This window comes from Schistocerca nitens, chromosome 4 (assembly GCF_023898315.1).
Source record: "Schistocerca nitens isolate TAMUIC-IGC-003100 chromosome 4, iqSchNite1.1, whole genome shotgun sequence".
NCBI classification, from domain to species: domain Eukaryota; kingdom Metazoa; phylum Arthropoda; class Insecta; order Orthoptera; family Acrididae; genus Schistocerca; species Schistocerca nitens.
Genome location: NC_064617.1, coordinates 925,537,084 through 925,681,262, shown reverse-complemented (window position 1 = coordinate 925,681,262; position 144,179 = coordinate 925,537,084). Strand labels below are relative to the sequence as shown.

General features: G+C 40.2%; 2 protein-coding genes across 2 annotated transcripts; one reads left to right on the top strand and one right to left on the bottom strand.

Moving 5' to 3' along the window:
* Nucleotides 1-22,001: 22,001 nt before the first annotated feature.
* Nucleotides 22,002-51,594, bottom strand: LOC126252481 (39S ribosomal protein L22, mitochondrial). The gene is made up of 5 exons (XM_049953376.1): nucleotides 51,398-51,594; nucleotides 44,574-44,745; nucleotides 41,909-42,122; nucleotides 28,982-29,212; nucleotides 22,002-22,132 (listed from the first exon to the last, which is right to left on the bottom strand). Exons 2-4 carry the CDS (start codon nucleotides 44,742-44,744, stop codon nucleotides 28,989-28,991), a joined length of 609 nt encoding a protein of 202 aa, XP_049809333.1. The 5' UTR covers nucleotide 44,745; nucleotides 51,398-51,594; the 3' UTR covers nucleotides 22,002-22,132; nucleotides 28,982-28,988.
* Nucleotides 51,595-79,411: 27,817 nt separating this feature from the next.
* LOC126253550 (2-oxoglutarate and iron-dependent oxygenase domain-containing protein 3-like) lies at nucleotides 79,412-120,858 on the top strand. Its single transcript, XM_049954956.1, has 7 exons — nucleotides 79,412-79,440; nucleotides 79,599-79,789; nucleotides 97,141-97,343; nucleotides 97,490-97,724; nucleotides 99,914-100,067; nucleotides 117,492-117,615; nucleotides 119,660-120,858. The coding sequence occupies exons 2-7, from the start codon at nucleotides 79,665-79,667 to the stop codon at nucleotides 119,812-119,814; spliced, it is 996 nt and encodes a 331-aa protein (XP_049810913.1). The 5' UTR covers nucleotides 79,412-79,440; nucleotides 79,599-79,664; the 3' UTR covers nucleotides 119,815-120,858.
* Nucleotides 120,859-144,179: the final 23,321 nt, after the last annotated feature.

Here is a 144,179-nt window from a genome sequence, read left to right as displayed (position 1 = left end):
GTTCGCAGCCCAGGAAAATCGACTCGCAGAGCTAGCAGAGAGCTGAAAATTCCACAATCAACTGAATGGAGAGTCCTACGAAAAAGGTTAGTTATGAAACCTTATCGTCTGAAATTGGTTCAAGCACTGTCTGCAGCTGATAAGATTAAAAGAATCGATTTCTGTGATTTTATCCTTGCTCAAATGGAAACAGATGAATCTTTCGTTTCAAAGATTGTGTTTAGTGATGAAGCAACTTTCCACACTAACAGGAAAGTCAACCGTCACAATGTCTGTATATGGGGCACTGAGAATCTGCGGGAAACAACTCAGTATGAACGTGACTCACCTAAGGTGAACGTTTTCTGTGCCATTTCAGCCAATAAAGTTTTTGGTCCCTTTTTCTTCGAAGGTGCTACTGTAACTGGACTACAGTATCTGGAGATGTTAGAGAATTGGCTGTTCCCTCAGCTCGAACAAGAAGCACAACAATTCATATTTCAGCAGGATGGAGCGTCACCACATTGGCACTTATCTGTCCGTAACTACCTGAACGTCAACTACCCGAGGCGATGGATTGGCCGCCAGGCAGCCCATGACAGAGCACTTCATCACTGGCCTCCAAAAAGCCCTGATCTTATCCCCTGCGATTTTTTCTTATGGGGGTATGTTAAGGACATGGTGTTTCGGCCACCTCTCCCAGCCACCATTGATGATTTGAAACGAGAAATAACAGCAGCTATCCAAACTGTTACGCCTGATATGCTACAGAGAGTGTGGAACGAGTTGGAGTATCGGGTTGATATTGCTCGAGTGTCTGGAGGGGGCCATATTGAACATCCTTGAACTTGTTTTTGAGTGAAAAAAAACCTTTTTAAATACTCTTTGTAATGATGTATAACAGAAGGTTATATTATGTTTCTTTCATTAAATACGCATTTTTAAAGTTGTGGTATTCTTTTTGAAACACCCTGTATATCAATGGTGACTGTGAAAGCCTCAATAATTTTGTACTTAAAAAAGCCTTTCATAGAGTATGTCATTTCCGTCTCCTCTTCAAACAAGAAACATTTGCACTTCTAATAAATTATATCGATCTTAACGGTTTTCCTTCTGAGATACACTCCCTCTTAATTTCACAATCGATCCACCCAATCCCCTATCTTTCATCTATCTGCAGAAGTGCCCCAAGGCTCAGTCCTGATCTCATCTGTCTATTCTATACAGCTAATACACCCCTGTCATGTACCACATATATCTGCTACAGTATGCCAACACTACCACCTTCTTTGCCCTATACCCAACTCCCAAAGTTTCTCAAACGTCCCTCAAGATCCATCTCCATGGCTTTGTCTCCTTTTACAACCTCTGAAACATCAAAATTAATCATTTGAAAACTCAGGTAAAAATCTTACGGTGTACATCCTGTCACTTGCATCTCCCTGACTTCCACCTCACAATCTAGAAAAATAGCAACCATGTTAATAATATAGTAAAATATCTTGGACTAGCCCTGGACTGCAAACTTTCATGGTGGCCCCATTTAATAACTATCCAACAAAAGGTCCACAATATATTACAATTACTATCACTGTTAATAGGTCATGCAAGGAGACTATATAATCTCATAATCCTCTATAACCACAGAAGCCTCATCTGGCCCACTTCACCTTCCTCAATGTAACCTGGATCTCCACACCTACAAAATTATACCACTTCTTGCTCCTCTTAAAATGCCCTACACTCCTCTTCACCTTACACATCCATCTATTTTCTCCTTCATGAATGTTCTACCACTTCATAAAATACCCTCCCCCTCTTGAAATTCCTTGAACATCTTTGTAAATCCTACACATCCTACAAATCTGAAGATTATAATACAATAGTCTCCCCATGCCTAACCAATCATAGACTGATGCCACACCAATACTAACACATCCCCACCTCCCTCTGTCTCCATATACTATTCCATGGCAACTTTAATGACTCCCTCATCCTGACATATCAGTAAAGTGAGCACTGATAATCTCACCGCTGAGTGCCCACACTTGCTAAAGCCATAGTCCCCAAATTCTCTCCTTACACCAAGGATCCAATAGTTGTCCCAGACTCCTAACACACCCCTGCTTCTACTGTTTCAACCTTCAGTCATACATCCCCATTCCCTGCCCAACATTATCCCCACACCCCCCTTTATCCCCTCCCTTTCCAGTCTGAGACATAGTGACCCATTCATCTGTGTATTGTCATACTGCCTCTCATACTCTATCCCATCTACCTTCCTACCCATACAGCATTTACTAGGAGCTGTCATCTGTCATCATCATCATCATCATCATCATCATCATCATCACCATCATCATCGTTGTTGTTGTCTTCACAATATCAGCACCAACCGTGTCACCAACATCAACATCCATGTTTTACAGTAAATCATCAAAATTATTTTACTTATAAAAAGGTACAGGTACACATTTCAGCATTATTTCACAGAAGAGCAGCAATTTGGCTACTGCCATGACACCACTCCTTGCAGAGAGACTGAAATGATCAATAAGGGGGGAAAAAACAGTCATCCTGTAGTAGGAACCTCACAGGTGTGTTGACCCATGCTCTGTGGGAGCTATTGGTCAGGGAGTACTTATTGTATCACTTTTAAGTTTCATGATGTGGTGTTGTTTTACCATTTTTAAGTTTTACATAGTGTAGTTAGGTATTTATTTATTAGTGTAATGTCATTGTATATTAATTGTACTTCTAAACTCATTCCTGTTTTTATAGGACTATTGATAATGACTAGCTTGATTTGTGATGATATACAGCTGTGGCGAAAAAAAAAATCAGAACTGCAGATTTTGAGATGTGGTATCATATAACTCGTTCTTTTCCAGAACAAATGTTGTAGTCACACTTTTAAATGCACACAAAAGCATTAAAATAAACGTTATAAGAAGTCAAAATTTCAATCCCCCTCTCCGTGTAGACAGCAGTACACACACACACACACATTCTCTCCCTCTCTCTCTCTCTCTCTCTCTCTCTCTCTCTGAAGTTACAAACGTGAAAAAATGCAGATGATGCCTCCTAATATCATGTCTGACCCCTTTTCACACTGCGTAGTGCAGCAATTCAAGATGATATGGACTCAACAAGTTATGCAGAAACATTGAGCCACAATTCCTCTACCATTTTCCATAATTGCAAAAATGTTGCTGGCACGGCATTTTGTGTATGAACTAACCTCTCAATTATGTCTCATAAATGTTTGATGGGATTCATGTTTGGCAATCTGGGTGGCCAAATCATTTTCTCGAATTGTTCAGAATTTTCTTTAAACCAGTCACAAAAATTTTGCCCTGGTGACATGATGCATTGTCATACATAAAAACTCCATCACTGTTTGGGAGCATGGAGTCTATGAATGGCTGCCAATGGTCTCCTAGTAGCCAAATGTAACCACTTCCTGCAAATTATTGGTTCAGTTGGTACAGAGGACCCAGTCCATTCAATAAAAACACAGCCAATGCCATTATAGAGCCACCACCGGCTTGCACAGGGCCTTGTTGACAACCTGGGTCCATGGTTTCACGGGATCTGAACCACTCTCAAACCCTACCATCACCTCTTACCAACTGAAACTGGGACTCATCTGATCAGGCCACAGTTTTCCAGATGTCTAGGCTCCAACCAATATGGTCCCGAGACCAGGAGAGGTGCTGTAGCCAATGTCGTACTGTTAGGAAACGCATTTGCATCGGTCGTCTGCTGCCATAGCCCATTAACACCGAATTTTGCCACACTGCTAACAGATATGTTTGTCTTATATTCTGTGGTTATTTCGTGCAGTGTTGCTTCTCTGTTAGCACTGACAACTCTACGCAAACACCGCTGTTCTCGGCCGTCAAGTGGAGGCCCTCGTCCACTGTGTTGTCCATGGTGAGAAGAAATGCCTGAAATTTCGTGTTCTCAGCACATTCTCGACACTATGGATCTCGGAATATTGAATTTCCTATGATTTCAGAAATGGAACGTCCCATGCGCCTAGCTCCAACTACCATTCCTCGTTCAAAGTCTGTTAATTTCCATTGTGGGGCCATAATCATGCCAGAAACCTTTACGCATGAATTGGTTGGGTTCTGGGAGTAAGGGGACCAAACTGCTTGGTTATTAGCCCCTTTTTCTGTGGTCACACAGGTCGCAGATGAAAACAATACCCCAAAAGAATCTTATCATCTAAAATCTGGGAAAGGAACAAATGAAAGAAGTAAGCCAAAAATGGACACATTATACAAAAGTAAAGAAGTTACATAGAAGGCGTTAAAACAATATAGCAGCTGGCTTAGGCTGACTGATTGCAAGAATAAAAAAGGATGAGTCAGCCACTCTGCAAAAAACACTAAAATCTCCAGCCCAGAAACACAAGGCAAGAGAAATGCAGATAGTGAAAGGACGAGGTCAAACTGAGCGCCAGGGGGAGCGAGGAAGAATTAAAATTGAGGAAGGGTGAAGGCTTGGGAGAGAATGCCAGACTTCCACCCTTAGATTAAGTGATAAAAATCCCCCACTCGAATAAAACTTAAAACTAGATTAGCTGTTGAGGCATTGTCTCCTAACACCGTAGGTACTGCTGCAGAATATATTGGGGCATCTAGGATTGCCCAGTCTGAAAATAGAAGTTCAATCCATGTACCTACACCTTCAATAATAAAAATTGACATTAAAACAATATCTTTTTGGTTGTCTTGTTTTTTTTCTGCTTTTAAATGATTTAAAAAGACATTGGCTGGATGATAATAATTTTTTTATATTTTTTCATTTTTTTCATTTTTTTCCTCCCATTCGCTCACACATTCACACACCGTAGGTAGTGTGTCAGGAAGGTTAAAAGACTGCCTTAGGGTTGGTAAATTGGGACAGCCCAACAAGATGTGGACTGCTACCAATCAAGAGCTGGAGCGACACTGAGGAGGTGACTGTGAATCAGCCTAGCATGGCCAATGCAGAGCCACCATAGGACAACAGAGTCCCTGCAAGTTGCTCTCCTGAAAAACCCCCACACATTTGTTGTCTCCTTTCTAGAACGTAATTTATTTGGCACACTTAGGGTGTACCACTCAGTGTTCCAGATACCAAAAACGTATGGTGTAAGACTGATCGTAGATCAGTCTCCGGTGTGCCAATCTCCAGAGTCGGTTTACTAGTAGCCTGTTTGGCCAGCCTGTCAGCAAGTTCATTCCTGAGGTCCTGATTAAGGCCACTGAATCTCCATGGATTTCGAGGGCATAAACAGACTCCTGGATAGCCATTACCAAAGGATGGCAAGGGAAGCACTGGTCAAGAGCTTATAGGCTGCTTAAGGAGTCCCTACATATGAGGAAGGACACACCTGTATAGGAGCAGATATGCTCAAGAGTATGAGAGATAACCAACTCTGCGGTGAAAACACTGCAGCCATTCAGCAAGGATCGCTGTTCGGTATGGCCAGGATAAGCATAAGCAAAGCCAATGTGATCTTCCACCATCAAGTCATCAGCATAGACTATTTCTGAGATCTGGAACTCGCCGAGAATAGAGAAAACTTGGTGGCAGAGGGCCCTCAGAAGGAACTGAGTGTTATGGGCCTTGCGGTAAGTCCAAATGAAGGTGTGGCCAGTGTACAGACCATTCAGGTGTACTTGAGTGGACCCGGAGGACAGGTGATAGAGAGAAAGACTCGAGTTCAGTGAGAAGGTACCAGACATGGACTAAAATTGTAATCCACGATCATGGCCACTGTTGTGGGAGATGGATCACCATCTTAGGGAAAAGGAGACAGTAATGTGGATGCTGAGGAGAGCAACAAATGTGTGCAGTATAATTTGCAAGCAGTTGTTGTCCCTGATCCACAATGGAGGAACTCCATCTTCCATGAGGAGGCTGTTCACTGGACTTGTTCAGAAAGCTCCTGTCGCAAGTCGAACTCCACAGTGGTGTATTGGGTCCAGCATCCACAACACTGAGAGCGATACTGAACCATACGCCAGGCTCCTATAGTCAAGAGCTATGTACAGCTGCAACAGTGTTGAGCGATCTGTACCCCAGTCAGTGCAACTCAGGCACTGAAGAATGTTATGATGCTGCCACTTTTACAAAGACAGGGAGGCCAAGTTAAGTGGGTGTCAAAAACAAGTCCTAAAAAGGTAAAGTTCTGGATGTGGTTGGACAGTACAATGACGACAAAAGTGCATGACACAAGCCTATGACTGTGCCTTTTGTATGGCTCCCTGCAATCAGTATTCAGCCACACTAACAGCAGATGAACTAAAGGAAATACAAAAGTCCTCAGCACATAAGAAGGGTGATACTGAGGACACAATGCTGCTGCAAGACCATTAATGGCCACTCAAAAGAGTGGAACGCTCGGTACAGAGCCCTGCAGGACCCTATTCTCTTAGATATGGAGGAACTGAATAAAGCACTGACATGAACTCTGAAGGTGCAGAGTGACGAAAAGGTGTGTATAAAAATTGGTAGTGAGCCCCAGAGACCCCACTCATGAAAAGTATTGAGGACATGGTGTCACCAAGTGGTGTCATAGGCTTTCGTGAGATAAAAAAAATGGCAGTAAGGTACTAACGATAGCAAAGGCGATACAGATGGCAGACTCCAGATATACCAAGTTGTCAGTGGGCGACCTTGGCGAAAACTACCCTGGGACGAAGCCAGATGGCTCTGACACTCAAAGAGCCAACATAACTGCCAGCTCACCATACATTCGAGCAGCTTGCACAGAACGTTAATGAGGCTAACAGCTATCCACATCTATTGGGTCCTTCCCAGGTTTTGGCACTGGAACAATGATTCTTTCTCACCATTGCAAAGGGAGTTCACCATCACTCCAGGTGCAGTTGAAGATGGCAGGAGGGTAGAGTTGCTAATTGGCTGACATATGTTCAATCATTTGGTGATGGATGCGGTCTCGCCCATGGGATGTGTCAGGGTAATCAGCAAGGGCACTCAGAAATTCCCACTCACTGACTCACTGAATGGAGCATTATACGGCTCAGGGTGGTGTGTAGCAAAACCTAGGTGTTGTCGTTCCACCCACTGAATTCATAGTCTCCTTAAGGGCATGCAGTTTGTTTGTGCATACTGAGATTATGCCATTCCGTCTCCCAAAGCTGAAAAACCTTGCAGTGCAATAATGATCACAGGTCAGTTACAGGGATGCCGATCTTCAGAAGCAGTTTCCATGTAGCCTGTTTGGCCAGCCCGTCGCCAAGTTCATTTCCTGTGATTCCGACGTGGCCTGGGGTCCACACAAACACCACGGAATGACTGGACCATTCCAGGGCATTGATGGACTCCTGGATGGTCACTACCAAAGGATGTCGGGGGTAGCATTGGTCGATAGCTTGTAGGCTGCTCAAGTAGTCAGTACAGAAAAGAAACAACTCGCCAGGGCATAAGCGAATGCACTCAAGAGCACAAGAAATTGTCGCCAGCTCTGCAGTGAAAACACTGGCAAGGAGTTCTGTTCAGTATGTCCTCCCTGAACATGAGCGAAGCCAACGTGACCATCAACCATCGAGCCATCAGTTTAAACCACTTCACTTCATGGTCCCGATACATCCCAAGAATCGAGAGGAAGTGACAGCAGAGAGCTGTGGGGTTAACTGAGTCCTTAGGACCATGTGAAAGGTCCAGCCGAATCTTCGGCCTAGGTGTGCACCATGGAGGTGTACGTGAATGGACCTAGAGTATAGGTGGTAAAGGCAAGGACTCCACTACAGGCAGATCAGACACGAAAAGCAATTTTAAGCCCTAACCTGGGCTGACGATGCGGGAGATGAACCGCCATGGATGGGAAAAAAAGATGGTAATTCGGATGCTCAGGAGAACTATGAATGTGTGCAACGTAAGTGGCGAGCAGTTGTGCACACCTAACCTTCAATGGAGGCACTCCAGGCTCCACTAGGACGCTGGTCACTGGACTCGTCCTAAAAACTCCTGTTGCCAGTCAAACGCCACAGTGGTGCACTGGGTCGAATTAACGCAACGCTGAGGATGTCGCCAAACCATAAATCAGACTCCCATAGTCAAGGCAGGATTCAACAAGGGCACTGTAGAGCTGCAGCAGTGTAGAGCGATCTGCACCCCAGTTGGTGTTGCTCAGGCAGCAGAGGGCATTGAGGTGCTGCCATTACTTCCGCTTCAGCTGACGAAGATGAGGAAGCCACATCAATCAGGCGTCGAAAACCAGTCCTGAGAATCGATATGCCTCCACTACAGTGAGTGGATTGTCATTAAGGGAAAGTTCTGGTTCCAGATGAACAGTACGACGCCGACAGAAGTGCATGACACACAACTTCACGGCTGAAAACTGGAAGCCATGGGCTAGAGCCCATGACTGTGCCCTGTGGATGGCTCCCTCTAGGTGCCGCTCGGCAACACCAGCACTGGAGGTGTAGTACGAAATGCAGAAGTCGTCTGCACACAGAGAAGGTGAGACCGACGGCCTGACAGCTGCTGCTAGACCGTTAATGGCCACTAAAAATAGAGCTACACTCAATACAGAGCCCTGCAGGATCCCATTCTCTTGGATATGGGAGGAACTATGGGAGGCACCAACTTGGAAAGTACGGAGTGATAGGAAATTTTGGATAAAAATTGGGAGCGGCCCCGGGGACCCCACTCATTTAATATGGCACCAGGTCGTGTTGTAAGCTTTTCGTAAATCAAGAAAGATGGCAACCATGTGTTGGCGTCTGGAAAAGGCTGTTCGGATGGCAGACTCGAGGGAAACTAGATTATCAATGATAGAGCGACCTGGCGGAAACCGCCCTGGCATGGAGCCAGTAGGCCATGTGACTCCAGGACCCAACACAACCGCTCACTTACCATACATTCTAACAGCTTACAAAGAACGTTGGTGTGGCTGATGGGCCGATAGCTATCCACATCAAGCGGGTTTTTACCGGGTTTGGGCACTGGAACGATGGTGCTCTTGCAATGGAAAGACGCCATCGCACCAGATCCGGTTGAAGATGACGAGGAGATGTCGCTTGTAGCTGGACGAGAGATGTTTGATCATCTGACTGTGGATCCGAACTGGCCCAAGAGCCATGTGCAAGGACGCTGAGAAGCTCCCACTCTGTAAATGGAGCATTATAGGGTTCGCTATGACGTTCAGTGAATGAGAGGGCTTTCTTTTACACCTACTGTTTGAGGGTGTGAAATGCTGGAGGACAATTCCTTGACGTGGAGGCTCGAGTATAGTGCTCAGAAAAGTGCTCAGCAATTGCGTTTGCATCAATAGATAACACGCCATTGATGTTAATGCCAGTAACACCTGTCGTGATCTGGTACCCACAAACACGTCTGATCTTCGTCCATACCTGGGAAGGTAACATTTGGCACCCAATAGTCGAGATGTACCACTCCCAACACGCCTGTTTCCGTCTTTTTATAAGCTGGCGAATGCAGGCACAGAGCGGTTTAAAAGCTATTAGGTGCTCTAGGGAAGGGTGCCGCTTATGTCGTTGTAGAGTTCGCCGACGCTCGTTAATGGCCTCCGTGATTTCCAGCGACCACCAAGGTACTGACTTCTGTCAGGAGCATCCTAAGAACAAGGGATCTTGTTTTCCGCCATAGAAACGATCGTTCTAGCGACCTGCTCAACTACCACATCGATGGTACCACGTGGGGGAGATTCAACGGTGACTGCAGAGGTGAAAGCTTCCCAGTCTGCCTTGTTTAAAGCCCATCTTGATAGGCGTCCACGGGAATGGCGCTGGGGGAGTGACAGGAAGTTTGGAAAGTGGTGACTATCATGCAATTCATCATGGGCTCTCCAGTGGACAGATGGGAGAAGTCCTACGCTGCAGAGGGATAAATCAAAGCCACACTGAAATGTGTGGGGCCCCCAGTTTTTAAGAGGCAGAGGTCGAGTGCAGACAGGAAAGTTTCGACATCTCTACCTTGGCCAGTAAGCACAGTGCCATCCAACAACGGGCTATGGGCGTCAGAATCTCCCAAAAGTAGGAAAGGTTTTGGAAGTTGATGAATCAGTGCAGCCAATGCCATCAGGTGTACTGCACCATCTGGAGGAAGACATACGTTGCAGTCAGTTATTTCCTGCATTGACGTTATCCTGACAGCCACAGCTTCAAAAGGGGTTTGAAGGGGCACAGGTTCACTGCATACTGAGTTCAGGACATAGACACAAACTCCACCTGACACACTATTATACTCGTTACTGTTCTTGTAATATCCCCTATAGCCACAGGGCCAGGGCTCTGCATTGCTGGGAACCAGATTTCCTGGAGGGCAATGCAGAAAGCAGGTTCAAAGCTTAACATCTGCCATAGCTCAGCCAGGTGGTGGAAAAAATTGCAGCAATTCCACTGGAGGATGACGTTATTGTGAGGCTGGGAAGGCAAAAAGCATGCAAGGAGGCATGTTATGCCTCAGAGTCACCTGTGTATTTGTATCCATTCCTATTGTGGATGAGGCATCAGTGAGATCCAGGTCCTCAGGGCGTTCTGAGATCTCTACCGCATCCACAGGTGCAGAATTGATAGGGAGTGGTGGTGGTGGTGGTCTTGGGGCACCAGAGAGTCCTTTTCCTTAGCAGATTTCTTTGTTTGCTTGCACTCTCGCTTCTCTTTAGGGGCTTGCTGGGAGGACTTCTCTGAAGTAGCTGCAGGCATGGAGGAATCAGTGAAGCTCTTCATCCAGCAGCTTTTGCTTCCTTTAGGCACTGGTGTGTGTCCACTGTGGCATTAGTGGGGGCCTTGGGAGAGAGGGACCCCTTCTGCACGAGAGGGGCCAGAGGAGGCTGCTGCTTCTCTGGCTGGGGGGAGGGGGGGGGGGAGGGGACCGAAGTCCCCTGCATTTGGGAGGGCCTTGCTCCTGAAGTAGGTACTTTGAGAGCAACGGAAGGAGATATTCCCCCTACCACCAAGTGGGCAGATGTGTTCTGGAGGCCTGGAGGGCCCACTGTTAGTGGCACAGAGTGTGGTACGACTAGTACTTGTGATGGTGATGGTAATGCAGCTGCAGTGTATTTCGACTTCAACCAAACGGAGTGTAATCGTTCAAATTTACGTTTAGCCTCTTGGTAAGTCAACCGGTCCAGGGTCTTGTACTCCATGATTTTCTGCTCCTTTTGGAGTACTGTACAGTCTGGCGAGCAGGGGGACTGCTGCTCTCCGCAGTTGATACAAGTGGTAGGAGGTGCACACGGAGTATCTGGATGCAGTGGACGTCCGCAGTCTCGACATGTGGCATTGGAAGTGCAGCAGGAAGACATGTGCCTCAATTTTCAGCACTTAAAGCACTGCATAGGGGGAGGGATGTATGGTTTAATGTCACAGCAGTAAACCATCACCTTGACCTTTTCAGGCAATGAATCACCCTCAAAGGCCAAGATGAAGGCACCAGTAGCAACCATGTTGTCTTTAGGACCCCTGTAAACACGGCGGATGAAATGAACACCCCGCAGTTCTAGATTGGCGCAGAGCTCATTGTCAGACTGCAAGAGGAGGTCGTGATGGACAATAATCCCCTGGACCATGTTAAGGCTTTTATGGGGAGTGACGGAAACAGGAATATCACCCAGCCAGTCACAAGCGAGAAAAGCCCAGGATTGGGCTGGGGATGCTGGCTGAATCAAGACTGCACTGCTTCTCATCTTGGACAGCGCTGTCACTTCCCTAAACTTATCCTCAAGATGTTCAAAAAAAATTGAGGCTTCATAGGTAGAAAAGAGTCCCTGTCCATTCTGCTACAGACTAAATACCGAGGCAAATTTGGCTGTCTTCTTTCTGTAGTCCTACATTCCTCCCATGGTATAACAAGGGAGGGAAACGATTTATGGTCATGTCTGTCAGCACTGTACTATATCTTGCCGTTCTTAGAGACTGCTGGCGCCGTACAGTCACCAGCAAGACATGACTTAGTCTGCTTCTTTCTGGATCATCCACCCTGATGCTACCCACTCCGATCAGGGGCTCTCCTCACAGGTGCCACCCAGCCACAGCAAAGGCCACCTGACATGATGGCCGCTGCTGGGAGTCCTGATGCCCCAGGAAGACAGCCACCCACTCCTAGGCATACGTGGGGACTTTACAGCGCAGGTGTCAGCAGTGCAATCCCTGTGTTGTCAGGGGGCTACCACCAAATGGTTACACGACAGGCCCTCCACAAAAGACTGGTTACCGTGTTGGATATTGGAAGCAGAGAAATCCAATACTGTCATGGGGGCGAAATAGGACAGGAGACAATGGAAGAAGATGACATACCCCAAAAGTACCCTCGTCCAAATAGTTGAATTGCAGGTGGAGATGCAAAGCCATGACAAGAGGTTCAGGAGATCAAATCTAAGGGCACTATGGATAACTCATGCAGGCTTCTTTCCCCATATGGCTCGCACTTCTGTAGAATTTGGAAAGTGGCAGGTCAAACCATAAAATGAGACCTGAACATATAGGGCTGAAAAGTGTGAGATCCCTTGTAGTCGCCTCTTTTGATGGGCAGGGATGCCTCAGGTCTATTCTATCCCCCAGACCCACAGGGGAAGGGGGAGATGATCACTACCACACGAGTTGTCATGAGATCCCCAGTGGATAGATCACCGCTAACACACTCTTGAAAGCCATGTAGAGGCAGATTCCTCCTAACGAGAATTACAGCCCAGTTTTCCTACAAAGATAACAGTGGATGAGCAATTCCTCAGAATCATAAGTCTCCCACTGGAATGTCAATTGCATTTGCAAGCAAGCCACGGAATTGTGACGGTCCTTATGTGAAGAGTTCACGATCTAGTGACTGTGTGTTAAATCAAGCCAAGGCTGAACACGGCTGCGAGCAATGATACCAAAGACATTCTAGTTACATGAATACACTGCAGCATTATCAGGGTGTATACACGGACAAGGAAAAAAAAATTCCCAGATTTTTCCCGGTTAAAAATACACTTTCTCCCCGGTGGGTGAAAACACACACTTTTCGTGTTAAGTGACAGTATATTTTCCCTCGGGACTGTAAAACTTATCAATGGTTTGAATGGTTAAGGTATTACACGCGGGCGTAGGATTTCCTGGCACTTTAGAAAACGAAACTCAGGGGAAAAAAACACGTTTTGGAAAGATCTTTAATGTGCAGATAAATGTACGCTGCATCTACATCCACGCGATTACTATGCTATTCACAATAAAGTGTCTGGCAGAGGGTTCAATGAAACACCTTCAAGCTGTCTCTCTACTGTTCCCCTCACGAACAGCGCCTGGGTAAAATGGGCTCTTAAATTTTTCTGTGCGAGGCCTGATTTCTCTTATTTTATCGTGATGATCATTTCTCCCTATGTAGGTGGGTGCCAACAGAATGTTTTCGCAAGCGGAGGAGAAAACTGGTGATTGAAATTTCATGAGAAGAATGTTTTAATGATTGCCACTACAATTCACATTTTATGTCTGTCGCACTATCTCCCTTACTTCGCGATAATACAAGATGAGCTGCCCTTCTTTGTATTTTTACGATGCCATCCTTCAGTCCTATCTGACGCGGATCCCACACTGCACAGCAATACTCCAGAATAGGGTGGACAAGCATGGTGTAAGCAGTCTCTTTGGTAGAGCTGTTGCACCTTCTAAGTGTTCGCAGTCTTTGGTTGGCTCTATCCACAACATTATCTATGTGATCGTTCCAATTTACGGTATTTGTAATTGTAATCCCTAAGTATTTAGTTGAATTTACAGCCTTCAGATTTGTGTGACTTATCGCGTAATCGAAATTTAGCGGATTTCTTTTAGTACTCATTTGAATAACTTCACACTTTTCGCATCGTACAGATATATTATCTAAATCATTTTCCAGTTTTGGTCATCTGATGCCTTTACAAGACCGTAAATGACAGCAATATCTGCAAACAATCTAAGACGGCTACTGAGATTGTCTCCCAAGTCGTTAATATAGATCAGGAATAATAGAGGGCCTATAACACTTCCTTGTGGAACGCCAGACATTATTTCTATTTTACTCGATGACTTTCCATCTATTACTACCAACTGAGACTTTTTCGACAGAATCCAGTCGCACAACTGAGGTGATATTCCACAGGCCCGGAGTTTGGTTACAAGACACCTGTGAGGAACAGTGTCGAAAGCCTACTGGAAATCTAAAAATATTTAATCAATTTGACATCCCCTGTCGATAGCACTCATTACTTCATGAGTATAAAGAGTTAGTTGTATTTTGCAAGAAAGATTTTTCTGAATCCGTGCTGATTACGTGTCAATAAATCGTTTTCTTCGAGGTTCAAATGGCTCTGAGCACTATGGGACTTAACTTCTGAGGTCATCAGTCCCCTAGAACTTAGAACTACTTAAACCTAACTAACCTAAGGACATCACACACATCCATGCCCGAGGCAGGATTCGAACCTGCGACCGTAGCGGTCGCGAGGTTCCAGGCTGTAGCGCCTAGAACCTCTCGGCCACCCCGGCCGGCTTTCTTCGAGGTACTTCATAATGTTCGAACACAGTACACGTTCCAAAACCCTACTGCAAATCGACGTTACTGATACAGGCCTGTAATTCAACGGATACTCCTACTTCTCTTTTTGGGTATCGGTGTGACTTGAGCAATTTTCCAGTCTTTAGGTACGGATCTTTCTGTGAGCGAGCGGTTGTATATAATTGCTAAATATGGAGCTACTTTATCAGCTCTGAGAGGAACCTGACTGGTATACAATCTGGACCGGAAGCCTTGCTTTTATTAAGCGAGTTAAGCTACTTTGCGACACCGAGGATATCTATTTCTATGTTTCTCATGTTGGCAGTTGTTCTTGATTGGAATTCAGGAATATTTACTTCCTATTCTTTGGTGAAGGAGTTTCAGAAAATCGTTTTTAATAACTCTGCTTTAGTGGCACTGTCACCAATGACTTCACCGTTGTTATCGCGCAGTGAAGGTATTGATTGCGTCTTGCCACTGGTGTGATTTATGTATGACCAGCATCCCCTTGGGTTTTCTGCCAGATTTCGAGACAGAGTTTCGTTGTTGAAATTATTGAAAGATCTCGCATTGAAGTATGCACTGGATTTCGAACTTCTGCACAACTTTGCCAATTTTGGGGATTTTGCGTTCTTTTAAATTCGGCATTCTTTTTTCGCTGCTTCTGCAACAGCGATCTGCATATTTTCGTACTACGAAAGTATAAATGGGAATTCCACAAAGCACCGCATGTTACTTTCCGAAGCAATGAAATCGAGATGTCACGTGATCTCTCCAGCCGATGACAGCGGATATTCAGACACAGAACACGTGTTGTAGTCAGCCAACAGCATCCTCTGGGCTCGAAATTATTCTAAATGGTTCTTCATCAGAGAGTTGATTTTTAAATGAGAGTCAAACGCTCTATGATTCAAGAAATTAAATTTATCGTACATTCTCGCACACAGTTCAACTTGCGTAAAAGGAAATTTACATTGAAAGTAACGCTTTTCAAACCACCATTCGCAATATTTTCCCGCGTCCTGTTAGAAATAGGTTCATTTCACGCCGGACAACAGGCGCCAACGCGCTTGCGCAGCTACGATGACGCAGGAAGCCCGTATGTTGGTACGTGTAAAACATTCAAGGGCGCCGACTTACAAAAGTATTGGGGGGGGGGGGGCATACTGGGGGTCTTGCCCCTGGAAATTATCTAAATTTTAGATGAAAAATAGTGAGTTTTAAAGTTTTTTAAGCATTTTAGAGTTATATGATCAACATTAGAACCCCGAAAAGTGGACTCTTGATAACTTGACACTCCAGGAAACTCGACAAGCCCGACACATTTTTGGCTTTGAAAAAAGAAACAAAACATAAACACGCTCGGTATTTTCGAAAAAAAATAATTTAATTTACAGTAATAATCATGCTTATAGACTATTACAGAGCAGGGAATATATAGATTTGAAAAGAGTGAAATTATATTTAAATAAATCCTAAACTATCATTAAAACAATAAAACATAAAATATCGCTGTCGCACAGTGATATCACTTTGATTAATAAGTGAAATAACTAATTTAAGCTTACTTTGAATAAGGCTCAGGGTTCATTAAATAAAAACAATATCTCAAAGTTAATGTTCTAATACAGTTAATAAAGTTAATACAGTTAATAAAGTTAATACAGTATGCCTAATACTTTCAGTCAAAAAGTATGTAAATAGCAGGTTTTAATTGGGTCTTACACCCTAAAAATGTTTACGTATTTGAAAATAACTAATACAGAACTATAGTAATACAGTACTAGACTAGTACTAATATTTCGAAACTTAAATTTTAACATTATGTATGTATTTAATTCTCTGTTTCATAAAGATTTTTAATATTGCTCTAAATGTCATTATTAGAGCTGGAGTGTCTTTAGAAAGGTGCAAATGTTGACCATCTGACTGGATTACTGAATATGAAGCCTGCCAGTGTGGCCGAGCGGTTCTAGGTGCTTCAGTCTGGAACCGCGCGACCGCTACGGTCGCAGGTTCGAATCCTGCCTCGGGCATGGATGTGTGTGTTGTCCTTAGGTTAGTTAGGTTTAAGTAGTTCTAAGTTCTAGGGGACTGATGACCTCAGATGTATATCCCATAGTGCTCAGAGCCATTTGAACTGTCGTAGATGACTGGTCGGATATCCAATTCATCCAAAATATCCCGGTGGGCATAAAGAACAGCCAAGTTGTTCAATTGCTTCTGTCCCTTTGTTGATCGGAGATATGACTTCAGAGGTCTAAGGATGCTGAATGACCATTCTGCTGTTGCTGCCGTGATTGGAACTACTTGGAGAAGCTTAATGCACTTCACCACTTCACATAACATTTCTCCAACTGCAGGCTCTTGTGTAATATACTTTCTTACATCACACATGGTTTTTAAGACCAGTTGTTTTTTATTACCGATATCGGCTAATATATTCAAGTGTAACTGCAGTCTCTCAGTGTCTAGGTCATTTTTGAAAAACTCAGTTGATTTTTTCCAAATTTGTTTCACCTCTGTTTACTGAATGTAGCATTCTTGTTCAGCTGCAATTACCTATGTGAGTCCAGTTGAAGCAAACCACTCAGTAATGCATGATTGCTCCGGTTCACAAACTTAATTGTAAATGGCTTGTAGTATTGCTTTGGGGTTTTGAAAGTGTGCGGTGAGCCGGCTTCGTTGTTTTCATACTTCTTTGGTATACTTCGATTCCGAGGAAGCAAAGGATCATCAACTTGTGAAGGTTTTTCTTTTAACACAATTTTCAAAAGTGTTCAAAACTATCACGCATTCCATTCAATACACAAGTCAAGCCCTCATATTTTTGCCGGATCAGCAACACTTAGATGAGGGTACTGAAATTTTTCATTGACATCCTTTACTGGGTTCATTGCATGCCAATAAAGAAAAAAGAAATAAGCCTTGAATTGTAACATAGACTCAAGCTAGCCTGCACATTTGCAACCTGCCCCTGTTTTGTCCTCTGCAGAAAATGTTTAAAAAAACTATAGAAGTTCTTGACAGTTTTTAAATATTCTCAAGATACTAGAACCTCACATAGTCCATTGAGTCAGGCAAAGTGGTCGTAGACCAGCTTGATCGTTGGCGCTCTCACAGCATATGCATCTGAAAAGTCCCATCCTTTTGTTCAATTCCATTACAGTGTTTATTAACTCCTTGGCTAAAAGCCATAATATCCCTCATAGGCGTAAGATGGCAGAGACTGTCTACAAATGTCGATTCTAAACTGTGAGCAGTTCAGTGCACATAACGTGGTTTGGCTGTCTGTCCAAAACTAACTTTTTTAGTCCTTTGAACTTACCTCTCATATTCGGGGCACCATCATAGTACTGTCCTCCTATGTTATCCATTGACAACTCAAGACAAGCAAAATCGTCTTTTAAAATACTAAACAGTGTTTGTGATTTAGTGTTGGGGGTCTCGTATAAGCCAATAAAGTTTTCGTTGACGATTAAGGAATCATCAACAGTACGAATACAAAATGACACCTGTTCGTGAATCAAAGAATCACTTTTTTCGTCAAACATAATAGAAAAATTTTTGTCTTCTTGACTGAGACCAATACCTTTCTCAACACAGACTTTTGTAGTAGATCAATGATCTCGCTTTGAATATCGTGGGACGTCCACTTACAACCCGAACGCCCTAACCGAACTTTAAACTCAGGTATGTCATTCTTTTGGAGTTCCAACAACTTAAAAAAAAATTGAGTTTACATCTTTGTGCCCTCTAATCGCTAGTCCTTGTCGGCATACAAATTACACCATAGTAAAAATTGTCACAATAGCTAAATGGCCTTTCTTCATATCACTATCTAACTGTTCATTCAACTGGAGGCCACACTTCGGTTAGTGATAGAATTTCGTTTCAGAACACCTTTATGTGTAAACGTATTTTCATGAAGACGGAATTTCTCCAAAGCCTTTTTGCAATTAGGAAACCCTACGGAAGTAAATGCATTATTTTTTTTTTAAGAAAATTGTAATAGATTTTTAGCATCTGCCTCTTTGCAGGTTTTGCAAAAAACGTTTTCGGTAGATGCTTCATATTCTAGCCGTGTATAGTTGATCAGCCAAGACTTCTGAAATGATCTTCCCTTCTGGATTGTCCAGATTTCTGCTTTGAACGGTTCTCGCCTGAAGACGACGAAGTAATTGACGACACAATAATTGTTGGAGGTTGACTTACAGTATCATCACAGTCCAAGTGTGCCTTTTTGGTAACAAGTTTATCCATTGCAAACTTAATTCACAATACACTAAGAGACTAAAGTAAAAAAAAAAAAATATAGTCATAAAAAATAGTCCAGTAGACACTAAACAGTACGACACAACTGGTGGTTCATGCACGATGGAGCTCCTGCACATATCAGTCGAAGTGTTCTTACGCTTCTCAACAACAGATTCGGTGACCGACGGAATGGTAGCGGCGGACCAATTCCATGGCCTCCACGCTCTCCTGACCTCAACCCTCTTGACTTTCATTTATGGGGGCATTTGAAAGCTCTTGTCCACTCAACCCCAGTACCAAATGTAGAGACTCTTCGTGCTCGTATTGTGGACGGCTGTGATACAATACGCCATTCTCCAGGGCTGCATCAGCGATTCCATGCGACGGAGGGTGGATCCATGTATCCTCGCTAACGGAGGACATTTTGAACATTTCCTGTAACAAAGTGTTTGAAGTCACACTGGTACGTTCTGTTGCTGTGTGTTTCCATTCCATGATTAATGTGATTTGAAGAGAAGTAATAAAATGAGCTCTAACATGGAAATTAAGCGTTTCCGGACACATGTCCACATAACATATTTTCTTTCTTTGTGTGTGAGGAATGTTTCCTGAAAGTTTGGCCGTACCTTTTTGTAACACCCTGTATAAAAGGGCATAGCATCATCGGAGCTGTCGTTTGTACTTGGGTGTTTCATGTGAAGGAACCAAGATTACTGGCTGTGGTAAATATCTCGAGAATCTACTAACTCAACTTTACCTTTGCCTCCTAAAAATACAGGTGCCACACACATTTCAGTATGGCAAATGGCACACATGCGGCCATTCATCTCTCCATTTGTTCTCACTTGAGAAAAAGTCAGCTAATTGGCCATGAAGCAGGAAGAGTGTGTGATGTCATAATATGGAATTTCACATAGTGATGTATCCATGAGCATGAACAATGCATTAAGTTCTGTGCTACGAAATGTGAAGCAATATATTGCAAAACCACTTTACATGGCACACTGAAAAGAGCTGATGTCACATTGGAATAAATCTCACAAAGCTAAAATACTGTATTTGCTGGCTTCTGTATTACAACTTGTGAACTATGAAAATATGCAGTTTCATGGCATATGTGCATTAAAAATAAATTCCTTATTTGAAGCTTCAGGTACAGTTATTAAAATAAAAGTTATCAAATAATACCGGTACATAATGGTTAAAAGTGCTATCTTACCTCTTAAATGCAAACGTGCAGGATAGGAATATAGATTTCTCCAGATGTTTCACTCAACCAATGTTTGTGTAAACCTCCACTGATAATCAAAAAATGAATCTGAGATCAACTTGGAAGCTACGGAGACACACAGTTTGAAAACAAATTTTGATGATATTTCATCATAACATACTGATTTCTCGTTGTTCAGTTCTATGTTCAATATCTGCATGAATATCAAATTTAAAACCTTTCACAAATATTCAAAAAAACTTCAATCACCTGTTCAACACCCCACCACTCCACAAAGTTTTGAGACTGGATTAACAAAAAAAAAAAAAGAAAAAAAAAGAAACATTAAGATGGTTTTAATACTTCAGGAGTTCTACACAGCCCCCCCCCCCCAACATGATTACAATGCACAGAATGTTTAAACAAACATGCGAAGTTTTCAAAAAAGTCCTTTGGGATGTTATTCATTTTAAGTGTCACATTGGCTTGAAAGTTGGTTTGTAATCAAAGTGTTGACCCTAAATGTGGATTTCAGAACTTTGTTGTTTTGTGGCAGGTTCTTACTGAGAACACTAAGTCTCACCACCTGTGACAATTTTTTCTAGGCACGAACTGTTTGCATTTTGCATTTCAGTCAAGTCACAGGAGGAGTCAAGGTGTGCAGGACATAGTTTCCACACGCCTTTCTCATCTTCAAAACATTCTGGTAGTATCTTGAACAATTGACTTAGAGATGATGCTCTGCTGTGATTTGTGACACAACAATGTTGGCACACTACAGTAGCATGCCCACTACCTACCCCTGCCCGATCACAACTGACTGAATGCACATCTGTAGTTTAGAGTTTTTAATTCAAGCTGCCATTGTAGCTACTGTGCTGATGTCATTTGTATTCTGAGAATAAAATGAGTCTTGGGTGGGCAGAGTAATTGCCATTTGGATCTAGTATGATGATGGTTTAATGTGGTGTTACCATGTCAGCACACAGGGAGCTCCCCTGCAAGGTGGGGTGATTTCACTGAGTACAGTGTTTCATTTCCCACCAACACCCCACGGCAACCCGTGCAGCGGACTGCCTGGAAGAGTGTTGTTGACAGCCACCTAAATCGCAAGCTTTTTGTGAGATGAGACTAGCGCCGATATAGTGACTTGTATGTTTAATTCTGTGGCTAGTTGCTTGGTACTAGAAAATATTGCACACCGTGCTTTACATGTAGCTTTTGAGCAGTCACACAGATCACCATTATGCACATTACCTGAAAAAGCTTCCCATTCATGACACTGCTTTTAGCAATGGTCTATCCTGTTGCATCAATTGTGAATACAGATGTGAAACTCCAGACTCTCTGACACCCATGCCCTTGAGAGTCTCTTGGAGTGTATGTGTTTCAGTATTGAAAGGCTGTCCTCAGAAAGTGAGGATAAAGAGAAATATTTGATACGAGTCGTTGGCTTTAACTAGTGACCTAGGAAACCTGTGACAAATGCCATAAACAACATGGTGACTGTAACAGGACATCAGTAGCGATTTTCTCAAATGGTCTAAACTACAGACCAGTGTGTCACCACAATCAGAGTTTTCTTGCTTCACATTCATTAGCTTTGGCAACTCATAATCAAACTGTCACCTTCCAACCTAACCTAAGCCTCGAACAAAGCTACAGATCAGTTTCTCCACACAACTAGGTTCTTTTACTCTCACATTCATTGGCTTCACCAACTAACAACAAAACTGAATATATGTGCACTAAAACGTGACATCACATCAGCCATAAACATTACATAAGTGGTCAATGGCAATGAATTTATCACCTAGAGTGTTCATCTACAGGTCTGGTAAACAGCATTGAGAAGCTGTGGATCACTAAGTTTCTGTTGTGAAAATACTCCCATCCCTCTCTACTGTACACAAAAACCAAGAGATGGACATTTCTTTGTTGGTGGAGATTCCTGGGCCATTATCTGTGAAGCTGTAAAATCCAGTTACAACTTTATGAATACAATTTGTAAAAGCCAAAGGGTGACAGAGCCAAGGTCAAAGATTAAGAATAACTACTATTTAATGTATTAAGCTCGTAAGTTTTTCAATATACTTTTATTATAAATATTATATTTACAAGAATATTTTTCAGGACTGTGGTGTAAGAAAAGCAGAATGCAACTTCTGATACTGCAAGTATGGTGAAGATCTGAAACAAAAATTTGAAATATAATATATATGGATCTAATGATACTGTTTGGAGTTATAGCTGTAAAAAATATCTTTATCATCTATCTGAATAGCAAGTAATCATTTAATTACAGGGGCAGAAACTCTCACAAAAGTATTGTGTAAGGACTGAATATAACATCAAGGCAGAGGTAACAACATAAGCTCACCAAACAAAAAAAAAAAAAAAAACAAAAAAAAAATCACCTCTCCCCTCCCCTTCCCTTCCCCAAAAGAAAGAGCACACTGATCACTTTGAAGCACTGTAGATGGTGTAGCAACAATATTAAGATAAGGATAGACTGCTACTCACTGTAAAGGTGACACACTGAGTTGCAGACAGGCACAACGAAAAGACTGTTACACATTATAGCTTTTGGCCAAAGCCTTCTTCAGCAAAGAAACCACACACACATTCACACAAGCAACCAGCTGTCCACCAGGGAAAAAAGCCACAGACAAACTATGGTTAAGAGCAAAGTGGACCACCCTCCAGCACAGCATGCAGCTGAAGACAACCTGCTTCATTTCAATGGCTGCTTCAGAACCCAAGCCATCTGGATCCTCCCCTCCACAACCAGCATTTCTGAACTGCACAGGTGGGAGTTCACCTTACAACACAACTCCTGAAATTTTCCTGGCCTCAAACTAAGGTAATCTTCTGTGCCCACACCCTCCACCCAACAGTTTCTATCCCCTTGTCCTATCATCTTTTACCTTCTCACATTCCCTTCCCCTCTCTGTGTGTCACACATAGCCAATTTACCCGCTCGTCCTTTTCCCTTCCGTACTCCTCCCCTTTTCTGCTCCCCATATTTTTCCCACATACCTCACCTCCCGACACTGCGTCTGACAATCTCTGGTCTATGAACTCCCACAAGACAGCACTCCCCCCTCCCCCAATACCCTGCTATCCCTCCCCCTTCCCACCCCACTCCACATTGCTATTCACATGACAATTGCAATCCTCTTTGAGTTGTCATGTATGCATGAGGTATGCTTGCTTGAGTCAATGTGTGCGTGTTTTCTTTACCGAAGAAGGCTTCTGCCGAAAGTTGTAATGTTAACAGTCTTTTCATTGCACCTGTCTGCAACTCTATGAGTTATCTTTTGATGATCAGCATTCTATTCTTTTCCTAATATTGCTGATATTCCAACGCAGTGTGTCCATTGTTTGTATATGGTGTAGGCCAGTTATCAGGCAGTCATGTGATTCTCACCACTGACGTAAGTCATGCCAGTGAAGTGTTGTGTAAGTGCCAGTCAGATGTATGGAATCAGCACAATAAGATCTGTCGACATGGAGACACAACAGAGTGGCAGAAGGAAGTTATCATGTTTGGTCTCATCCACAATGACACTGTGTATGTAGATGCCTGATTTGTTAGCATAGCAACGCAGACTGTCCAATATGCCTACAATGAATTATATAACATTCACAGCCATGTAACACAGTGCAAAGTTGGTGGTCGTAAACAGATCACAGCCAACACAGACTGGAGGGAAACATCAGAACTTGTCAGTATATACTACTAGATAGAGATAAATCATCATTTAACATTATTACCAAAAATCTCAAAAAGTTCTTAGCTGAGTAACTTCAAATTATTACACAATACTTTAATGACCATTCGGGCATGCATAGGCTACATATTTTGATACATATAATATGTGATATAAGAAGGGAAAATGTTTTTACTAAAAATCTCAAAGTTATTCAGTGATTTATGTCAAATTGTTACATCATAATCTAATAAACATTCAGATAGACATAGGATATAATAGAGGGAAACATTCCACGTGGGAAAAATATATCTAAAAACAAAGATGATGTGACTTACCAAATGAAAGCACTGGCAGGTCGATAGACACACAAACAAACACAAACATACACACAAAATTCCATCTTTCGCAACCAACGGTTGCTTCATCAAGAAAGAGGGAAGGAGAGGGAAAGACGAAAGGATGTGGGTTTTAAGGGAGAGGGTAAGGAGTCATTCCAATCCCGGGAGCGGAAAGACTTACCTTAGGGGGAAAAAAGGACAGGTATACACTCACATACACACACATATCCATCTGCACATACACAGACACAAGCAGATATATATATATATATATAGAACTACAATGTACAGGTTTTCTGTTAAAAACAACTGCAAGGAAGAAAATGCTGTGCTGTGGTGCACTGCGCTCTGCTGTGCAAAAGTGCGATTTTGTTTTCTTCCTCACAGTCAGTTTTAACCACAATAGCAAGGTGTTTAAAATGTTAGACAAATTGTTTCTCTTACATGTAGTCTTTCTCGTTAAACATATTTTTAAACAAAAATTGTATGCACAACAATGTGTTGTTCTGTTTTCTGCCTCGCAGTCCATTTTCACAGAAAACGGAAGATTGTATTATGTCTTATCAGCTTATGATTAGAATACTACTACAGAGAGCAAGGGGAAACTACGGCCGTAATTTTTCCCGAGGGCATGCAGCTTTACTGTATGGTTAAATAAAGATGGCGTCCTCTTGGCTAAAATATTCCAGAGGTAAAATAGTCCCCCATTCGAATCTCCGGGTGGGGACTACTCAGGAGGATGTCATTATCAGGAGAAAGAAAACTGGCATTCTACAGATCGGAGCATGGAATGACAGATCTCTTAATCGGGCAGGTAAGTTAGAAAATTTAAAAAGGGAAATGGATAGGTTAAAGTTAGATATAGTGGAATTAGTGAAGTTCGGTAGCAGGAGGAACAAGACTTTTGGTCAGGTGAATACAGGGTTATAAATACAAAATCAAATAGGGGTAATGCAGGAGTAGGTTTAATAATGAATAAAAAAATAAGAGTGCGGGTAAGCTACTACAAACAGCATAGTGAACGCATTATTGTGGCCAAGATAGACACAAAGCCCATGCCTACTACAGTAGTACAAGTTTGTGTGCCAACTAGCTCTGCAGATGATGAAGAAATGTATGATGAGATAAAAGAAATTATTCAGGTAGTGAAGGGAGACGAAAATTTAATAGTCATGGGTGACTGGAATTCGAGAGTAGGAAAAGGGAGAGAAGGAAACATAGTAGGTGAATATGGATTGGGGGGTAAGAAATGAAAGAGGAAGCCGTCTGGTAGAAGTTTGCACAGAGCATAACTTAATCACAGCTAACACTTGGTTCAAGAATCATAAAAGAAGGTTTACACATGGAAGAATCCTGGAGATACTAGAAGGTATCAGATAGCTTATATAATGGTAAGACAGAGATGTAAGAACAAGGTTTTGAATTGTAAGACATTTCCAGGGGCAGATGTGGACTCTGACCACAATCTATTGGTTATGAACTGTAGATTAAAACTGAAGAAACTGCAAAAAGGTAGGAATTTAAGGAGATGGGACCTGGATAAACTAACAGAACCAGAGGTTGTACAGAGTTTCAGGGAGAGCATAAGGGAACAATTGACAGGAATGGGGGAAAGAAATACAGTAGAAAAAGAATGGGTAGCTCTGAGGGATGAAGTAGTGAAGGCAGCAGAGGATCAAGTAGGTAAAAAGACGAGGGCTAGAAGAAATCCTTGGGTAACAGAAGAAATATTGAATTTAATTGATGAAAGGAGAAAATATAAAAATGCAGTAAATGAAGCAGGCAAAAAGGAATACAAACGTCACAAAAATGAGATCGACAGGAAGTGCAAAATGGCTAAGCGGGGATGGCTAGAGGACAAATGTAAGGATGTAGAGGCTTATCTCACTTGGGGTAAGATAGATATTGCCTACAATAAAGTTAAAGAGACCTTTGGGGAAAATAGAACCACTTGTATGAATATCAAGAGATCAGATGGAAACCCAGTTCTAAGCAAAGAAGGGAAAGCAGAAAGGTGGAAGGAGTATACAGAGGGCCTATACAAGGGCGATGTACTTGAGGATAATATTATGGAAATGGAAGACGATGTAGATGAAGATGAAATGGGAGATACGATACTGCGTGAAGAGTTTGACAGAGCACTGAAAGACCTAAGTCGAAACAAGGCCCCGAGAGTAGACAACATTCCATTAGAACTACTGATGGCCTTGGGAAAGCCAGTTCTGACAAAACTCTACCATCTGGTGAGCAAGATGTATGAGACAGGTGAAATACCCTCAGACTTCAAGAAGAATATAATAATTCCAATCCCAAAGGAAGCAGGTTTTGACATATGTGAAAATTACCGAACTGCAGTTTAATAAGCCACGGCTGCAAAATACTGACGTGAATTCTTTACAGGCGAATGGAAATACTGGTAGAAGCCGACCTCAGGGAAGATCAATTTGGAACACGTGAGGCAATACTGACCCTACGACTTATCTTAGAAGCTAGATTAAGGAAAGGCAAACCTATGTTTCTAGCATTTGTAGACTTAGAGAAAGCTTTTGACAATGTTGACTGGAATGCTCTCTTTCAAATTCTAAAGGTGGCAGGGGTAAAATACAGGGAGCGAAAGGCTATTTACAATTTGTACAGAAACCAGATGGCAGTTATAAGATTCGAGGGGCACGAAAGGTAAGCAGTGGTTGGGAAGGGAGTGAGACAGGATTGTAACCTCTCCCTGATGTTATTCAATCTGTATACTGAGCAAGCAGTAAAGAAAACAAAAGAAAAATTCGGAGTTGGAATTAAAATCCATGGAGAAGAAATAAAAACTTTGAGGTTTGCCGATGCCATTGTAATTCTGTCAGAGACAGCAAAGGACTTGGAAGAGCAGTTGAACGGAATGGACAGTGTCTTGAAAGGAGGATATAAGATGAACAACAACAAAAGCAAAACGAGGATAATGGAATGTAGTCGAATTAAGTTGGGTGATGCTGAGGGAATTAGATTAGGAAATGAGACACTTAAAGTAGTAAAGGAGTTTTGCTATTTGCGGGGCAAAATAACTGATGATGGTCGAAGTAGAGAGCATATAAAATGTAGACTGGCAATGGCAAGGAAAGCGTTTCTGAAGAAGAGAAATTTGTTGACATCGAGTACAGCTTTAAGTGTCAGGAAGTCCTTTCTGAAAGTATTTGTATGGAGTGCAGCCATGTATGGAAGTGAAACATGGACGATAAATAGTTTGGACAAGAAGAGAATAGAAGCTTTCGAAATGTGGTGCCACAGAAGAATGCTGAAGATTAGATGGGTAGATCACATAACTAATGAGGAGGTATTGAATAGAATTGGGGAGAAGAGGAGTTTGTGGCACAACTTGACAAGAAGAAGGGACCGGTTGGTAGGACATGTTCTGAGGCATCAAGGGATCACAAATTTAGCATTGGAGGGCAGCGTGAAGGGTAAAAATTGTAGAGGGAGACCTAGAGTTGAATACACTAAGCAGATTCAGAAGGATGTAGGTTGCAGTAAGTACTGGGAGATGAAGAAGCTTGCACAGAACAGAGTAGCATGGAGAGCTGCATCAAACCAGTCTCTGGACTGAAGACCATAACAACACAACTACTACAGAATCTGAATCGTATTAACATTAGACTAAGTTAAAGGCCAGATAGAGGGGGAAAGAGGAGATGGTTAGCATGGAGGAGGGGGGAGGTAACAGGAAATGAACAGAGAGATGTGGAAGAAGTAGATTGACAGAGGGATGGAGGAGGAGGAGGAGGAGGAGGAGGAGGAGGAGATGGACAGAGAGAGAGATAGAGGAGGGGGGGGGGGGGGAGAGGAGATTAGGACATGTATCCAATTCCCATACAAAACTAGCAATTCTGAAGCACTGCCACATTCACTAGTGACAGTTAATTTCAAACCCGACATGGTTCCCTTACTGGTGACAGCAAGGCCATCTAAACTAGTTTCCCTTAGTGAAGGGAACTGCATGCTACAGGCTTCTGGCATCAAGTACAATACAAAGACCATGGCTCACAGCAGCACATAAAGCTAAACTTCAATGGGACAAACAACACGGAAACTGTACAGCAATTGACAGGAGGCATGTAATGTGCTGTGACAAGCCTCTTTTCAAATGATGATGCAAGGTACTGAGTGCACCAACGGTCCAATGAAGCATTTAACCTTCAGCGTGTGGAGGATGTGGTTCAGGCCAGAGATGGTTCTGTGATGATTCCCCCCCCGGAACATGACTTGGGTCTAGTCATTCAGTTTCCCATGAAAATGAACCAGAATGTATATTTCAACATTCTCAGTGACCAAGTGTTGCTCATTTTCCTGCATTTTTATGGTGAGTATGCAGTGGATACACTCATCTTCCTAGATGACAACAGCCTTGTCTTGACTATGCTAAATAATCCCATAGCAGGTGAAATGCAGCAGTCAACAGCCTCACAATATGACAGCTCCACAGGGCCTAATCATTGACGAGTGCCTTCAGCTCAATACAGTGCACATGAAGCAACTTGTAGGCTACCTCATTGAATTGAGGCCATTAATGAGACTAGAGGCTTATACACAACAAATATGTCCAATGTTCATTCCCAGTACCCTTTTTTTTTTTTTTTGGCATTTATAATTTTTTGTACAACATTAAGTATTTTCAAAATGGGTACCGATATGGAATTAATTCTCATTATTGACTTAGAGAGCTCAAAATTGTCTTTCAGCTTTAGCAGTATTGTTATATCATTTCTGGAAGTTGTTTTCTTCATAGTAGCTCCAGAACATACAATAAATTTCATTCCGTTCCTACAATTCAAAATGCAACCTGTGTTTTTAGACCATGTAGTATGTAACTGCAAATAATATGATTTCAATAGTTCTCTTTTTCTTTATTCCTGCTTTCTGATGGTACAATGCAGTACGGTAAATGAACTGTAGGTGACAACACACTATATTCCCTCCTCATACATTTATTTGGTGATACATACCTGCCTACTACAATGAGCTGGTGATCTTCCTGCTACGCATCTTAGTCAGCCACTTGTCCAGTAATTCCTGACCTGAGAGTTCTCGTTGATATGGATAATAGTGTTCTGGAGGCTTCCCTTCCTCCAGCCGTACAAAGTAATGACAGTGAAAGTACTCCACTAAGCCGTGTCTTGCTCTTGCATGTCTCCGTATGCCTTTTACAACCAACCCCTTGCCAACAAATGATTCAGCTGCATAAAGAGAGAAATAGAATCAGAAATATAGCAAGTCGAAGTCTTGTCCAGTAAACTAGTTGGTGTTCTTAAAAAATAAAAACACACACTTAATATGACTGCCATCTGCAATAAGCAAGTAGGTGGGTTACATTATTCTGAAAGGACAGGCTACTAGTGGTCACGTTGTTTAAACAGTTATCTACTGAAGAAATGTATCCCCTAGCAGCCAGCCTCACTTGCAAATTTACATTTTTCAATCAGTTTAGAAGCCAGCCAAATTTATTAAAACCACATCAGGTGCAAGGTGAATAATTTGACATTTGCTACTATATCTTTCTCTTCCCCTTCCCCACCCCCTTCAAACTGTTGCTTGCATCCCACTTGATGTTACATTCCAGCCTGAGATGCTGGAGCTGGCAGTCATGTGTGCATGAGGTGTGCTTGCTTGTGTGTGTGTGTGTGTGTGTGTGTGTTTTACTAACGGAGGCTGTGGGCAAAAGCTTTATGTAAGTGTGTTTTAACTGTGCCAGTCTGCAAGTCTTCTTTATGGTAAATAGCAATCTCTCTTTCCCTACGTTGTTGATATTCCCACCTGGAGTTTCCAGTGTTTGATTTTTGCTTAAAGATATTTGTACAAACTCAGGGACTTGAAATTTTGATGTTTCTAGCCACACTACACACACTCCTGTGCAATTACTTAAGGAATAAACTAAAGCAAGGGAAGCTTTTTAGGTGCTATGCAGTAGTGTTGTGTTAGTAGAAGGAAATGGGGTATGGTCTAGCACACAGGAACTTCCAGTGAAACAAGGTGTTTGTCACCAAAGATGTGTAGAGATTCAGTATCACCCATAATAATTGAAAAAGTTGCCAGAGATACAAATGCCCCATGTTTTTGCTATAATTTAATTTATTGTTTAGGTTTTTATCATATGACCAACATGTAAAGTTTTAGGCATCAGTCCTTTACAGTCTGGGTGCAGTCATAACACCACATCACTTCCTGATAAAGCTCCACTGCAAACCTGAAATCAACTTTTTCAGGGTGCATGGTGCAAAAGTACATAATTTCAGAATCCTTACTGATATTGTTTCCACAAAACCTCACTTCCACATTTGATAAATCATAGTAAGCTATTCCAATTTCACGCAAATTTGCAAATATTCTTGATAATCAATTACAATTTTGGTGAGAGTTTGAGAGTTGAACAGGTTATTATTATTTTTGTGAGGTACATCTGGAGGATGTACTGAAAAATTTAAGTGTAACAAACTAACAAAGAACACCCAGAAAATGCAGCTTAGCACAACCCTTACACTCAAATTTAGTTGAAAGAATGTTACAATGTGTTAAAATGTAATTTCCACCAAGATTGTAAAATAAATTTATTGCTATTTGTTACATATTTTGGCTCATTCTGTCTTCTGATCCATACCTTTCAATTCTCAACTTTACAGGCTGGGAGTCAAATGAGTGATCATTTATGCCAATAACTGGAGTACATGTCTCTTTGATATTCTTTGGACAGAGTGGTATCACAGGATATAATATAAAATCTTTGATATATGCAGATTAAGTGATCCAAACCTACAACTTCGCTTCCTCACAGAGACTACAGGATGACAGTGAGAGAATTATAAGTGAAAGAGGGAACAGCATTTAGGATGGACCTTGTAACCAAGGGATGATTTGTTTGCCTCAATGATATATAGATAGCTGTACCTTAGGTGCAACCACATTGGAGGACTATCTATGGGGAAGCCAAAGTAACATATAGTTCCTAAAGAGGGGCAAAGGTACTTTCAGTAATTGCATGGGTAACAGTCTGGATGATTGTGTTGGCTAATGTTATAAGCCGGATGAGTCAATCTCCCTATATTGTTACTATGAACAGCTCAAAGCAAGAGGAAAGTACAGCTGACATATTTCCTGAGGACATGGCAGATCTAATGATAATGGCATCCCCTCAAGCAGAATATTCCAGAGGTAAAATAGTGCTTCACTTGAATCTTGAGACAACAAACTACACAGGAGGAAGTTGTAATCAGGAAAAACAAATCTAGGGTACTATGGGTTGGAACTTGGAACGTTAGATCTGTTAATCAGATAAGTAGGGTAGAGAACTGAAAAAGAAAAATGAATAGGTTGAAGGTAGATACAGTGGGAATTAGTAAAGAATGGTGGCTGGGAGAACCACAATTTATGGTAAGCTGAATACAGGCTAATTAACACAAAATGAAATAGGGGTAAATCAGGAGTAAGTCTAATAATGTATAACAGAAATGCAGGTGAACAGCACAGTGAATACATTATCAAACCAATTTCCACCCCAGTAGTATTGCTTTAAACAACTATTAGTTGCACAGATGCTGAAAATATGCCTCCGACTTCCATAGATGCTGAAGAGAGTGAAAGAATATACGATGAGATACAAGAAATTCTTCAATTTGTTACGGGACATTTAACTGTGACAGGGACTGAAATCTGACAGTACGAAAACGAGGAGGAGAAAAAAATGTGGGAGAACACAGACTGGGTAGAATTTTACACAGACCAAACTTTAATCATTTCTAACATATGGTATAAGAATCATGAAAGGATATGTGGAAGAGACCTGGAGACACTTGAAGTGTTTCAGACAGATTATAAATAGTATACAGGGATTTCAAAGCCATATTTTACACTGCAACACATTTCCAGGAGCAAAAGGGCATTCTGACGATAATTTACTGGTGATGTTGTAGAAGCATTCATGGCTATGGGAAAGATAAAATCCATATTACTAAAAGCACTTGACAGAGCACTGATAGATCTAAGTTCAAACAAGGCACCTGGAATTGATAACATTCCCTCAGAATTACTGAGATCTTTGGGAGGAGCAACCACACCAAAACTGCTCCACCTGATATGCAAGAGATATGAGGCAAGTGAAATATCCTCAGGCTTCAACAAGAACTTCAATGGGCCCCGATAGCAAATTACTAGCACAAATTATTTACAGAAAAGTGGAAAGACTGGCAGAAACTAATAATTCAGAAAAACAATTTGGATTCTGGAGGAATGTAGAAATATGCAAAGAAATATTGACTCTTTGACTTACCTTAAAAGAAAGGCTGAAAAAAGATGTTAACTCATACTTCTAGCGGTAGTAGATTTAGAGACAGCTTTTGACTGTGCTAACTGGAATACACTCTTAAATTCTGAAGACAGCTGGAATAAAATAGATGGGGTGGGAGGTTATCTACAACTTGAACAGGACAAGACCATAGTTACAAGGGTCAAAGGACACATAGTACCTGAGAAGAGTGTGAGGCAGTGTTGTTGCCTGTCCCCCATGTTATTCAGTCTGTACAATGAGCAAGCAGTAAAGAAGCCAAGGAGAAGCTTGGTAAGGGAACTTAATTTCAGGGAGCTGAAATAAAATCTTAAGGTTTACAGATAACATTGTAATTCTGTCTGTAGCAGCAAAGAACTTGGAAAATCAGTAAAACGGAATGGACAGTGTCTTGAAAAGAATGTGAAAATATTTGTTGACACCAACCTACATAGGGAGAAACGACTACCACAATAACATAAGGAATATCACAGTTTGTATGGAAAGATATAGGTGTTCATTCTTTCTGCACAGTATAGGAGATTGGAAAAAATAGAGAATTGTGAAGATGGTTCAATGAACCCTCTGCCAGGCACTTAAATGCAATTTGCAGAGTATCCATGTAGATGTAGGAGTTACAAGATAAACACCAGAAAAGTGGCACAGGGTTAATGTGTATAATTAAATGAAATCAGGTGATGCCAAGGGAGTAAGATTAGGAAAAAAAGAGACATTAAAAGTAGTGGACAAATATTTCTATTAGAGCAGCAAAGTGACTGACAATATCCAAAGTAAAGAGCATATAAAATGCAGATTGGCAATAACAAGAAACGTGTTTCTGAATAAAAGAAATCTGTTAACAATGAACACAAATTTAATTGTTAGGAAATCTTTTCTGGGGGGGGGGGGGGGAGATTTTGTGTGTAGCTTTGTAAAGAAATTAAACATATATAATGAAAAATTGACACAAAGGGAGGGTAGAAGTTTTTGCAATATTGTGCTACAGAAGAATGCTGAAAATTAAATGGGTACAACAGATAACTAATGAACAAGTTCTCAACTGAATTGGGTAGAAAATATATTTATGGCACAACTTCACAGAAAGAAGAGATCACTTTGATAGTATACATCCTGCGGTGTTAAGTAATAGTTGATTTGATACTAAAGAAAATGCACAGGGAGGGGGGAGAAAGAGTAAAAATTATAGAGGGAGGGCACAGCTTGCCTACAGGGCAGTTTCAAGGGGATAAGGAAACAGACTCAAAGTTTGTAACAATTAACATAGGTCAGGTATTTAATTGTGAAGTTTATTGGAAAAAAACCTATCATGATGAAAATTAGAGGAGAGAATAATAAAGAGTCTTGCATCTAACTAAATCAAAAAATAAGAACTTGATCTCAATGACACTGCAGCACACATTATGGGATCGATGGGAGTGCAGTCCAGCCAAATGACAGATAGAGAAAAAAGTATTCATCAGGAAGGCATCAAATAAGATACAACAGGTAAGTGGTGTGGGCAGAATTTAATGAAACAGAAAATAAATATTCATTAAGGCAGCTGGAGATCTTCCAGGCCACAGTTGAGATGTTCCTCCAATGTAAGGAAGGGGGGAACTGGACAACAGTCAGCCATCAGCAAAAAGGTGACAGATGTGAGGCAAGACCACTGAATGAATGTTACTAACAGCAGCCACTGTTGACAAGGTGGTACAGCTGGAAGCACCCTTTTATAAGAGATTTCTTATTGTAGTGTCTTATTTCCTCTGCCTGTACAAAAAGTTCCAAGTCAATTTATTCCTGATGTGTAATTGACGTCATCGTAGTTCACTATTGTGGTAGCCTGAACTAACGACTGTAAATAACAAATGTGCAATCGACCAGCTGGTTGCAAGCAGGCAGTGTTAAGTAGTGAACACTTAGCTCTAGTATGTTACCATTGTTGTTGTCATAAATCCCAATATAGTAACGTCTCTAATCAGGTGTTCAAGACATTGAGAAAATCATCATATGCAACAAGATACTTTGTTATCTATATGAAGGTATTACAAAATGACGAAGGGCAGAAATTCACATAAAAGGTCAACATTTTTATGACATAACTGACATTCATGACAATGTGACACACGAGTTGAACAACATCCTCAAGGGTTATTGAACATTCTGTGTGTTGTACTCAAGTGGGGGAGACACTACAGAACACTTGAAGCATTAAAACCATCATGTTAACTTTTCTCTATTTTTTATTAATCCAGTCTCAAAAATATTTGGAGTGACAGGGTGCATACGCCCTGAGATGACAGGGAAATCTGGGAAAAATAGGGAATTTTTTCATCTGGGAAAAACCCGGGAACTCTTCGTTGTTTTAGTTCTCAGGTAAATTCTTGTAATTTTGACTGGCACTGCAACAACAATAAAACATAAACGAGAGAATAAAATCACAATAAAAGTACAGTAAATGTGCCATTTACAACAACAAAACAGAGTGCAAGCATAAGTGTTTGCCAACAGTAAAATGAGTCAAAGGCTTTAGGATGAAGATTATGCAATACTTTGTAACAACAAACTGCTTTCAATGAGTGTCACATCACAACTATTTACATTTCTAACAGGTTGAGGAAAAATATTGTGAATGGTGGCTTGAGAAGCATTACTTTCAAAGTGAATTTCCTTTTATACAACATAAATATGTTACATGTGAAAATGTGCAATGACTTTCTTAAATCATGGAGTGTTTGACTCTCATTCAAAACTTAACACTTTGAGGACCAGTTACTTAGAAAAATTTTGGGCCCAGATGACAGGCCATTTAAACCATTACTTAAAATTTTGCTGACCAATTTGTGTTTAATATAGCTTGGAGGTTAAACATACTAATAAAGACCAATATTATATATGGAAGCTTACCTATATAGTCGCATATTTAAAAAGGCAACACCTGAAAGGCAACAGACCAGAAGCCTGAATGAATAAGTGTTCCAGAAAGTACCCACAGCACAAAAGAGACGCCACAGGAAGGGCATTGTCTTGGGCATTGCCTGGAAATGTTACACAGACTCACGAAGTATCACAGGACCTCACATGGAGGGCTGTGAAATGCAGCAAGTGCAATGGTGGTGACCATATATGGTCACACACGAGACCCTGCTAGGCTGTGGCCACAAGCAACAACACGGAAGGGGCAATGTGGCCTACAGTAAAGTATAAAGGCAGAGGCGTCTGAAAGAGAGTTCAGTTCAGACAACCGTCCGGGAGGGATCCCTGTGCAGGCCAGGCCCAGGGCCTGGACTTGTCATATTTGCTCTGGCTCTGCTTGTGTTCATAGTTAGCTGTGTACCTTCCTCCATGGTATTTTGTACAATCAGGAATAGGGAACTTTCATGCAGATCACTAATATAATTTAGTTCAGACAAGCATTAAAGATTGTAGTTATTCAAGTCTTGCCTATTTGTTTGTATGTTTCCTGACCAAATTCCATAACTCCTTCTCCATGTTAGCTGATAGGATGGACCATCCTCAGTTTCTTATGTCATTAAGAGTCTAGGCCCCTCGCTGCACTTGACAATGCTGTGTGTATACTGTTCTTGGAGTCTTTCGCAGTGGCATGTCTGGATAAAATCTTCTCGGTTTTTAAGCCAAGTCAATTCAAATAAAATTCTCGAGCTTTTGACAGCTACCTCCACCATTGTAGTCAGGAGTAAAACTACTGATTGCCAGGACTGGCATGATGTGAGATAAGGTGTTAGGTGGACGTGGATGGGAGAGAAGGTGTTGAGCTTGCGAAGGAATGAGTTGGCCTTGAGCCCAGACCACAACGATATCATCAGTGAATGAGACTCGGGATTTGGGGTTTTGGGAGGGTAGGAAGGTTCCCCCTAGATGGCACATAAAAAGGATGACATAGGAGGGTGCTATGTGGGTGTCCACATCTGTGCTATGAGTTTATTTATGTACATTACTCTCAACAGACAAATAACTTCGTGTGTCAGGATTTAGTTGATAAGGTATATGAAGAACGATGTTGTGGGTTTGGAGTGTAAAGGACATTGGGAGAGGTAACGGCAAGGCCATGGTCAGGAGGGGTGTTGCTGTATATGGAGGTGAGATCAACAGTGATAAGCAGAGACCCAGGAGGTAAAGGAATGGGGGTGGTGAAGAGTTGGTGAAGGAAGTGATTAGTATCTTTGATATGAAGGCGTAGGTTTTGGGCAACTGGGTGGAAGTGTTGTTCAAAATGAGTGGAAATTCTTTCAGTAGGAGCATAATAACCTGCTACAATGAAGTGTCCACAACTGTTGGATTTAGGGATTGTGGGGAGCATATATAAGGTGGTTGTGTGCGGTATCACTGAGGGAGGAGGGAGAGGCACTCAGAAGAAAGGTTCTGGAATGGGCCTAAGGATTTCAGTACGGATCTGTAGTTATGTTGCACTTCTCAGATGGGACCACTATGGCAGAGCTTGTAGGTGGTGGAGTTACGGCAGATGGCACAAGTCTTCTGTCATGTCGTCACTGCAATTCATCACGAGATTGGTGGAGCCTTTGTCTGCTGGGAGGATATTAGGTCATGATCTGTTTTGAGGTTGTGTATGGCTGTCCTTTCTTCTGCTGAAAGTTTAGTGTTCTTAGAGAGAGATTTGGGGAGGATGGTGAGGCCAAGTTGTAGGAAGGTGACCATGTGGTGATAAGGTGGGAGGTGGGACTATCACAGTTGGTGGTGATATGAACTGGGTGAGACAAGACTCAAGTGTTGGGATAAGGGTGGCTTTGTTTGGAGGAATGGTGACAATGAAGTCAGAAGAAGGAGAGTAGGTCTTCGGCAAGTCCACCCCTATTACCTCCTGGATCCCCATTCATCACTGTTGCTGCCACCTCACTATACACCAACATCCCTTCTGCCAACAGATTTGCTGCTTTCTCAACATCCTTCAGACTCAAAACCCACTAGGCCTACCTCTTTCCTCATGCACCTTACCAACTATATCCTGACACACAAATAATTCTCCTTTTAAGGGAAGGTATAAAAACAAATCTGTGGCACTGCCATGGGCATCCACATGACACCCAGCAATGCCAAACTTTTTATGTGCTGTCTATAGGAAACCTTCCCAACCTCCCGAAACCCCAGACCCCTTGGCTGGTTCACTAATGATTTCGTCATGATGTGGACTCAGGTCCAAGACATTCTGTCGTCATTCTCTCACAATCTCAGCAACTTCTCTCTCATCTACTTCACCTGCTCCTCCTCAAATCGATGTGCCACCTTTGTGGATGTTGAACTCCACCTCTCTGATAGCTCAATCCACACATCTACCCATATTAAAACCATTAACCACCAACAGTACCTGCATTTCAACAGATGTCATAAATACCACAACAATAAACCCTTCTCTTACAGCCTGGTTCCCCATGAATGGTGTACCTGCAGTTACAAGAACTCCCTTGACCACTATGCTGAAGATCTCTCAAGGGCCTTCACAGACAGGTGCTACTACTGCTTACACCTACTCTGCAAAACGGATTTCCATTGCCACATCCTCACACATCCCTGATCCTACCACCATCACCAGGAGAGTCGCCCTCACTAGCTAGTATCACGCTGGACTGGAACACCTGAACTATATTCTTTGCCAGGACTTTGATAATCTATCATCATGCCCTGAAATGAGGACACCCTAAAGTAGTGTCCATGATCCACTCAACCCATACAACATCCTATTCATCTCTATCAACTTCCACTACCAATTTCTTGACACAGTGATTGTTCCCTGAGGAAAACTCAGGTGCAATATATGCCCAATCCAACCACTTAGTACTTCCCATGCCAGTCCCATCACAGGCTCATCCTTTCCCATCAGAGGCAGGGGCACCGGTGAAACCCACTATGTCATATCCTTACTCTGCTGCAGTCATTGAACAGCTTTTTACGTCTGTGTGACAACCAACCAGCTGTCCAGCACTGCCACACTATGACCAAGAACAAAGATGAGCACTGGGTGGCACAACATGAGGCTGAGCACAACATCCTCGATTTCAAGGGCTGCTTCACAAGCCACACCACTTGGATCCTTACAAAACATACTTCACCTCCATAATCCTCCTTGACTCAATCTCAGTTAATCCTCTGTTCCCACACCCTCCACCCTACACTTCCCCTTCCTCTGTCCTATCAACCACTCCCAATTCTATCTCTATTGATCCATCATGAATATGGAACTGTGGGCAGCCAAATATTTACCAAGGAATAATTTCCAAACAGCAGCAAACCAGCTACCTACCCTGAACTCCTCTTCCTGCATCCCATCTGTCTCTCCCTCTGCCCACCCCACCCCATACATCCCCCAGCCGAGTCTACCTGCCAGAGTGCAATCCTGGCATTATGTGTTACGCAAGCACCATGTAGGAGTGCACTAGTGTGTGTGTGTGTGTGTGTGTGTGTGTGTGTGTGTGTGTGTGTGTGTGTGTGTGTGTGTGTGTGTCCGTCCTAATTCAAGGAAATATGCAATTTGTACTTCCATTTTTCTTTTTATTTAATCTTATTTTGACCTATCTAAAATTTGTAGAAGCAGCAATGCTGTTGGTTTGGTTTTAATTACACACAAGCTATGGAAAAAATCACCAACTAACTCAAACAGGTAATTGGAAATAGAGATATAGACTTAACATGCCTTTTTTTTTTATTTTTAACGATCAGCAGCACTATTCATTTATGTAGCAAAATTTGGGTGTCGATCTTAGCTATTTCTCTTTATCATTAATTTAAATTTTACAACTGTAACTTACTCCATAAATAGAAAACAAAAGTTTCACTGAGTATTTAATGCAAACCATCCAAGAACTGTAGGTTGCTATCACATTAAAAATTAAAAGAATACACACAGATAAAAAGAAGAAAAGGAATACAGATCACAGAAAACGAACAGGTCAGTACAGTTATATCGTTTCAAACATCTGTAGCAACAACAGAAAAATGGCACATAAATATGTAGAAAATAGTACAGGTAAGTCAGACTAGTTTAGCCCAGGAGCAAATGCAAGCTGAATGGCCATGTGCAAAAAACAGCAGAGTAGATGCCTGGCCAACTGCCTAACATGGGTGCCTGATACATTTCAAAAAGGCAAAAGTTGTTAATTATTAAAATAAGCCACAACTTACATTTCTCACACGGATCATGGTAAGCTGCCAGCAGACTTAATCGTAATTAATCTCGACAACCATAAAAACTGTGTCTCACTTTGTCATACATAAAATAATACACATATTAGATGTGGCATGAGTGACCAGTAATAGATAAACATGCAACTGACAGAGCAGCATTCATGTGTGACCAGAAATTGAGAAATATGCATCTAGATGGTGCTGATGCACCCTGTGGTCTATAGCCATAGCTAACAGCTGATATAACTGTACTGCATGCTAAAATCAAAATATTTGTGTAAAACAAATTCTGAGAAGACGGTGAGTGACAGAAAGCATCAAAAATTGTTACAATAGGACAACTAGGTTTATGAAAATTACATGAGAAGTGATATGATGTCTGAAATGCAGTAGTGAGGGGAGAAATCAGGGCAGGAATAAAAGTGTTGAGTTTTCTAGATCTCACCAAAATTGCATAAGTACTGGGGCTTCTGTCTTTTGAGATTTGCTTTGTGTCTTGTTGTTCCTGTCTGCAGTCTGTTGTGGTATTTCCAGACTTCCCAGTTTTCAGGGTGACCAGGGGGTAGTTTTCCTGACAGTTATATTCACTAATGTGAGTTGTTTTATTTTTTCATTGGCGGAGTTGTTAATTTACCACACCCCCAGTTTACGCCGAATTTGGTGTTTATACTTCTCAGCTGCACTGAGCAAGTTATTCTTGATTTTAATCTTTGGGTAGACTATCAAATGCCATATTGTGGGTTTTGTTCGTATGTAGAGAACTTCATTCTCTCTTTGTAAAGCAATTGCAGGCAGGTGTTCACATGTAGGAGTAGTTTTCATACAGCTGGTAATGGGTCCGGGTGTAGGGTCAAGTATGAGGTAATTTGCTCAATGTGCTTGTATTTGTATCAGATGGGAGAGCCACATTTTTCAATGGAATTGCAAACTGCCATTGTTGCTGTTTTCATAACACCACTTGTGTTTTAGCAGCCCTATTTTAGCCTACAATTTTGCAGAGGATATGCTTCTGCCACTATTTTTTTATTTTGATGTTGGCATAGTGCTGCTTGTATGTTAGGGCCTTGATTCGGATAATACACCAGTATTTGGGCTAGGTGCAGTGCCGCAACAAAATTCCTCTCAGTGTAACCTCGAGATGTCTGGCTTCATGACTGACATGGAGGTAAAAAGCACAAACCTGGGTTTTTGTGATACAAGACGTAGTAGTGCTTGAGTCTCTCTACAGCTGTAGTGATCCCAACTTTAATTTTCTCATGCACACTAATCTGAATGGCTACAGCTCAGTCATCAATGAAGACCTATTTTAAGCTTGTGGTGTAGTGGTTCATTGGTATAAATATTACAGTGTTGGAGCCAGTACACTACCCTCAAGTAGACCATTTTGTATCTCCACTGCTTCCTTCTTCTGTCCTGGAATTATGCAGAGAAAAATTGGTTTTCGAGGCCTCTGATAGCCAATCTTTTGTTACAGGGTAGATCTTTTGCATGAGGAATCTGAGATTAACCATACTGTAGGCAGCAGAGAGGTCTGTGGATGTCACGCCCATGATTTTGTTAGAGAGTAAGGTATAATTATGAATGTAATGAAAGTGAAAATTTAGGTGAGTAGGTCATGTAGCCATGTGAGTGCATCACATATGACCAAGGAGTTCTTTGCTGGGTTACAAGAAATAAGAAAAGACCAAGACAATTTATAAACAGAACAAAACAAAACAAAACATGCAGGATCAAGATACACAAAACTGAAGACTGTAGGTGCATGGAAAAGTCACTGCATCAACACCTTCCACTAATTCTTCGGAAATTTTGGGTGTTGTTGAGTTCATTCTGCAGCTTTAACATTCTCATGTTCTGAACTTAACAACAACCTCCCACTTCTAATTTAGTCATTAATTCATGTCTATTAATCTTCTAGGTTTCATGATGAATGGCAATCAATTCTGTTTCCCCCACATTCTAAAATCAATCACCACCCAAATCTCACACTTACCTGACGTTTTCATTCTCATCTTTATAAAAACACCACTCACCACCTAAATGCAAATGGCCAATGGCTGTAGTGTTAACTCAGTTCTACTTATTATTTCCTGGATGATCCGTTATAACAATAACTGAACTGTCAAAGATTTAGTAAATTATTATTTATCAAATTTCTTGTTATAGAGTGGGGGAGGGGAGTGGCAGTATGAAGAGGAAGGATCATGGAATAATGTAGGAGACAAGTGGGAGAAGAGGAAGAAAGAACAACTATATTCTGATGATATATCAACATAAAGAATCCTGCCCTTATTACTCAGGTTGTCATCAATGAATGTAGAAAAGAGAAGTAACATGAAAAATTACTGAGACATCTAAGTAAAAGGCTGATTTTGTTGAAGGAGCACAAATCAATAACTCTGTGATTCTTAAGTGAAAACATAATACTTCATGCCTATTTAAAATTAGAAAAAACACTTACCAACCCATAAATTTGTCTTGTATTCTACATTGTGCTTCTCTACTGCCAAATTTTGTGCTTCCAAAATGGTATCTCTCACGTATGTTGCACCTTTCTTATTAACAAAACTGAGTTGTTTAACTGCTTCTTCCACCGACAATCCACGTACCAAACATGCTATATACCACATCTTCCATGGACTGTATTTGATGTTGGCTTTCATATGACAAACATACTGAAAGAAAGACATTTGAAAAATTTAAAGTTTGCAGATAATACTGAGATAAATTTTGTCAAACCACAGTCTAAGTAGGGTGAGTGGTTGTGTTGGCTGCAATTAATGCAATGAATCTGAAATGGCTGCAAAACTGTGGGTTCGGAGGGGAAGAAAAAGAGTGAAGAAAGGAAAATTAGGGTTTATCATCTCATCAATGACCACAGTTTTAAAGATCACGTAAATGTTTGGTCAGAACTGTGCTGTAAATGAAATCAGACTAGGTCTATCCAAAGGACTGTAACAGCTCTGTATGTTCAGCATCTAAGCCACTATGCCAACTTGCCCGATTTGTAGGAAATGTCAGCTGGAGGTGGCACCAGCATTGTAAGATACTACACACGTATATTTAACACCAACACAAGAGCACATATATAAAAAAATCAGCAACTAAAATCCATCAACTACCATTGTGCAACAAGGAATGGTGACAACTTACAAACAATTGCATTCTTTGGATAAGTCATGTGTAAAAATAAAGCACATGTCAGCTAAACCTTAGAACTAGCCCTGCCCTGATTGATGGAATGTTGTCAATTCTCTATTGGGGCAGCATGCTGTTTCGGGATAATCTGTAAACTAGAAGTGCTAGGTGAAAACTGTCATGAAATTTGAGACCAGAGCACAAATTACTGCAAAGTGAAAGATTTGTTCTAGAGCTGCTCATTAATTTATGATATACCTTTGTCTCGCTGTAAATGAATGGAAATGAAACCCAACAGAAAACTCTTTTATGTCCATCTTATAAAAGAATGTAATCAAATTTAGACAGGTAATGTTGAAAAAATTAGATTGGAAGATGACGCGCTGACTGCAGTAGATGAGTTTTGTTATTTGGGTACCAAAATACCTGACAACAGCTGAAGTTAAAGAAGGTAAGAAATATTGACTGGCTTTGTTGAAGAAGAGAAATATGTTAACATCAGATAAAAATATATAAGTTAGAAGGTCTTTTCCATCATTATTATTATTATTATTATTATTATTATTATTATTACACATTATATGAAAGCAAAATGTGGTATACAAACAGCACAGACAAAAAGTTGGTAGATGTTTCTTAAATGTGATGCTACTGAAGATCAAATGGGTAGCTTGAGGAGTAAATATTTTGGGTTAGACTTGACATGACCATTACAAATATCAATTTGGAAATAAATTATTACAGCTAGCCTCATTTACTGCTCTTGCCACCACATATATCAGAGGATTATATCTCAGTCAGCAGGTTGTGACCTAAAACAGCTCAGATGCTTTGTGTGTGACTTCTGTGGCTGATCTCAGACACTGTCTTTCAGTAGTCATATTTTCTTTTCCAGTCATATTAACATACACGTTCTATACACTGAACAAAGCAAAAATAGCTTCTCTAACATTGCTTAGTTTAATTTATAGAAAGTGTATGTGATGTACATATGAATGGAAGACTGAAAGACAGTGCCTAAGGTTACCTACAAAAGTCTTGCACACACAGTGTCCGTGCCTTTTTAAGTGTAATAAATCCACCTGCTCATGGAGATAGACATAGTGAGAAGAATAATAAATGTGAATGGTTACAAGAATTTGTGGTTTTGAACTGTGATATAAGTAGACTGGGAAACTAATGATATACTGAATCAAACTGTAGAGAAAAGAGTTGTACGGCATAATTTCACAGAATGCAGTGACAGGACAATAGGACAAACCTCAAAGCAACAAGTATCAGTTAATTTGGAAACAGAGGAAATTGCAGACCATCTAAACTGTAGAAAGACACCAAGACATCAAAACAGTAAGCAAGATTGAATGGGTATACAGAGCAAGTATGAAAAGACACCCAAGATGGACTAGTGCGGAGAGCTGCATCAAATCGGTTTATGGACAGATGACTTCAGTAAACACCAACAAACTATCTTAGTGTACCTTTCCCCTCTCAGTATGACAAACTATGGCAGACAATGCATCAGTGGATCATCAGACCATAACAGTTGTGAAAGGACAGCATGCTTTCTAACAAGAAATGGAAAGTATCCCACCAGCGATCAAAGAAAACTCTGGCATGCTCGTGGATAGCGTTTGATGCAAAAGAAAACTAGCTCAATAACTGCATTTTAAAATATGTATATAGACTCGAAACTAATGCATCAAATTTATCTTGAAGCTCTATGTTACAAGGAAGTCCCAATAGACAAAACTCCAAAATTATTTAGGAAAAAAGAGGGGAAAGAACTATATTCATGCTATAAGCAAAGTGCAAGTAATAAAAGAGAGAGTACATAGAATTTGGAACATATTGTGTTTGCTAATGTATGTTATTTTTTAAAAAGGTCATCCCTGGTGCATTCCTGCAGTTACCTGACAAAATGACTTGTTATGAAAGTAAGCATCATATAAAATCTGCCACCAGATTACATCTAAAATCAGGATACTTACAGCAGGTCTTGGTTCTTCATCAGGTAATTGTGGTGGATATATTTTCTTGTTGTGACTGAGCCACTTACGAGGTCCACCAGGCCTGCCACTCCAGGCACTGGCAACTGAGCTAGTGTGGAAGCAAGCAATGCTTGGCAGCAATGCTGACATTTGTTTCACACACGAAAACATTCTATAAAATAAAAATGTGGAAGATTACTGCTCCTTGTACATGTTTTACAATTAGGCAAAGTGCGTAATTATAAAATTATGAACAAAATAATATAGCAGAGATGCTGAGTCGCAGATAGGTACGATAAAAAGATTGTCAAACAAAGCTTTCAGCCAAATGGGCCTTCATCAAAATTAAACAACAACACACACACACACACACACACACACACACACACACACACGGTCATATTCTCTGGCTGCCAATGCCAGTCTGGTCTTGGCAGCCAGAGACTGTGGTCCTGTGTGTGTGTGTGTGTGTGTGTGTGTAGTCTATTTCTGATGAATGCCTATTTGGCCAAAAGCTTTGTTTGACAGTCTTTTTGTTGTACCTATCTGCGGCTCAGCATCTCCACTATATGGTGAGTAGCAACTATCCTTTTCATAATATTGTCATTATTCCATTCTGGATTTTCCATTGATTGATCAAAACAGAATATTTGAGAAAGGAAACAGGGTTATGAACCCTACCTGTGAACACAGTATATTAAGTACTATCCTCTGAACTCAAAAAAATTCATGTAGGAAATGCTTTATCTGTCAATAAAATTAATAATTAAGTTTTCAACCATGACAAGTGTGTGGAAAATTAGGCAGTTATTTCACATTTCAACAACACTGACCACCAAGTTGCACTCATTTCATATTCTGTTGTGGAATACCATGTTGTTGTAAGGAAGACAGGCAAAAAGAAGACAGATTAGGGTATAGCATTCCACTTAAAAAGGGGGTCTTAGAGACAGAGCACAAACTGAGGATGCTGAGGAAAATATCGGCCATGTGCTTTTCAAAGAAAACAGCTTGAGATTTCCCTCAAGTGATTTAGGGAAACATGGAAACACTAAATCTGAAAGATTGGATGGGGCTTTCGAACCAATGTCCTCACAATTTATAGTTTCTTACAACATAAATTTTTCAGCATGATTATATTTATCAACATCTAGATTCTGCAAACCATTGTAACATGTCCTGCATTGAGTACTTCTAATCGTGCAACTTACTACGGCTTCTTCCCATTTAATTCAGTTATGGGGTATTTGACAAGTGATTGCTTGAACGTCTTTCTACACACTGTAACTATGCTAATCTTGTCTTTGTATCCCAATGGCAAGAAACACATACGGGATTGTAGTATATTTCTAGATTCATCACGTACAGTTGTTTCTCAAAACTTCGTAAGTAGGCTTTCACACAGTAGTTCGCATTTATCATAAAGCATCCACCAAATCAGCTTTCTCAGAATCTCCATGATGATTTCCAATGGGCCCTGCAAACCAGTGACCACTTGTGCTTTCCTTTTTGTATATTTTCCTTACCTACTGCTTGTCCTAATCTATCATTTTTGTTTTGTTCTTTGTTTGTAAAATAGTTAGGAAAAAACCATGTGGAAAAATTTTTGATAGCGGAAACTTTTATGTTGTAACATGCTTGTGGGTGTATGGATACACTTTCTTTTAATATATGTTGTTTTTCACATAAACCTATGTGGACATACAGCTGTATTCACTGACAGGGTCAATGGAAGCGTCCAATTCCACCCGTCGGCTTTGACACGTGATGTAAGGCTGTTGTGATGTGTGACGTCACAATGGCGCGGAATTTAGTTTGTGAGAGTGGCGTGTTTGTAGGTGTCGTTTTGATGTGATCAATGGTGCTCTTTGGTGGTGTGTTTATGTGTTGTGTGGTAGGTGATGTTTTTGGTTTAGTTTGCGTGTGCGGCATATTTATAGGTGGCGTATTGTTGCAGTCGATGGTTCTCTCTGGTGGTGTGTTTATGGGTAGCGTGTTATGTGGCGAATGGGGTTCATTTGCGTGGTAGCATTGCACGTGTGTTGTGTCGGTAATGACTGTGCTTTCAGCGGAACATTTTTCAGTGAGTTAACGATTTTGGTTTTGTTATGTCGACGTCATTGTAGTTTTTTTCTGTTTGTAGTGTGTGAATTTTGGTAAATTGCTTTGTTTATGTATTTGGTAGGTGTGGATATGACTGACAACGTCAACAGTTTTCGGTTGTCGGCGATGATGGGTGACAGTGCGTTGTCTCTAACAAAATTTCTTCAACTATTCGGATGAAGTCGTGAAGTGTTCAGTGCGTCGTGAAGAAATGACCCTTACTAAAGTTCCAGCGTCTCAGACCAGGGACAGCTAAATGTGGAGATGTCGTAAGGATAACAGGTCAAGGGAAGTGTTCGATTCCAATTTTGATTTTCTAGGTGTCTTTTTTATGGTAGTGTTAAGTGTGGTGATGGCGAAAGTTTTGAGATTTATGGTGTGGTATCGGTAGTTGCTGTTGACCTATATAGGTCAAGGGAAGTGTTCGATTCCATTTTTGTTGTTTTGTTGTGTTTTTTGAGGTAGTAATGATTGTGGACGTGGTTGTAGTTTTGGGTTTTACGATTTGGAATCTGTTTCTGTTGACCTATATAACTCAAGGGAAGTGTTCGATTCCAGTGGATATTGTTTTTAGTTGATTTTGGGAAGGTTGTTGTCATTTTATTTTAGCGTTTTTGTCGTTTGGTTTAGTGGCGTGTGTTTACTTTTAGTTTGTCCCCACCCAAAAACCCCCCCATTTCCCCCCACTTGTCCCGTTAGTTTCATTATATTCTTGGAGGAATATGTGTTTGATGGTTTTTCGATCTATTTTTGTGTTTGATGTCATGTTTACTTAATGACGTTATAGTCACGATATGGGAGTTGTCGTTTCCGCCACATTGGTGACGTCATTGGTCAAAGCAGATGGGTGGAATTGGACGTTTCCAATAACCCGACATGTCACCAATATTTTACTCAAAGATTGTATATACCTTTCATGTGACAATAAAGATACTACACTATGTGATCATTCCATTTCATATACCTAAAAAAAACTTGTTACATCATTATCACTCACTCGCACTATGATCACAGGACGGTACATTTTTTTCATTTGGTGATGCACATAACTTTATATTTCTGAATATTTAAAGTAAGCTGCCACTCTCTGCACCACTCTGATATTGTATTAAAGACTTCCTTCAGACACGCACCCATGTCTGAAGGAAGGGATACTGTTCTTACAATTACAGTTGTGGTAAATTCTATGAAATTGATTCACATTTTGTAAATCTGGATTGATGTCAGTTTTTGCAGTGAATGAAAATTTGTGCCAAGCCTGTACTTGAACCTGGATTTCCCACTTATTGTGAGCAGTTGTCTTAACCCCTTAGCTATCCGAGCGAACCTCCAGGATCAACCCAAACTTCCATATTTCATAGAGTTCATAACCCTGAGGGAATCATGAAATGTGGAAGCAAGGGTATCATCATGAGTGCCCCAGTGAAGTGTGATAGCATCGCTCTTATTTTCTACATACATAAATAATCCGGCAGACAAGGTAAGCAGCAGTCGGTGGCTGTTTGCTGATGGTGCTGTGGTGTATGGGACAGTGTTGTAATTGAATGAATGTAGGAGAATACAAATAGAATTAGACAAAATTTCTAGTTGGTGTGATGAATGGTAGCTAGCTCTAAATGTAGAAGAATGTATGTTAATGCAGATGAGTAGGAAAAACAAACCCATAATGTTCAAATACAGTATCAGTTGTGTGCTGCTTGACTTCACATCAACAAAATATCTAGGCACAGTGTTGCAAATCAATATGAAAGGGAATGAGAATGTAAGGATTGTAGTAGGGAAGGTGACTGGTTGACTTCGGTTCAATGGGCAATTTGAGAAATGTGTGGTCCATCTGTAAAGGAGACTGCATGTAGGACACTAGTCCAACTTATTGTTGAGTAGTGTTTGAGTGTTTCACACCAGGGCGGATTAAAGGAATACATCGAAGTAATTTGGAGGTGGGCTGCTAGATTTATTACTGATAGGTTCAGCCAACATGCAAGTATTACAGAGACACTTCAGGAACTCAAATGGGAGACACTGAAGGGAAGGTGACAGTCTTTTCAAGAAGCACTATTGAGAAAACTTAGAGAACCAGCATTTGATGCTGACTGCAGAATGATTCTACTACTGCCAATGCACATTTTGTGTAAGGACTAAGAAGATAAAATGAGAGAGATTAAGGATTATATGGAGGCATAGAGACAGTCATTTTCCCCTCGCTCTATCTGTGAGTGTAACAGAAAAGGAAATGACCAGTACTGGTTCATCGAACCCTCTGTCACCCACCATACAATGGCTTGCGGAGAATGTACACTGATGTAGACAAAGGTTGTGGGCTCCGTGACATATGGAAGTTTGGGTCTGTCCTGGAGGCATGCTAACTGGTTAATGCGACAACTCACAATAAATGGGAAATCCGAGTTCGAGTCCTGGTCCAGCACAAAGTTTCATTTCTCACAAACAGCTGACACCAATTTGGATTCACAAAATTCAAATCAATTTAATAGCCCTTACAGCCTACTTCTCAACTGCTCCTCAAAGGGGAAAAATATACACCCAAATCTTTGAAACTTCCTGGCAGATTAGAACAATATGCCAGTAAGTTTCAAATTGGCACGCATACTGCTGCAGAGTGGAAATTCATTCTGAAAACAACCCTAGAGTGTGGCTACACCATGTCTCCGAGGTATCCTTTCTTCCACGAGTGCTCATCTTATAAGATACACTGCAGAACTTCTGTGAAGTCTGGAAGGTTGGAGGTGAGGTAATGGCAGAAATAAGGCTGTGAGGAGTGGTCACGGGCTGCGATTGTGTAGCTCAGTTGGCAGAGCACTTACTTGTGTAAGACAAATGCCCCACATTCAAGTTCTGGTCCTGCATACAATTTTAATCTGTCAGGAAGTTTCATATCAGTGAACACTCCACTGCAAAATGAAAATTCATTCTGGAACTAAATCTTTCCATGTGAGCTCTGATCTTTTTTATTTTATTATGATAGTTATTTCTCCCTGTGTATGTGGGAGTGGAAGAAAATATTTTGGCATTCAAAGGTGAAAGTTGATCATTAAAGTTTCAAACACCCACAAAAAACACCTTTGTGTTAGTAATTGCCACCCCAACTCAATCATCATATGCACAAGACTCCCCCCGCCCCCCCCCCCCTATTTCAGCACAGTACAAAACAACTGCCCTTCTTTGAACTTTTTCGATATCCTCCGTCAATCCTATCCGACAAGGATACCACAACACACAAAGTACCCAGAAAAAACTCCACATTTCCCTAATTGTATAGGAACATTTGAAAGTGAAGTCCAACATTTCTGTTTTTTGTTTGTTATAAGTAAAGAATATAGAAAGGCTACAGAGACCTATGCTTCAAGGCAGAAGACTTCCTGTCTTTCTTTTTAATGGACACAGTTAATATATAGTTATGCTTTTATCACATCAGTGAATGAAGACATTGCATAAAATTGATGAAAACTAAAATAGTTAGGAATGAAATCCAAGACACACTTGAATAATGAAAGTGGAGAATATTAAAGTTGTGTACAGAAACAAAAATATGACAGGAAAAAAAAATAGATGAAGTGAAAACGAAAGGAACAGAATGAGAATATAAGCTACAAACTTAGGAAATTAACAGCAATGAGATTTGATGGAGAAAATGAAAGATAACACAAACAGAAGTGGGAATCAGGGTGCGTGGAGGAAGTGGATGAGGCGGGGGAGGGGGGGGCGGGCGGGAGAAGAATACTTAACAATAGTTGTTACTCTGTCGTTCACATATGTTATTAAATACTATGAACTTCACCTATTCAAGATTCTCCATGTCCTGCTTTTCCTTAGAAATATGATTAATTTCCTCTGCTCAGTTATATACAATATCTCTTTCCATATCACCTTCTTTATCTCATGCGTTCATTATCAATGTTTTATTATTATTATATTGAACTGTAAACTATGCACCTAAGATTCACACACAACACAATTACTGTTGGAAAAGTAATATATATTCGCTTCACCGGAGAAATAATAAGAAATGGCACATTCTCATAACCTTATTGTACTAAAATGATAATACATCTATAGTGACAACATCAGTAAAATATATGTCATCTATCAGATATTTAACATACTGTAATTAACAACATTTCAAACGAACCAAAAATATGTACACTTTTTTAATTGACATCAAGCGGAACAGAAATTAACTTTTTAATAAACAATATTGAGAAAAAGCTGCAGGTGTTCATCAATGATGCAACATACACATTCCTTTTTTCAATACTGCGGGTGTTAAGGAATGCACTTTACAGATAATACAGCGAGAGCATTTATACCTCTTGCACCTACTGCTCCCAGAAACTCAGAAGGGAATTAAAGCACAAACACTAGTCTAATCTTACAAACTATATATTTTATTATTTGTTTTGTAAGTAGGGAAAAGCCTCGTGCAACCGGACACAATGTAGCATACTTTGATAAACTTACATAACCTTAATAACAGGGAAAATAACGAAACAACGAATGCCGAAATTAAGTACTTGTTTAGGCTGATCCGAATAATCCCGAAAATTTTTTATCTTACACTTCCCAGTCTGAATCGGTTTACTATTTGTGAAAGTAACATGAGCTTGCGCCCCATCGCATATAATCGAACACAAGAAACAAGTACTTACGAGCACCACACAGACTTATATACAAGGAACATATTTTGCAGTGATTTTGGAACTTACACTGGGTAGTTATAAATACAGGTGTTGCACTTAACAGAAACTTAAAGAAACATTTCCTAAGCATCAGTACTTCAGAATTGTATCCAGTGAATATAATACTGAGAATCACAAACACATTATGTCGTCGCTTTACTTCATCACATAACGCTTCTCCAGTTCTCCTACAGCTATTCTGATGTAAATATAAACAATCCAAAGATGTTCGGTTGGTTGGCAGCAGTAAACACTTTCCTCCCCCCAGTACATTATGGAGTCAATTGTCGTAAACTGTCTCAACACTACAGTCGAACTGCAGCTGCGTACAAATAAATCTACATCCACGCTCTGCAAACCACTGTAAGCGCAAGGTAGAGTGAATCAATTATTAGTGGTTCTACCTGTTTCAATCCCATGGAACGCGGGAAGAATAACTATTTATTTAAACGACCCATTGCGCAAGGGCAATGAGGGGCCGCCCCCTACCTCACAGCAAAATGAAATAAATACAGTGTATTCATGTGTTTTTCTTTCAAGAAAACGATTTAAAAGTCAATGTTACACTGGTTTTTACCACGGTAAGATCTGAGAATTCTTTACAGCTACTTATAAGTTGTCATTCGTCTTTCAAAATATTGAAAATACAACATACCCTAGGTCTGGGGTAACGGATACCTTAGAAGGTAGACAAACATCTGAATGGATGAACAACATGATTAAAGTCTTCAAGGCACTCAAGGTTGTGTTAGCAAATTCCATTATGCTCACGCACACCCTCCCAGATGTGTGCATTTCTATCCCCACAGATGAAAGCAGTTCTGTGGTTGGCGCAGTTTTACAACAGCAGTTATGTGATTACAACCAACCTTTACAATTCTTTTCTAAAAAACTATCCACTTTGCAAAGAAAGTGGTCTGCATTAGACCAGGAGCTGTTCATGGCATATGAGACTATGAAGTTCTTCCAGTGTGACACTGAAGGCAGAGAAGTCACCATATATACTGATCACAAACTCCTTGCAGACATCATCAGTAATCTGGTAGCAGATCTGCCATCTCACCATTTTCAGCACATGGATCTCATTAATCAGTATACCACAGACATAACACACATTAAAGGAGCAGACAGTGTGATGGTGGAGTACTTATCCCAGGTTTCAGCATTTACTTCTCAACTGAATTTTGAAGAGTTGGGTTGCTTGCAGCAAGAAGACGGGGAGGTGCAGGACTTCGTGAATGACGTCTCGCAAAATGTTATAGTTTCACAACGGCTGTCTGGGATCACCAGTCCTAGAATTTGTGACATCTCTATGTGTAATCTGTGTCCGTTCGTCACAACTGCTAAGCAAAGAGGAATCTCCTCTTTGGCCGCACTCTGGTATTATAGCACCAGTACATGTAATTGCAGATCGTTTTGTCTGGCCAGACTTTAAGAGGACTGCCAGGCATGGTTATGCACATGCAGCTTGTGCCAAAAAAGTAATGTTGGGAATCATAACCAGAGTACATTAAACAAATTTGATGTTCCAGAAGGACGCCTAAGACACACCCACCTTGACATTATTGGCCCTCCACCACCAGCCAAGGGCTTCAGATATGTACTGTTGGGTATTGATAGAAGTATGCAATGAATGAAGGCCATGCACCCTCAAGATATTACTGACAACTCTGTAGCTATTGTTTTTATAAGATGTAGATCGAGAGGTTTGGTTACCCATCTTTGATCACAACTGATCAAGGTCGGTAGGTCGAGTCCCAAATGTTTGAAAAACTATGCACCTTGCATGGTGTGGCTAAGTTCCATACCACTGCTTACCACTCACAGAGCAATGGCCTTGTAGAACGATGGCTCTGTATGTTCAAGAAAGCACTCATGTGCCATGAGAAGACATGTAGTCAAGCATTACCCTGGGTACTACTAGAAATCTGTGCAGTACGTAAAGATGATCTTAAGGCTTTGCTGACAGAAGTGCCTTATGGGGAACAGCTCGCCCTCCCAGCCAAGTTCTTCAAAGACTTCACGTGAATTACTGGCATGGTCGAAAAGGTTAAACTCCATACTGCTGAATTCGCATGCCCCTACCCCCAACCAGATCAACTGCCCGAATATTTAACCACAGTGTCCTAGCTAACTACAAATTGACTATGCTCGGAGATGAAACAACCCGGCCAGCTCCATAACTACATTACTCAGGCCCACACCATGTCCTGGCCAGGTCCAAGAACACGATGAGCATCGTATTGAACAACAAACGCCAGACTGTTTCAATAAACGGGGTCAAGCCTGTGTGGACGTCTGTGTGATGTGTAGCTCTTTCAGGCTCATGTGATTCCATCCTGCTTCTCAATGTGACCCCCTCCCCAATGCAAACTCCGACAGGTGACAGCTCACTGGGAAACCATGTGCAAGTGTCAAATGCGACGTTTAGCATCGACGTCTCCCATCATCATGCAGAGCACCTGGCCATTCACCTGCATGACACTCTCTCCATGTTCTCTAAGCCTATGTACGACTCTGACGATGGCGCAACACCACCTGCAACGCTCTCACACTCGTTTCAGGTCTTGGTGAAGATGGACGACACCAACATTGACGCCAGAATCGAGAGCAATGGACTCTTCAACATCACCATGCCAGTGTGTATGGTCACAACTGCAACCCTGTACTCTTGCACAGGATGCCACCTTCACCCACTTGCTTGTCTCTGAGACTGCCTTGTATCCAGATGCATCATATCCATTTCTGTAGGCTCCACAACTATTGGTCCAACCATGGTCTCCTTAAGGATTGGACATAACATGGTTGGTCACACAAAATTTCATTCCACAGAAGCCAACTTCAATGGAACCTCTTCCATCTCCTTACCCCTGTGCTCTGCACTTCCATGGCGGGTCTCTATGGCGACCAGCATTGGCTGAGAGAGTAGGTGTAGAAAGTACTCGAGGAACATTTTTTTTAGATTCTTGTTCCAGTGGCAGTGACACAAGATCTGTTGTTCTGTATTACCAGTGATTATTTTGTCATTAAAGTGTGTTTATTTGGAAGTGTTGGAGTATTCCTTTTGGCTGTTGATGGCCAGAAAACTGGATATATCCACATGTCTGTCTTCATATGTTTCCCAATTTATTGAGCGTGACATCCACTAATGGATATGTGGCAAGTGCATGGCATAATCCACTAATCGATATGTGGCAAGTGCAGTGCTTCTTTAACTGTTTATAGTCATTGATTGTTCTGTTCTCTTTAGCTTACTAATGAGTTTGCATCATGATTTTTGTTTGCGTATAACAAAAGTGAATATTGACAAACAATAATTCGTCTGTGTGTTTTACGTGTAGCTGGTAGTGTTCCTACATAAGTGGTGATCCTACAGAAGGCGCTTTGGTCTTGTGGATACAAGGATACATTCCAGCTATGGCCGCCACGAATAACCTACTGCAGGCTATTGACAGTACCACCCTGGACATTAAAGACGAGATTGAGGTTCTGCAACGCCCGTCTCATGTATTTCGATCACTGAATTCCATGCTACACTCCGAACCAACTAAGAAGAACCTGATAACATCTGCAGTGATCATGTCATCGGAAGTTACGATGAAGTATGCTTCACACAGTCACGCTGTAATGGTCACTGACATTGAACCCAACCTGAACATCCTACCAGTTTCGGTTCCTCCAAAGGCATCAGTACCGCTCACAAGAGCAACAGACTTTTCTGCCCATCAGTTCTCGCTGTCCTCTCATGCCACGTTTACAATTACAGCCACTGCCATCTGTGCCTGTCAAAACATTGTCACACAACCAGAAATCTGTGACGACCTCAAAATGGTTCAAATGGCTCTGAGCACTATGCGACTTAACTTCTGATGTCATCAGTCGCCTAGAACTTAGAACTAATTAAACCTAACTAACCTAAGGACATCACACACATCCATGCCCAAGGCAGGATTCGAACCTGCGACTGTAGCGGTCACGCGGTGCCAGACTGAAGCGCCTAGAACCGCACGGCCACACCGGCCGGCTGTGACGACCTCGAATGATCAGTAGTCTCCATCAACGAATGACGTCTTTGGTAACAGATAGTATCTTACACCCCTTCTCAACATGTCTACAACCCTCTCAAAACGGCGCTAATCTCACGTGGCAAAAAACTACCGAGTCAAATGCTCACGCAAGTACTTTACCACGAGAGGTATGGGGAAAAGACACCATCTGAATTCGTTGTACATCTGCATGGAATTAATGACAACAGTATTATTTTGGACACTCTGCTATGACAGATCTGACGACAACAACTGCTACCACTAGTTCAGCTAAGCTTAATTACTCACAAAGGACAGCCATTATGCAAGTTGCTCCAGGTTACTGATAGAGCGTACGCTATATTCTACCTGCACACCACAGTGGACTCCAAGACAACCATCTTTCCTACCAAACACAGCTGGTACGTGCCAGACGATTCTGACAGGTTGATGTTTTGCTGCAACACCACCACCACCACCCGACGACCATCGAATATACCAGAGGACCTCCAAACACTCTGCACCACCGTCCAGAAGTTGAATAATCTGTTAGATATACTGCAACTACAAACTATGGCTGCAAATAGCACACATACACACCACGTCCTTGCACCCCAGACTTGTACAAATAGTTACGAGCTGCCACAAACAGACATTTGCTGCTTTCACAGACGTTTCCGTTAGAAGGCTATGAAGTAAACAAAACAATGTTTACACCGAAATGCCAGATGCAGACTGGGTTAGGCCGAAGAGATAGTGACGACCAACTCCAGCATCTATCACAAGGACCTGTCAACACCCTACAATACACAAGCCACTTAGGGCTGCTTGTGCTGCCAGCTACAGTACGACACCAGCACTGTCACCTCCAGCATGACTACACTCTACAACATCACAAAGGCTGTTTGTGAATGACTATTCTTCAGGTTTCGTGCTTTTAATCGATGCGATATCAGACGTCAGCATACTGCCAGTCCCATACTCTCCTGATACCAAGCAAGCCAGTGTTGTTCCTTTAGTGGAAGTTAACGATTCTTTCATGTCATGTGTGGTCACAAGACTTTGCGGTTTGAAACAGATTCTTAGATCACTGCAAGTGGACATTCATGTTAACTGACACAGCTCAACGAATTTTGGATGCAGATTTCCTCGTGCAAGCCAATTTGACTGTGGATTTACAGAAAGCTTGCTTATTACATTCCATCGATGTTCTCACTATTCCAGAGTGTAAAGGATCATTCGACAACATACACCACTCACAGGACAGACATCTTAAGTACTCAAAACGCTGCCAGCCACATACATTCCTGATGGCAAGCAAGCCAGTATGGTCTGTTCAGTGGTTGTCAATGATTCTGTGATATGCTTGTATGGTCACAAGAGTTTGCTGTTTGACATAAGACTGGCTGATCGCTGCAGATGGACATTCATGTTAACTGTCATTGCTCAACGAAATTTGGACACACATTTCCTCATGCAAGCAGATTTGATCATGGTTTTGCAGAAAGTTTGTTCGATAGATTTTGTCGATGGTCTCATAATTCCCAGCGTAAAGAGTCTTTTGACAGCACACAACACTCACGGTAGGCATCTTAAATACTCTTCTACATCTACATTTATACGCCGCAAGCCACCCAACGGTGTGTGGCGGAGGGCACTTTACATGCCACTGTCATTACCTCCCTTTTCTGTTCCAGTCGCGTATGGTTCGCGGGAAGAACGACTGTCTGAAAGCCTCCATGCGTGCTCGAATCTCTCTATTTTACATTCGTGATCTCCTCTGGAGGTATAAGTAGGGGGAAGCAATATATTCGATACCTCATCCAGAAACGCACCCTCTCGAAACCTGGCGAGCAAGCTACACCGCGATGCAGAGCGCCTCTCTTGCAGAGTCTGCCACTTGAGTTTGCTAAACATCTCCGTAACGCTATCACGGTTACCAAATAACCCTGTGACGAAACGCGCCGCTCTTCTTAGGATCTTCTCTACCTCCTCCGTCAAGCCGATTTGGTACGGATCCCACACTGATGAGCAATACTCAAGTATAGGTCGAACGAGTGTTTTGTAAGCCACCTCCTTTGTCAACTTGCACTGGATGACCAAAGAGGTCAGTGGTAGTCCTACTATAGCAACCTGGCATCCGAGCTCCATAGCATTCACGATGATTATGCAACAGTCAAGTGTGAAACTACCAGGTTAGAAAAGGAAAACAGTGTGTTGGAAGTTATAATGAAGGCCATAGAAAGCAAACTACAAGTGACCTGCAAAACACTGGAGACGCTTAAGACACCTTCATAGTTTACCCTTGCCTGCCACATAGTGGGTCCTCAGAAACACAGCAGACCATGAAACTATGAGGCATGGCCACACACACAATGGTGCACGGTATTTGTGCCATCCACAGCCCACCTGTTTCCTTATGCGCCTTTTGGGTCGTGCAGAGCAACTATATAAGACCAAGGATGGAGTCATATGCCATTCGGACAGTCCATGGTTCTAACCACACCATCTAGCATGTAAGAAGCATGGCTCATTCCGTCCTTGTGGTGAGCAATTCCAAAGAGATAACAAATAACAAGTATCCAGGATTTCACCAGTGCAACCATTTTTAGTGTGTTAGGATGCCGAAACGTGTATGATCAGATTCCACTGGCAATCAATGACGGACTTAAAACTGCAGTGATAATTCAATTTGGACTGTTTGAGTTTTTGGTTATCTCTCAGGTTTAAAGAAGCGGCCTAGACGTGGCATTGTGTTTTGGATGGTGTTCTAAAGGGCCTTCCATTTTGCTTCACTTATCTCGATGATACACAAAAATTTTGCAAAAATGCCCAATTATATGAGCATCTCTCAAAGTCTGTGCAACTGAGGTTAATTGATTAAGAAACTGCACCTGATGAGGAGAGCTACATTGTCAGTGAACCTGTGGTAACCTACTTTGGCTCTAAAGTGTTGGCACATCATACCCGTACATCGAAAGTTAGATCCTTTACTTGCTCATCTGCATAAACAACCAGAATTATTAACAACTGAGGCATTTCTTTGGCATGGTTAAGTGTTAGCAACACCATCTCCCAGAAACTGCTGCAACACAAACACCTTTTCACAAATGCACTGGCAGGCCAATACACATTTAGCACCGCATTACACCAAAACGTGAATGGACGTTGGCAACCACTGAGTTTCTTTTCCCAAAAAGTGCAACCCAGCTAAACACGTTGGAGCACTTATGACAAAGATCTTTAGGTGATCTTTGAGAGTTTAAACCATTTCTACCTTTTTGTCGACGCTTGACTTACTACTATTTACACTGACCACAAACCCATCGCGTCAACATTTAGAGAGAGCAGTGAAAAATGCTCTCTATGGCACTTCAGACACACTGAATACGTCTACCAACTTACAACTGACATCCGCCACATTCATGGTGCCGATAACATCACAGCCGACTTCTTTTCTAGTATCAGCACGTTAACACTTGTTTTGATCTATAACGACACCGCCACTGCTCGGTTTCTGGATCAAAAACTTCAGCTGCTGTTGAATGACTCCTTCACTGGCTTATCTATACCTTCAACTTAAGATGTACCCAGTGTCACAGCAAGCATATGGTGGAATGTATTTAGAAACAAACCGAGGCTTACATTGGGCCTCAGTTTTGACAAACATGGTATCATCAAAGAACCAACTTGGGGGTTGTTATAAGATAAGAGTTAAGCAAACCAGATAGAAAGGAGTTTGAAATAGAGGAATCGTTATTAGATTTCTGTGAAGTAGAGCCCGTGATACTGAGAGTTTTGAAAAAGAAATAATATCTGATTTAGAGAAGATGAACATACAACTGCGTAAATTCAGAAGTCAAGAATACAATTGTGCTGAATGTACAAGTGACAAATACCCACGTTTGCAGTCAAGAATTAAAGCATGGATCCCAAATGCTGAGTTCGTACATTATTCAACACAATTTACATTTAGTACTAAATTATTCTGTCATTAGTGTATTGGAACTGCAAAAGTTTTATGTTTCTTTAGTACTGCTGTGGTTCGATGGCAACAAATAAATGAAACTGTTGCAACTGACAGACTTGTTAAAATGTCTCTGAAGGAACTATGTCAAACTGTATGGTCTTCCACATATGATTTGTAGCTCTCAATTAAGCAGAATTTCATACAGATTTTGTAGTGGCTATCCAGTATCATCTTAAACAGGGAAGAGAAAGCAGAGAGGGAAGATGCTTCTAATTTGATAACATATATGGTAACTATTGTTTTTGCCCAGCCTTTCATATTTCAGAGTAAGATTCTGAAAATGATAACCTCGTTTCCAAACTACTACAGTCACCTAAAACAGAGAATGTATCTCAACATCTTGAAACTTCAATTAGTCACATTAAGAAACAATTTTGAATTGTAGTAGAAGTGAGAGTACAGACGAACTTTGGAGCATTAATCCAAAGTTGACCTCAAAACGTATCTATGAATGAAGAATTTTTTTGATGAGCTTTCTGCAGATCATACAGTTGTGGCTACAAAACCCTGTTTACAGCACTGCTTCCATACATGTTCTAAAAATGAATGTACTTATGTCTGCTCCACATTTCCTCATAAATTACAGTATCGATTTTAAGCAAACTTGGTACACATATTACTTACTGTCTGGAAAGAAGCATTGTCCTATAGAAGTGGTGGAGATGGGGGGATGGGGGACGAGAGAAGTGTAGCCCACGATGTGCAAATAGCCAATATTTTAGAATGAGAGCACTTAGTTAGTTGCAACGAACTGAATACATAAATTCAAACCCTCAAGAAACTTTTTTGCTGACATCCCCTCCCCCCCCCCCCATAACATTATGACAGGAAAGAAATATATCGCTTTCTACATACTTGCTGTTCATGCAGTAAAACTGCCACATCAGGCATGACGTTTCATTTATTACTTCTTTACTATTAACTTAATTCACTACATATACTGCAGACAGTATTCACATGCATCTCTGAATATGACTGCAAAATTATATCGTTGGGCGAGACATAATTTACGAAATACGACATCATATGAGGTCTGTTCAAAAAATTCAGGAACGTATCTAATTTCACGCTGATGGTGTGGTGGAGCGAACCGCGGTTGGCGTCCCTGCAAACGCCAGTGTTTAATGTGTAACTGCTGGAAGTTTCGTTGTTGTGTGTCTGTTAGTTATTGCTGAGTGCTGTATTGAGCAGAACGTTTGTCGCACAGTTTGCGAATTTCGAAATGACAGAGCTAGAATAGCAATGCGTCTGCATTAAATTTTGCGTGAAACTCAAGAAAACCTTTATAGAGACTCACCAAATTGCGCAGGATGCCTACGGTGATGGGTGCGTAAGCCATACTCAGTGTTACGAATGGTTCATATGGTTTTAAAATGGCTGGACGGAAGTTAAAGACGACCCTCGTTCAGGACTTCCTTCGACGTCTACCGACGAGGAACGTCAACGAAATTGTGCATGCCTATCGAATACGGACTGTCCGAGGGATTGCAGAAGAATTTGACATTTCAGTTGGGTTATCTCTTGCAATCCTGATACAACAGCCGCGCGAGATTAGCCGAGCGGTCTTAGTCGCTACAGTCATGGACTGTGAGGCTGGTCCCAGCGGAGGTTCGAATCCTCCATCGGGCATGGGTGTGTGTGTTTGTCCTTAGAATAATTTAGGTTACGCAGTGTGTAAGCTTAGGGACTGATGACCTTAGCAGTTAAGTCCCGTAAGATTTCACACACATTTGAACATTTTTTCTGATACAACATCTTGGAAAGCATCGTGTTGTCGTCAAGTTTCTTCCACGGAGAAACAATGATATCGTCTAGATATACCATGCATTGTTTCGATTTTAGGCCCCATGTCAGCCTGTCTAACAAGAGTTGGAATGCTACCTACGGATTTTCCAAACAGAGAGGCGTCCAATAATACTGTAAATGGGCAAATAGGACTGAAAAAACTGTTGTAAGCCATTCTTCTCGTGCTACTTCTACTTGGTGGTACTCACGTTGTAAATCCTTAGTGATAAAATAATGCCATTGTTCCAGATTGCCTAATGTTCAGCATGGGTACACGTTAGTTGTTGTTCACTTGTTTTAGTACTTATCATTGCAAACAGCTGAGGATTTCTTTGGCATGAAGACAACCAGTGCTGAGCAGGAACTGGCGCTTTCTTCTATAATTCCATCCTGAAGCTGTTGAGCAGTAAATTCCTCCATCATTGGTTGTGTATGATGGGGGACCCTATATGGTTTCTTTTAGATAGGTGGTTTGTTCCCAGTTGGTTTGTTCCCAGTGGGAATTCTGTACTGCACAAGCAGTGTAGCAGACAATGGCCCAGACAGATTAAGTAATCCCACATATTCCTCCAATAATGCTGAATGAAATGTGGTTTGACTGTCAAGAGAGCGATGCATGAAGCCTTCAATGACTACCATAGAGGCATATTGTTAAATGGTCTTTCACAAAACCCAAAGAAATTCTGGTCATATGTCAACACTGTTAGTGGCGGCAAAGTTAGTCTCCAGATACAACTGAAGTTGAGCATAGCAACGCCTAACCAGAAATATTCAGAAATCCAACATTGCTGAACCTATTGAGTGAACGCTATTACAACTCACACCATATAGCCTTCATTAGTCTACAATGTGCGAGTTTAAATTCATGGCACCAAATACGTCCTGGCTAACCACAAATACCCATGATCCTGTATCCAACAAAAACTTCCACAATTTTCCCTATGCACAGCAGATAGGCAAATGTCTGCCACTGATTTCACACAGGGGTGTCCTGCGGTCAAACTTACTGGCAGCATTGTCAATGGTCACAACATCTGCTGTCCCATTTAACAGAGGTGCATTAGTGTTACACTCCACATGCCTGTGCATATTTCTGAATGGAGTGGCTGACCTGTTTGCACCTTTGCTACCCGTAGCTTCCTACAAAACTGCTGAATGTACTCCAGAGAGCCACGCTGATAACATATAAACTACTCATTTCTCCCTCGGCCTAGTCACTGAGTCAATGTCAGACAAAGCTGCCACATTTGCTACTGCTCGTCCAAGGTTTTGTGGAATTCCATGCGCACTGCTGCGACATCTCAGCTGATAGATCCCTTAACGATCTGATAGCGATTTACAAGCCCTTCCTGAAAGTCTGTGGAAGACTGTGCATCCCCCAACTTCTCGTTGCACGTTACATTTGCTCTAGCACACCCTATTAATTGTAAACGAGCCACATTTAACAACTGCTCGCTACTCCAGTTCCCTAACTTCACAGCAGTACATAAACTATCCAAAAGGGCAAAACGTCTACCCAGATTTACCCGAGAATGAGGTCACTAACAAGGCAGTACGAGTATCAAGGATGGGTGGAGATATGATAGAAATTGGCCGTTCCATTCTTTCGCCCTTTAAATGACCTGTTTTCTCATCCAAAATCTCAGTATCGCCTTGAACATTAGCTACGTCAACCATAAACTGCTCAGTCGCTCCCTGTGTTTATACCGTTTCACTGAGAGACATTTTTGCATACTATTTGCACACAAACGTACAACAAACCGAGACAGTCAAGAAAGAAAAGGAAAAGAATACAACCTGACAGGCCAAACAAAACTTAATCCAAAATTACTTGGAAACTTGCTCTGATGGCCTTTGTTGCTGCACCCTCTTCATTTCTCCCCTCTAGTGAACCACAACAACAGCCTCCAACAGTTCTTTTGATAACAGGTGTCCTGGATTGTTGTTATGGCATGGTATGGACGAGCGGTTTTCTGCTGGAAGTAGGTGGAGGTGTGAAGATGTAAGCAACCAATCTGTTGTTGAAACTCGTTATTAACAATCATACATGCAGTGTAGATCACTGCATTTACACCAGACAGACAGTAGATGGCAGGTGGAGATGAACGAGGTGGCATACAGGATTAGACGGGCGAGCCTAGCAGGACTACCTCAGCAATAAACACGGATCTGCCAGCTGGTGAGTAGCAGTGGGCAAAAGCCTTTGCTGAGCTGTCCGGAATTTACAGCTCGGACTGGATCATGGAGGTGGTGGCAAGTGCAAGTAGTCCCAGACTGAGGCAGCCAGATAGAGGATGATGCTTCATGGCCTGAAGATGGCAACCATAGTGGCGTCGTTAGAACTGTGACAACTGGCACAGACTGTATGCTGCAGTAGGGCCCATCGCTGCCTAAGATGACAGGCTGGTTCTGGGGGTTTAAATATTGCAGACCATTGTCTAGTTTATAGAAGAACCATATTTCTGTGTCATCTGGAAATCTCTTGGATGGAGGCTGGTGACTGGGTTCTAGCAGTTGTCAAGCAACAGTCGGTCACACCATAGAAACTTCCTGTCATCTCAGGTCGTTGGTAGCTGGAAACGGGCTAACGCAAAAGCAGGAGGCTTCTGCTGACTTATGGAGGCGTCGTCCAGCAGGCAGACCTTGGATGCGACCTAATTTCGGCTATGGTCTGCTTTCCACGCCGCTAGAGCCTTTGGCCGCTATAATATCTATCTGCAGCCAATAAAATACCCTGCTCCACAAAACTTAAGGACGAGTTAGATATTATTCCTTTGGCCGAAACGAATAAAAACGTGGGAGAATGTTGCCAGAAATCACCCAGTTGTGTACAGAAAGCTGGAAGTCTATGGTGTGATGTCAGCATGACTGTAGCGCCACATAGGCTCTGCTATGCGAGGTAGTAGATGGAGCGAGAAAAGACAGTGTATGTCAATTAGCAAGAAGTTACAGTACACTGTGGTAGTGTTCTTAATTACAACATGATCCAGAGACAACATCTTGATGACTACACATGGGGAGGATTCATGTGGAAAGTGGTGAAGGATGAAGTGTGACAAGTGCAGTCCAGGTGTTTCGAAATGTTTACAGTGTTATTTCACATGTATGAGCCGCATTCTAGACTACAAACACTGCTGCCTCAAGACAAGGAGGTGGTCAGCCACAGTCAAATACAGCAGTAAATGACCACTACATTGTGCAACAGCCAAGAAGGAACCCACATCAAAAAGCGGATGCAAATGCAACCGGATTTAACGGATTTGCAAGGAACGCAATCTCATAGTGGCACAGCAATGGATTGGGAAAGGTCTTTTTCTTGTGTTCCATTGACACCCGCACATAGGCGGCACTATTTCCGATGGTGCCAGAAGAACAGCGACTGGATCAACGTGAAGTGGGATAGCGTGCCCCTCCCATATGAGAGAAGACTCAATTTTAGTAGTGTTTCTGGACATACCCTCGCATGACGAGAGCTGGGAACATGTAATACACCCAGGAACATTGTTCAACATGATTGTTTTGTTAGTCCAGGTGTTCTGGTGTGCAGAGGCAAAATGTAACATCAGTGCACTGACCTCCATATCTTTGAAGACATTATACTCACAGATTAGTGTTACTGTGACACCATAGTTCTTCCCCGTATGCGTCTTTTGAGGGCTGCATTTTCCCTGACTTCATATTTATGGGTGACAATGTGCGACCACATCTAACAGTGCAAGTGAAGGAGCTCTTGGAATGAGTTGATATATGGTGAATGGACTGGTCTGCCCATTCCCCTGACTTAAATCCCATTGACCACCTATTGAATGGATTGGGAAGAAGTATTGCAGCATGACCACATGCACCAACGACCACCCAGCTGTTGGTGACCGCCCTAGTGGAGGAATGGAACGTCCTATCACAAGAATTCCTTGAGGCCATCGTGGGAGCACGTTGCAGAGCATACACTGCCATCCTTAGTGATCACACACCCTATTAAGAACTGTGTCTTGACTTATTCATTAAGAAAGGGGCCATCGTAAATTGTGGCAACCTTACTGTAAATGGTCTGACCATGACATGCAACACCTAACATTAAATTTTGAAAATTGTTAGGGTAAAACATCTATCAGAACTGGGTACAGAAGGCCAACAAAACAGCCAAAAACTGAGAAATTTAGGAGATTGCTCAAAGAAATTAATTGGATGGATGTTAACAGCATCCAAGACACAAATGGGAAATACAAAACAGTCATTAATAAAGGTAGAACCTTATTTGAAAATTGCTTTCCCCTGAAGGTAACTCAAATTAAGCAGAAGTCTAATAAGCAACCTTGGATCACACAAGGGATAAAGATATGTGAGGCGAAAAGGAAACTCTATCTGATATTTAGGGACACCTTTTATACTAGCATTATAGCTCATTACAAAAATTACTGCTAAATATTGAAGAAGGCTATCGGGAAATTTAAACACCTGCATTATGAGAACAAGATAAATGCATCTAGCAATAAAATAAAAACAATATGGGATATAGTTAAGTCAGAGAAAGGTAGGATCAGAAAAGAGGAGGAACAAATAGCTCTAAAAATAAATGAAACCCTGGTAACAAATGCATGTTGTGTTGCAAACCATTTAAACAAGTGTTTTGTCTCTGTCAGGTTCAGTAAATAATGCAATAGAATATCTGAGACCAGTGCACACAAGCAATCTCAGTAAAATGGAATTGACACTTACTTCACCCAAAGAAATAGAATCCATCATAAAGTCTTTGAAATCAAAGCATTCTAGTGGTTATGATAACATATCAACAAAGTTAATAAAAGAGTGTTCATGTGAGCTTAGTCATATCTTAAGTTATTTGTGTAATCAAGCCGGCCAGTGTGGCCGAGCTGTTCTAGGCGCTTCAGTCTGGAACCGCCCGACTGCTATGGTCGCAGGTTCGAATCCTGCCTCGGGCATGTATGTGTGTGACGTCCTTGGGTTAGTTAGGTTTAATTAGTTCTAAGTTCTAGGGGACTGATGACCTCAGATGTTAAGTCCCATAGTGCTCAGAGCCATTTGAACCATTTTTTTGTGTAATGAATCACTTGTCACAGCAACATTCCCAGACTGGCTTAAATATGCTGAAGTTATTCCTCTCCACAAGACAGGAGACAAAGAAATGCCGTCAAATTACCGACCAATCTCACTTTTGCCAGCTTTTTCAAAAATCTTTGAAAAGGTTATGTTCAAGCGTCTACTTAAGCACCTTAGTGGAAACAAAGTACTGTCAAAGTCACAGTTTGGGTTTCTTAAGGGTTCTGATATTGAGAAGTCTATTTACACTTAAAGTGAAAATATCCTTAATTCATTATACAACAAATTAGAGGCAACTGGCATGTTCTGTGACCTGTCAAAGGCTTTTGACTGTGTGAATCATAGCATTCTTTTAAGTAATTTAAAATATTATGGCATCACTGGTAGTGCTGCAAAGTGGTTTCAGTCATATCTTACTAATAGAAAACAAAGGGCGTCATTGCGTAACACTTCAGCAGTAGGCAATCAGACATCATCTGACTGGTAAGAAATTACATGTAGTGTTCCCCAAGGTTCCATACTAGGTCAACTACTTTTTCTTATGTATATTAATGACTTGTCATCTTTTACATTACCAGATGCCAAGTCTGTCTTATATGCAGATGATACAAACATTGCAACAAATAGTAAATCAAATATAAATTTACAAAGGGCAGCTAATCATCTGTTTACTGTCATTAATAAGTGGTTCATAGCCAATTCACTGTCATTAAACTTTGAAAAGACCCACTATATGCAGTTCAGAACTTCCAAGAAATTTCCTTCTAGTGTGTGTATAAAACATGTTGACATGGAAACCGGAGAAGTTGAGAATGTAAAATTCTTGGGATTACAACCTGCTAATAAATTCAGTTGGGAGCGACATACTAACGAACTGCTAAAGCGCCTAAACAAGTCTGCATTTGCAATGCGATGTCAGACAAAGGAGATATAAATATAAGAACCTGGTGTATTTTGCTTAATTTCACTCCATTATGTCATATGGTATCATATTTTGGGGTAACTCCACAAACTGAGAAAAACTTTTTAGAGTACAGAAGCGTATAATAAGACTAATGTGTAGTGTAAATTCAAGAACATAATGTAGAAACCTATTCAAAGAATTGGTCATACTAACCACAGCTTCTCAGTATATTTATTCCTTAATTAAGTTTGTTGTAAATAACACATCTCTTTTTCCAACTAACTGCTTAGTACACAGTATCAATACTAGGAATAAGAAAAATATACATAAAGATTTAAAATCACTTACTCTTGCCCAGAAAGGAGGCCAGTATTCAGCAACACATATTTTCAATAAGTTAGCAGCAACCATTAAGAGTTTAGTAGTTTCAGACAAGGCACAATTTAAACATAATTTAAAAGAGTTTTTGGTGGCCAACTCCTTCTATTCCATCCACCAATTTTTCAACATGTGCAGTAGACCATTTTAATGAAAATTTTTTGTAATTTAAATTTTGACAATACTTGGTTGTAACAGCCAAGTAACTACCTACTGTTTGAATGATAGATGTATGGAAAGCAGATGTAAGTCTTAAGTCTGTAAATAGTGGAAGTTTAATCTTAAATCTTGTACATAATTTGACTGTTGTTAACTGAGGATCATTGAAATAAACAATTTACTTTAACTTTGACAATACTTTGTTGAAATAACCAAGTAACTAGCTACTGCATGAATGATGGATTTAATGAAAGTAGATGTAAATATTAGAAGTTTACTTTTAATTTATGTACATAATTTTACTGTTTATTGACTGAGGATCATTAAAATTAATAAAACTCAAGTATTTCTAATTACATTTTTGTAAAATGTTTATCTGACATGTTCCACACCCAGGAGGATCCCCTCTTGCGTGGATCTATGTAATAAATAATTAATTTAATGTAATCTAATCTAATCTACTGTAATTTGTATAAAAGTGTCATTTCTGTTCGTATCACTGCATACATCTTTTATTTATCTTTTGTACCATACTATAGCAGTTTTTTCTATGTCTGCTACAAATTTCATTGGGTTATGTTTCTTGGCACCAACAAATCATACAAAAGTTACGTTGGACCATAGGTTTTACATACTAGTGTATTATTTTAGTTCATGCTGTTACAGGAACTTAAGTGTCTTAAACATGTAAGGCAAATTGTGTGTGTCTGAGAATATGCACTGCAACGCCACAAATGTGAAAAATTTTATGTCAGGTTATTAGTAGGTACTTGGGGTGATACAAGAGAACAAACTTTGAATTGGATGTTGCATGAAGAATTTCATAATAGGGGCTGATGCTGTTCTGTTAAGGTATCGTTGATACCAATCTTTACTGGGACTGGACCAGCTCTGATGGCTACTGGGAGGTGAAATTGCAGCTGCTCATACAAGTCCAGTTTGGGCCATAATTATCGTATGGCAATGAAACTTGGTAGACATGCTAATACATTAATGCACAACCGATTTAGGATGGAAAAAATATTAGCTCCAATTCTGACAACCAGCTGCAAATCTGGCGCTGTACAGCATCTTGTAGATGTCTCCAGTGCTCACATTGAACAAATTTCGTAAATGGCAGTTAATAGTAAAATCAACATTAAGCCTTTCTCACTTGTTTGACATTTCCTGACATTTAATAAAATGAAACACCTGCAGCCATCCTTTCGATGATATTTATTATACAGCAACCAGTTTAGGTGACTCAATACACCATCTGTATTTAGTCACCAAAACTGGTTGCTATATTATAAAGAACATCGACAGAACTGTTTCATTTTATTACATAAGTGAACAGCCGAAGTGCCACAAATCTTCAATCAGAAGAATGGACATATACAAAATTTTCTACCCACATCCCAATTCTAATCTATTACATGCACGAACATTTCTGTTTATGTCGATCTTGCACTGACAGAGCTGCATTTGCACCTTGCGCCCAAAACTGGAACTAATTTTTTCCCAGCATAAATCGATTCTGCATTAACGCATTAGTATGTCTATTAAGTTTCGTTGCCATACGATAATTACAGTCGTCATTGGACCTCAATGAGTAGCTGTACTTCAATTGTAACCGCCTGATATGTGATAGGGTATAAAATAGTAACTCTTGTTGCTCATTATACATGGAGTAAATTTTTGTGTTAAGTTACTGTCTCAAAGCTTCTGTCAGGGCAGTTGAGTGAGTAGTGCTACAGATTGTTTTTCGATTATAATTCTGAGTGGAGAACTCAGATTTTTTGAAGGTAACAAAATGAGTCATGGCTGCATATGTACATATAATAAAATATTGATGAGAATAACTAATGTAATGTAAGTATAACATGATTGTCAACTACACTCATGCTCATAAATTAAGGATAACTGCAGAATGTGGTGCCACACAACGTAGCACTATACACAACTGGTGCTAATAGTGTAGGCACGTAGGGAACACACAAGACACAGATCTGTAAGTCCACGGTATTGGCGATGAGTTGAGAAAACTCTCCAGAAACACATGTGCTACAAAACGCCACTGTTTCCTGCACATGTACCCCGACATCAATATGGGATATGATCACCAAGTACACATACACAGGCCGCACAATGGGTTGGCATACTATGGATGAGGTTATGGAGCAGCTGCTGGGGTACAGCCTCCCATTCTTGCACCAGTGCCTGTCGGAGCTCCTGAAGTGTCCTAGGAGTTTGAAGACATGTTGCGATATGTCGACTGAGAGCATCCCAGACGTGCTCGATGGCGTTTAGGCATGGCGAACATGCAGGCCGCTCCATTTGCATGATATCTTCTGTTTCAAGGAACTCCTCCATGATGGCAGCTCGGTGGGGCCGTGCACTGTCATCCACCAGGAGTAAGATTGGACCCACTGCACCCCTGAAAAGCCGGACATAATGGTGCAAAATGACGTCCCGATACACCTGACCTGTTACAGTTCCTCTGTCAAAGACATGCAGGGGTGTTTGTGCACCAATCATAATCCCACCCAACATCATCAAACCACGACCTCCATACAGGTCCCTTTCAAGGACATTAAGGGGTTGGTATCTGGTTCCTGGTTCACTGCAGATAAAAACCCAGAGAGAATCACTGTTCAGACTATACCTGGACTCGGCCGTGAACATAACCTGGGTCCACTGTTTCAATGATCATGTACTGTGTTCTCGACACCAGGCTTCACGAGCCCACCTGTGACCAGGGGTCAGTGCAATGCTCCTTGCAGATCTCCGGGCTAATAAACAATGTCTGTTCAGTCGTCTGTAGACTGTGTGTTTGGAGACAACTGTTCCAGTGGCTGTGATAGGGTCCCGAGCAAGGCTATCTGCAGTACTCTGTGGCCGTCTGTGGGTACTGATAGTGAGATATCGGTCTTCTTGTGATTTTGCACACTGAGGACGTACAGTACTGTAGCGCCTGGACACGTTTCCTGTCTGCTCGAATCGTTGCCATAGTCTTGAGGTCACACTCTGTGGCACACGGAGGGCCCGTGCTACGACCTACTGTGTTTGGCCAGCCTCCAGTTGCCCTAGTATTCTACCCCTCATAACGTGATCAACATGTGTTCTTTGAGCCATTTTCAACACACAGTCACCATTGGCACATCTGAAACGTCTGTACACTTACTCGATGCACCGCACTCTGACATGTGGACTGCTATCAGTGCCACCGTGCGACGAGTGCAGGTCAAATGCACCGAATGTTCATACCCCAAGGTGATATAAACCCACCAACCACCCACCAGAGGGTAGTTTCACCATGTATCAGCACTAGCCTTAATTTATGAGCATTAGTGTAGATAAAATACTCAAGGAATATAATCTAGTTGACAATCATGTTATACAATACTTTTACATTTTAGTTTTTATTCCTATGACATTTCTGTTTGATGAGAGACTTTGGCTTGGATGGTTTTAACCATGGTGTGATTACATGTATTCCATGCAACTTTTTATTGTGATGAAGATTGCCCTAGTGCAATCGAAACCATGATAACTGAAAAAAATTTTGAGCAACCGAAGTGGCTGTATATACATCCTGTAATTATCCAAAATTTCGCCTTTTAATATCTGTTGATAGCTTATACTGTAGTTCTGTTTCTCAATATGTAAGCTTTGTTAGAGAAACTATATTTAGTACGTAATAGATGTAATAGTGCAATTATTTCTGACTGTACATAATTGATTGTAATTATAATGAAAATATTGTAAATTGCTCGTAAATAGCCAAGGGAACTTAATTTAAATGTATTGTTAGCAACTATGAAATTGCAGTAGCTGTGCCATTGTTTATCTTTGCATATGGAGAGTCTTTTTTGCGTTGCGAGCAGAGAGGAAGCACAGCAGCTTGAGTCATGAAAGAGTGCGGAAGTGTTTGTTGGGCGCTCCTGCAGACGTGGTGTGCAGTTATGCTCGCGCCAGTGTAGACGCGCCTGATTCATTAACCCGCAAGTATTGAGAATATGGCAGGAGTGGATAGGCACAGGAAGCTGCAATTCCATCTACTGCCTGCTCCATAATTACCCTTGGCTCTGAAGACGTCTCGGGGCTCTCAAACAGCAGCAGCAACAGTGACAGCTCAGCATTGCCATCAGCTACATTCTTCGTTGTCTGTACGGCTACAACATTGTAAAACTAACTGACAGATGTAGTACTTTAGAGGCTTTACCCAGTTGCATGTCTCTCACAAAGTATGACTATCTTGAGTAATAACTTGCAGTACCTTAAATTGTAGGGCTTCTGTGTCGTCACTCTGACATTATAACCAAGCAGCGTCCCTTTCCTTTCCATGCAATCACCGAGAGTCGCAAGAATATGAAAATTGATTAACTACTTACTGCCCATTTTGTGTGTTTGCCAATGACCAGTTTCCATCTAAATTTACTGCCTCAGTAACTGTTCAGTCTTGTATTTTATAACAGACACTTAACTAATTTGCAATTTTGAGTATTAACTTCATTCACTTAAATTAATGTAAAATGTCACTGGCAAAACTGATAACTAACGTTACAGCACAAATTAAGAGTGTGCAATTTCATTCAAAACACATTGAATGATGACTGCATGACACCTTATAGAATCATTAGGTAATAGAATATTTGCTGTAATTTTTAGTGCATAATAGTTACTTTTGTTCTTTATTTATTTACCAGAAAGCCCATTGGTGCAAGGCTACTGGCCATGACATTCAAAGTTAAGAAGAAATTGTATTGCTTTTATGTAAAAGAATTTAACAATGGATGTTATTGTTACTTTATTTAGAATGTGAAAGTGGTCAAGCTCTGATTATTTAAATATGTTAAAATGTAAAATAATGTAGAAGAAGCTGTAGCTAATCAGATGGACGGCTTCAGGAAAGGGAACTGCACTAGTCAGTTGAGTGACGATGATCGGCGCACGGGAAAATGCTGCTGGAGACAGGCAGAGAGGGACAGCTCTGGTCTAGACACCAAAGAGTACAGTGTGGCTGTAGACACCAAAGTGGACAGTACTGGTGGAGACACGAAAGAGGATGGTTGGTACTTAGGTAGCTAGGAAGTAAAATGACTTAGAAAATTTCGTGCTGTGTGGTATCATGGGACTTAGTCTCTGAGTGGTAAGCACCCACGAGCATGGTGTGAACTCTAACCTTTGGTGTAGTTAAGGAGGCAGAGTATTGGACTTATGTTTTGCGATGAGATTGTGAATGATCGAACTGCATCAAATGGATATGCACTCGAGTGTTTGCTTTCTGAATAAACATTATTCTAAACAAATCGCAACTGTGTGGCCTCAATTATTTATGGGTCGTTAATTTGGTTCCCAATAGTATTATTACTGTTATTATATGTTATGTTAACTTTGTATTTCGCAAACTTGCCATCAGCCACACAATTTAACCAATGGGTCACAAGTGTCTAATTTAGGGCGTGTAATGCAACACATGCGGATCAACCCCTAGACGAGTTTGGGCCGAGATATTTCGACAAAGAGCAACCACATGTGAGCCTGAACATCTTTGGTATGTTAGTTCGAACTCACATTTTCTCGCAGGCGTCACAACACATCCTGATAGTACCATCGAAACACAGTTTGTCCCAGTGGCACGAATTCATGATGAACTAATCCTTCATAGGCAAAGAAAACTATCAGCATGGCTTTGACATTTGACATGACCTGGTGGGCTTTTTTTGGTCTTGGAGAATATTTCCCAGCTCATTGTGAAGATTGATCCTTGGTTCAAATGGTTCAATTGGCTCTGAGCACTATGGGACTTAATATCTGAGGTCATCAGACCCCTAGAACTTAGAACTACTTAAACCTAACTAACCTAAGGATATCACACACATCCATGCCCCTGGCAGGGTTCGAACCTGCGACCATAGCGGTTGCGCGGTTCCAGACTGAAGCGCCTAGAACCGCTCGGCCACCCTGGCTGGCTAGTTCCTTGGTCTCAACATCATAACCATACACTTACGTATCATCACCAGTTATGATTCTCCTAAAGAACATCTCATTCTCATTTGCGGGATCCAAAAGCTCTTCACAGATTGCGAGGCGAAGGTCTTTCTGGTCTTGACTCATAAGCTGTGGGAGGAACTTGGCGGCAACACAGTGAATTCCAAGATGCTGTGTCAGGATTTTATGACATGATCCAATTGAAATGTTACAGTCTTCTGCAATCCCTTGGGCAGTCAGTCTGTGATTGACATGCACAATTTCGTTGATATTCCTGAGATGAGTAGACGTCGAAGGGCGTCGTGAAGAAGGATAATGGTTCAAATGGCTCTGAGCACTATGCGACTTAACTTCTGAGGTCATCAGTCGCCTAGAACTTAGAACTAATTAAACCTAACTAACCTAAGGACATCACACACATCCATGCCCGAGGCAGGATTCGAACCTGCGACCATTGCGGTCGCTCGGCTCCAAACTGTAGCGCCTAGAACTGCACGGCCACTCCGGCCGGCGAACAAGGGTAATCTTTGACTTCCTTCCGGCCATTTTTAAAGCAGCTGAACGATTCGTAACACCGAGTACGGCGTCAGCACTCATCACCATAGGCATATTGCATAATTTGGTGGGTCTGTGTAAAGGTTTTCTTGAGTTTCACGCAAAATTAAATGCAGACGCGTTGCTCCTCTAGCTCTGCAATCTCGAAATTCGCAAACTGTGTGACACACTGTTCTACTCAATACAGCACTGGGCAATTACTAACATACATAGAGCAATGAGACTTTCGGCAGTTACACATTAAACACAGACGTGTGCAGGGATGCCAACTTCATTTCGCTCCAACGAACCAGTGGTGCGAAGTTACAGATGTTCCAGATTTATTTTTTTACAGACCTCGTATGGTTCATTGGGTGTCTCATATTACTGTGTAGTAAGACCCTTCCAGAGTCTTGAATGAGCAACACAGTAGGAGGAAGCAAGGGCCACCGATGACCAGCCCTTCGAGCTGTCTGTGTAGCCTAGCCACCTTCTAAAGACTAAGCTGTTTGGAGCAAGGGATTGTGACCCAGCCACTGATCACCAGGTAGGAGTTTAAGGGTCCTGTATTGTCTGGCACATTGCCTTCAGAGTGTGTGCAGTAAGGATTTCACAGAGTACAGCCCACTTGCTGTGTGGTACTGGACTCTGGGCAAAAAGCCCAATATAATGTATCATGTCACAAGTTTGCACAATGCAGAAATGTTATTTTTACAAGTAGACCTCTGTCGTCACTAACACTTTTCGTAAAAAAACTGGAGGGTACCAGGCAGGCCAAGAGATATTAATCTCTTCTTTCCCATGGGAATCTAGGTTGGTGTTTATTGAAAGTTTTTTCTTCTCTCGTTGTGTGGTAGGAAGTGCAATAGTCAGCTCCCCTTCAACTGGAGTAGGAATGTCTCTCTCTCTTGAGGTGTGAAGGTGTCTCACTAGGTGTCTTAAAAAAAGATCGGTAATTGGGAATTTGGAGCTCTGTTTTCTTGGAATTCAATATGTGGGAAGGTAGCTGATTGAACAACTTATAAAACATTCGTTAGGTGGGACATTGGACCACTGTTTTTTTTAAAAAACATATTATTAATTAATGTTTAGAGGTGTTTCTCACTGGTTAAGTATCAGTTTTCTCGGCATTCTGAAGAGAGATGTGGAAACCATCACTTAGGTCTTGTAGATGTGGTGGAACAGACTCTGGACAGAGATGCAGAAGAGGACACACTAGCCTTGGAGATGTGACAGAAGGTAGACTTGTAGTTTTTAGGGGTCAGCACATCACTCAGAGGCTGATGACTAGTGTTTAGTAGCAGAGCCTATTGTGTGCATGACTAGACTTTTCGACTCATCAACTATGGTGAGAATATCTTGTAGCACTGCCTAACCAGGAAGGAGAGCAGTCAGGCATTTTTTGATGCATTGCTTTTAAACATGATTAGGTCCCATGATTTAACCCTTGGTCAAGTATCTGAGGGAGCATCCACTTGTACCAAGATTTTTAATTCAGTTGTTGAAAAACCCTCTTCTGATTATTATATGCTGATTTCACACATCTCTCTGTCCTGGTTGGAGCAATCACTGCATGTGCATATGCAGATGTCCTTTTCCAAGAATGATCTACTGAGATGCCGATCGTTCCCATCTCACAATTTCCTTGCAGGCTTTGTCAAATCAACCTAGCACTGCTTTAAATTTGTTTGAATGTTCACCATTGGTATTTTCCTGTCACTTTGTATTTTATTAAGCACATTAATGTGTAATTATTGCTTCTTGTTTATTTATGTGGTCACAAGGAGTTATTGTAAGAAATTGGGGTCAACTTGTACCAAGATTTTTAATTCAGTTGTTGACAAACCCTCTTCTGATTATTAAATCTTTAATGCTTTTTGTATGAACTAACTCTCAGTACTCATTAATGAGGATCATTATATTCACATTGTTAAAGCTGTTGTGCTACGGATTCACCTCCATATCTGAGTTCATGGGGAGTAATCTGTCTCTCAGTCATTTCAGCCAGTGCAGATCACTGAAGCAGGTGAAAGGTTTTTAGCCCAGATGGTGTCTTACAACAGTTCTTTACAACCTCTTGCTGATGACATGAACGTTTTTCCTACATGAGTAACTACTGGCAACTATTCTTATTTTAATATTTTAATTTATTTACAACAATTATATTTCAATATATTCATGAAAAGATTGATAATGGTAATTTAACAAAAATATTTTGAAACTGAAAGTTTTTATTTTTTAGGAATTTTATTTATTTTGCATCCTGGGAAAATATTATCAACACTTGAAGTGACGTGAGATCTGCATGAACAAATAATTGGAATTTTGGAGCTCGGAGAGTGTAATACCAGCGTTTTTAGTTAAGGAACAAAATGTAGTTCTTTCAAATCTGAATTAAAAGCTAAGTTACTGAAAAATTAGTTCTTTGTCGAAGGCTTCTGTCATGTACGTTTCGCTATTCAATGCAAGAATGGAAAGAAAGAAAGGAATTTTCAGTACATTTGGACAGATGGAGGAAATCCTTTATATACTCATATTTCCATGAGATAAATACTGATGAATGCCATCAAGTTTACAATTACCTAAACTACAGACAGAGGAATTATGTTTAGATGCATGCACTGAAAGGATAAGAATAATGTAAGAGTCAAAGAGAACATAGTAGGTTGCATCACTAAAATTTTAATGTTCTCAGGTGGTAGCTCACTGTTAAGAGCTGTTTGGAGAAGTTACATAGATTTCAAATGCTGCTAAACCAAAGGAACCAAAAGTTGCTGCATACTTTTACAGCAACAACTATTCTTGGTTTCTGTTGGACCATTCTAAATGACTTAGTGGTCATCAAACTGCAGCCCATGGGGCCATGTGTGACCCAAACCAATTATTAGTGTGACCCATGGTTTTCAGGCATGCTTTATAATAGTATGCATCTAATGGCTATGAGTCAGATCCAAAAACAGCAACAAATGTTAAGAGTATCATAACAGTGTAGTTTTCCTGGCCAGTAACAAAAATATTTACAGAGGCAGTAATATTTTAAGATTTCCTTAGCTGTAACTGATGTTGATGAGTTCAGCTGTGAGGTAAGTTAAGCTGCCACTTATCTCAGAGAAAGATGGGTAAATACTGGGCCCCCTGGGGGGGAGGCGGGGGGGGGAGGATGTAGAGTATGTGAGAGGTGGAATGTTTTGTTGTTTGTCTTCTGACAACTGAAGAGCACATGTGATTCATTTCGATTAGCTGCTACAGTTTAAATTTCAAATTGAAAGAACATGGATTTGTGAATGAGCATTATAGAGATGGACGTGTTGAAATGCGGATACTTGTAACAAAGAATATGAATTTTGGCTGTTGTAATCCAATGCAATAAGTAGAAGAAAAATAGAATAAAAATTAATAAATCTGTGTGATTATGTCTCATATTTTATTACATATTTAGAAATAAGAGCAGCTAGTGTTATTAATCAATTAATCATTGGCTGATACAGACAACACAACAACACTTTGTCAGGTAGTTACAGTGTCACAGCTCTGTGGTCATTAAGGATGGCAGCAATCTGAAAAACAGAATAGTTGACATGATGTGTTCCAAATGGTGCTGACTTCTAAAGATTAGCACTGGAGGACCAGTGCCCAAGTTATCATGCCTTTACTACGGCTAGTCTATTGAGTGCTCACAACATATAGTTTTGTGTAGGTTACCAATTAATAATCTGATTGATACATATGTGGAATGTGGTGTCATTCCACAACCTCCGCATTTGCTCTTCAACAAAAAGGTTCTATGACCACTGTTCTACATTAGTTCCAGTGACTAATAATGAGACAAATACAAATACAATACAAGTGATTATCAGCAAATAAGAAAGATTTTTTTGGGAGTTAGTTCCATAGATCAGATTTGTCATGACAAGGAACGTTTCAACGGAACAGAATGTTACAGAGACATCTAGATAAAAAAAGTAACAGGCTTGGATTTGAGCCCCAATGAATGTCGTATTTTATTTGTTATTAATTTAAAAGTAGAATGCTGTTTCTTGTTTTATTTTGAACTTTCTAATTATACTAAAGTATCGCCTTTTGCTTTAAGTGTTCTAGTTGTGAATGTAAGCAGCTATGCTAAATTTCTTATACCTCGTTTTTCTAATTTTGTTACGAAGACTTTATAATGTGTAACATCAAAATCTTGGAAAGGTCTGGGAAAATAGATGTAGTGCTTTTATACTGGTGAAATGGTTCAGCTACTGAAGTGGTCATCTGAATTTTTCAAAATTAATTTTTAGTCTATCACCTTGATGCCATCTAGTGAAAGAGATAATTTGTTCTTTAACTATTACACAACAAGTTTACATTTATAACCTACTATATAGCTTTAAATTTTTGAGATTTTATAATCACACTGACAATTCCGCAGATATCTTTTTGCTATATCAGTGCAAACATCTTTTCGGTCGGGTGTTCAGTACGTGAAGGCTGCAGTTCCTTTTAAAGGAACGTTTATCACCTACGAAACTAATAGGCAGATGTACTTCCTGCACCCACCAGCCAGTGCGTCGATATGTTAGCATGTATATGTAGTAGTTTTAGGCAGAAGAGTGTTATTGGTATCGTTCCCCGTATAATTCCCATTCGCCGCCGATTACACGGCTGTTAATTTTCCGTACCTGCTCTGGGACTATAATTTGGCAACAGTTTGCATCTGCTCCTCAGCTTTGTTATCCCTTGTGACTACCTGTGTGAATTATTTCGACACCTTGAATACGAGAATGCCCGTGATCTTCATCAGGACCGAGTTACGTATGACTGCTGTACCTATTCACAAAGACTACACTTTTCTCATCAACTCGTTTTTCTACACGTGCAGTGCCAGAGCTGCTATTGTGTCTGTAACAATTTTATTCTCTCCTGAAAGTTAATTGTCACGACAGAGCACACGAAGTATTGTTTTTTTCTTTTTTTGTAATTCAGCGTCTTTTCATTCAAAGACTGCATATATAACTAGTATGTTTTTTTCTGATGAAATCATTCGATGTTAAGGAATTCTGCAGATGTAGAAATGATAAGATCTAAATAACTGGAAATATGATGTATAAAACGATAATGAGCACACTATGCGTTGGGAAGCAGAGTCAGGAATGAAAGTAGCGCGAGCATACAATGTTGGCAGCATTTGACTCGGATTCGATTATTGTAAACAGAGCAGTGCTTGTGTTTGTTGGGTGGTGTAAGTGTTGAGGTTAAGTCATTTGTTCGGTAATTGAGTCTCGTTTACTGGGGAAGTGACTTAATAGTAGAGTCGCTCAAATTTGAAAACTTAGTTTAGTCCAACAATATATTTTGTAATTATCATTATCACCAAAAATAATTAATTTTGCATTCTAGAATAGACAGCTAAATACAAGCACTGGCCCACGTTCAGTGTTACGGTTCTTCATTCTTACGTTCGAAATGACTTTAGCAAAACCGAGAGGCGAACTCAGGCAAGTTCGGAAAAAAGAAGATGCCAAGAATAAACCCAAAGCTACATCACCTAAACCTGATAACAAGGAGGAGCAAACAAAAGACAAACCACCGTAAGAAATTATACATATTAGTTGTTTTGGCTACTTTGAAGGCCATTTTCGCAGAACTGTTTGCCTATTGTTGTACAAGAGTTTCTGGCAACTTTATGCCCAACTGAATTTTCCTCGCTATCAAACTTGCACATCGAAAGGGGATTAAGGCCTAGTTAAAAGCTGGAAAAACAAAAGAAATTTTCCATTTGCAAACACCGAAATTAAATTTAAAATCAAACAAAAATGCTTCTTTCATAGCAAATAGGCCAACTAATGTTCCCGTGACCAGGTTTTGTTTAAAAACTAGTAAAATTTTCTATTCCAATGGCGAAATTGTTTGTAAATATGGTATCATTAAATCTGTAAGTGAATTATGTATTTGTGCACGAAAACCAACGATATTAAACAGCATGGAAGCTTCACACTGTAATTTTATAAATGTATGATTTACAACTAATTTGTATGGCACTTAACATCTAGCCAATGTAGTAGTTAATAGTGACATTTGAAAACCAGAAAAATTACAAAGCACAACTATGAAGACAGATAAATACCTTAATTTAGTCTAACAGGAAGTGACAAGATAAGTGAGAAATCCAGTCTAATGAAAACTGAATCCGATAAAAATTTCAGGATCCCTTTAAGCGCACACTGTGGTAGCATTAAATATGGAGAGCTTGTTGTATGCTTAACAGTATCCCACTTTATTTTTTGATCAGTGTAGTAATTACCATTAATTCAGTTTTCCATGAAAAATATCTGAGAAAACACCAATTTAAAAGATGATGTAGATTCTAAATAAATGCAATATAAATGTATTCCTTAACAAGCCAGTTATGTTAGTGTCACATATTTCATGCACTTCAAAGAACTTGGTTTCTTTATATCCTATTTCTTTCTTCCAACCTTCTATTTCTCAATCCTATTTCTTTCTTCCAACCTTCTATTTCTCACTGCCCACATTCATTGCCCTCCCTCCATACCCCATCCACATGATTTTCTGTTCCAATATTCCTTTCTTTGTTGTTACTTTCATGTAAGAGAGATATATTTCTTTGCAATATGTTATTTGAATGTTAAAGATTATTATTTTCTCTTAGCTTCTTTTTTCCCTTTTGTTTTGTTTTTGATTCTTATTCTTGTTAAGAGATGTATACTTCAAAAATTTGTTGGTGACAGGTTCAGCATCAGTTTTGATACTGCAGTGAAACTGTTTCTTCTAAATCAGGGTTTAGAGAACAAAGGATTTAAGAATGAAATATATTTGTCATATTTCATTTTACAAATTACTAGTGTAGTTCGTTTGCTCAACATCCATCTATTTTGTGCAAATTTCTGTAATGCACTGAGTGGCAGAGCATATTTTTTGTTGTACAACATATAGGCCTATATTAAGACTTCCTCCCTCTACTGGAGAATGAGGAAAAATGACTGTAACTATTCATGTGTGTGAGCTGTTACTTGTCGTCTTCGATCCTTTGTAAGTGATATTCTGGATGCTAGAGTATGTTGTACCTTGACATGTGTATCTTTCATGAGATGTTAGACATTTCTCTTCGTGTATTTATCAGTTCAGATTTTAAAACCTTTCTGTTACTCTTTTATTATTATTATTATTATTATTATTATTATTATTTTAAATGCTCTGTGTCATCTCATCATGTTTCAAAGATCACATCAAAAAGGGGAACCTTTGAGGATTTGTAATGAAACAAAACATGCATTAAGAAAAATGTACAACTAATTCAGAAAACCAAATAAGGGCACCACTTTGATGATACTACTGATCTCTTTGACCTACCAAAGTGCAAAATTGATTGATACATATAAGTACTTATCAAACATGAAATGTATGCGTGCAGCCCCATAAACGTGGCTGTTGTAACAATGGAAATTGGGAGTGTGATCATGGAAATATAGAGGAAAGGGCAGCAAATAAGTAAGGGCCATTCCGTGCCAAGTGGTCTAATATCGAGAAATGTTCCCACATGACCATCATGGATTTTGATGAAATTTTGTATGAACATTCACACGTTCTCAATGAACACTGGTAAAGCTTCAGTTTCAGAAATTCAATACTTGCAGAGATATAGTTACTTGTTTGAAACCATAGCACAGCTTCCAATAGTGCATCCTTGAATTTTCAGCAACTTTGAGATATCTCTCTAAGTATTTACATGAAAGAAACAAAACTTGGCCATCTTATACAACTTTTAGAGCTCTTTAAAGTAAAATATTAAGAAAAGGATTTCTGAGAAATTTTCATATAGATAATTTGAAGCAAAGTTGGGCAAAAAAATATCTGTTTAGAAAAAAAAACGCGAACTTTAGTTTTTTATATCTCCCAAAAGTAATTGTGGGATGTACATGAAACATTGCACACCATAACTCACCAACACAAGGTCTTAGAATATAAAATTTCATTCTCCTATTGCTTTCCATTATTTCACAAATCTAGGGTGAAGTTGACGATTTTTCAAAAAGTGCTAAAAATGGGTATTTTTAGTCAAATTTTTCAAAAAGGTGTTTTCTCCAAACTTCTAAACTATGGTCATTAGAAAGGGCATATTCTAAACTATCTAGAAAAGTGGACTTGGTTTTGCAATGCAAGCATATAAGGCCCTAAAAAGTAGCATCATCAAAGAGGCGCACTGGAAGTTTGAACACATTTTTCTGGCACCCAAATTATACCTGAAATCTTTTATTTTGCCTTATACATGTTTATTAATGTCTGGGGTAAGTGAAATAAGAAGTCCTGATGAATAGGACCTAGCTTAAGTCTGAATAGCAAAAGAATAAAAATAGAAACAATGTTATTTCTTAATTGTCACCTCGTCCCCCCCCCCCCCACTCTCTCTCTCTCTCTCTCTCTCTCTCTCTCTCTCTCTCTCTCTCTCTCTCTCTCTCACACACACACACACACACACACACACACACACGCTTATTATTAAGAATGAATGTAAATCGTGAAATTTATTGGCATAATCATCTAATTATTTGTTGCCTGTTTAATGAACAACACCAGCTTACTGATGGAAAAGAAGTGTATAAATGAGATGCTGTGGTCCATGGTGGCTTAACCACTGCTAGTTTCATTTCACCTGAGAAAACCAGCATTCCCATAGCCATAGGGGCCACGCCCGATAGCTTAGCAACAACAGCTACGGGTGGGTTTCTTTACCACAGGATCCCAAGCCGGATAGTAAAATTATTTAAGTGCCCTGTGTAAAATTAGAAGGCCCTCTTGGGTTCCTTAGTTTGTTTCCTCTAAGTTGTTTCAGTTTTTGATATGCTACATTAATTTTCTGATGAATATCAAGAGGAATGGTGTATTGCCGGCCAGACGAATTTACTGATGGAGCTGGAATAACTACAATAATGTGGTGCTCCGAAACCCAGCACTTGTCACTTCTTGGTGGCCAATAAAATGAATTTGCTGGACCATGTGGGTGCATAAAGTTTATTAATGCATCCCTTTGCTCTGTGGAGGTCTCACAGATATTCCCAATCCACCACACGTTTTCATAGATGCATGCAACATATTGTCCTGGTTGGAGAGCAGACATTAATATGCCTCCTTGATTACTGTGACCCATTTTAGCTAGAAAAGATGAACAATCATTTGAAACTCTGCTGACCTGAATTGTTGTTTCATCAATAGGTAAAAAGTGATGATTTTCTCTAGTGCCTGCTACAGTTTGTCCAAGTTTAAATCTCTCTTCTTGTGGCACAATATTTTTTTCAATTTCATCTTTACTGACGAAAACAAATTTCCATTAATGTTTTCAGAGCAGAAGTGAAACAGATCTAGGGGAGTTATAATTTGTCCATTAAGTGGCCGTTGCAAGCTTGCTCTTGCTGCTAACCGCTTTGTTGTACCTCCAATCCCATCACAAGGTGATTTCCCGTGACTAGTAGCAAAAAAATTCCATTTGGCTGTCATTTGGTTGTTAATTGGAAAAGCTAATGAATTTGAATGCTAAATAAAGTTGAGGTAGCAGATCTATCTGTAACATTGCCTAATGTTTACGTTCATGTCATATTCAAACCCACTTTTCATGATAAAAGCTAATACTGGATGGCAGATTCGGTAACAGTGCATTAGATGGTGAACAAGCCTCACAATAGTGTTTTGATGCATGTTATGTACAGATATAGTTACATAAAATATGAAAAATGCAAAGAGGGGCCACTTCATGACTTTTAGCCAGAAATTTAGTATTTTAGGTTATGTTAGAATTCACTGTCGATAAAATAGCCACATGTAATGTTAAGTCATTGCACTGTTTTTAATTGAAGAACTCTGTTGGCTTTCTACATCCAAGAGACAACTCACTGTGAGATGCATAATTTAATTCCATGTTTGTCACCATAAATGCATATTTCAGTGTATACGCCATTAGATAACTACCACAATCTTTTCAGTGGTGATAATTTTTCATGTACTACCTCCCTGTGGTAGAGTGGAGCTCACAAACATTCTGGTTCATGTTTACTGCAAGCTGCATGAGTGGACCCAGACCATGGTACAGTCAGCACCTACAAAACATTGCCAAGTCAACGCCAGCTTTGACTGCACCATTCACACACTGTCTTTTAAATGCCTCATTTGGATGTTGGTGCATCGACTCCTAGCTTCAAATGAAATGAAGCAAAATTATAACTTACCAGACACACCTTCAAGCAGTTTCTGTGTTGTCTAGTCCACTGAAGATGTGCAGCTTTATGTTCTGCTGTGAGCAGTGGCCTTTTGCAAGGTAACCATCTCCAAATATCCATTGCACACATTTCCCTTCATAGTATTTTCTTGGAAGCTGATTGAGGTGGACCTGTGTTTACTGGCAGCAACAATTCCTGTCGGGTTTGAAACTGATTGTTATTGACAAGGTGTGACACTTGTCTCCAGGCCCTGTCAGCTAGAATTGTTTGAAGACCAGACCACATATGCTGTGTTACATGGCCGTGAGTGCTTTTGTTGATGTTCATCTTATATCCTCCTTTCAAGATCATGTCCATTCCTTTCAGCTGCCCTTCCAAGTCCTTTGCTGTCTTTTAGAGCATTTCAGTGTCATTGGCTAACCTCAAAGTTTGTATTTCTTCTCCCCTGACTTTAGTTCCTGCTGCAAATTTTTCTTTTGTTTCCTTTACTGCATGCTCAATGTACAGATTGAAAAACATAGGGGATAGGCTATGAACCTGCCTCACTCCCTTCTCAACCACTGCTTCCATTTCATGCCCCCCTACTCACATAACTGCCTCTGGTTTCTGTACAAGTTGTAAATATTGTTTCACTCCCTGTATTTTACCCCTGCTACCCTCAGAATTTCAAAGAAAGTATTCCACTCAACATCGTCAAAAGCTTTATCTTAATTCTACAAATGCTATAAATATAGGTTTACATTTTGTTAACCTATCTTCTGTTATTAGACTTAGGGCCAGTATTGCCTCACATATTCCTACATGTCTCTGAAATCCAAACCGATCTTCCCCGAGGTCGAATCTACCAGTTTTTCCATTCTTCTGTAAAGAATTTTAGTTAGTATTTTGCACCCATGTCTTAAGGGGGTTGGAACTGTAATAGTGGCAACTATTTATTTACAGCTCGTGCAAAATAGATATGTTTTTCAAAGTTTTACCTACCTTCAAAGTAGTCACCAGCATTGTATATAAATCATTACCAGCGATGTGGAAGTCGTAGGATACACTTAGCAGTGCCAGTTGTGTTGACAGTTTGAGCGGCGCGGTCTACTGCCCGACAAATTTGTAGCCCTCGTATCAAACTATTAGTTTGGTAATATTCGTACCTATCAGCACCTGCTTTCTTTGGAATTGCAATTATTATATTCTTTTTGAAATGTGGGGGTACCACAGAAATCGTAAATCAGGATGACCAGACAGGGCAAACCCCACCCTCTTTAATATGAGGTCAGTGTCTTAACTACAACACTGCTTCATCCATTGGTCCTTATTGTACAGTGTTCTTTGATTTATACAGAATTTGCTCCAGGTAACTTACAAAACATAATTTTGGTCTTCATTGCTGTACCCTCTAAGGACACCTGCAGGTGATTTGCTGCTACTCTTCTTGCACCAACTCTAATTGGGTCAGAAAACTGACTCCAGCCCTGTAAACATGCACCAGTGCCCCATGAACATGTTGATGTCCTCCCCTTCATACACCTGAAAAATTGAGTCAGCATCCACCCATGATGAGGTGGATGTTGAATCTGTGCAAATGACAATACATAACCATCATACACTACAGATTGACAGTATTATGAAAAGGATAGATTGCCACTTGTTATAGGCTACAGAGTTGATGTTAAGTTGCAGACAGGCACAACAAAATAACTGATACACATTTGAGCTTTTGGTAAAAATACCTCCTTCTAAAATAGAAAGAAGCACAACTCACACTCGTGACCACTGTCTCTGGCCACTGAGGCCGGATTCAGGTGAGTAGCGATCCGTCCTTTCTGTAATATGGTCGTTATTTTAACCAGCGCAAAAATTGCCTGCAGTATTTATTTTATTTGTGTAATATATCTATTTGTTGGAGTGAATAAGCAAGAATTTAGGTAGTTGTAGAAAAATATCTAGAGTATGTGCTGTCATGGTGTTATAATTTTTGTGAATTATTTAAACCTGCCTATTATATTTAGGCCCTAATTTAAGTACGGGCAGATTTGGCCCCCATAGATATCAGTGAGACATCTTTTCTCATTAAAGTAATTCTCAATGTGGCAGAAAGAAATGCAGTTTCTGACCGTTCCTACTGCTGTATTGTGTTGCCATTGTTGTTTTGAAATAAATCTCCTTTGTTGTTCAAGCAGTTCTAATAAAATGTCTTGTCAGTATCAGAGGTTTCACACAGATGAAGAGGTGTCAGTTATAATAAATGAAGCAAGTGAAGGTGATGAAAGTGATCCACAAGAAGAAGATACAGTTGTGACATTCGATAGTGACGCAGCAATTGAAAATGAGTCAAGTTCACAGAGTTCATCCCCTGATGAGCAGCATGCATCTGCTTCCAGCATCATTGTTACAGCAAAAAGCGGTAGGGAATATATTATTGCGCCTCCAAGACAAGTACACAGGTCAGTACAAAATATAGTTAATTTTTGTGAATGTTTGACTCGTGAAGGCTTGACCTCTAATGTGTCAGAATCTTTCAAAAAGTTTATAACTCCCGAAATAATGAAGATAATCGTGGAGTATACAAACCAAGTCTGCTGCTCATGGTAGTGTTCTTGCTTCCCGAGCACGGGGCACCGGGTTCGATTTCCGGCGGGGTCAGGGATTTTCACCTGGCCCAAGATGACTGGGTGTGTTGTTTCATCATCATCATCATCATTCATCCCCATTACGGACGGAGCATGGCAACAGCAAACCACCTCCATTAGGATCTTGCCTAATATGGCAGTGCGGGTCTCCCACATCGTTCCCCTATGCTCTGTCAAGTAGCATGGGACTTCATTTCCATTCCATACAAACCAAGAAGCTTGTAATAAGAACTTAAAACCTACAACCATAGAAGAAATGTATGCCTTCATTGGTATTTTGATACTCGTGGGCACAAATAATGACACTAGACTGCATCTTGAGGACTTATGGGGGAAAGTACTGTGAAAGAATATCTACATAGCTACAATGAGTCATATTCAATGTGAAGAACTTATGTCCCTGATTAGATTTTATGATAAAGAAACAAGGACCGAAAGATGAAACTGAAGTTTTTGACAAAATTGACAAAATGTTTGTGAAATACTACCTACCAAGTGCAGATCTAACAATCGATGAAATGCTCTCCTTATTTCAAGAAAGATGTCCCTTAAAAAGACAAGCCTGGGAAGTATGGCATATAGATTAGGATGTTATCAGACGCACACACCAGGTATGCTCTAAAAATGGAAGTCTATGCAGGGATGGATGAGGGATCTGCCAAGGAATGGAGTGCAAAGGCAGTTGTTAGATGCCCAGTGAATCCACTGGCAGGAATTGGAAGAAATAAACAACAGGTCATTATTAGACTTCCATAGATCCCTGAGGAGCTTTACAATGATGACAAGTTAACTTTGGTGAGAACATTGAAAAGTAATAGAAAACACATACCAGAACAGCTAAACAAGGTGCAGGGTCGGGAGCTGTATTCCTCTAAGTTCTTATTCACAGATCCGAAAACAGGCAACGCACCAGTTACTGTTGTTTCATACATCTCCACACTGAAGGCTACTAAGAATCTCCTACTTCAACAAGGTGGAAAAGTCAACAGAGAAAAAAAAAGGAATATCTATCTCTACTACAATGAAACCAAAGGGGGCATGCACAGCATTGATCAGATGATGTGTTGTCCATTATTAAATTCCTCCAGGTATTTGGACTAATTGCTGAAATTGTGAAGTGCAGTATTTGCTTTGAGAACATGAAGTTGACCGGAGCTCCGGCACCTCTTCGGACCAGATATGGGGGTACATGTGGCGGTGACAGTGTGATAACATCTGGTGCTCCATTGGATGCGGTACGTGGTTCGAGAAATCTAGGCTGGCCACGGGAGAGATTATTTTGTTGACATACTATTTCTCTTATAGGTCCTCGATTAGTTTTTGTGTGAATGGGACTGGAGTGAGTAAGAGAACAGTGTTAGACTGGTTTCCTTTTTGTAGGTAAGTGTGTTTCGAGTATGTGAAGTACAGGGGTAAGTTGGGTGGGCCGGGAGTGGTGGTTGAGATCAGCAAGTCGCAGTTTGGAAGAGGAAGGGTAAATCTCTGTTTGGTTTGTGGGTGTGGGGGGGGGGGGTGGGGGGTGTATGCTGACTGTGTTTTCAGAGTTTTGTAGGGCTATACTACGAGGGAATTGGTGGGGTTAATTGAAGAGTATATTGAGGAGGAGAGTACTGCAGTTTCAGATGCTTTTTCGTCTTAGAGGGGTTTTGATCATTTAGTTGTGAACCATAGTTAAGAGTTTATAAATTATGAAACCGGGGCATGTACTGATACAATAGAGGGGTTTTGGGTATCAATTAAATCAGTCATCAGATGGTGAAGAGACACTCTTCTAACCTGCAGTCTCATTCAGATGAGTATTGCTGGCGGAAGAATGTCCTTGGGGATTATTATGTTTTTCTGAGGGCTGTGGGTAAGATGTATAGGTCGAAGGTGATTAGTTGAGAGGGTTTGGTATGTGCTGGTGGGGGGGGGGGGTTGTGGGTAATCAATGCGGGTTTAGGTAGGTTGGTTTTGGTTGGGGGAGGGGGATTGTTTTATGATTATGTTGTAGAGTACATTTTTGTTGCAGTAGTTGTTGATCTGTAAGGTGTGAGTTTCGTTTTCTTTGTGGTTTTTGTTTTTTTTTGGGGGGGGGGGTGATGGTTGGGGTTGGCAGGTTGTGGGTGTTTGGGTTTTTGTGTGTGTGTGTGTGTGTGTGTGTGTGTGTGTGTGTGTGTGAGAGAGAGAGAGAGAGAGAGAGAGAGAGAGAGAGAGAGAGAGAGTGCTTGGGGTGGCCAACCTAGTTTGCAGAACTGGAATTTGTTGGTGGTGAGTATATATATTTATGTTGTACTGATTGTGTTTTTATTTCTGTAGGGATGTTTGATTTTTACATTTTTGAGGTACGCCTATTGTGGGTTTGGTTTTATTTTTCATAGTTGTAGGTGTTGATTTTTTGGCATCATCAGCTGTGGTTGACCTACATAGATTAAGGGAAATGTCCAGTTGCAATTTTTGTAGATGTTGGTATTTTGGTATCGTCAGCTGTGGTTGACCTATATAGGTCAAGGGGAATGTCCAATTTTTGTAGTTGTTGGTATTGGTGTTTCGGTATCATCAGCTGTGGTTGACCTGTATAGGTTAAGGGAAATGTCTGATTCAACTTTATGTCCAATTCCAAGTTTTTTAGTTGTAGATGTTGGTGGTTTGGTATTGTCAGCTGTGGTTGACCTATATTAATCAAGAGAAATGTCAGACTCCAATTTTTGTAGTTGTAGGTGTTTGCCCCCCCCCCCCCCCCCCCCATCGTTTTGTGTTTCTTGGGATTATGGTGCGCTTTTTTTTTATTTTAATATTTAGCTTATCCCCACCCTAAAACACTCAATTTGTCCTGTTTGCTGTTTGACTATATTTTTGGAGGGAGATATTATCATTATCGTATTTATATGTATTTTTGTGTTTGTTGCCGTATGTATGTAGTGATGTCATAGGTGCCGTATTGAAGATGCTGAGAATGGTCATTTCCGCCATATTGATAATGTCTCAGGTCAGAGCAGACAAGTGGAATCGGACGCTTCTGTAATCCCCGGAGGAACTATCAGTTTCAAAATTTGCCAGTGCCATAGGATTTTCTATTAGTATACCCCCACATTTGATTTGTATTTTGTTATACTTGTGTTTGACTTTTCCATTTTCACGTTTTATAAAACCCATACTACTTTGCTTTTATTTTCAAGATTATGTACATTTTTTTTTTCATTTTTTTGCAGGAAGCGTTACCCTCCTGTATATTTTTTCATACCTTGGTAGTAATCTAAATACAGTGGATTAACATAGTGCTTCCATAAAGACCTGAGAAATTTAAGTGTCAGCGTGTACTTTCTAATAGCTACAGTTATTTTTATTAGCTGCTGAAATGCCTACGTTTGGAAAATTAATTTAAACAATGTGCAGAATTTAGAGAAGTTAGCTACTACATTGTTTTCCATGTACATTTCATCCCAGGTTTGATTTACCAATGCCCTAGAAAAAGTATCTATTTTACACTCCAAGAAGAATCATTTGCAGCCTGTCTGTAGCTTTATTATCTGGCAGTAATGCTCAAAAAGATCATGATGTCTTACGAATACTTTACAATTCTTCCTGTCAACATATGTTTGCGAAAGGCCTAAAACTAAACTTTTTGATGCTCTTCTAGCAGAGTTTACCATTTCTATCACACCAAAAGTGCTCAAAATATTTAGGACATTATTACTGATTTCATCCTCAACACTAGTGATAGTTTTGGAGGCTGCAATTCTTTCTAGGACTTCAGTTAGATAGCCAATAAAATTCTTCAGGGATTGTGACCGTGTTGTTAACATGTAAAATTTTGAAATGTTTTGGTGACTATTGCAAATGGCCTTCCTCAGGATTTTGCACTGAACTAGAAAAACTTAATTTCTTACATGGTAAGGAAAGAAGCTGTTTTTGTAGTCTGATTGGGTATTGAAAATTAGGCATGCCAGTAGTCTGCGTACATACAGCTGCTGTGGTCTCCTGCAGGCATGTGTGGGTTGCTCCGCGAACACTCTCATCCCTAAGTGCTGTTACTGCTGGCAGCCAAGGCAATGGAAGTCTGTAGCTGTCTTCTTTATTCATGTTAGCAGGCCACTTAGCTATTTCTATTGCCTCTGTAACCTCGCCTCTCAAGGTAAGTGACTGTTTCACCAGTGCGATTATTGGTTTGTGCTCTCATCCTGATGTTCCACCACCACTCTGACTTGTTGTTTCATCTCAGATGCATCTGTCTTTCATTTTCAGATGTCTTTGTGCTAATGTGTCACCCTGCCTCACCTACTTACACTAGTCCACGGGCACAGCCAGTTTTGTAGACTCCAGCAGTATGCAGTTTGTTGAGCAAAGACATCTTTTATTTTGTTGCTGCTTTGAAAAAGTGGCTTAATACCTGCTCAGCAGAGAGTCCATATTACCTTCATCCTTTGTTGCCATAGTTTTTTCTGTCCTCTTTATCCCATAAACATTGGTTCCAAAGATGGATTTGAGGTTATGTAGCTTAGCCTTCAAATGCTTTTCTTTGCTGATTCTGTGGGCCCTCTAGTTAATGTATGAAGGGCAGATTTCTTCTGCTTAGTATGATAATGGGAGGCGACGTGTAGATACCTGTCCATGCCAGTGGATTTTCTATATACTCTGTGGCCAAGTTTACCATCAGGTTTTTTGGTATACTGCCAAGGAAAGGCAACACCCCATTCTTTTTTATGTCCATAGTAAATTCAGTCTTGCTGTGCTATTTATTTAAGTGTTGGAGGAAGTTCCCTAGCTCTTCTTCTCTATGTGGCCAGATGACGAAGATATCATCATAGTGCTGGAACCAGCATTCTGGGTGTAACAGTGTGGACTGGAGAGCTGTTTCTTCAGACGCGTCGATTGAAATGTCTTCAGATGCTCCATTGAAATGTCTGGTGCAGTAGGTGAGAGAGAGGAACCCATAGCTACACAGTCTATCTGTTCATAAAACTCCCCTTTCCACCTGGAATAGGTGGTTTTTAAAGAAGAATTGAAGTTTTTCTCATTCAGCAGTCAGCACAACACCCTGAAGAAGGCCATTTGGAACAGTGACTGAAACATTGAAGTATTTTATTTATTAACACTGGGGTAGCATACATTGAACAATTTTGGGTCAGGAGGAATATGCGATAGGAGTTGTCAACCTTGACCAGCGATGTATTGTTAATGGCTGCTGTGATGTCAAATTTTGATGTGTATGTGCACAGTTACATTAGTTGGTGAAACCAGTTACTATGAAAGCTAAACAACCTGGTTGTGGTGACAGATTGATCTGTACCTTGCTTGAGGTCTAGGTTAGGTAGGAAGGTGACAATTTGGTTGTGAGTTGGTGAAGTCAATGAATGTGTGTGTGTGTGTGGGGGGGGGGGGGGGAACACCTGTGGTGACAGACTGATCTGCAGCTTAGCCCATTTGAAAAAAGTCACTGATATTACATTACTGTCACAATGTTATTTATAAGTTGTGTGTTGTGTTTTCTAAGTCACTGGTCAAAGATGATGGCTCATACCAAATATTCCTTTTTATCCAGAATTTTATTGACAGTAACAGTGGCTGCAAGAGGGTTTGATTACATTCAGTTAATTTGTTGATGAAAGTGTCCGCATTACCGCTAGGTAGGTGGTACAGGCACAGAATAATTAACTTCTCTAGGATGTCTAGCATTTTTAGTTAAATGTCTGCCATTTCAGAAGGTGTACCTACACCAATTGTGATCAGATGTTCTCTAGTTTTAAGCAACTGCTGTTTACCTTATATTGGTATCTTAATATGTACTTGATTATGTGGCTGTTTTTCAAAGAAGCTGATTACCTACATCTGTAAGGAAAGATACTTGTTTACAAGATACCATTGCTTGCCATACAGATTTTTTAATTAATGCTACTGCTTGCCATGTAGCTGACAGGAATGTTCAGTCTTTGATTCTAAATAATTTACAGGACTGTCAAATGAAGTAAGTTTTGAACAGCCTTTTGAATTGGTAGGGATTTCCAGTTTCTGGCCTTATGTTATGTGGGACTTTGTTGAATACCTTTACACAAGAATACCTAACTCGACTACACACCATAGTGGGAGACAAATTCTACATAAAAAAAAAATTTTTTTCCTTGTATCGTGCTTGTACAAGTTGGAGTTCAGCTGAAACTGATTTTTATTGATAACAAACACCATTAAGGAGTAAATTCACAGGAAGGTGGGTATAAGAATGCCAGGATTCTTAACATTGCCCCTGCAAGATGTTCAGTTATCTACTTTACACAATATTCTTACTGGCACTTCTACAGAATTAGTAGTTTATTTATTTTTGATGCATTACCCAAGAAGATAGTTCCATAAAACAGTCTTTATGTATAGGTTGTTTAAATCTTTCATAAGGAAAGAACAGTCTCTCTTGATGAACCAAAGCTTCCTGCTTTCTTATGAATGTATAAAATCGTACCATGCATTTGATTTTAAACTTTTGTCTGTGTGATCATTCCACTGTGATTGTTACTCCCATGTTTGTACGACATGATTGACTCATTAATTGGGTACACCTAGCAGAGGCGATTTGAGAACATTTTTTCCACACACGTGACTTGTAATTTGGATATCCCTTGTCCTTTCTTTCTCGTCACATACTTGCATCTGAACATCTTACAGCTGTGGCACCCCTCTCAGCATGGTGCCCCAAGCAGTGGCTTGCGTCACTTGGGCCTTAAGCCATTCCTGAGTCCAAGACTGTTGAATTTTATTGTCCATAGAAGTGCACAGCTTAACATTCATCCAGAATGAAAGTTAGTTCTGAATCTTTGCACCAGGCTGATATTTTGTCTAGTGCTGAATGGATGTTACCCAATTTTGATCTGTTCAGCTTATCTTTATCCTTATCCTCTACCCTTATTCACTGTCCAACATAGCATGCTGATTTTTGCCTGTCAAGAAGTTCTGTGTCCAGCTACCAGTCTGAAATGATACCTCTTAAGGACATTTTCCATCGCATCTGTTGTTGTGGTACTGAATCAAAAAGTTTAAAAATGATCTGGAAACATTAAATCCAAGTGATTACCTTTCTGGTGGTTGTCAGATATCATTTGTGAAGAATGTAAGTTGGGTTTTGGACAATTTGTGTTCAGAATCACCCGTCAATGGTAAGCAATGAAAACCTTGTAACTCCATTTGTTAAATTTTACAGGAGGTGCAAAAACGGTTTCATAGAAAATAGTGTAAAGTGATACAGATAAAGTTGCTACAAGTGTAACTATGCAGTAGAAGGCTAGTTATTGGCAGATTAAAGAAATCTCTGCAGTTTTTAATATATCTTTGATCATGGAGTAAATGGTTACTGGTATTACAAGGTCTTCACAGACAGATTGAGTTAACGAGGTCTTCATTGCATACCATCGCAATGCTGCTTAACAGTTGTTACAGCTACTTTGTATAATATCTGATGAAAGAGTTAAAAAATTAGCATATGTTGCATACTTATATTAATTGATGTTACATGGAACAATTTCTGAGGTAATTCGACACATAGAAACAAAGTACAGTATTCAGTACTCTGCTGTAACCTCATGTAAGCAACTGTTTAAAAAATTGAGCGTAATAACAACAGCCTCACAATGTATTTAGTCTCTTATGATATTGGTTGCAAAGAATCAGGAAGAGCTTAAAAAATAAAAATAACTGACCACCACCCTTGTGAATTGAAAGTGATGGCAAATAGTGAAAAGTTTTAAAAACGAATTGAAATCTTTTCTGCTTGACAAGTTGTCCTATTCTGTAGATGAATTTCCAAGTAGACAGTTTCTACATGTGGCTGGATTACATTTATTGAATTTTGTTGTAGGTTAAAATTTCAAACATGCAGTTGTGTAAGCAGCAACAGTGAAAATACATCTTATTAGTAGACTTGCTGACATTTTCCATATCTCAGTGAATAGTTACAAATGTGACATGCAGAACATGTAAACTAGCTAACCAGATTTTGAGTGCAGAAGCATCAGGCACTTTAGAAAGCCCACCGTTTTTGGCCTTAGAATGAGTTTTGTCAGATACCAGATAAAGCACTGTGAAATCAAGATTACTAGTCTTTCAGTGTCGTAATATTCTCTACGAAGGATTGGATCCCAGCCTTTGTTTATTTCTTCTGAATCATCTCATTCTTCCAGATTGTCTCTGTTGGTTTAAAATGGCTACCACACAGCAGCTGTATGTGTGGAAGACTTGAGCTGTATGGATGGTGATCAGTGTTCTGTACTGGAAGGTATTGTGTGAGTGTATAACTTGTGGTGTGTTTTCTCATAGAATATGTGCTGAGCACATGAATACAGTCATATCAGTTGCTTGCATTATATGATGTTTATTGCTCGATGAATGTCAGTCTCCACAGCAGGAGATGAAATCTTAGGAAGAATCATGTGTCGTAAACCATCATTAAAATCCCAAAAAAATCAGATACTGCAAAGGAATGAAGCACCAGCTGTGGAATCCTGCAGTCTTGATTATTTCTCAGAGTTGGTAACGGTAGGTTCTGTGGCTTTCTCCAAAGACTGAGTAATGGTAGCATTTTTTATTGTACATGATCTGGATGATTTCCAGACAGAGCATGCTGGCAACCCTTTCGAGGCCTGTATGATAAAGCCAGCCGTCATTGTGTGTGTAATAATGCAGCAGAGGTAGGCCATGTCATGCTTCACTGCTGCCATAGTCTCAGCAGATTTTCTCCTCTCCAGACTTGGCAGTTTGATGCTCACTGTAGACAAATGAAAATGGTAATTGCAGTAATGTTCAGCATCTCTTGTCACTGTATGCTCATTTATTTGCTTATCTTTGTGTTGTGGCATGAAGTGTAGTAGCAGCAAGAGCATTAGACAGCCTGAGAAGTGGTGCAGTGGTGAGACACTGAACTCATATTCACTTCAAATACCCTCCAGTCATCCAGATTTAGATTTTCTGTGATTTCCCTAACTCACTTAAGACAGATGTTGAGGTGGTTGCCTGGAAAGTGCATGTCCAATTTCCTTTCGCGTCGTTTCCCAGTCAAAGCTTATGCTCTGTCTCTAATGACCTTGTCAACAATAGAATGTTAAACCCTAGTCTTCCTTCTTTCCATTTAGTACTTTTTACAGATTAAAAGATGAGTCCTTAAATTGTTTGAATCATTAAAATGTGGTCGACTGTGGAGAAACATGTTCTCTACATGCCTATTACAACACTTCATTCGTTTCCATAGCAGGTTACTTCCGAAAAAAATAAAATTTGAAGCCACTTGTTGCTGATTGGGAACTGTCTCTTCTTTACATGAGTGGCTCTCTGTGTTTCTTGCGTATATGCTATGATATTCTAAGGTGCACATGGGCACAAATTTCATATTTATAATTCAGTTCACTTATCACATTTGCCTGAGTGAAAGAAAATAAAACATAATTTCTCTCCTTGTTGACAAATCATTTCTTTGGCAACTGTCTTCACTTCCAGTCAGATAATATTTGAGTCTTTCTGACAGTGTCACTCATCTTGTTCTGCTCACATCTGTCATTCCAACCGTGCTTTATCTGCAGTTGGCTTTAAACTGTAATGATTATTATGTTTTACAACAAAATTATTATTATAAATCTTTCTAATTATTCATCTTTGAAAAATGAAGGAACATTTTTATGCTGAATGTTTGTTTTTGTCACATTATTTTCATTTTAGCATTTTATAGATCTTGCAACAGTTTCACATTTGAAATGACATGTTCTGTTATCATGTACCTTAGACACACACAGGCTCTGTGGAATAAAAATAGGGCCAGCCGCTGTGGCCGAGCGGTTCTAGACGCTTCAGTCTGGAACCGCGCTGCTGCTACGGTCGCAGGTTTGAATCCTGCCTCTGGCATGGATGTGTGTGATGTACTTAGGTTAGTTAGGTTTAAGTAGTTCTAAGTCTAGTGGACTGATGACCTCAGATGTTAAGTCCCATAGTGCTTAGAGCCATTTGAATTTTGAATAAAAATATATAAACACATGATTAAATTTGAGCTGTTATGTAACATAGTCACAATCTAAACTGAAATAAATATATTAACTATATGTCCATTAGAGTTTTATTTTTTCATTATCCCATTTTCAGGAAATATGGTCCTATGCCAAAGTTTCCAAAGCAAAGACTTTGGGCAAGAGGCATACTGATGGTTGGAGTCATGGCGGTAGTATATTTTACATCGAAGAACTCTCGTGAAATATGCATAGCAAAACAAAAGGATGTTTTGCAACACCAAGCACAAGACATTGCCTGTTCAAATGAAATAAAAGCAGAGCTCATGAAATATCCAGGTACAGAATAAAAATAAAAAAGTCTGTGTATATCAGCTTCTGCCTAACTGGTCAACAATGCAAATTTATTTTATGCACATGGAGTTGGAAACATCAGCTTTAAGATTGACCTCCTCTCATAATATCAGTTTTTATTTTTTCTGCAGGATGTGCACCTGCCCGTTGTGGACGGTTGGTATCTGATAAGTTAGTTTCAGCAACAGAGGCAGAGATGCTGCTCAGTCTTGCTCAACGAGGTATTGGACTTGGTGGCTCCGATGGAGGAGCTTCAATTTTGGACCTCCACTCAGGAGCGCTGTCACATGGAAGAACTTTCACCAACATATATATGTTGGAAAAGGCAAAGAATTTATTCAAGAAACCTGACTTTGCAATATACAAGTAAGCATACTGTGTTTTTCAAACAGTCAGTTGTAATTTTGAATGTGTGGTGGAAGACAGAAAGAAAAGTACCCAATTTGAAGCCATTAATTTGTGATGTCATCTAAGTAAATAGTTATGCAGAGAAAGGCTAGATTGATTTTTTTTAAAGTAGGCTAATTATTTACCAGAAGTGAGTATCATTTGAGAATAATTTGTGCTTGGAGTGAGCCTATCCTTGTAAATGTATTTTTCACTTTTAACACATATTTCCTGTGGCAAAAATCACCCCATTATTTTAAATTCATATGTTTACTGAGGTATTGTGATATACAGTCTTAATTTATTGTGACAAATTTAAAATGGCCACTTCTTTTGAACCAGTGAACGAAAACCAATGGTTTGTGTAATATTGGGATGGTGTAGTAGTTTGGTAGTGTTTTTCCACAAGTTTAATAAACACAACAGATGCACGTAACAGAGACTTCAGTCATCAGTAATATATTCTCCTTCACTATTTACAGCAGTCTGCCAACAGTGGGGTGACTTTTCTATTCTGCAACAGTAAAATCACATGGGTTTGAGGCAAAGAATTCATCAAACCATGCTCGGAGTGCATTTTCATCCGAAAATGAAGTTCTTTGTAGGTTGTTCAATAGTGAGCAGAAAAGGTGAAAATCTGAGAGTGCGGGATCAGGTGAATAAGGTGGGTGTGGAATGATTTTCCAGCCCAGTTCTTGTATAGTGTTTTTGCCAGTATAGCAGAATGTGAGCCGGCGTTATCGTAGAGTAGCATCACTTCATTCAGCCTTCCTGATCATCATTCTTGGTTTGTGTGTGCAAGACATTCCAGTTGCTGACAGTAAATATCAGCAGTGATGGTTATTCCTCAGGGAAGCAATTCATAGTACACCACACTTCTGCTATTCCACCAGATGCACAACATTATCTTTAGTAGATGTGCGCAGGTCTTTGTACGGGAAGTTGCTGCTTTGTTTGGGCTCAACAATTCTTTTCCTTGTATTAGCATAAAGACACCATTTCTCGTCACCAGTAATGATACAGAATAGGAATGGTCAGTGTTGTTCAAGAACCAGTTGATGACGAGCAAGCAGAAATGCAAATTTTTGCACAGAAATCCACCCACTGATTTTTGTGGTTTTGGTTTAGAGCATTCGGCACCCATACATATGATTTCTGAACCTTTGCCGTTGCATGCAAATGTTGCACGATGGAACGATCACAGTTCATCGCATTTGCCAGTTCTCGAGTTGACTGATGTGTATCATTGTGGATTAATGCATTTAAACAATCTTCATCAAACTCTGAAGGTATTCTTGAATGTGGCGAATCACTAATGTTAAAACAAATCCTCCTTACAATGAGTAAACCAGTGGCATTATCCGCATACACAGCACAAATGTCTATAGCTGCCTCCACTGCTGTCAGTCTTCTATTGAACTCAGGTAGAAGAATATGTTGGAAATGTTCAGATTTTTTCACTTAGCACTCCATTTTCTAGCCTCCACAGCTCTACTCACTATCTCCAAATGACAATATGTAAACTCAAATAACAACAGTGAACTACAAATAAAAAATGACATCAATAATTAAACCCATAGCAACTCTAGTACCAACAGGCGAAACAAAAATGCTGTGAACTTATGCACCAACCTCATATTTTCTATGCTGAAAACACAACTCACCATAATTTAGCAGTCACAGTAAATATAAACTGAAGTTTAATGACTGACTCCTGTGTCATGAAGTAATAGTAAAATTCTCTGAAGTGCTTCCTAGAGCAGTTTTATTGTTAAATTCATGTCTCATTTTCTGAATCTTTTATACCAGTTGTGAAGGATGGTAGGAAACCAAAGAAAGCTGTATTACTTTCCGCCACTATTGTTTGTTTGTGTGCTTTATGAGTAAAATCCCTGTAGTTGGTTAGAGATGTTATTGAGGAGAACTCAATGTGATCAACAGTGAAGAGATATTGCTAGCTGTAGAGGCAAAGCATGAGCATGAGAAAGGATAAGTGCAAAGGGTAGAAGAGACAATGCCCTATTTTTCCCCTCATTAATTATAATTGTGTCCTGTAACATTTTACATCTTGTGTTTTGTAGTTTGCTTTCAGAATTTTATATGACCCATTTTAAATGCTTATTGCATCCTGTATTAAAATTTAATTAGTGCTAACTGTCTCATTTTAGAATTGTGAAATTAAAGATCCAGCAAGCTGTTGCATATCATTTCGGTTTGGACTACACTGCAATCCATTTAACACATCCCACATTCTTTTCTCGCCTGACTGATGCTCCTCCGAAGACTGTACATGATGAATATTGGCACCCACATGTGGATAAGGTGAGTTGTGTTGAATGTGTTAACGATCTGAAACCTTCAGTGGACTGGTGCAGTTAATGTATATTTAACAGTTCATACATGAAATATGTGTAAATGGTGGTGATTCGTTTTACAAAAGGGGTCTGATACATGCATTGAAATTATGTTAATGTGCATTTATTATATGTAAATATATAATGAAGGGCAAGTCTGTGGAGTGAATCTTCATTCTGCATCAGTGTGTACGCTGTTTGGAAACTTATTGGGCCAGATTAAAACAGTGTGGGGGACTGGGTAACTCAGTCAGTAAGAGCATATCTTGCGAAAGTCAAGGTTCTAGGTTCGATTCCTGGTGCAGCACACCACTTTAATATACCATGGAAATTTCAATAGGCTTCTGATTTAAAATAACAAGAGTGCAAGAGTGCACAGATTTCTGTGGCAAAAAGGCATGTTGGAGTTCTTTGGACAAAATCCAGCGTGATCTTAATAAGAACTGGTTTATTACAAAAGAATGAACTACTTTTGTAAAAAATATCTTGTACTAAGGTATTTCATAATTGTCCTAAATTGGTTTCTTTAAAAAGAATGCAGCTAAGTTGTTTGCCTGTCCTTGCACTGTCTGAGATTCTGCTACATTTCTAACAAACTTGAGGTCGATAGGATGTTAAGTTCTAATGTTACTAGTTTGTGCTTGTAACTTTTTCGCTTGAAGATACATCAAAGAATTTTTTCTATATTTTTCACTTTTTCTTTCCTTTTTTCATGATCTGCTAATATGTATGATGTTAAACATCAGATAACAAGAATGTTCAATTAATGAAAGCTGAAATGTATTTTGGAGGAATTCTAAAATTGATTTGATTTGATCAGTGTAAAGATGGATGCCTCTTTGAACACTGATAGAATGCAAAATAAAATTGTAGTAGCTGGGCTGGCTTATGTAGTACTTCTTTTCAATACAGTATAGCTCATAAAATTAGTTGTGTAGGACTGTTTATTGGGGACATTTTCACGAGAGCTGCCAAAAATTGAAACTGAGTGATATAGCATAGTTGTTGAGGCATTTAATTATCTCAAAATTAATTTGCTGAATGCAAATCTTTGACATTAGCTGTATTAGGTGTAGATCTACTACCCAGTAGTGAGATATGAAAATTTATGCAGGACCAGGACTCGAACTCGGATTTCCTGTTTATCATGAGTGGTCGCCTTAACCACTTCAGCTATCCGTCACCCTCTTTACATCTTTATATCGTAGTCCATTGAATTCATTACCTAATGCTCGCAGTGTTACTTGGATTCATGCAATACGGAGAATGAGACAATGAGGAGTCGATACCAATGTTGTTGTCATCACGTGCCTGCATGGGCTTGTAATATTTACTTGTATGTCTGAAAGAACAGCCACAATGTAGACAGTTGAAGATGTGACAAGAAGAACAGCCTCTTGACAGTTACGTATGTAACACACAGTTTCATTTCATCTGTACATCTTGATGTATCTGATATCTGAAGATTGGTTCTCTGGAAAAGCATAATTTTAAAGTCATTCATTCATCAGTGGATGATGTTTTAGTAAGAGACCTATTCAGCATTTGTGCAGTACTGTTCCAACAGTGTAGATGGATTGGTCTAGTAGGCAGTATGGTCGAGGTGCGTGCAGTTTACCACACGGCATGACTGCAGTGTTGTGGTGGCAGGTGTCAAACATTGATCCATCATGGGAACAGTACATGGAATAATTCCTTAAGAAGCACGAGCACAGTGCTGGAGAGGATGGCCTCGGCTGGCGAAGTGTGCTGATGTCAATAGCAGCCCCTCGTATGGACAGGGTGTGGTGTTTTCCCTCAGGCAGTGGCAGCAGCTGGTGGAACGGTGTAGTCAGTACAGTAGTCGAGGTAAAGACGTACAGGTGTGGGTGACAGCTAGTGGTTGACAGAAAATGTTGGCATTGGCAGCTGGTGTCGTTATGGTGCTTGACGAGAAGCACGGGGGACAGACGGAGTCGAGCCGCAGCCTGCAGCATGTATAATGGCAGTGGCAATGAGCAGAAGTAGTGGTTATACACTCAGGTTATGATGGCTAGGCGTCTATATGACCGAGGCTTGAGCCCTGGCCTGCCAGGGAGGTGATAAGCAGTGGGTGCCCTACTGGTGAAAAGGTGACACAAGCAGCAGCCGGCGGCTAGTGAAGACAGAGTCCAATAATGACACATTTGAAGTGGTAGGAAGGTGTGTGGGGAGTGGAAAGGTAATGGGACCACCAATAAAGTATTCTTTAACCACAATTTATTATTGAAAACAACTAAAATGTTTACAGTGAGGAAACACAAAGAGCTAGATCCAATACTTGAAATGCTTGTAAGTAAAGAGGTTATTAAAAAACAACATAGTTGCCCCACATGGGAGAGTCCAAATGGAATTACCAAACTATTCAAATACTCAGTACTTGCTACCAAATTGTTAATCAGCCTGTGGTATTACTCGTTAACAGAAAAATTCAGGAAATGAATTGACTACACTTAACAACTGCAAAATTGGCTTAAGGCCAAATAAAAGTTTTGTTCCATTGGTAAGCAAAAATAATTTAAACTTACAGGTAAGTGTGGTAAAAGTACCAGGTAGAAACAATGAAAGTATAAACAGACAACTGCAGGTCAAGAACATCAGTTGATGAAATCAACAATTAAACTTAGCAATAACATAAATGACGCCAACAATTAAACTTAGCAATAACATAAATGACGTATGGCCCAATAATAAAACAGTAACAAAATTTTTAGGTACTAAAATTTATCAAACAAGGAACTTCAATGCTATTCTAAAACAAAAATATGTTTAGGATAACTGTATTAATGGCCGGGGGCCATACAACAAGCTTTAGGATTTGCCTGAAATTTTGGTAATACACAAGAAGTTCATAAGTAACTTCACAGTGACCTATAGGCACAGTGTCCAAGCGTAATAGTAGGCTGAAAAAGTGAGGTGCTAAAGATCACCTATAGGCAGTGTTATTTTTTTTCACTGTAAATAAACAAATGAGCAAATAGTTATCAAGCAGTCAACTACTTCATGAAAATAGCAAATGACTTGTTACACATGCTTGATGTAATCAACGGGCCAGCTGCCTTACCAAAATGGATATTTTTTCATTGATATATCACAAAATCTGTTTGCCGATTGTCATTGGATGAACTAAGGCACTGGGTCTGTGATGAATAACGCAGTGAGTAATGGCTAATCTCTCTTGTAACATACAAATATAGACAATTAAAGACTATTTTAGTTAAATTTAAAATCAATGCGTAAAATAAGTTTGACAAGAACTCAAAGCAGTGAACAGTAAACTAACAAAATAAAGGCAATTGGGGAAGCACTAAGCCATAAGCAGTATTCTTATGGAATGTCAGAACCATGAAAAGGCTTATGAACTTTGAATAAACACTATTCATAGAATGCCAAACACTAGATAAATACGTAAGGCAGGCAGCTTATGGTTAATCTTAGTAGTAACTGCCTTGAACATCGCTTAAATAAAATACAAAACACCTTAAAGAAAACTGGAAAACATGACACAAAAGAACAGTGTAAGTAATCTACAAAATGATATAACAGAAAGCAACTCTTGTGCAGACTACATCAAAATTGGAAATTTAATGCACATTCACCACAAATTTTGAGTACATGCCTAGCACCAAAACACAGTGCCAGACTGGAGTAATGACTGAAGTATCAAGCTGGCATGAAAGGAACCAGGATGCAGTTGTTCACTTGTAGGTTAAGAACAAAATTAATACTTGTTACCAATAGGTCTCACCATAGCCCACAGCGTGGAGTGGCAATGATTCGTCAAGCAGGCTTGCTTCCTTGAGTGGTTAAGTAGCTGACAGCTAAATTCCCAATGAGCATGATGGCTCTGATAATACTCCACAGCCAGGCCACCACCTTCCAGCTACATTCGGCCAAAGGGAGTGCTCACACATCCTCAGAAAGTGCAGGCCTCCAACGCAGGCTCCGAACTGCCCACTGCTCCCCGTCACTAGCCGAGTGTGACCCTACCTCGACATCTGCCACTGCTGCGTGTGCTCCCTTCCAGCTAAGTGTCCTCTGGTGTCCCAGCAACTGGCTAGGTATGAACACAGGGCAGATACAGTCAGTACTAGAATCTCAAAGACATTGTTCTTGTACGACTAAGATTGTCGACTCATCTCAATTCGACCATTTTGGGCTTCCCATCATAGCTAGCAGCTGGTGATGCCTGCATAATGTCTGTCTGAATTAGGCAGTATATATGCAAGCTAAGTTGACTAGTGTTTCTGAAACAACACTGCTCCTGGCTTCAGAGTATTTATAATCACTGGGAAATTGTGACATTTGCCCCTAGCTGTCCTGTTAGGTCAGTGTCCCACGAGGCCTTTCGGTGCTATCATGTGTCATAATTACTCCTTTCAGAAGTCCCAGGTGGCAAGTTCTACAGTGTCAGTGTACTGAATATGGTTTCTTGCATACTGACTAAATTTGCTTTCACAAGTGAGCCTAGTTATTAAGATGGCTTGCGGCACCCTCCTTATGATGTCATTATGTTGGGTCGATCGCAGAGTTGATTGCAAGAGTCATTTGCTTTGCCAGGTGGAACTGTGACAGGGCAGTAGGAAAAGAGAAGGAAAAAAAAAAAGAAAAAAAAGAAAGCTGGTGCAGCAGTGGTGGAGGACTTAAGAAATTGTAAACTAATGTGGGTAGTAATGTAAAATACTGGTGTACATTATCTAATTGTGACACAGAGCTACCATACTATACATTTTATGGCACCAACTCTTGGAGGTGTTCCACTCAGATGTGTTAAACCTTAATGTTACATTGCTCATACAGCAGTAACTAGAGACTGAAAACAGTTAATTACTTAGCATCCATTTTCTGAACAATTGTTTATGTATTTTGAAAATTCAGAACAGGGCAAAGGCGCAACAGTGTCTGTGATGGCCCAGTGTCTGCAATTCAGTAACATGGACATTGTCAGATGAGCTGCTGTAAAAGCATGTAGTGAAGATCAGTCATAATATTTAATAACTAGGGTTGCCATAGGTTCTGAAAATCAGGGAAATTTGAAATAAAACAAAAGAAAGACACTGGAAAAATCCCGTTTTTGTTTCAGTAGATGAAATGGTTTGTTTACTGAGGTGTCGTGCATTGTCACTGGCTGGTTGCAGCTGAATACATGTGTTGCTTCCCCACTCCCTCATCACTACTGCTTCTCTCCTTCCTCTCAGCTTACAGTCAGTGCTATCACCACTTCCTGTCACTAGCCTGGCAGCTGCCATCGAGAGGCAGGGAGGCGTGAGGAGTGGTTTGTCTGGATCTGATTCTCAGAGATTGTAGACGCAGTGGCTGGAGATGGCGGTCATGTGTGCATGTGTTGTGTGTGAGTGATTTGTGAACGTGTGTGTGTGCTCTCGTTTGCCGACAAAAGCTATGGCTGAGAATTTAGTTGTGAGAGTGTGATTGCCTTTTCTACGTGACTGTCTACGGCTCAGCAATCATCTTTACGGTGAGTTGCTACCTATCCTCATTATTGGATAAGAGTATTTGAACAAGTTATCTGTTACATGGATTGATCACCATGGTCTCATTTCATCAACATTTTGCCTGTGGCTTGTGAATAGCGGGGCCACATGAGTGGATTTCCGTGAGGGGCCAGACCCGCAGGCTGCTTCTGCAGGTATCTGTGATGGATTGGGTCTACCAATCCGAAGACGTTCAGTTCCCACTAAAATGCGGGCCCTGCCCATTAGATCTAGTCTCAGCGATCTGCCCGCTGGCTGTTTCTGTTTGTGTGTGGTGTAATGCAGCGGATATTCATTGTTTATCCGTGGACCAAGGACTGCGGTGCTCCTCAGCAGGCCAGAGGCCACGGGCGATCGACTTCAGGAATTGCGACTGTCTCATCTCACGTATGTTGTACAATGTAGTGTTTTATAGACATTTTATTTGTTCTAGTATATTTTGGCACTTCAAAAGTGGTTTATATGTTACAAAGTATGGACGATAAGAAGAAGAAAATTGTCAGTCACTGGCAGTTTGTACACTATGTATTCATATACACTGAAGTGCCAAAGATACTGGTATAGGCGTGTGTATTGAAATATGGAGATATGAAAACAGGCAGAATAGGGTGCTGCAGTCAGCAACGCATCTCCAAGGTAGCGATGAAGTGGGGATTTTCCCGTACGACCAATTCATGAGAGTACCTTGAATATAAGAAATCCAGTAAAACATCAAATCTCTGACATTGCTGCAGCTGGAAAAAAATCCTGCAAGAACGGGACCGACGACGACTGAAGAGAATCATTCAACATGACGGAAGTGCAAACCTTCTACAAATTGCTGCAAATTTCAATGCTGGGCCTTCAACAAGTGTCTGTGTGAACCATTCAACAAAACATTATCAACGTGGGCTTTCAGTGCCGAAGAATCCATGGACCCTCTGTTTCAGCAGGGGACTGTTCAAGCTGGTGGATGCTCTGTGACCGTGTGGACCGTGTGCAGTTGGAGTGATACGGGACCCCTGATATGTCTAGAAACGACTATGACAGGTGACACGTACGTAAGCATCCTTTCTGATCACCTGCATCCATTCATGTCCGTTATGCATTCCGATGGACTTAGGCAATTTCAGCAGGACAATGGCACCCTCCACACATCCAGAATAGCTGCAGAGTGGTTTCAGGAACAATCTTCTGAGTTTAAACACTTCCGCTGGCCACCAAACTCCCCAGTTGAGCATATCTGGGATGCCTTGCAACATGCTGTTCGGAAGAAATCTCCACCCCTCGTACTGTTACAGATTTGTGGACAGCCCTACAGGATTTATGGCGTCAGTTCCCTCCAGCACTACTTCAGACATTAGTTGAGTCCATACCACGTCGTATTGCGGCACTCCTGCGTTCTCTCGGAGGCGCTACATGATATTAGGCAGGTGTACCAGTTTCTTTGGCTCTTGCATTTTTCGAAAGAAAAATGACAAAAATCCTGTAAAATAATAGATATAACACAGTGGGTAATAACCAACAATAACAAACATAGCAGAACCAACATTTTATTGGCAGTCACTTACAGTGTTGGTTTACACAATCTTCCCCGCCTTATATACTTCTTTCAAAAGGCGTACTTTTTCCAGAGGTTAATTCTGAAATCAGTGAAAGTATTTTAAATATCTCTTGCTGCTTCAAGGAAATGTGTATTTTTGTCACCAAACGTGTTTTGTTTCATTAATTAAACACATATATCATTTGGCCTGCTTTCTCCATATAAAAACAGTTGATTACAAAATATGTTGATGTTAGGACTTAAGACTTTTGTTCGCATCAGGAAACTCCATTTGCTTGCAAGTTTTTTTTAGATATTTCCTTGTTTGCATTATTGGTTCTTGTACTGTAGCTGCATAGACAGATTGTCAACTTACATCTTAACTTACCACTGAGATCTTAAAATTTGTCACGGAAAAATGTTAAAATTTGTCTGGAAATCAGGGAAATATCAGGGAATTTCATGTGGAGAAACTTGTGGCAACCCTGATCACAGTACATGAACTAGTAACAAAAAAAAATGGGTTTTGGATGTGTTCAAAAACTCCATGAAGAGGGGGAAAATTATAATAGTGAACAACTCTGTAATTTTAACTCTCCACAAATATTGTCAAAGCGTTAAGTACAGCTTGACCTTAAAATTTTGCTACTGTTTTTGCTCGAAATAGTTGTGTCATAACATGGCACTACTCATGTGAACAGATATATTTACAGTTCACATTAAGCTAAAAGTTTGGCAACTACTGGAAGGGCCTTCAAAGCTGGACTGGCCTGAGTGAATGAATCAGACAGAGAGGGTGCAACAGCTCCTGATCATGTCTCTGTCCTATTATTTTTCTTTTACATGGTTAAAACTGTGGTCTTGTGGTTACCATCCTTGACTGTTAGTAAAGTTCTGTGATCGACTTGAGTCACTGCTAAAATTTTAGTAAAACATTGTGCTGTGGCAAATGGGTAACTGCCAAATAAAAAAAAAAAACACACAAAATAAAAATTTAAAAAAAATTAAAAAGAGAGAAGAAGTGTGGACTAAGAAAATGTGTGGACTAGGATACCAAAAAATGAATAAATTATGAAAGGATAGATTGCTGCTCACCATAAAGATGACCCGTTGAGTTGCAGACAGGGACAACGAAAAGACATCATAGCTTTCAGCCAAAGCCTCTTCAGCAAAGAAAACACACACACACACACACACACACACACACACACACACACAAGCAATTACATCTCATACACGCATGACTGCTCCCTCTGGCTCGGATTTGAGTGCATGAGTGTGCACATGCGAGCGCGCACTTTGCTGAAGAAGACTTTGGCCAAAAGCTATGACATGTAACTGTCTTTTCATTGTGCCTGTCTGCAACTCAACGGGTAATCTCTACTGTGAGGAGCACTATGTGGTTTTCTCAATATTGTATATATCCAACCTGGAGTTTCCATTGTTTGATACTGAAAAATGAAGTGGAAAAGTGTAGAGGATATGGAAATTTTTGTAGGCAGTAAAATATGAGCTAAGTAAAAATATTGGAGTTAGTCTGTTAAAGAGGAGTATGTAATATATGGTATCCACTCAAGAACCTCTCATAGACAGCCCCAGATCACTGGGAAATCCAGGAATTTCTTCATCTGAGAAAAACCAGGGAATTTTTTAGAAGCCTTTTTCATTGTTTTAATTTTCAGTTAAATTTTTGTGACTTTGACTGGTAATAACTGATATTGCAATAAATAATTTTACTTTAGCCTGCTAATGCAGAATAATACTGCTGTGAAAAATAAAACATAAATGAGAGAATAACACCAAAATAAAACTTTTGTAGCAAAGAAAATGCATCATTTGCAACAGAACACAGTGCGTACCGTAAAATGAGGTGCATCCGATCAAAAATGGCAGTTTTTTTTTTTTTTTATTTGTCCATTTACTGTTGTCATATCGGAATAAACTGTTGCCATATCGGAATTAAAATTCAGTATGTTAATTTCATAACCTTAATAATGATATATTCATGTATTATGTTATTTTTAGTTTATAATTGCAGTTATTATTTTAAGTTAATTGTTGATCAGTTTCACCCCCTCAGTTGGGGCGAATCCGATCATCATTGTATTTTGTATGCAGGAACGGAATCAGACTTCCAGTGGAGTGAATTCAACCAATATTTTGATTTTCAATAAATATGTTGCTGTATTTGCAACAAAGTTTTACAATTACTAGACTAAACAAATTTTTACAAGCACATTAAACTTGCGATTTTTGCTATAGAAACACTTGCATTCACGAAATTTGACAAACAAATATTAATTTTTAGTTATTGTATGTCTTAATCAATGTAAAAAGTATTTATTCAATGTCATAATCCTCTCTCCCTTAAAAAAATAAATTTACCTCACCCTCTGTGTTCTGGAACAACTTTTTTAATAATTTGGGCTCTTTCTACCTTAGTTGCATTGTCAGTTTCTGGAAAGACAAGATAAACTTTACCGTCAAGAACTTTCTTTCTCAGAAATGTCATTTCATAGGTTTCATTAGGGATGCTTTCAATTTTACCAATAAAAAACCTGAACCTTTTTTTTTTTTTTTTTTTTTAGGAAATTTTACTATGGTGAGCAGTGCAGAGTGGCTGCACGGTTTGAGGCGCCATTTTACGTATTGCGCTGCCCCTCCCGCCTGAGGTTCTAGTCCTCCCTTGGGCATGGGTGTGTGTGTGTGTGTTGTTCTTCGCATAAGTTAGTTTAAGTTGTGGTAAGTCTAGCAGTTTGGTCCCTTAGGAATTCACAGACATTCCTTGCTATGGTGAAATCATTTTCTTTAAATTCATGCCAATCTTTATCCTTCCCCTTGTCCATTTCTTCATTCACAGACATTCCTTGCTATGGTGAATCATTTTCTTTAAATTCATGCCAATCTTTATCCTTCCCCTTGTCCATTTCTTCATTTTCATTTGATGCGTGCTGTTCTAGATCACTGTTACATGTTCGGATAGGGACTCCCTGCTTGCAGCCCCGTCACTATAATTTTCATTGAAGTCGCTGATAACAATTCCTTTTCCTGGAGTTAATGCTAAATGCTTTGCTTGGTGCAGCTATCCTTTTGTTTCATTAGAGCAAACTTGTTTCAATTGCATTTCAAAGGCTGCTACCCAAGAAACTTCTGATGAGCTGGTGCCATGTGCATTGTTATTGGTTGCTTCTGGAATCTGTGAAATGACTATAAAGGGAAAATTTCCGGCTTTCCTGAACCCAGATATTACATTTGATTTGGACTTTATAGCTATATTTTCAAAGGTTTTTTTCAACAACCTAGGAAATTCGGATGTTGGCACCACTCCTCTATTCTACCTTTTCCAATCATCTAGCACATTTCTCCAAGCAAATTTTAAAGATCTAAAAAAGGCCGTATCAAGTGTCTGACACAAATGAGTAGAATTAGATGATAGAAGCACAAATTTTCATGTCCTGTTCCTGTCACAGTTTAATCACGTTATATGACAGATGACGCAAGAGACTGTCACTTGCCGGGCATAAGGCAAGACAATTTCAACAAACCATAATTCAAACATTGTTAGCTCAAACCAACCACTTTGATTATGATTATAACTTGCACCAGTTATGCCACCTTCAGACCAAGTTTCGTTGGGGTCTTTTGCCCTATAAAATGTGTATGGTGGGAGGACTGAGCCATCGGCAGCTGCTGCTATCATCACACTGATACTTTGCTTGGAACTACGGTATCTACTATCCTTTCATGATGTCCTATGCCTCACTTCACTATTGCTTTCACTTGTTCTGGATTGTCACAAAAGTTTATCTTGTCATAGTTTATTATGTTGGAAGGAGGGACACCATTCAAGGTCACTCCAAGGTTTTTAAAATAATCAATCACTGTTTCTCGGGTAACTGCTGCCTTTGCCCTCTTCACATTTTCACTTCTTCTAACTGTTAGTTCTTTATTTCTTTCGAGAAAAGATCTTACCCACAAGTGCCCAGGTCGACTGTCACGAAATCTTTTTTCAACCCTCCCTGCTTAATTGAGATATGTCTGCACAATGTCTCTAACATCATTATTCCTCAAAGGAAGCACCCATTTCGCACAACACAATAATCCTTCAACCAGGCTTTTTTCCTCACTATTGGTTAATGCTGGTTGGCCGCTTATTTTGTATTTGTATCTTTCCTTGAGTTTGTCATTTAATGTGGTATCTGCATATTGCTCTGAAGCTCACCAGATGCTTAATTTTCCTGATTTGACCGCTTTCACTGCATTTAGAGGAAATTTTTTTTGTAGTTAGATTTCCATGTTGGTTCCAGATCCTTTGATATACTTGCATGATCGGATTCACTCTACAAAAATGCAATTTTGTAATTAGGCCTGCATAGTGACTAAGCTGTATTATCAGTGAACAAAAATATGAAACTGTATCACTTAAGACGTTCATATGCAATTAATAATATTGCAAATTACCAGTTACACTTCGGAAGTAACATGCACCAGCTGAAGTTTTTGCATTGTTGTGTTGACTACACAAGTGTAGCACAAGAATCACACACCTACTGACAGTGCGATCAGCAGGTTGCGTGCACTCCAACACGCTGTTGTTGTTGATAGATTAATCAAGTATTCATGACAATGGTCAGCTGCGAAGTACTCGTTAAAATGCTATACTCAGTTATCCAAACATGGAAAAGTCTTTAAATGATTGGATTGACACCCCCTGATCGGATTTACCTCATTTTATGGTACATAAGCTTCTGCCAACAGCAAAATGTGTCAAAGGCTTTAGAACAAAGACTACACAATACTTTGCAACAGTAAACTGCTTTCGACAAGCATGAAATCACAACTGATTACATTTCTCTAAGAGCTTGCAGAAAAATTTTGCGAATGAGGGTTTGATAAGCATTAATTTCAAAGGAAATTTCCTTTTACACAGGATGAATTACATTACATGTGAGAAAGTGCAATGAATTTCTTAAACCACGGAGCATCAACAGTGTAGGAAAAGACAGGTTGCTACATACCGTAATGTGACCCAACTGAAAGTGATATGTTGCCAGTATTTGACCTTGCTGGTGTACTGTCATTGGATGTTATTGAATGAAAGGTGTGCTTGCACAACTAACTCACTGTGACAGACTGTCAGACTATTACTATGTAATATCAATGAAGTTGTGTGAATGATTCTCATGTACTGTCTCGAATAGAGGTAGTGAATTTAATTTTTTTGAATACAGGAAGGTCATTCTCCTCAGAAGTGACTGTCATTAATTTATAGCCAAAATTCTGGTGCATCTTCTGTGTGAAATTAATTGCACATCACCAAATGTGTTTCATAGCATACAATGATGGGCATCATAGACAACATACTGTTGAACCGGGGCAGATTGTCTTTTTATGATGAAAAAAAAGGAAGGAATTAACATGGATTCAAACATGAGACACTTTACATATAAAGATGGCTTGTTGTTTACTCAGCTACAGTGACCATTTACAAACTTATATGCATTCAGTTCATAGGTACAACACGAGCACATTCTATTTGCGAAAAAGATTTTGTGCCTTCTTGGAACAGATATAGACTACTGACAAGATCAGTTTTCAGTAATTTTTGAAAGAATATTATCTCGTCTGCATGTTCCCAAGGTAAATAGAGAAATATGGCTTATTACATTTCATTCACATTAGTGCTGTACTGGACTTTAAGTCTTGCTGCAATTCCTCCCAGTCAGTTTTTGCTGTTAAGTGTACTTATCATGTGTGCAGTTTGTAATCGCATGTCATTCATTATCACACTTCACAGATTTCTCATCTGTTATAGAGTGATCAAGTTGCCTCACTCATGAGCACCTGTTCTTCAGACATGAGTTACTCGCTTCACACTCCCGAACAAATGCCAAGCTCATAATTAATGAGCGAGTATGATACATGTACTGACAACCTCTAGTCAATACCTAACTAACAAAATAATAAAGATGTAAATAATTAAGGCTGGAGTGAAATCTATGGTTGTAGGACAGACAAAGATGAAAATGGCTTTGATAATTTATAATACCACAGATTATGAATGAAAGAAGGGAATGCAGGAAAAAAGGATGTGATGGAAGCTAGTAGTATACATCACCTGGAAATGAAATTGATGACAGAAATAAAGCAGATCAGTAAGATGGCTAAAGAAATGGATAACTGATACGACCTTATGTAAAAGTAGATGACGTGTACATGTAGATTAAATAAAAGTTGGAGATGTCAACCTGTGAATCAGTGAGAAGTGTTTGTTAAGTGCAGAAGACATGGCAAATAAATAGAGAGAATGTATCGGAAGCCTGTATAATAGACAAGAGTTGTCCTGTGGAATAATATACAGGGCTATTACAAATGATTGAAGCGATTTCATAAATTCACTGTAGCTCCATTCATTGACAGATGGTCACGACACACTACAGATACGTAGAAAAACTCATAAAGTTTTGTTCGGCTGAAGCCGCACTTCAGGTTTCTGCCGCCAGAGCTCTCGAGAGCGCAGTGAGACAAAATGGGGACCGGAGCCGAGAAAGCGTATGTCGTGCTTGAAATGCATTCACATCAGTCAGTCATAACAGTGCAACGACACTTCAGGACGAAGTTCAACAAAGATCCACCAACTGCTAACTCCATTCGGCGATGGTATGTGCAGTTTAAAGCTTCTGGATGCCTCTGTAAGGGGAAATCAACGGGTCGGCCTGCAGTGAGCGAAGAAACGGTTGAACGCGTGCGGGCAAGTTTCACGCGTAGCCCGCGGAAGTCGACGAATAAAGCAAGCAGGGAGCTAAACGTACTACAGCCGACGGTTTGGAAAATCTTACGGAAAAGGCTGAAGCAGAAGCCTTACCGTTTACAATTGCTACAAGCCCTGACACCCGATGACAAAGTCAAACGCTTTGAATTTTCGGCGCGGTTGCAACAGCTCATGGAAGAGGATGCGTTCAGTGCGAAACTTGTTTTCAGTGATGAAGCAACATTTTTTCTTAATGGTGAAGTGAACAGACACAATGTGCGAATCTGGGCAGTAGAGAATCCTCATGCGTTCGTGCAGCAAATTCGCAGTTCACCAAAAGTTAACGTGTTTTGTGCAATCTCACGGTTTAAAGTTTACGGCCCCTTTTTCTTCTGCGAAAAAAACGTTACAGGACACGTGTGTCTGGACATGCTGGAAATTTGGCTCATGCTACAACTGGAGACCGACAGCGCCGACTTCATCTTTCAACAGGATGGTGCTCCACCGCACTTCCATCATGATGTTCGGCATTTCTTAAACAGGAGATTGGAAAACCGATGGATCGGTCATGGTGGAGATCATGATCAGCAATTCATGTCATGTCCTCCACGCTCTTCCGACTTAACCCCATGCGATTTCTTTCTTTGGGGTTATGTGAAAGATTCAGTGTTTAAACCTCCTCTACCAAGAAACGTGCCAGAACTGCGAGCTCACATCAACGATGCTTTCGAACTCATTGATGGGGACATGCTGCGCCGAGTGTGGGAGGAACTTGATTATCAGCTTGATGTCTGCCGAATCACTAAAGGGGCACATATCGAACATTTGTGAATGCCTAAAAAAACTTTTTGAGTTTTTGTATGTGTGTGCAAAGCATTGTGAAAATATCTCAAATAATAAAGTTATTGTAGAGCTGTGAAATCACTTCAATCATTTGTAATAACCCTGTACATGGTGTATCAAAAAGAATCATCCAATTTGGCATATCTGTATTTCTGAAACTAATAAACATATACAATGAATTTTGTTTTTTGATGAATGGGAAACTCAAAAAGATCTTTGTCATACCTTTTCATGGGTGTTCAATATGCCCCCATTGAGATGCACTGCATGTCAATGCAGTATTCACATTGTACAGTGCAGCGAGCATGTCTTGAGTTACAGCTTCCACAGCTGCTAACATAGAACACAAAACACTTTCTATTTTCCCGACACCATTTGTACTAGAACTGAAGTGGGTGCTAACTGTTGCTACCTAGTGGGAACCATCTAAAACTCTTTGCTTTTTCCAACAATACATTGTTCGTGTACAAATCTTAAATAACATAGTACTTATGATTTTTTAAAATTTGATGATTCTTTTTGATACACCATATATTATAATGATGATAGTGAGGAAATGGCTGACCCGCTCATATACTCAAAATTTGACAGAGAACTGAGTGGTCTGAACTCAAAACAGTCAGTAAGAGTCACTGAGATGCCTTTCATATCACTGAAATCAGTGGGACTTATATAACCTAGAGATTTTCCTTGCTGTAGGCCTGAGTCTGTGAAACAGGAGAGGTATCTTTAAATTTCCTGGTAAGTATTATCCTCACATTACCAAAGAAATTATGAATTGATAAATGTGAGAACTGTCAGATGATTAATCTTTCACCACAATGTATAAAGTTCTGACTAAAGAAATAAGACACAACAGAAAGATAAATCAAAGAGCTACTCAAAGATCAGATTTTCTTCTGCAAAGGTCATGATACCAGGAAAGCCATTCTTGTGTTACCCTTAGTACATTGGAAGGTATAATAAAGAAAGCCAGGATACTTTAATGGCATTTCTAGACCCAGAGAAATATTTCATTAATATGAAGTGAAACAAGCTGCTCAAAATCTTGAGAAGAATGGAACTGAACAACAGACTGAGAGTAATGATAGTATAAAATCAAGAAATATAAATCTACATGTGAATGTAGCAGCTTATTACTGTTGTTTAATTTGTATGTTACACATGCAGTGAATTAGCATAGAAAATTTCAGGCAGGAGTGAAAGACAATGTATCCTGTTAGGTGGAAGTTAGAAAGACTTTGTGCTGCAAAGTGGAATGATTGGTCACCTAGCACAGAATTTAGATTGTAAATACACAATGCAAGCAGAAAGTGATGAAAAACGAGGACTTGGTTAGCATCAAAACTGAGGAAGAGGTAAAAACAGGAATTAAAGATATCTGGTATCTTGGAAATACGGTCACAGAAGATTGATACATCAAACAGTGGATTGTAGCAGGCAAAGAAAGCTTCATTCCTGTACTAGTATAAAATATAGAACACAACAGTGTATGGTGGTGACATGAATCTTGATAAAACCAAGGAAGATGAAACTGGTTGTATGTGAAATGTTGAGGTACAGAAGGATTTGAGAAAGTCACATTCAGCAGATATAATGAGGTAGAGGGAGTGATGTTGTAGGACCACACCAAGTCACTTTAAGTATCAATAACTCTGTAATAAATGGAAGAAGATAAAAAATGATCAGCAGTGGAACTTAAAATTTTGAAAATACTGGCAGCTGTGAAGTAAATGATTGCTGAGCAGAGGATAATTACATCATGAGATAATATACTAAATGGCTGCTGAGTACCATAACTGAAAATAAACATACAATTATTACTTGGTGGAAAAAAGCTGTCTTATATAGAATATATAATATAATTTTGTCAGAGAGATGCATAGTAGTTAAATGTTTAATGGAAGTATTTGGGTAAGTCATTTCAAATTCCAGTCCAGCAATTCTGTTATGAAATCAATGGCTCATTTGATTAGACAGTGACCAACCCTTTTCCATTTGTTTTGAATGTGAACCTGTATGTACATCAGCAGAACATTATATTTGAAGAAAGAGCTGATTTCACGGAGCAGTTACCAATTTTCGACTTCAGTTAGAAGACTCAAGAAAAAATTAGAGCAGTGCTATTTTTGAAATTGTAATAGGCATTAACATTTAATTTTAAATGGATAAGAAACAGGAACTTTGAATATTTTGGAAACAAGGTCAGAGAAGATTGATGTATCAAGAAGGATGACATCATAAGTGGACTGTAGCAGGCAAAGAAAGTTTCATTCTGCAAAATAGTATTACACTCACATGTTGTATTTATCTTACTATGGAACAGTTTGAAGCATAACTGAAATTGTAATAGGCATTTGCATTTCATTTAAAAAAATAAGAAATGGGAACTTTGAATATTTGTAAAGAATAAAGCTGGCCACACCAAATGTGAATCCTTACTATTTTGTTTTGTTTCCTAGCACTGCATTCAGTGCTATAATCCAGATTAAAAATATCTAGTGACGAGAAAAACACACATCATGGTATATTTTATGGTGTTTTAAGTATCAATTTTATTTTATGTTGTACACTACATAGTCTTTACTAGTTGATTAGGTTTACATTAATGCTGAAATTGTATATTTACAGTTGCAATAGTGTAGTCTTTACTAGTTGATTACGTTTACATTAATTCTGAAATTGTGCATTTACAGTTGTAACAGTGTCCTCTTTGCGGTTGCCCACATATTTCTAATGTTTATTAATTTATTTTTCTATGTACAGGAAACATATGAGTCCTTCCACTACACTTCCTTGTTATACTTATCAGACTATGGAAAAGACTTTACTGGGGGACGATTTGTGTTTGTAGATAAGGAATTCAACAAGACTGTAGAACCCAGGAAAGGTAAGGATGTAACTGACATTTTTGCTCTAATTAGCTTTGTTGTTTTGAAAATACTCAGAAAGTATATATAATTGTGGTAAGATTACAGTACAGAGTAAGTACAGATTATGGGGCAGCTATTTTCATATATGTTAAACATGAATATCATCTTGCCCTCATGTTAGAGACAGCACATTGAAGCTCAAAATGGATGTTTGATTGTGCATGCCATCTGGGGCATCAGGAAACAAATGTGTTGCTCCATATGAAATCATGCATTACCTAACAGCTGGGAGGAGAGCAGAAGACTAAATTCACACTCAAGCAGTTATCTTTGGTTTAAAGCCTTTCAGAAAATGTTGTCTGTCCACAAGGTATCATCATCATTGTCATTGTCATCATCATTATTAATGAACATCATCTGAATATCATTTCATGTATTCTAAGTTTCGCACAACTTTTGAAACGTGTCTGATCTTCTCTAAAGTCAGTGTACTTTTCAATCCATTGTCATTTGTGTGTCTGCAAATACTGAGAAAACTCTAAAGTACAAAAGACAGAATGGCTGCCCAATACTTAACTTCAGAAGATGAAATTCCTAATATTGCCAATACAACAACTTACAGTAAAATATCCATTGTTGTGACCTGAAGATCTGTGCGTTACTATTAGTGTTTCAAGCAGTCAACACATATCTTCTGTAACGTTAACACTGAATATTGAGGTACCTTTGTGTCCTATTGTAGGGAAACTTATATTGGACTCGCGTGATGAGGAAACCTCCGGAAATCGAATTCCCAAGGCTCCAACACTGAAGTTCAGTAGTTATGTACTTTCTATCTGTGAGCATAAGCAGCTACTCAAGAAGTGTGTTGGTGGTGCAGAGGGAGTCCTACGAGAGATAAGATATTGCCATTGCTAGCTGCGGATATTGACCATCACTGGCTTGGTGCACCTAAAACTGATGCTGACGAAACTATAAAGATTCTTCACCTTCCCCTGAGGTGGGGACAGGCAGCCAATCCCATGTAACAGATTTCCAACAGCATCACAGAAATATCCAAAGTGTACTTGTCTCACTTTGTGTGTCACGGCAAGCGAGGGTTCCTTACCTTGTTTTGGTATAAATAATATTTAGGTTGTCACCTGTACTGTGTTTTATGGGGGATGAGTTGACTGTTGTTACTTCTCCTTTGCCGGAGTGTGGGGCCTGCTGCTTAAATGCCTTTTCTGTGTTCCCAAGCCCAGCAGACTGCTGGGTTATGAGTTCACATGTGTGGAAGCTAGTAGCTGTGTGGTTACAGCAGGTTAGCTATAATTGTGTCACTGGAAACATCAATGTGTCTAACAAGGCTTATCATTTAAGGTAAGATCTTCAGTGTTTCTGACTGGAGGAGCCAGGTGGGCAGTTCTAGGGATGGAATAATAGTTGATGGGACTTATAGAGAGTGAGTTTACTTTTCTGCGGTTTATTCATTTTATCATCTCACACTTTTGGTTGTGCCCCTCAGTTTCTTCCAGATTAACACTGACAGGTGCAGTCACAGGTCACAGCACTAATCCTGGTTGTCAGAACTTGTATGCTCCTTCTTAAGAGAGAGAAGAGGGATTGGGGAAAGGTTGGCAAAGAGCGGCAGGTTATTCATATCCTAGGGTGAGAGGGACCAATCTGTTATCAGTAAAAGGGGAGACAAAGATGAAGGAGAAGGCACGAGAGCTGATGGAATGGGAAACATAGTACACTGATAAGCACCGAGTGAGTTTCTGCTTAGCAATCATACAAGAGACGAACAAAAAATGGAGGTAGTTTAAAAAGGGCATTAAGATAAAAAGTAGTTGTGTAGATAATGAAATTCTCAATGGGGAAAAAAGGCGGGCAAGGGGGGGATTCTAATAGAGGTTAAGTGCTGGAGGATGGCATTCTTTTGTTAAGATTCATACATAATTCATTTTATATTTTTAATTCATATTCTTATCAGCTTTTTTGCCCTCCTTTTTATTGATAGCTGCAGTATGCTAGTCTTACTGACTGGTTTTAAGTTAGTTCATTTTTATGTTTATGCAGGTCGAGTATTGATGTTCACATCTGGCTCGGAGAATGTGCATTATGTGGAGCCCGTTACCAGTGGCACACGTTTTGCTATCACAGTCTCATTCACCTGTGATAAAAAATTTGCTATCTCAGATCCAAATATGAATAATTTCAGCAGAAGGAGATAGGAGTGATATCATTTTACTTGACCAATGTATTCTTATTGTACCTACAGGAAAATCTATATACTTAAGATTTTTCTGTCTAATAGTATTAAAGTTGTGCTGTGAAGTTCACTAAATGATTATTCTGTACATTATTTTTGTAAAGCTGAGTTTATTCTTTATTCCAGTAATGAGACTGTTCAACACACAAATGCTGTGATAATATTATTTATGTGTTATTTTCAGTTAATTAATAATTAATTTTGGGTTTTGAATTGTGTAAATTCATTATTATTGCCCATTATTACTATTAAATAGCTTTCTGATTACAAACTAAGTGACCACATCTTGAAATTGTTACTACATCTTGCATTCTGGACTTGTGTGGTGCCTCAATAACCATTGCATTACCTGTATGACAGAATCAAAATATTGTGAAGTACTTTTTTACTTTTCATGATTATTGCTCTTAGCAGCATAGTGGTATCTCACCCTGCCCCATTTCCTTATAGTGGCCAGTTTTTGGATTTAGTTAATAAAAGAGCCATATAAGCTCCAAATTCCTGTATGTTTTTTTATTCTTTACTGTGGCTGTAATCTATGCCATTCTGAATTATAATAATGCATAATATTTCTTTGATACATTGTTTTGTAAAGTGTCTTCACATAGTTAAGAAAGTTTGTACCTGACACTCATGCTGTATGAACAAATACAGAAACTAAGCACTAATATATACTGTTTCACTTACTGACATTTGTGTTGAACATTCTGACATTTTTCTCCCTGAACCCTTATGAATCATAGTTTTTGACTTTATCCCAGGTTTGCAGATTCATTGAAAAAAATTGGCTAGAGTTGGGAAAGGTGTAAATCTGGAGTTGAGACTATGGGGACAAGGAATATGTAGAGTGTCATCTGAGATGGAAAATGACACATTATGTGTGTGGATTGCAGAGGGATCAGTTGGTTCACCGCTGTTTGTGAGGTGGGCTGATGAGGACATTCTAGATAGCTGCCATTTTCTTTCTTCTTCTAAAAATAATAACTGAAATAAAGAATTTATTAGACATTTGTCTCTCTTATCCTGGAGCCTGAATTTACTTACTGGAAGTGATATTGTCTATCTGGAGACATACGACTGAAGGCATATTAATTAGCATAACGCTTTCACTACATATAATCTTATAACACTACATCTACTCACACACCATTGTCAATACATTCTGTGTATCATGTGATCCGAGGTTTTCCCAGGATACATGCTACTTCCAAGGTTCTCATGTGTACTGCTGAATTCAGTCATAGTAGATTCGCGATATTTTGGGGGTAATCATTCCACCACCATCAAATGGTGCTCACTGAATGATGTGTCTTCTGCTGTGTGTTGGTGGTATATGTGCCTGCCAGTCCAGAGTTATGGCCGTGCTTGGTGGGTGGGTGGGGGGTGGGGGGGGAGTCAGTTGCTATAGCCCCCACCATTCCTGTCACATCTCGCATCCAGATGTCACGTGTGTCGTGCTATGATGGAGCTTAGTATTGGCTCCCATCCCTTGCTCAGGTGGAAACCTTTGTCCCTTGTTTAAATTATCAGTCACATGGATTTCGTTGCTTTTTTGAAATTGGAGTCCCAAAATTTATTGGTAGTAGCAAGGACTTTTGTTTACTGGTAATTGGGTGTGGCGCTCATGTTCTGTACATTGGTCTTGGATTGTGTGGATCGTTTAACCAATGTAAGTTTTTCTGAAGTCACTTAGTACAACCCTGTTTTTTGGAGACTTAGGCCGTTTCTCACTGTCGCTAATAAAACTCATATTTTGGCTGATGGGCGGAAAACTGGTATTATGTTGTGTTTTCCCAGTATTCTGGCAATTTTTGATGATACAGCGCCAGCAAATGGTGTGAAGACATTCCTCTTATTATCGTCTTCCGTTTTTTGGCTGTGTTGTTCTTGGGGCTCTTGCATTGCAGAGCTGTCTAGATCTGTTGTTTGCTGTAGCCATTGTTGAGGAAGATGGATTCCAGGTGCCGCATCTCTGGGGTCATACTTTGTTCGTGTACAGTGGAGTATGCCCTGTGTGCTAGAGTGTTGAGCACACTGTTCTTCTGTGAGGGAGGCATGGAGATATAAATCTGTATTGTTGGTTTAAGGTGTACATTGTTGGAAAATGAGCTGACAGGTCTACGCTGAACTAGGATACCAAGAAAAGAAAGAAAGTTTGCCATCTTCTTCTATTTCCCTAGTAAATTGGATATTTTCATGGATAAAATTCAGACCTTATACGATTTTTGCAGAAATTCAGATGTTCTAAGATTTTTAGTGTGAGGCCAGCAGGATATGAACTGTGGACATGCAGGCATAGATACCACTAGTGTGCAGCAGATACATCATTCAATCAGCATCACCTGATGATGACGGAACACTTACTCGCCGAAATATCGTGGACCCGGCAGTATACCCAAAATACATGTATCAGTTTGAGATTAATAATAATTGTAATAATAATGTAATTATCTGCTCAACAATTTCTCAGGTGGATGAGAAATAAAATTTCCAGAGAGAAAAAGAACCTCGTGGATGAAACCATGAAGAAATATACTGTAATTTCAGGCCAACAATCAGCTCTTATTTTTGACTTCAGTTCCCAACCTTGATAGTGCACAGTTTTTATTGCTTATCTGAAAGTCAACTAAAATATAGCTCTACAATGCACGGTAATTTGCCAGAGAAATCCAGCACAGAGTGGCAAAATGCATTAGGACATAGTCTGGGAAGTACCAACAAAACTGAAACTAAAGGAAAAACATTATGCTGACACACTGAATGTAAATTTGTTACTTAGGATCAGTAAATAAAAAGAACAGTGAACACTTTTGGATTTATTAAGATATCCATATTTTAGCTATTTGTGAAACAATACTTTCTTGTACAAGTATGTAGCAGTAACAAAGAACTGTATAGTCTTTAAAGGCAAATCACCAATTAAAATTATGAAAGGAAATTGTCTGTCAGATAAGACTTCATAAAAGTGCAACACAAAGTAAGAGAATTAAAATCTGTGCCAGAAAAGCTATTTTTTTCTAATCATTAGCTGCGAAGGTAAAATGTACCCTCTTTATTAACTGTCATATGCCAATAAATGATTTTTATCCCAGTTTACCATACTGGGTCTACACAGTGTCTCTTGCAGTTGTTCAGCTGTTTTTCTTGACCATGTCGTTCAGATTCACTTGCCAAGTGAATTCACAATCTACAAATCTACAGTTTAGAACTGCAATTCACAATCTACAGTGTAGAACTGCATACAGTTCTGAAGGCCTTGGGGCAAATGAGTTGTGACATAGGAAGGAATTTTTTCATCTCCTCCAGTTCCCTTAGTGCCCTCCAAGTGATGTCACAAATATACCCAGCAGAGAATATGACTAAGTTGATTCAGTTCTCCTCTACTTACCTAAATGATTAGGGAAAGGAAGTAGTATTCTGAGGCTCTCCATGAAACATGAAATTCAGGCAGACTGTTCATTGTTCTGGGACAGATGAGTTCTCTTCAAATTCCTAACAGAGGTGAGATGGTAAATGCCACAAAACGATGCAGAAATTGTGATGGGCCATTCAGAACAAATGGTGCAGATGCTCAGTACAACATGGGATGATTAGTACTGGTATTGCTGTGCTGCATGATAATGCTTGGCCACACAATGCTCAAGGGACAATGGAGCTCCTACAAAGATTCAGCTGTTTGGAATCAGCATTTTCAGACTTACTTAAATGGTTGTTACCCAGTGGTTCTATTCCAAGGCGTAAGACTTCTACGACAGGGATACAAAAGTTGGTCCCAAAGTATGACAGGTATCTGAGCTCTGGTGGTGAACATGTTGAAAAATAACTAAACACTTTCTGTATTTGTTCCGATAAATCTTTAATTAAATTTTGCTGTGTTTCTGTTCACTTACTTTATCAATGAACCTCATACACCCTCACACATAACTACTACTCCTTTGAGGGAAAGATATACAAACCAATCTATGGCATGGCCATGGGCCCCCACTTAGAATCCTGCAATACCAATACAATTATGGACCATCTAAAGGTAGCTTGCTAGCCTCCCAAACCCCAACCCCCTTGTCTATTCAGGTTCATTGATAAAATCTTCATGATCTGATCTCAGTGCCAAGACACACTATCCTCATTCATCTGCAGCCTTAACAGCTTCTCTTCCATTTGCTACATATGTTTCTCCTTTGGGCAATGTGCCATCTTTCTGAACATTGACCTCCATCCCTCTGCTCATATTGGTCCCACTAACCACCAACAGTACGTGCATTTTGACAGTTGCCATCCTTCCATGCCAGAAACCCACTCCTATTTAGTTTGGCCATCAGTTGAGAATGTACCTGCAGTGACAAGAATTCCCTTGCCTAGTACAATGAAGGTGAGACAAAGGTCTTCAAAGATAGCCACTATCCTCCAAATGTGCAGAAAGATTTCCCATGCCAGACTGGAATGACTGCACCATATCATTATCAAGGAATTTGACCATCGATCATGGTGTATAGAAATTAGGAACATTCTACCGTCGTCCTTCCCACCCCTCCTACAGTTGTATTCTGCTGCCCACCCAATCTATGCAATATCTTCAGCCATCTCTATGCCACACCCACCTCTAACCCCTTGCCACGTGGGTCATATCCCTGTGGAAGACCCAGGTGCAAGACCTGTCAGATTCACCCAGCCAGGACATTCAACTCTAATCCCATCCCATTAGAGGCAGGGTCACATATGAAAGCAGCCATGACATATACCAGCTCTTCTGCAATTTCTGTACGGCATTTTCTGTGGGTATGTCCACCAACAAATGTCTACCTCAATGAATGGCTACCGTCATAATATGGCCAACAGTAGAGTTAGCCACTCAGTGTCGGAACATGCTCGATTTCAGTGGCTGCCTCACAACCCAGGCCATCTGAAACATACCCTCGAGCATCAGCTTTTCTGAACTTTGTTCTTATGAGCGACACTTGCTACACATCCTTCATTCCTGTAATCCTCCTGCCCTCAATGTCTGCTTACTTCCTGCCTCACACCTACCCCCATCCTGCTTCCGGATCCCAACTGCACTCGTCCTGCAATCGTACACTGTTCCCTAAAGTCTTCCTTTCATTTGTTCTGTCACAACCTCCCAGTCCACTCCCCCATGTCATTGTCACTGCATAAAATCACTCTTGCTGGTGCTCATGTGTAGTGTTTGTATCTTGTGCACCTGCTGCCTCTCCCTCCCGCATTCCTATCCCTTACACTTGCTGCCACCTTCTGAGCTATCAGCCACTCTTCTCCAACCCTCCCTCCCACTTCCTTTGTCCTTTCTCCCCTTTCCCATTCCACAAGACACAATCCAACATCCCTGTGTACCCTTAAGGGAGAAATGATGAGACTGAAATCATTATATCAACAGCAATTAATTGATGCTAAGTAATGTTGCACACGGCACAGTTTAATCTTAGCAAACCTTTGGTTGAAGAATCATGAAAGAACGTATGTAGTGCAGAGACTTTTCTCTTATTTACACGAGGCATGCAGGTGCAATGACAGAAGTCGTGTTCAGCCTCCTGACAGAGAGATTTGCCAAATAAAATTAGCTTTACATTTCCGATTGCAGATCCATATTGCTTTTAAAATTACAAATCTAATGATACCAGTCACGGATTGCTCACCTCATTAACTCAAGAGTGAATAAAATTAAATTGTGAATAAATGATATTACACCAACTTTCCTCTTGGGGGACAGAATTAATTATTCTGAATAATTTGCAAGATATTGATATTCTGCAGAAGCTTCCAAGCCATTACTCTTGAAATTGGAGCCACAGCTACCTCGAGGTGCAAGGATATCAGAGCTCCCCACCTTCACAGAATTGGAGAATTGACATCATTTCAGTCCCCCCAACTCCTGAGCTGGGAGGTGAGGCTGTCGCTGGCCAGAATCAATTTTAACTTTTGCTCTTGTATGTTGGCTACAGGACCTATTTCTGCTGGTGGATGCCTACTGTGGTGTGGCATTTGAATTGACAAAAGTGATGAGAGATGCTCTTGCCTTCCCAGTCAGTCACGTTTCTAGGTCGGACGCAGTTCCTGATAGGCACTAGCGTGGGAGTCATGGCCATTTTCATGTCTGTGTGCATGCTGCTTGTACTCAGTAGCAGCCATGGGCTGAGCAGCTCATGTTGGTACAATCACTGATCAGTAGAACATTCACAGTAATTTTGGTCATGATTTCATAGTGATGCTTCAGCTAGAGTCTCGATCGATTGGCAAGAAGAAGCTATCCGTAGTTTCGTGATGAGTTAGTTCATGCTATCCCTGCCTTGGCTTTACTCAGTGCAACTCTCTTGACTATTAATTATTTCCAATGTGATTATCAGTTTGCACTCTCTCCATAATAAAAAGGGGCTGGGCAACTTATTCATACCTTATATTGTGTGTGCAGTGATTCCTATTATTTTGTCTTGATATGCAGCAAGACACTCTCGTGCCAGGTTGTTTCTTAAATTGTGTGTAGATTAATTGTAAATAGAAAGTAACAGGATACATGTTTTATTGTCAGCCTCATATCAGTTGTATTTAGCTGCCAGAGAAACCCCTGCTAGACAAACAGAGGACATATAACACCACAGACAAGACAGCAGAAGTTTGGCAGGTGAGACTAATTATTCCAGCTAATTGAAATCAGTGGCAGACTGTTCAGTTAATTGCGGTTCCCATTCACAATCATCATTCCACATCCATTTCCTTTATCAGCACCAGCCAGGTCTACAGTTTGCATCTGTTGAAGAGGCCTGTAAATCTAGAAGATTTTGGATAGATTGTATAGTGATAAAACAGAAATTTTGAAATCAGATATTAAACTGCAAACAATCCTAGTGGTTAGGGTAGACTCTGGCCATATTTTTATTAATTATTGATTATAAACTGCTAATAAAAAGTGAACAAATAGCAGGGAGATAGGAAATAATGGGGTTGGGACCTGGATAAATTGAAAGTAATGGTGGCTGCCGAGTGTTTCAAAGGAGAGCATTAGGCAACAAATGACTGAAACAGGGGAAAGGATTACAATACAAGATGACTGGGTAGCTTTGAAAGTTGAAGTACTGAACTCAGCAGAGGATCAAATAAGCAAAAAGACAAACCCCAATAGAAGTCCCCGGGTAACACATGAGATATCGGATTTAACTGATGGTAAGAGAAAATATAAAAATGACACAAACCGAAGGGAATACAGATATCTGGAAAATTTAATTGACAGGGAGTGTGAAATGGCAAAACAAGAACGAGTAGATGAGAAATGTAAAGTTTTATAAGCAGCAGCAGAAAATGGATAACGGGATTAGGAGGAATTGGAAGGTAGGGCAGAGAGTGTGTTACGGTGAACAGTTCAGTGGTAGGGTTGTTCTTATCAGAATCAACAGCAAACCATCACCGACAGCAGTAGTTCAGGTATACATGCCAACGTTGCAAGATGAAGATGAAGAGAGAGAGAAAGTATATGAGTATATTGAAAGGATAATACAGTAAGTAAAGGGAGATGTGTATCTATAGTCATGGGGACTGGAATTCAATTGTAGGGGAAGGAATAAAAGAAAAGGTTACAGGAGAATATAGGCTTGGGACAAGGAATGACAGAGGATAAAGATAAATTGAGTTCTGTAATAAACTTCAGCTAGTAATAGCGAATACTCTGTTCAAGAATCACAAGAGGAGGAGGTATATTTGGAAAAGGCCGGGTGATCCAGGAGATCTCAGTTAGATTACATCATGATCGGACAGAGATTCTGAAATTAGGTACTGTACTGGATTGTAAGCTGTGCCCGGTAACAGGTATAAACTCAGATCACAATGTAGTATTGATGAAAAGTAGGCTGAAGTTTAAGAGATTAGTCAGGAAGAATCAGTACACAAAGAAGCAGGATATGGAAGTACTAAGGAATGGTGAGATACTCTTGAAGTTCTCTAAGGCTATAAATACAGCAATAAGGAATAGCTCAGCAGGCAGTTCACTTGAAGAGGAATGGACATCTCTAAATAGGGCAATCACAGAATTTGGAGAGAAAACCATACGTACAAAGAAGGCAACTGCAAACAAAGCATGGGTAACAGAGAAAATATTTCAGTTGACTGATAAAAGAAGAAAGTACTAAAAAATGTTCAGGGAAATTCAGGAATACCAAAATACAAATAGCTGAGGAATGAAATAAATAGGAAGTGTAGGGAAGCCAAGACGAAATGGCTACATGAAAACTTGAAGAAATAAAAAAAGAAATGATTGTTGGAAGGACTGACTCAGCATATAGATATGTCAAAATAACCTGTACATTGATGGCATCTATAAGGAAGAAGATTTGTCTGATGTTGTAGAAGAAATAGGAGATGATATAAAAGAGAGAGGGGATCCAGAACTAGAATTAGAATTTAAGAGAGCTTTGGAAGACTTAATATCAAATAAGGCAGAAGGAATAGATAACATTTCATCAGAATTTCTAAACTCATTGGGGAAAGTGGCGACAAAATGACTATTCATGTTGGTGTGTAGAATGGATGAATCTGGTGGCATACCATCTGACTTGTGGAAAAATATCATTCACGCAATTTTGAAGACTGCAAGAGCTGACAAGTGTGAGAATTATTGCATAATTGGCTTAACAGCTCATGCATCCAGGTTGCTAACAAGAATACTGTACAAAAGAGCGAAAAAGGAAATAGAGGATGTGCTAGAGGATGATCAGTGTGGGTTTAGGAAAGGTAAAGGCACCAGAGGGGCAATTCTGAGGTTGCAATTGATAATGGAAGCAAGACTAAAGAAAAATTGACATGTTCATAGGATTTATCGGTATGGAAAAAGCATTTGACAATTTAAAATGGTACAAGATGTTCGAAATTCTGAGTAAAATAGGGGTGAGTTTTAGGGAGAGAGGGGTAATATATAATATGTACTAGAACCAAGAGGAAATAATAAGGGTGGACAACCAAGAACGAAGTGCTTGGATTAAAAAGGGTATAAGACAGGGATGTAGTCTTTTGCCCTTACTGTTCAATCTATACATCAAAGAAGCACTGATGGAAATAAAAGAAAAGGTTCAGGAGTAGAATTAAAATTCAAGGTGAAAGGATATCAATGATACTATTCGCGTATGACATGGTTACCCCAAGTAAAAGTGAAGAAGAATTACATGATATGCTGAATGGGATGAACAATCTAATGAGTACAGAATATGATTTGAGAGTAAATTGCAGAAAGACGAAAGTAATGTTAAGTAGCAGAAATAAGAACAGCAAGAAACTTAACACTATGATTGATGGTCACGAAGTAGATGAAGTTAAGGAATTCCACTACCTAGGCAGTAAATAGCCAGTGATGGATGGAGCAAGGAGGACATTGGCAAGAAGGGTATTTCTGGCCAAGAGAAATGTACTAGTATCAAACATAGACCTTAATTTGAGAAAGAAAGAAGTACATTTGGAGCACCGATATGACAAGATATCACAAGAAACATGGACTGTGGAAAACCAGAACAGAAGAGAATCAAAGCAGTTTAAATGTGGTGCTGCAGATGAATGCTGAAAATTAAGTGGAGTGATAAGGTAAGGAATAAGGAGGTTCTGCTCGGAATCAGAGAGGAAAGGATTATGTGGAAAACACTGACAATGAGGAGGGACACGATAATAGGACATCTGTGGCATTGTGTACCAACTCTGCTGCAAACACTGCACAGCTTTTTATGTTGACATAACTACCAATCAGTTGTCCACCAAGTGAATGTTGCCAAGAACAAAGTTGACTACCAATATCCTGCTGAGCACAACATTCTCAGTTTCAGTGTCTGCTTTACTCTGAACTATGCAGATGGAACTTATCCTTACAACACATCCTCTGCTCCCCTAATTGTCCTGATCTCGATCTCTGCTAATTCATTGTTACCACATCCTCCACTCGACAGTTTCTCCAGCTTGCCACTCCATCCCAATTCACATCCCCATGTCACCTTCAGTGTGCGTTGTTCCCCACTGGCTCCAATAGCAGTGCACCACATACCTAGTCCACGTACCTCTCTCTTCCCACATACGTAGCTGGAAAACCGAGTGCCTCCCCCTGAGCCACTAACCACTCATCCTCAATCCCTCTCCCTCTACAAACTCCACCATATGCAATCACCACCACAACCAAGACCTGCCAAAATGCAACACTGGCACTGTTCATCCAGCCGGGACCATGTAGGGCCATAAGTGTGCATGTGTCATGTATGTGTGTGTGTGTGCACGCTTTACTCTAGCTTGAAGAAGGGATTACTTCATAAACTAGCAAGTTTTCTTTCTATTTGTGTGTGCCTGTTGACTGTACACTTCTGTGTTCCTGTGAGCAGTCTTCAGTCTTCTTTAATCCAAAAGTATTAACATTCTACCAGAACTTTCATACAATATATAAAAGGGCTACACAAATGACACAAATGTGAATGCAATCTCACTGAAGGGAAGCTCAGTGGATGTAGATGAGATGGGAGATGAAGAATGTGACAGTGACTGAAAGACTGAAGTTGAAACAATACACCTAAAGTAAATAACATTCCCTTAGAATTATTGAGATCCTTGCAAGAACCAACTATGACAAAACTATTCCACCTTGCATGCAAGATGTGTGAGATGGATGAAATGTCTTCAGACAGAAAAATGTAATTATATCATTTCAAATGGAGGCAGATTTTGACAGATGTGAACATTACCAAACTATCAGTATATTAACTCTTGTTTTGCTCCATATTAACATGGGTTATTTACAGATAGAATGATTGGTAGAAGATTGTCTTGGAGATGGTCAGTTTGGGTTCCAGAGAGGTGTAGAATCATTCGAGGCAATACCATGCCTTAGAAGACTGAAGAAAGGCAAATAATATTGAGAGGAATACACTCTTCGAAATCCTGAATGTAGCAGGAATTAAATACAGGGAGTCAAAGGTTATCTACAGCTTACTCGGAAAGCAAACTGCAGCTGTACGAGCCCGAGGATATGGAGTTGAGGCAATAGTGAGAAGAGAATGAATCAGGATTGTAACTTATTCCCCATGTTTTTGAATATGAACACTTAGCTTGAATTAAAGGAAACCAAAGAGAAATTTGGAATGGTGAGTAGAATTTCAGAGAGAAGAAATAAAAACTTTAGGGTTTGCTGTAGGATATGCAATTCTTTAAGAGACATTGCCATTGTAGCAGCAGTAACCAATCTAACAACTGCACCAGACACTTGTTGTCTAATATAGGTGTCGCCGACAGCAGTGTCATATTCTGCCATTTTACATATCTCTGTATTTGAATACGCTTGCCTTCAGTGTATTTACACATGATTGACTAGCACAGAGAGCTTAATCAGACAAGTCTTTGGATTGAAGAGTGCTGTAACAAGTAATTTGTAGAATGAAGCAGAGATTGTTCATTGACAGTAATACCCATTTACTTAAACAAAAAGGAGCCCAGAATTATTTTGTGAGAAAGAAGATGAATCAAAATCTGAGAAGCCAGCACAAAGATATTTGTGAAACAGTCAAGAGCTAGAAAAGTGAGAATTTCGAGTTTAGCGAGAGCACAGAAAATATGGCAGTTAGGAATTCAGTAATTGAAATCATACCATGTATTGAATTATGTATGGAGTATTCCATAGTGAGCAGTACCAACAGCCAGATTAGAGAGGAAAATAATATTTAACATTTTAAAATAATCCATGAGTTCTACGCAATTGCCTGAAGTTAATAAAAAAAAACCAAATTCTCTGCAAGGAAATACTAAATTTGAACTGGGAATAATTGATACTAATTATTCACAAAAATACTACATGAAAAACAACAGGTTTATTATAAAAGAGAAGAAGTTTCAGATTACAGGAGAACACAATTCTGAAACAACATATGTTGCTACAGAGTTTTGTGTTTGCTGTATTCTGTAATGTGGTTCAGAGTGAATTGACAAACAGAAGGCTTTCTGGTGTTGCTATTTATTCTACAATAACAAATTTGAAGAAGACATGAGGCTGATATTTATTACAGAAAGTGGAAATCAGAAATCTCTGTTTATTAAGACTTTAAAAGAAAAGAAAAAGAAAGGAAACCAGTAAAGTTAAATAGGACTGCTAATATACAAGGCAAACATTCATATGCACTACACACAGAACTTAGAAAATTTCCTTATCACATTACATGTCACTTGTAAGAATGTGAAAGTATGGTACTATGGGGAGATATCATTCATGTCTTGAGCAGCATCTGCTGCATGCTGATGCACTTCTCAGTGTTAACACACACAAACACCATATGAATGTAGAGGGAAGGTGCGGGACAGACTAAAACATTTAATGAGTTCCCTGCAGTCTTTCGTAAGCACTCAATTAACTCAGAATTCACTATCAACAAAAGTTATAATGACTGATTCAGGCAAAGAAAACTGTTCAAGAAAAATGAGTTGAACATCTCCCAGGAAGATAATGTTGAATGTTGAGATAGCTATTAAATATTGAAATATTGCTAGCAAAACAAATCTTTTGCATATTTTGTTACAAAAGTAGAACTTATTGTCAAACAGAAGATATACTGACATTGAAATAAAAGGCAACTGAAATTAATGAATTATATGGAGTCCCAGAGATTACATTTTTTTGTGAATATCAAATACAGTGCAATGCAAAAGATTTCAATGTTTAATAGCTATATCAGTATTCAACATTATCTTACTGGAGACAGTGTCACACCAGTAAGGTGAATGTCAGGAGGGGGGGGGGGGAGGGTGTTTGAGTCGGATAATACTCAGTAGTCGTTTGCTGATTGAAGTGGCACTCTGCACGATATATTTCTCCCCAGTCAAACTCAGAAATAGGCACTTCTTTGATGCATTTTCTATTTCTGTTCTTGCATGCAAGCCCAAGTCATGATTTATTTATTTATTTACACGTCAAGTTCCGTAGGACCAAATTGAGGAACAAATCTCCAAGTTCACGGAACATGTTAGTACACGAAATTACAACATAAAAGTAATAACAGATAAAAATAAAATGTTTATGAACCCAAAAATGCAAGCCATAAGTTTCAGTAAATGCAGTCAACAATATAACATAAGAATCAGCATAATTTTTCAAGGGACCCCCAACAGAATAGGATTGACTCATGAGTAAACTCTTCAGTTTAGATTTGAAAGCATGTGGATTACTGCTAAGATTTCTGAATTCTTGTGGTAGCTTATTGAAAATGGATGCACGAGTATACTGCACACCTCTCTGCACAAGAGTTAAGGAAGTCTGATCCAAATGCAGGTTGGATTTCTGCGAAGTATTAACTGACTGAAAGCTGCATATTATTGGCCATAAGCTGATATTGTTAACAAGAAACGACAGTAAAGAATATATATATTGAGAGGCCAATGTCAAAATACTCAAACTGCCCATTTCTGAGCCAAAAATATCCTTTTAGAATGGGAAGAGTTACCCCAAAATGTAATACCATATGACATAAGGAAATGAAAATAAACAAAATAGACTAATTTTCATGTCAAATGATTACTTACTTCAGATACCGTTCAAACAGTAAAAATTGCAGTCTCTGAACAAGATCCTGAACATGGCCTTTCTATAACAGTTGACTACCTATCTGAACACCTAGAAATTTGAACTGTGCAGTTTCACTAATCATATGCCCAATCTGTGAAACCAAATGTCAGGTTTTGTTGAACTGTGTGTTAAAAACTGTAAAAACTGGGTCTTACTGTGATTTAGTGTTAGTTTATTTTCTATAAGCCTTGAACTTAGGTCATGAACTGCACTGTTTGAAACCGAGCCAATGTTGCATACTACATCCTTTATTACCGAGCTAGTGTCATCAGCAAACAGAAATATTTTACAGTTATCCATAATACTAGAGGGCACATCATTTATATAAATAAGGAACAGTAGTGGCCCCAACACTAATCCCTGGGGCACCCCCCATTTGACTGTACCCCACTCAGACCCCTCATCACAGCCATACACAGCACTGTGAATAATGACCTGTTGCTTTAAGTTGTTAAAGTAAGAGGTGAACCAATTGTGAACTACTCCCCATATTCCGTGATGGTCCAACTTCTGGGGCAATATTTTGTCATCAACACAATCAAACACCTTAGTTAAATTAAAAAAAAAAAATATTCCTAGCATTCAAAACCTTTTGTTTAACCCATCCAGTACCTCACAGAGAAAAGAGAATATAGCATATTCAATTGTTAAATGATTTCTAAAGCCAAAGTGTACAGTTGATAGCAAATTATATGATATAAAATGATCAATTATCCTTACGTACACAGCCTTTTCAATTATTATAGCAAACACTGATGGCATAGAAATAGGTTCAAAATTGTCTACATTATCCCTTTCTCCCTTTTTATAAAGCAGCTATACTACTGAGTACTTTAATCATTCAGGAAACTGACAATTCATAAAGGAAAAATTACAAATATGGCTAAGTACAGGGCTAACATGTGCAGCACAGTGCTTTACTATTCTGCTAGACACTCCATCATAACCAAGAGAGTCCTTAGTCTTCAGTGATTTAATTACTGACTCAGTCTCCCCTTTGTCAATATGACAGAGGAGTATTTCAGACATCAGTCACAGAAAGGCATTTTCCAAGAGAGTTATATGGTTCCCCATAGAAACTAAATTTTTATTTAATTCACCAGCAATGCTCAGAAAATGATTGTTAAATACTGTACGTGTATCTGGTTTATCAGTAACAGAAATATTTTTAATACAAACTGACTTTATATTGTCAACCTTGTGCTGCTGACCAGACACTTACTTCACAGCTGACCACATGGTTTTAATTTTATCCTGTGAATTAGCTACTCTGTTTGCACACCACATACTCTTTGCCTTCCTAATAACATTTTTATCACCTTACAATACTGTTTGTAATGGGCAACTGCAGCTTGACTGTGACTACTTCTAACATTTTGATATAATTCCTACTTTGTTCTACGTGATATCCTCATCCCAATAGTCAGCCACCCAGGCTGCCTTTTACTGCTAGTACCCTGTTTAGAATGTTCTAATGGAAAGCAACTCTCAAAAAGCATAATAAACGTGTTAAGGAAAGCATTATATTTGTCATCTATGCCGTCAGTACTATAAACATCCTGCCACTCTTGTTCCTTAATGAGTTTTAAAAAACTCTCTGTTGCCATTGGATTAACTTCCCTACATAGTTTGTAAATATATGAGTACAAAAGCCTTTTAGTGTTACAATTTGTGCATCATGGTGTGAAAGGCCATTGGCCCTTTAACTAACAGAATGCCCATCTAGTAATGAAGAATGAATAAAAATATTGTCTATGGCTGTGCTACTGTTCCCCTGCACCCTAGTTGGAAAAAACATAGTCTGCATAAGATCATATGAATTTAGGAAATCTACCAACATCCTTTTTCTTGCACAATCATATACAAAATGATGTACTTTTACATCCACATTTACACATTTCATTCCACTAGGAATTAAATTGTATGCAGGACTGAAAAGCATGGGTACACTTGATGCCTTCTTATCCACAGCATCTGCACTCTTTGCCTGCACTAACACAGGGGTGTTCTGCCAGGATGGGTTGTATGTTGGTGACCAGTACTGTTCTCCATCTTGCTGTTGTTTAGGACTACCAGCAGCACTCAATGTGCTGGGAGCAGACTGCATGCCCTCATCACAAAATGATGAACAGGACAGACAACATCAGCTCCATGTCCTTCTCAAGCAAGTGGGTGTTTGTGCTATAGGATACCACATGGTCGCTACAGGTTCAGACAGTCTGGAGGTTGTTGCTGCTGCAGATCCAGAGGTCGGTGCAGGACTCGAGAAGATGGCAGCTGAGGTTGCTGCAGGTCCGAACACGCAGAGGTCAACATATTGGCACTCACCGCAACAGGCTTGGATGTTTCAAGGGCTACTGCTGAACAAAGATGAGGAAGCATTACATATTGACCAAGACGTGAAAACTTCCAATAATAATAATAATAATAATAATAATGTTAAACACAGACAAAGATTTGAGAAGGAATACTTACTTTTCCGTTTCTTCCTATTCTGCAGGGCTATGCTGGATTGCGACTATTGTTGGTGTTTCATGGTTCTCCTTCTTCTTCTTCTTCATCCGCTGGTGCTGCTGCTGTTGCTGCTGCTGGCTGACTGAGCGAGATTGAGGTCACAGAGCTGCTGAGCCTGTCCTATATCGCCTACAATGACATTACCAGATACCGCCATCCTACTGGCTGAAGTCTAACACATGACCGGATTCAGTGTCCCTATTGGTTCCTGCCTTTTTTTCCCCAGACTGCCATCTCATGAGTAGAACGACAGCACCCTCTGGTGATGGTACTGTGTGCTAGGTCAGTTGGACTCTGGACTTCATGGTGAACACACTGGATGGAGCTACCGCCTATGACAACTCAATTTGTTTAAATAAACACTGCATGCAAAATAAAGACGTCCATCCTATCCAGCAGCCCAACACAGACTGAGTCCTTTTCCTACCAATTCCAAGGAAGCGGTAGTGATTGGAAGACAGGTTAGTGGAGGTAGCCCAATTGACCTTTCTTCCTGCAATTTTTTCCCAAAAAAATTTTTCTGCCATCTTCTTAGGGAGGGGAGGGGGTTAGGTTAGTGGAAGTAATCCAGTTGACCTATTTCCCCACCAAAATTTGAACTTACCGCCATAACATAATTGCGATGTTGCCACATCTGTCGTCGCCATCTTGAATAAATTTGGCATCAATGCAATGTGGGGCTGCACCAACCTTTCCCTACCATGCACTATCTGATCAAAAATATCTGCACACCCCTAGATAATAAGAACTGACTGCTAGATTCCATATATTCCACAGAGGTGAACCCGCCAGTGTAGAACGAGGCGTAGAGTGTTCTGTTGTCAGCAGACAAGTGGTATGCATTAGTGTCTTTTATTTATTTTATTTTTGTGACTTGCTTGTTTTTTCTCATTTAATCCCTGATTGAACGGTTAGTAAATTGATTTATATTTTATGTAGCTTTTTTTTTTTCATAGTAGGAAATGGATAGGGACTGTGTTAGTTGTTTGCGGGCACGAGTATTGGCTACTGTCCCGTTTTAGCTAGAAGCTGCGTTGGTCACAATACTACAGGCTTTAGCCTGCTGCTCTAAGCTGCAGTGATGTTGTGGCACCAGTGGCGAATACTGTGACACCTTTGGTGTTGCCAGAATCCACTAGCGATTCGGATGTCACTCTGTCTTCCGGTACTCATCAGCTAGACAGCTTGTCTTCACTGGAGGGTTAGTGGCGGAATGTAGTGGATTCACATATCTCTGGATGGAAAAAGAAATTGAGAAACAGGTGCATGAATGTTCCCGTGTGTGTTGCACGAATGTTCCCATGTGTGTTAATAACAGGTACGAGTTGCTGCCCAATGCTGATAAGGTGTTGCTAACATATCTGAGCCAATGTGGTATGCCTCGTTGTGCTAGTGGCCGATTCTCCTGCTAAGTCCAGAGAATCACAGAGGTGGGTTTGTTGATTACTGTGCAAGATCTCCACTAGAAATTACTGTCGAAATCTGATGACGTGGAGTGGTTGTGACAGCCTGACACAATAGAAATGCACAAACATGATAGTAAGTTCAACAGGAAAGAAGAAAACCTCAAGGCTCACGCATCCTGGATTCTCGTGCTGCAGCGAGCGACCGTTGCAGGTGGCCAGGGGAGAACCGCAGCGGCAATGACCAAGGAAAAGCTCTTGAACGTTGGGCGTCAAGTAGAAATAACCTGCGGCCGCGAGCTCAACTCGAGTCCACCACCAGCAACGGAAGGTGAAGCTCTGACAATGCCACCACTCGTGCTACGAAACGTCAGAAAAATCATCAAACAAACGTCGGCTGAAGAACCCGAGACAGAAGCCGACAGGCAAGTTGTCATAGATCAGCAACATTACTCTCAGCGTAGAAATTTCGGCCTTGAAGATCGAAAAAGAAAATGTGAACGTGTTGTTACTAAACCGCAGGAGCATCTATGGTTAGGTCCCACAATTAGTCTCCTTAATAAAAGTAACGATATTCACATAATATTAAGAAAAGAAAATTCGCTGGAGCCGGAAATCAACAGCTGCGAAATACTAAATGCAGACTGGGATATACCGGATGATCAAAAAGTCAGAACATATTTGAAAACTGAATAAATCACGGAATAATGTAGATAGAGAGGTACAAATTGACACACATGCTTGGAATGACATGGGGTTTTATTAGAACCAAAAAAATACAAAAGTTCAAAAAATGTCCGACAGATGGTGCTTCATCTGATCAGAATAGCAATAATTAGCATAACAAAGTAAGACAAAGCAAAGATGATGTTCTTTACAGGAAATGCTCAATATGTCCACCATCATTCCTCAACAATAGCTGTAGTCGAGGAATAATGTAGTGAACAGCACTGTAAAGCATGTCCGGAGTTATGGTGAGGCACTGGCGTCGGATGTTGTCTTTCAGCATCCCTAGAGATGTCGGTCGATCACGATACACTTGCGACTTCAGGTAACCCCAAAGCCAATAATCGCACGGACTGAGGTCTGGGGACCTGGGAGGCCAAGCATGACGAAAGTGGCGGCTGAGCACACGATCATCACCAAACGACGCGCGCAAGAGATCTTTCACGCGTCTAGCAATATGGGGTGTTTTTTGTGGTTCTAATAAAACCCCATGTCATTCCAAGCATGTGTGTCAATTTTTACCTCTCTATCTACATTATTCCGTGGTTTATTACGTTTTCAAATTTATACTGACTTTTTGATCACCCGGTATATCACAAGTAAAGACTAGGAGGCAGTGGTGGTGGAGTATACCAGTTGGTTAAAGAGGTCTGCAGTATCTAGTGCCATTTTTACAGGTTCCGAATGTGAAATGCTGTGGGTAAAGGTAAGCATCAAAGGTGGGTCAGACATAGTAACAAGATGCTTTTATGGACATCCTGCGTTAGGAGCTGTAGAGGCAGACCGCTTCAGAGATAATTTGGAGAATATGACAAATAAGTTCCCTGATAATGCTGTTCTAATAGGGGGAGACTTCAACTTGCTATCTACAGAGAAAAGAATTCGTGTCGGAGTGTGCTGACTGTCTTGTCTGAAAATTATTTCCAGCAGATAGTTAAGCAATCAGCCTTTCAGGGCAATGTCGTAGATCTCCTTGTAACTAACAGGCCCAAACTTTTCTAATCAGTTAACGTCGAAGAATCAGTGATCATAAATCTGTGATAGCGTCGACGACTACAGGTATTACAAGAAGTACCTATTAAAAAAGGAAGGAAAATATTTTTGGTTAGCAAGGGTAATAAGAGAAAAACTGCATAGTATCTAAGTAGTCAATATCAAATATTAAACTCTGAGGACGAAGTGGTGGAGCACAAATGAGAAAAATTCAAAAACATTTACCAATTTGCCTTAGACCAATATGTGACGAACAAGGTTGTAAGGGATGTGAAAGATTCACCGTGGTTCAATAGTTGCGTCAGAAAGATGCTGCGAAAGTAAAGAGAGCCTCATCTTCGATTTAAGCGAAGTCAAAGCCTGGTAGAGAAACAGAACTGAATGAAGCCAGAATGAGCGTGAGGAGAGCGATGCAAGGTGCATTCAGTGAACTTCAAAATAATGTTTTTACCAAATGATCTGACTAAAAATCTTAAGAAGTTTTGGTCTTATGCACAGTCAGGATCGAAATATATCCAATCGCTCAGTAACCGTACTGGCACTGAAATAGAGGATGACAGAGAGAAGACCGAAATACTGAATCCGGTTTGCCGAAATTGTTTCTCCGTCGGAGACCATAATAGGGTTCCTCCTTTCAACCATTGCACAGTCCGCCCGTGCTATCTGAGTGGTCAGCGCGACGGAATGTCGTGCCTTACGGCCCGGGTTCGATTCCCGGCTAGGTCGGAGATTTTCTCCGCTCAGGGACTGGGTGTTGTGTTGTCCTTATCATCCTTTCATCCCCACCAACACGCAAGTCGCCGCAGTGGCGTCAATTCGAAAGACTTGCACCAGGCAAATGGTCTACCCGATGGGAAGCCTAGCCACAAGGCATTTCCATTTTTACCATCGCACAAATGTTAAGATGACAGATATTGGGATAAGCGATCGTGGAACAGAAAAACTATATCCGCTCCACAGTTGAAAGGCTACTGGACCGGATGAGACACGTGTGAAGCTCTCTACAGGCATTAGGCAAAAGAACCTGCCCCTCTACTAACAATGGCTAATGTAGGCCACTGGAGCAATAGCGGGCACTGTGATAAACCTTTTGCATTTCCTTTATGTTTTCGTCTTCTTTAAAGGCAAAGAGACAAGATGAAGCGGTAGCCCATCATAGAGACTATGCCTACCGTCATGTATTTTTTGACTTTCAGTTGTTAATAAACAGAGGATTTTTTCTGGTACCAGTAGGAGGAAGGAGGAATTCGCGCTCAGCTCGTGAAAGAGTGAGAAGCACGCCAATTTTTTAGCGAGTAATTGTAGACCGCCATTTTGGGGTCGCTATGAATAAGTGAGGAGTGTGTATTTCATATGTGCACCGTTTAGAAAAATACAGTATTGTTTTATTAACAGAAAGGTCGTGTGAGTTGTTATTTCAAATAGTACAATAATTACAATAACTGAAGCCCACCTGTGTACTTTGGAAAATTACGAAGATCCGATAAGCTTAATAGGAACACGGTCAAGACTTCAAAGGTGAACGCGGCGACCAAACGTAGTATTATAAAGAATGGTAAGCACAAATCTACAGCGGAGAAAGAAACTACTCCGCCCTGCAAAATACACTCCTGGAAATTGAAATAAGAACACCGTGAATTCATTGTCCCAGGAAGGGGAAACTTTATTGACACATTCCTGGGGTCAGATACATCACATTATCACACTGACAGAACCACAGGCACATAGACACAGGCAACAGAGCATGCACAATGTCGGCACTAGTACAGTGTATATCCACCTTTCGCAGCAATGCAGGCTGCTACTCTCCCATGGAGACGATCGTAGAGATGCTGGATGTAGTCCTGTGGAACGGCTTGCCATGCCATTTCCACCTGGCGCCTCAGTTGGACCAGCGTTCGTGCTGGACGTGCAGACCGCGTGAGACGACGCTTCATCCAGTCCCAAACATGCTCAATGGGGGACAGATCCGGAGATCTTGCTGGCCAGGGTAGTTGACTTACACCTTCTAGAGCACGTTGGGTGGCACGGGATACATGCGGACGTGCATTGTCCTGTTGGAACACCAAGTTCCCTTGCCGGTCTAGGAATGGTAGAACGATGGATTCGATGACGGTTTGGATGTACCGTGCACTATTCAGTGTCCCCTCGACGATCACCAGTGGTGTACGGCCAGTGTAGGAGATCGCTCCCCTCACCATGATGCCGGGTGTTGGCTCTGTGTGCCTCGGTCGTATGCAGTCCTGATTGTGGCGCTCACCTGCACGGCGCCAAACACGCATACGACCATCATTGGCACCAAGGCAGAAGCGACTCTCATCGCTGAAGACGACACGTCTCCATTCGTCCCTCCATTCACGCCTGTCGCGACACCACTGGAGGCGGGCTGCACGATGTTGGGGCGTGAGCGGAAGACGGCCTAACGGTGTGCGGGACCGTAGCCCAGCTTCATGGAGACGGTTGCGAATGGTCCTCGCCGATACCCCAGGAGCAACAGTGTCCCTAATTTGCTGGGAAGTGGCGGTGCGGTCCCCTACGGCACTGCGTAGGATCCTACGGTCTTGGCGTGCATCCGTGCGTCGCTGCGGTCCGGTCCCAGGTCGACGGGCACGTGCACCTTCCGCCGACCACTGGCGACAACATCGATGTACTGTGGAGACCTCACGCCCCACGTGTTGAGCAATTCGGCGGTACGTCCACCCGGCCTCCCGCATGCCCACTATACGCCCTCGCTCAAAGTCCGTCAACTGCACATACGGTTCACGTCCACGCTGTCGCGGCATGCTACCAGTGTTAAAGACTGCGATGGAACTCCGTATGCCACGGCAAACTGGCTGACACTGACGGCGGCGGTGCACAAATGCTGCGCAGCTAGCGCCATTCGACGGCCAACACCGCGGTTCCTGGTGTGTCCGCTGTGCCGTGCGTGTCATCATTGCTTGTACAGCCCTCTCGCAGTGTCCGGAGCAAGTATGGTGGGTCTGACACACCGGTGTCAATGTGTTCTTTTTTCCATTTCCAGGAGTGTAATATGAACTAATACGGACTTATTTCCAGGCATAGCTCAGCTTATTGTGCTTGTCATTCACGCCGAAAAATTAATCTCATTAATTCAATACATTTTAAAAAGCCACGCATTTTATTATCAGCTATTCCATTATTTTATTATACTATAGTACCTAGCGACTGGAAAAAAGCGCAGATCATTTCAGTTTTCAAGGCCGACGGAGAGACACGCGTAATTATAGGCCCATATTGCTACTGTCAAACTGTTGTACAATTATAGAACATGTTTTATGCTTACGCATTGTGACGTTCTTGGATATCGAAAACCTTCTCAATAAAGATCAACATGGATTCTGCAAACAGAAATCTTGCGAAACTCAGCTCCCTCTGTCCATTCGTTAAATATAAGAGTGGCTAGACAAAGGCGCTTGTGGGGCAGCGGGTAAATTTAATAAAAATTTCTTCGCTGTATTTACAAGCGCCTGACAACGATTTTGCGGTCAGCCAGAAAGCGATAGAGAACATACTGACCCTAATTTCCAGTCTGCAAGTCCACATTATTCTTGTGCTCACTGAAAGAAAATGTTCCTGCTTGCTATATACTCAGCGGGATCGGGAACTATGAGTATAAAAAAATGTTTGGAGCTCTAACTGATAGATGTATTCAGTAAAAGTTCACAAGCACAATATAAAATAACATTCCTAATAATAATAATAATGCCCCTATCGGAAACAGCACAGGTGACCTCTACGGGAAGTTCCAAGTAAAGTGGTCTATCACCCTGACTTTTAATCATCAAAGTTAATTAGTCACCTTAAAAGTGAAAAATGTCGCCACCTGCCACGCGGTTTGGTCAGAATTACGGACGGCACACAAACAGTAACTCCCGTGAAAAGTAAGCGATCCAGGATAGCGTACAGCCCTTACGAGTTCACTTCCTACATTTACCAAAACCGCTTTTGGTAGCTATCGGGCTGTGAAGCCATCCGAAGCACAGCGCTCGCAGGCATTTGACTTAAGCGGACAGACTGATATCCCGGTGCAAAGTGTCTTTCTGGCCATATTTATATGCGGTTGCAGCGGACGACTGCCCCAAGCGCAGACAGCAGCATCCAAATGGCCCCCTTCTCGGACGCGTATTAATTAATATCACCGTCATCTAACAGTTTACAATCTTCATAATTTTTATGTGAATGGAGTTAAGTTGGCTTTAGTTACTGAAAAAGTTTTAGTTCGACTGCAATCAAATTTTGCTGGATAGAATTTTTAGAACGGAACTGACAGTAGAACATGAAGTCTAAACGACCTCTTATAGATTCCTTGTAATGATTGTTATTTACACTAAATTCTTGTGACTTGATACAGCTGTATTACTTCATTAGTGTAATCGCGTGCTGTAATTAGAACTTCCTATAACAAATACAAGTGATAGTTAACATGTTATGAATAGGGATGTTTTCATTCCAAATTTACTTTTCAGTAAATAACTTTAAAACTAATAGAGGAAGTTTAATGGAATCACGTAGTTAATGTTACATACGAATTTTCATCTCTCCGATTCTAATATTTAGCGCCTTCAAAAAAAAAAAAAAAAAAAAAAAATGGTTCAAATGGATCTGAGCACTATGCGACTTAACATCTGAGTTCACCAGTCCCCTAGAACTTAGAACTACTTAAGCCTAACTACCTTAAGGACATGACTCACATCCATGCCCGAGGCAGGATTCGAAACTGCTACCGTAGCAGTCGCGCGGTTCCGGAGTGAAGCGCCCAGAACCGCTCAGCCACAACGGACGGCACTTCATCTGCACACATTCTTCCCGCTAGATATTTATGTGACGTAACTGAGTCTAGTTGCGACTCATTTATGTCTATTCAAGTCCTACGACACTTCTGAGTTTTGAGAAGTGCACAACTTAGCATTTGTCTATGTTAATGACTGAAATGGCTCAGATGGCTCTGAGCACTATGGGACATCTGAGGTCACCAGTCCCCTAGAACTTAGAACTACATAAACCTAACCAACCTAAGGACATTGCACACACCCATGCCCGAGGCAGGATTCGAACCTGCGACCGTAGCGGTCACGCGGTTCCAGACTGAAGCGCCTAGAA

What these genes read in the sequence shown, in the direction of transcription:
- LOC126252481 (XM_049953376.1), bottom strand. Translation starts at nt 44,744, where the DNA reads ATGTTTTCGTGTGTGAAACAAATGTCAGCATTGCTGCCAAGCATTGCT. An exon ending in ATGAAGAACCAAGACCTGCT is followed by an intron (nt 42,123 to 44,573) that starts GTAAGTATCCTG and finishes TCTTTCTTTCAG; the next exon opens with TATGTTTGTCATATGAAAGC. An exon ending in CAAGACAAATTTATGGGTTG is followed by an intron (nt 29,213 to 41,908) that starts GTAAGTGTTTTT and finishes CTCTTTATGCAG; the next exon opens with CTGAATCATTTGTTGGCAAG.
- LOC126253550 (XM_049954956.1), top strand. Translation starts at nt 79,665, where the DNA reads ATGACTTTAGCAAAACCGAGAGGCGAACTCAGGCAAGTTCGGAAAAAA. An exon ending in CCTGACTTTGCAATATACAA is followed by an intron (nt 97,725 to 99,913) that starts GTAAGCATACTG and finishes GTCTCATTTTAG; the next exon opens with AATTGTGAAATTAAAGATCC. An exon ending in GACTGTAGAACCCAGGAAAG is followed by an intron (nt 117,616 to 119,659) that starts GTAAGGATGTAA and finishes ATGTTTATGCAG; the next exon opens with GTCGAGTATTGATGTTCACA.